Here is a 144,179-nt window from a genome sequence, read left to right on the forward strand (position 1 = left end):
AGCCAATATGAAACAAACTATTAAAATTACAAAAGGTTGCAGCATATGTTGTGTAAATGGTGAACTCATACAGCTGTCAACTCTTGTCATTTTAATCCGTTTCACATTTGCCAGCTACCTTTTAGATCGAAGCCCAAATAGAATGATTGAAGATGATAGAAGCCCATCTCCTACTGTAAATAACCTACACACTGTGTGTGTGTGTAGCCAGCCAGCCAGCCAGGTAGAAAAATGGCAGAAAAATAAAAGACGGACATCAGAGTATTTTTCAATACACCAAAACGCATAGTAAGAACCCTAGTAGCCTAATATCTCAAAGACTAGTTGATAAAATGTTCATAAGAAAGAAATGAAATTCTAATGGAAATGTTTCACAATGATGTCATTAGGCAGAGCAGGCAACAGATGGCACACAGACAGCAGAGTTGGGGACAGATATGCAGGGACAGACTGGCAGAGACAGGGAGTCTCAGGTAAGTTTGTTGAGTCTTTGTTTGGCAACATTATGAAAGGTTCTCAATTTTTTTGACTTGTAAAATAGGAACATAATTGGAAAATGCCATGGATACCCCCACTCTCAACTTAAACTGGTGACTGAACTAAGATTTGTTAAAGGCAATGGTATTGCTGTTGTGATTAGTTGTGTAGTTTTGGGTACCGGTAGTTAGGAGTACGGCAAACACCTTATTTCTTTGGTTCCTCAATATACATTTACCATGTTACAATGTAGGCTATGCGTTACAGCACTACTTTTGGTGTCCCCCTCAGGAATTGCTCTTGAGAAAATTTCATGTAATTGTCCCCTCCAAAGTGGATATCAGATTTTCGCCCCTGCAGCATTCTATCAAGGAGTGAATGCATCCAACTAGTATTTACGACATCACAATTGGGCATTTCCACAATCTCACTTGGTTATGAACGCAGCGTAACCTGTCGTGAATAGTCTACTCTCCACCCACAAGGCACTATAATACAAATTCTGCCCCTCACCCAAACTTCACAATTTGCCGTCATCGGTGGGTTATGGTCAACATCAGTAGGCTATTTTTAAAATTTTCGTTTTAATAATTTAATCTAAATGGAACGATACATATTTATCATTGTGTTATTGGCGTGTTGTCTGTGGCCGGTGCGGTGCTACAGCTCCGGAAAGGTGACTGGGGCGTGTGACAATATGACACCGCAACACAAAAAAGGCGCGCAGCAAAGCCCCGCTCCATTCTCTGTCACCACTGACCGGTTCAGCTTCAAGGAGGGCGATGAAATCATCGGTGAGACATCATGTAGTTTTCTCTATTACTGGAGGGTTCATGCAGAGATATTGAACCCTCACCACTAGGCCTATAGGTTTTAGTAATCTATATATGGTTTGGCTGTTATGGGTAGATATGCTGAAAAGTAGATATGGAATGAATAATGGTCTCCATCGTCTATGGTGGTGTTTAAATCAACTAAACACTGTTGTTTACAGTCAGGCTCCTGGCAGCTTCCACTCCATTCATTGGGTTTATGTTACAAGCCAGAGAGGTTGGAGGAAGCAGTCCTCTGGGATCCTTCACTGTAACAAGTGGAGAGGCCCAGCTACTCACCTGCAACGGACTACCTGTGAGTCTATTCCCACAGAGACTGTATAATTCCATTTCATTATGTTTATTCCCACCTATCTATTACCACCTGACCTATTGCCTACTTTTCTGTTATGTTATGAGAGCTACAGTATTACATATAACCAGGGCCGCAACTTTGGTTTTAGTAGTGGGGGGGCATAACTTTTTTTTGGTATTATTATTTTTATCCACTCGATAAACACTCCAAACAGCATACCTGACCGCTTGGAGGTATACGCATGGTCCTAAAGCACACCAATGCCTCGTTTTGTATCACATTTTTTTTTTGTATTTTTTATTTCACCTTTATTTAACCAGGTAAGCTAGTTGAGAACAAGTTCTCATTCCAATGATAGGGATCCCGAGTGGCGCAGCAGTCTAAGGCACTGCGTCTCAGTGCTTGAGGCGTCACTACAGACACCCTGGTTCGAATCCAGGCTGTATCACATCTGGCTGTGATGGAGTCCCATAAGGTGGCGCACAATTGGCCTAGCGTTGTCTGGGTTTGGCCGGGGTAGGCCATCATTGTAAATAAAAATTTGCTCTTAACTGACTTACCTGGTTAAATTGCAAAAATGCAATTTCAGAATGTGAAAGTTGCACCTCTGCATATAACATTGAAACAGTAATGGTTGTTTAGATCTTATAAATGTATTTATGAGACAGAAGAAAACAAGTCTTGATTTACAAAAACAGATCAGTTATTCCGTGTTCCTGCATGGGTCCTCCTGCTACCCTGTCGGGTAGAGTAGAGGCTGTAAGTCTACACTAAAAACCTTTAACAATGCAGTATAAAAAAAAAAATAGCAGTGTCAATATAGAAGTAAAAAATAAAAATAAATGTAAGTGTCAATGCCAGTAGAGAAAGAACACAAGAATGTACATGTACTGATACGATGGCAGGGATACTGGTGATACAGTTGAAGTCGGAAGTTTACATACACCTTAGCCAAATACATTTAAACTCAGTTTTTCACTTTATTTCTTTCATCACATTCCCAGTGGGTAAGAAGTTTACATAAACTCAATTAGTATTTCGTAGCATTGCCTTTAAATTGTTCAACTCGGGTCAAACGTATCGGGTAGACTTCCACAAGCTTCCCACAATAAGTTGTGTGAATTTTGGCCCAATCCTCCTGACAGAGCTGGTGTAACTGAGTCAGGTTTGTAGGCCTCCTTGCTCGCACATGCTTTTTCAGTTCTGCCCACACATTTTCTATGGGATTGAGGTCAGGGCTTTGTGATGGCCACTCCAATACCTTGACTTTGTTGTATACCTTGACTTTGTTGTCCTTAAGCCATTTTGCCACAACTTTGGAAGTATGCTTGGGGTCATTGTCCATTTGGAAGACCCATTTGCGACCAAGCTTTAACTTCCTGACTGATGTCTTGAGATGTTGCTTCAATATATCCATATAATTTTCCTACCTCATGATGCCATATACTTTGTGAAGTAGCACCAGTCCCTCCTGTAGCAAAGCACCCCCACAACATGATGCTGCCACCCCCGTGCTTCACGGTTGGGATGGTGTTCTTCGGCTTGCAAGCCTCCCCCTTTTTCCTCCAAACATAATGATGGTCATTAAAATGCAAATCATTTTATAACATTTTTGCCATGCGTTTTTTTCTGGATTTTTTTGTTGTTATTCGGTCTCTCACTGTTCAAATAAACCTACCATTAAAATTATAGACTGATCATTTCTTTGTAAGTGGGCAAACGTACAAAATCAGCAGGGGATCAAATACTTTTTTCCCCCACTGTACTGCCTGAATCTCAGGTGGGAACAGTTCCGGCGACCTTTATGATTGCACATTCGGCAAATCACCAGCAGACGGAGTTCCCTTTGAATCCATTTTCCCATTCACTGTGTTGGTGGTGCTCATAAAATGTATCATAACTCAAAGGTGGCACCACAGGTCCCAGAGTGGTGGGGTGATTTTTTTCTTCTTCCTGAATGTAACCAGGTAAAACTCAGAAACCTGATTGTAGCAGGCACCTTAAGGGTTCCCCTATTTTCTGGGGCAAGTAGACTGAGAAGTCGGGAGAGTTGAGCCTGCTCTGTGGTTGCCCCTTGGAAAGTGGGAGCGCGCTCTGCTTTCTTTGAAGACGTATGTCTTTTGAGATATTCATATTTTGAATGTTGAATAAATTAAAGTATATTTTTGAATATCAGAATCGAGACATACTCCATATTTTGAAGCACACTATCAGGAGTATAATGACACAGATGTTGTCTGTAACATGTACGGTTCACGGATCATAGGATCTTACAGGAGGCATGTATACAGTGCATTTGGAAAGTTTTCAGGCCCCTTGACATTTTGTTACGTGACAGCCTTATTCTAAAATGGATTAAATTGTCCTCCTCAATCTACACACAATAGCCCATAATGACAAAGCAAAAACAGGTTTTTAAAAATGCAAATTTATTACAAATAAAAACCGGAAATAATGATGCTGCCACCACCATGCTTCACCGTAGCGATGGTGCCAGGTTTCCTCCAGACATGACGCTTTGCATTCAGACCAAATAGTTCAATCTTGCTTTCATCAGACCAGAGAATCTTGTTTCTCATGGTCTGAGAGTCCTTTAGGTGCCTTTTGGCGAACTCCAAACAGACTGTCATGTGCATTTTACTGAGGAGTGGCTTCTGTCTGGCCATTCAGAGATGGTTGTCCTTCTGGAAGGTTATCCCATCTCCTTAAAGGAATTCTGGAGCTCTGTCAGACTGACCATCGGGTTCTTGGTCACCTCCCTGACCAAGGACCTTCTCCCCCGATTGCTCAGTTTGGCCAGGCGGCCAGCTCTAGGAAGAGTCTTGGTTGTTCCAAACTTCTTCCATTTAAGAATGATGGAGGCCACTGTGTTCTTGGGGACCTTCAATGCTGCAGAAATGTTTTGGTACCCTTCCCTCTACACAATCCTGTCTTGGAGCTCTACGGACAATTCCTTCGACCTAATGGCTTGGTTTTTGCTCTGACATGCAATGTCAATTGTTTGACCTTATATAGCCAGGTGTGTGCCTTTCCAAATCATGTCCAATTAATTGAATTTACCACAATCAAGTTGTAGAAACATCTCAAGGATTTTCAATGGAAACAGGATGCACCTTAGCTCAATTTAGAGGCTCCATGGCAAAAGCTCTGAATACTTATGTAAATAAGGTATTTCTAAAAACCTGTTTACACTTTGTCATTATGGGGTATTGTGTGTAGATTGACAAGGAAAACATTTAATGTAATACATTTTAGAATAAGGCTGTAAAATAACAAAATGTGGAAAAAGTCAAGGGGTCTGAATACATTCCCAATACACTGTTGGTCTAAAAGGGCCTAAAATGGCCACTTTCATCATGATGCCCCCCCCCCCCCCCCCCCCATGTATTTTATTTTTTAATACCAATGTAAAAAGCATAACAAACATCCCCCATCCCAATGAAATTTCTATGTGAGAATAGCCAGAACAATCTAAGAAACCCAAAATATCTTTGGGTCTCCCTGGCATGGAATCACCCTGTTGCATCTGAATAAAACGAAATCTTCATGGATCCTTTTTTTTTCCTTTTCTCAGAATTCTGCAATTTCTCACACATCAGATTCACCTAAATCCTCCATCCATGGAATATGGAGGGCCCCCACATCAGGCAACCTCAACTCCATCCAATTCAGGTGATTCACCCATCCAATATCTCCTAGCTCGTGAACCAGAATGTTCACGTCTTATACCCTGGGGCCCAGTTTCCGGTACACAGATTAAGCCTCGTTCTTGACTAAAACGCACTTTCAATGGAAAATCCGTCCCTTAATGTCATTACATTGCTTTACTATTTGTTCTGCCATGCCATTTTTACAGTGCATCCTTTGTAAAAGATTACTCCACCTTCTGGGTTGGAGTGAGAAGTTCTCCAGTTACATACAACGTTGCTGCTGCAGCCCCAACTAACAACAAATCCATATCCTTCACCTCTACCTCCTCCTTTGCCTCATCTTCAAAAGTGAGTAAGGTTACATGAATATTCAGATTAATATAATAATTTGATTAAAACATTTGCATGCTTTGCAAGAAGAATGATTTCCCTAATAATCCTGTTTATATGGACACGAAATGATGGGACTTTGATAAATGCAGAAAATTGCCAATCAAAATATACGTGGTAAAATGTTATTTTTGGGAAGCCTATTTGATTCTGACTTCTGACATTTTTAACTCCCTTCACTCATGCAAAGGAGGGAGGCTTGCACTGCTGGCTTTATCACATGTGCAGATCAAATACACCGCTGGAACTACGATTAAGGTGTTGACACTCTTCAAAGGTGCTATCTAGAACCCAAAAGGGTTATTCGGCTGTCCCCATAGGAGAACCCTTTGAAGAACACCTTTTGGTTTCATGTAGAACCCTTTTGGTTCCAAGTAGAATCATTTTGGGTTCCATGTAGAACCCTTTTCACAGAGAGTTCTACATAGAATGCAAAAGAGTTCTACCCTGGAACTAAAAAGGGTTCTACCTGGAACCTTAAAGGGTCCTTCTATGGGGACAGCTGCAGAACACTTTTGGAAACCTTTTTTCTAAGAGTGTACATGTCCTAATAATTCGAAAGGTTGCTCAGAAACCAGATGTTTTAATTGGCGTATGCTTACTTAGATTATGAACTTACGCCAATTAAGATAAGCAGAGTAAGGTGTTTACATGACTAATGCCATACTCGGCCTACTGTCATAATCAGTTTAAAATCGAATTATTAGTGTGCATGGAAATGTACTCAGTATTTCCATTGAAATCCTTAGTACTTATGGTAATAGATAATAGTACAAATAGGTTTTATCAAAAACATAAACTTGTCTTAACAATGTATCACAAGTGTAATTGATAGTCTATCAAAAGGGGATACTTATATTTGTCCTGTTTCATTGCATGTAGAAGTGGGTAACCTGTACGAGCGTGAGGTGAGAAATGGAAATGTGTTTTTTTGCATTTCCCAACTCCCCCTGAGAGTGGGGTCATTGACGGTGACCCTGGAGCAATTAGGGTTAAGTGCCTTGCTCAAAGGCAGATCAATAGATTTTTCACCTTGTCGGGTCAGGGATTCGAACTAGGAACCTGCCGCTCACTCTCAGATAATATTGTCATATTACATTTTCAAACAAACAATAACATTTATTTTTACATCAGTTGTCCCAAAGTGCATTACAATAACATTGAATATGTTTGTAATAGTTGTCCAACTCCAGCACTGGATGTGGCAGCACTAAGGTCTGTTTCAGCCAACCTCTGAACTGTGACCCTGGGGTCAGTCCAGACTGTTACTTCCTGTCTGCCATGACTTCTCCTGGTGATACAGCCGTCCAGCTGGAGATGACTGGCACTTCAGATGGCTACATCGCCATCGGCTTCTCAGATGACCAGAGGATGGTAATGTAGCCTTTTCAGAAGTAGTGCATGCACATCCTGCAATTCAATATGCTTATTCAAATTTCGAGGCACTCGTCCAGATACTTTCACTTCAACGAAAATGGTGAACAAGTTTATTTTTAAAACGAAGAGGGATTGTATGAAGGCAGTTGGAAGGCAGCCAATAAACTGCAGGAGCATTCAACAGTGTGCTATTTTTATTTTATGAATTTTTGTTTATTGTACCCTGCGCCTTCAAGTGGCCTGTGGCAGGGTTGATTGTGTTCCTCTCATAATCTGTTTTCCTCTGCATCACATAAGGGAAATGATGACATCTATATTTGTGGAAGGGACAGTGGCGGGCTCATCCAATTGCAACACGCCTTTTCAACAGGAAGGAAGATACCGGACATACTTCCTCTGGTACTTGCTTGCTATTATGACATATGAAAAGCAAAGAGGATGATAGCAATTGGAATATGGACTGGAATGAAAGTTCTGATTTGACTGATTTGAAATGGAATGGACCCCCAACCCTGATGCTATAATGACTCACAAAACAATCAGTGATGACTCAAATGTCTCTTGTGTGTCCTTTTCTAGGGAAATGTTTCTGATGTTAAATCCTCAGTGAATAATAGTATCATTAGCTGTTCCTTCACGACTAGGAACCCCATTTCAACTCAGCGATCCGGAGGGTCCAGTTCCCTCTATTATCTCATGATCGTTCACGGGCCCTCCAATAATGGTACAGTATGAGCCAAAAGCTTACAGCATTGTAGCACCAGTACTGGTACAGATGAAGTGGTTGTATCCCTCTGTCATTTTATTTACATAATGCTATGACATCTTTAGATAATAATGAGTGACATTACATGGACATGGAAGACGGGATCTTAAATCAGCACTCCTACTCTGAGATATTGTATGAATACGGGCCCTGTTATCTAATAAGGATTCTAATATTGTGGGCCTGGTACTGATGAAGAAAGCGGTCTGCTTCCGTCTAGCAGTCATATGTTTCATAATATCATTTTATTCTATTTCTCTTCCATTTCACTTTTCGGTTGACTTTGACAGGGACGATCGGCTTTCATACTGGCACCTTCATCAGTGACACTAAAGTGGATATTTCAAGTCCTCAAGTTGTTACAAGTGAAAAAGAGCCACCTATTATTAAAGCACATGGTAAGGTTGCCGTTTCCTTGGTGAGAAGAGTTTGCATGCATAACCTCGAACAAATTGTTATACGGTAATACACTGATTATAACTACATATACAAGCTTATAGATTTGTGTATTGATAATGGATTATTGATTTATTATCCTGTTGTACTTCAGGTTCCCTGATGTTGATAGCGTGGATGACCACAGGTAGTTTGGGAATGATCATAGCCAGGTATCTGAAAGGTGTGGCCAGGGGGAAACATTATTTTGGGAAAGATGTTTGGTTTCTGGTGAGTTTCTATAATACTGTCCCTAATGTGTTAGTGTAAGAAAATTAGATTGTACAGTAAGTTAGATTGTACTTGAAATGTTTTCACTGCTATCGAATTGGTGCCTTTTCTACATATAGCGTGACTGGGAGAGTATGTCAAGCAGGCGAGGAAGCTATACTGTTAATTAAGCAAGCAGACTGACGCCCGTCACGTTTCAAATTTCAAGTTTTATTAGTCGTATGTACGGGATACACACTGTCCAACAATATGCTGACTTGCAGGCTCCTTCTTGAAAAATACAACAACAATAAGAAAAAATATATATATAAGAAAATGAACATAAACATTAGTAATGTTTTTAGTTCCAAATAATAATGTCACATAATCTGTACTCTTGGCTTGCATGTTCCTCAGGCGCACGTGTCTCTTATGACACTCACTGTTGCCGCCACCATCATCGCCTTCATTTTGGCCTTCTCAGAAGTTGGGGGCTGGAGTGGGGTATGTATCATAAACCGTTACTGCGCGCCGATTGTTATTTAAAACAGACCTATCTGACAAATGCTGTGCCGTCTACAGTTTTATGAAACCTACTCTATTATGGAAGGCTCAGATAATTGAAATAGTTATGAGAGACAGTTTATGAGCCCATTGTGTTTATAGGGAGCCCATCTGTGTTTATAGGGGGCCCATCCTGTGTTGGGCTGCATCGTTATGATCCTGGCCTTCTTCCAGCCTATCGCTGCCATGTTCCGATGTGGACCTCATCATCACTGGTAAGGGATACAGACTCATACCTAGTGTATGTCAGTTTGCTCATGTGTATGTAAATCCAAAAGTGGCTTGTTTTCTCAAGTGAATGTATTATTTTTGTGTTATTGTTTTTTCACAGGCGATTCCTCTTCAATTGGTCGCATGCTTTGAATGCAGTGGCAATAAAAGTTTTAGCTGGTAAGGAACTGTGATCATGACATTGTTTTTGTTGGATTTTATTAGTATAGTACAAAGTACCGTATCTTCTCAGCCAATATCTGTCAAACATGTTTGCTGTTGCACTACTACCATGTTAGTAATTGTGCTGACATTATCTTCCAGTGGCAGCCATATTCACTGGGCTGTCGTATTTTAGCACCTCTGAGGATAGTTGGCTTCTGAAGGTGATGGGTGGGTTTGTTGGATGGGAGGCAACGCTGTACATCCTGCTAGAACTCCACATGCGCTGGAAGCTCAATGGTGAGATCAAATACATAATGATATCGATCTTAATTTTGTTAAATTCAGGTTGATGATATGTAGCCCCCCTGTAATATTGAATAACCTTATATTGTGGATCTGCCATATAACTTTTGTTGGCCTCTTGGCCTACGTCAAAAGCTCTGACGAAGGACAAGAGGCCGACACGTAAGCTTGAATAAACAAAGTGATACAAGCAAGAGAAGTGTGCAGGTTTCTATTTTCTTTTCAAATACTTCAATATAACTTTGGTTGTTCTTCTAGATCATGCAGAGAGTGCTTCTGAATCGGTACGCTGAATCCCACTATTTAATCCCACACATTTAAATGTACTTATTGTGTCAGTGAATTAGTAAGTGACTCATTCTTAACAACTATTTTGTCTGCCACGGCTGTACTTGACTTTTCATTTCTCCCCCAGACAAGAATGGAGTTGTTACTGCTGGTCCTGTTTTTCCTTGGAAATATAGCCTTTTTGGTGGCACTACTTGTTGGAATTGGCTCGTCATGAAGATCTGCTGAGCAATGGACTGAGATCGGAATGTTGTGATACAGTATATCTATAAAATAGCTCACTGTACAGTATATTTTAAGTTGTTTTATATTTGTTTGTTGTCAAATGTTTTAAAGTATCTGTCCATTGATTGAGGGTTGAATGCGATCAGATCATCAATTTATACAGTATCCCTCCATATACATATGACAGACCTTCCACGAGGACGGGCATATTGGAAATTTAACCAGGGTTTATTGACTGACACTACTTTCTTAACACAAAGTAAGGAATTCTTAACAGGCTTTTTCTTGCACAATACAGGTTCAGTGGACCCAATTATTGTACCTTTAGAGGCCATTGAATTCAATTTTCATCCCAAAAACGGTATCGGTCAACAGAGAAAAGAATTTAAACAGAAAGAGAACATCTAACATTACACATCAATGGTGTTGAATGTATTACAGAATCCCTGAATAATCTACACACAAAACAAAAGGAGATTGAGGAATTTATTCAGGAAAGACTGAGTTAAATTTGTTATTTTTTTCCCAGAGCAAATTCAATATAGTAACCCGACCAAAAAGAACCTACAGAAAAAAGTTACAAACGATGGAGAAATCCTTCTCACCAAAGGAGATTCTGAATGAGGAAGGTCCTCCAACCTGAGTTGATGATGAGTTTTGTGATATACAGTACCAGTCAAAAGTTTGGACACACCTACTCATTCAAAGGTTCTTCTTTATTTTTACTATTTTGTACCTTGTAAAATAATAGTGAAGACATCAAAACTATGAAACAACACATATTGAATTATGTAGTAACCAGCAGTGTTAAACAAATCAAAATATATTTTATATTTGAGATTCTTCAAAGTAGCCACCCTTTGCCTTGATGACAGCTTTGCATACTCTTGGCATTCTCTCAACCAGCTTCATGAGGTAGTCACCTGGAATGCATTTCAATTAACAGGTGTGCCTTGTTAATTTGTGGAATTTATTTCCTTCTTAATGTGTTTGAGCCAATCAGTTGTGTTGTGACAAGGTAGTGGTGGTATACAGAAGATAGCCCTCTTTGGTAAAAGACCAAGTCCATATTATGGCAAGAACAGCTCAAATAAGGAAAGAGAAAAGACAGTCCATCATTACTTTAAGACATGGTCAGCCAATTTGTAAAATTTCAAGAACTTTTAAAGTTTCTTGAAGTGCAGTCGCAAAAACCATCAAGCTCTATGATGAAATTGGCTCTCATGAGGACCGCCACAGGAAAGGAAGACCCAGAGTTACCTCTGCTGCAGAGGACAAGTTCATTAGATTTAACTGCACCTCAGATTTCAGCCCAAATAAATGCTTTACAGAGTTCAAGTAACAGACACATCTCAATATCAACTGTTCAGAGGACTAAGTGAACACGACTGGTGGAAATCTTCCCTTTGGTCTAATGAGTCCAAATTTGAGATTTTTGGTTCCAACCGCCATGTCGTTGTGAGACACAGAGTAGGTGAACGGATGATCTCTGCATGTGTGGTTCCCACCGTGAAGCATGGAGGAGGAGGTGTGATGGTGTGGGGTGCTTTGCTGGTGACACTGATCTATTTAGAATTCAAGACACAACTAACCAGCATGGCTACCACAGCATTCTGCAGCGATACGCCATCCCATCTGGTTAGCGCTTAGTCAGACTATCATTGGTTTTCAACAGGACAATGATCCAACACACCTCCAGGCTGTGTAAGGGCTATTTGACCAAGAAGGAGAGTGATAGAGTGCTGCATCAGATGGCCTGGCCTCCAAAATCACCCGACCTCCACCCAATTGAGATGGTTTGGGATGAGTTGGACCGCAGAGTAAAGGAAAAGCAGCCAACAAGTGCTCAGCATATGTGGGAATGCTTTCAAGACTGTTGGAAAAGCATTCCTCATGAATTTGGTTGAGAGAGTGCCAAGTGTGCAAAGCTATCATTAAAGCAAAGGATGGCTACTTTGAATCTTAAATATAAAACATATTTTGATTTGTTTAACACTTTTTTGGTTACTACATGATTCCAGAATGTGTTATTTTATAGTTTTGATGTCTTCACTATTATTCTACAATGTAGAAAAAAGTGAAAAGAAAGAAAAACTCTTGATTGAGTAGATGTGTCCAAACTCTTAACTGGTACTGTACATTTCCCCAAAAATCATGTTAGACTATCTGCTGCACAAAAATATATTGTGAAGGCCTAATTTCACAGGACTAACTATGGTTGGCAATTGATTACTTTCAGACGGGGAAAACGCCTGGCCTCGATGGCATTCCAATAGAGATAGGCTTTTTATGAACTACTGAAAGATCAATTAATGTCATGTTTTAATTACTCGTATATAAACTATCAGACACACAAAATGAGAGACTGATCTTTCTCCTACTGAAGCAGGAGCCAGGGAGCAGTACAAAGAGCCAGTCTCTTTAAAAAAATTGGAGTCACCCCACCATGCTAAAATATTGGCAAAATGTACTGCTCATAGAATTAAAAAGGTCCTACCGGTAAATTAAGAGTCAACAACATTATTTGGGTATTAGCAAACAGAATATGAGTTTAAAAATGAGATAAAAAATAAAACAAGATTTTCACTGGACAGTTACTTTAAAGAATTTGCTGTGAGAATCATGCCACACAAATACCTATTTTTTTCACTGGATGGCAAAGTTGTGTTTTTATTCTCTGTCACACCATTATCATTATATTACATGACATTTAATAGTGGAACTGATTTATAATAAAGTGATTGCTCAAAATCTGTACAACATTTTACAAATAATGAATTTCTTATTTACATTGCTATTATAATCATACAGTATATTGGCACTTTTCTTCAAATAAGTTGGACAAATATAAAATTGTAATATCTTTGGCTGTGAGTGAAAGCCAAAGATATAAAACATTTATTCGTCCAATGTCTGTCATGTTTTTGGATAACGTGATTAAATTGTCAATTCTCGTGTTCACTTAGTGCTAGTGCGCAGGCGTAGTAATCCCAGTAAAACTGGATCTAGAAAGATGGCAAGCCTCACGAAACGGCGTATACGAACGTCCATCTTGGATGCTGTCTCTACAGGCTCTTGTGACAAGGTAGGGTTGGTATACAGAAGATAGCCCTATTTTGTAAAAGACCAAGTCCATATTATGGCAAGAACATCTCAAATAAGCAAAGAGAAACGACAGTCCATCATTACTTTAAGACATGAAGGTCAATCAATTGGACGGCCAAGAAGATGCACGAAGCTGAAAAGTTATCACCGTTTCATTAGAACTACAACTCCCACCAGCTGTATAGCTCACGTTCTCCACTTTTTGGGGGGGCATTTTCTAAAAGTACTGGCAGTCAGTAAAAAAAAAGAAGAGGCCTGGAGCTAATGGGTTCTTACCATACTGTAAATCCTCAGTTCGAACAGGCACGCTCCTCCATGCTATCAAGGCTGAAGGAGAAGGCTAGTTCAATTTGAGTTTTTTCCAACTTTCGGCGATGTATCCCACTTATGTCAAATATTTTTTTATAAAAGGCATTTGGTATGAGTCAATGCGAGAAGTGAGAAATTATTCCTTATTTGTTAATTATCTCTAAATATAAAGGCACAACCTAGAGTCGAGCCAATGTCTTAAGTAGATGGACATGTTATGACTCCAACCTCGTGAAAGTGATAACTGAAATGTTTTATTTTAGGTCAAAAACGACTTTATATCGAAGGAGTGCCTTTGATTTGTCAGTCTGCACATGCACAGTTCCGTTCGCACAACACGACAGTTAGGCAGGTTGTTTACTTGTCTCATGATTATACTGTACGTTCCATGTATTGGGCCTAATTACTCTATTTAAACTGCGCTTTAGTATTTCATTTTCTTATGTTTGTTCATTTTTTCTTAATTTTCTTCTTTATTGTAGTTGTTGTTTTATCTTTTTGTTGTCAATGTGGAAGATAACTGAAATTCCAATAAGCACATTATTACAAAATTAGAAAAAAAATAAAGAAAAAAAATAAAAATAATAATATATGCATCACATTCCCAGTGGGTCAGAAGTTCACATACACTCAATTCGTATTTGGTAGCATTGCCTTTAAATTGTTATATATATATTTTTTTCCATATATATATTATCACAAAATTAGGCTGATGGCATCCCCTGGTGGATCCAGTGTGTTATGGCTGCTTGCAGAAAGTAAGTCATTGGCCATACAGTTATTATATCGACAAACATAGTAGGCTATGTTAGCCATGTTAGTGTCTCTGTCAAAACTACTACCTGTATTTTGTTTATAACAAACAAGAGTGTACATGTTTTAAGAAATAATGTCTACTCATTCCTATTCATGTGTACCAAGTAAAAGTTCAAGTTTATTTTAACACACATTGAATGGAAACACCCAACTCAGCTGGGGAGAGCCCAACAACCATGCTCCTCTAGGCCTACATCCACCACCTCAGGTCAGTTTGTTTCAACTGCAATAATAGGGATGAGATTTAGACCCATGTCAACCATGGATTAGTTTCCACTGGCCCATAGATTACTTGCAGGTTCGTGTTTTTCGTCATGAATCTTGTTCTGGAGGCAGCTCTGCAAAGTGGTCACTAGCTGGCACAGCCACAAAGTCATAAAATCAGATTTGAACCTTAACCCACTGCTAACCCTAATGGCTAACCTTAGATGAAGACCAAAAAGGTCATTTTTGTTTTCAATATAGCCAATTTTGACTTTGAAACTGGTCTGTCTAAGGGGAACTTGCTCAGTTCTGCCTCCAGGACAAGACCCATGACAAATGTCAAACTACTTCAGGGTGAGCAACTGTCTAACATCAAGTTAACTTGGCTGGTGCCTCCCCCCGGGGGTTGCAGTGTGTTATGGCCACTTGCAGAAAGCAAGTCATTACCTACCCCTCTACAATTCTGATATCTATGAACATAGAGGGCTATGGGTGGTTTTTGGGTGGTCTGGTTGACACAATTGAATGTTCCAATATTACAGTAACATCTGTGTTTTTATGCGTGCCATCATGTGCTTAATTGTATAGTTGATGGAAACTGGGGCGAGTGAGAGATGGACCAGTCCTAGGGAAGTAAGCCAGCAGAGGGGCTGAGCATTGCCCTGAGTCCCTTCTTAAAATAAGATGCTCTTCCTCAAGGTTGGGTTGCTGTTAAACACTTTGTGACAAATATTGCTTTTCTATTATGCTGTGGTTGAGGATGAGTACACAGGACCAAAGGTTTAAGGAGGTAAGATCACGTCGATAATACAGTGCTTTGTACTCATATGCATGGTACGGTATAGAGGCCACTGCAACTCATACCATGCTAGACTATGGACTATATGGAATCTCCAGTGGTGTAAAGTACTTAAGTAGAAATAGTGTAAAGTACTACTTAAGTAGTTTTTTGGGGTATCTGTACTTTACTATTTCTCTTTTTGATTACTTTTTCTTCACTACATTCCTAAAGAAAATAATGTACTTTTTACTCCCTACATTTTCCCTGATACCCTAATGTACACATTACATTTTGAATGCTTAGCAGGACAGGAAAATTGTCTAATTCACACACTTATCAAGAGAACATCCCTGGTCATCCCTACTAACTCTGATCTGGCAGACTCACTAAAACACACAAGATTCATTTGTAAATTATGTCTGAGTTACAGTTGAAGTTGGAAGTTTACATACACCTTAGCCGAATACATTTAAACTCAGTTTTTGACAATTCCTGACATTTAATCCAAGTAAAAATTCCCTGTCTTAGGTCAGTTAGGATCACCACTTTATTTTAAGAATGTGAAATGTCAGAATAATAGTAGAGAGAAGGATTTATTTCAGCTTTTATTTCTTGCATCACATTCCCAGTGGGTCAGAAGTTCACATACACTCAATTTGTATTTGGTAGCATTGCCTTTAAATTGTTTAACTTGGGTCAAACGTTTCAGGTAGCCTTCCACAAGCTTCCCACAATAAGTTGGGTGAATTTTGGCCCATTCCTCCTGACAGAGCTGGTGTAACTGAGTCAGGTTTGTAGGCCTCCTTGCTCGCACACACTTTTTCAGTTCTGCCCACAAATTTTCTAAAGGATTGAGGTCAGGGCTTTGTGATGGCCACTTCAATACCTTGACTTTGTTGTCCTTAAGCCATTTTGCCACAACTTTGGAAGTATGCTTGGGGTCATTGTCCATTTGGAAGACCCATTTGCGACCAAGCTTTAACTTCCTGACTGATGTCCTGAGATGTTGCGTTAATATATCCACATCATTTTACTTCCTCATGATGCAATCTATTTTGTGAAGTGCACCAGTCCTTCCTGCAGCAAAGCACCCCCACAACATGATGCTGCCACCCCCGTGCTTCACGGTTAGGATTGTTTTCTTTGGCTTGCAAACCTCCCCCTTTTTCCTCCAAACATAACGATGGTCATTATGGCCAAAAAGTTCTATTTTTGTTTCATCAGACCAGAGGATATTTCTCCAAAAAGTACGATCTTTGTCCCCATGTGCAGTTGCAAACCGTAGTCTGGCTTTTTTATGGCGGTTTTGGAGCAGTGGCTTCTTCCTTGCTGAGATGCCTTTCAGGTTATGTCGATATAGGACTCGTTTTACTGTGGATATAAATACTTTTGTACTTGTTTCCTCCAGCATCTTCACAATGTCCTTTGCTGTTGTTCTGGGATTGATTTATACTTCTCGCACCAAAGTACGTTCATCTCTAGGAGACAGAACTCGTCTCCTTCCAGAGCGGTATGATGGCTGCGTGGTCCCATGGTGTTTATACTTGCGTACTATTGTTTGTACAGATGAACGTGGTACATTCAGGCGTTTGGAAATTGCTCCCAAGGATGAACCAGACAATTTTTTTCTGAGGTCTTGGCTGATTTCTTTTGATTTTCCCATGATGTCAAGCAAGGAGGCACTGAGTTTGAAGGTAGGCCTTGAAATAGATCCACAGGTACACCTCCAATTGACTCAAATGATGTCAATTAGCCTATCAGAAGCTTCTAAAGCCATGACATCCTTTTTTGGAATTTTCCAAACTGTTTAAAGGCACAGTCAACTTAGTGTATGTAAACTTCTGACCCACTGGAATTGTGATACAGTGAATTTTAAGTGAAATAATCTGTCTGTAAACAATTGTTGGAAAAATTACTTGTGTCATGCACAAAGTAGATGTCCTAACCACCTGGCAAAAACTATAGTTTGTTAACAAGAAATTTGTGAAGTGTTTGAAAAACGAATTTTAATGACTCCAAGCTAAGTGTATGTAAACCTCCGACTTCAACTCTATGTCTGAGTGTTGGAGTGTGCCCCTGGCTATCTGTCATAAAAAAATGAAATGGTGCCTTCTGGTACGCTTAATACAAGAAAATTGAAATGATTTATACTTTTACTTGTAATACTGAAGTTTAAAACCAAATACTTTTAGACTTTTACTCAAGTAGTATTTTACTTGGTGACGTTCACTTTTACTTGAGTCATTTTCTATTAAGTTAGCTTTACTTTTACTCAAGTATGACGATTGGGTACTTTTACCACCACTGGGAATATCCCATCAAATGTGACATCTATTGTTTTAAACTTTCTTGTCTGCTCCTCTTCTTTTTCTCTCTCCCAAATCAAATCAGAGTTGATTTGTCACATGCACAGGATACAGCCAGAGTAAACAGTATAGTGAAATGCTTGCTGCTTGCAAGCTCCTTCTCAACAATGCAGTGATACTAAGTTATATAAAATAAATACACACAAGAATATACACTACAAGGTCAATATCAGTGGCAACCAATGTCATGGATACTGGTGACAGTTATTTAATCAGGGTTAAGTTGATCCAGTGATCAGATGGGGAACAAAGGATCTTACATCCACCTAAGAGGATCAGACCTCAAGCCAGAGTTTCAACAGTTCACTGCTTTGGTCAGTACATATCTCTAATAAAACTGATGGAGTTGTTTATTAATAAATAATATTTAATCATTTACATTGACTTCTCTTGGCAGAGAGAATGCCCTGCTCCAATGGTGCTCTTCAAAGAACCAACTCCAAGCTTAGATAATACTTTGGGGATAAGAGTCAGCATGCAAAATACTTGTATTTTTCCTTTTTCTTTTTGCACAAGCATAATGATAGTGGGACTGAGCCTGGTCTGTGTCTGGTGTCCATATGGACATTCCTCCATAGCTACCTCAAACACATTGTCTTCTTCAGGACCTTGCGCAAAGCTAATGGGAAAAATATCAGTTGGGTAGCTTCCCAGGTTTAGAAAATGACCAGAGATAATTATAGAAACAAATTGATTTAATTAGTGTAGTTTATTCATTGCTTTCCCAGCATCCCCAAGGGAGAGAGTACAATGGTACTGTAGACCAGAAATTGTCATAATGTCATATGCTTGCATTACAGACCAAGTGTTTGAGAAACATAGTCAGGACACTGCGTATGTGGATTTCTTATTAGTATCTGATGATACCATTATGATCAAACCAAACACATCTAGAGGACGGTTGTAGTGGTTTCTGTGTGTTTAATGACACACACACACACACACACACACACACACACACACACACGGGCTGGAATCGCTCTTCTCACTGCAAAGGATGAATGTGTTCTGTTTTGCCTAAACTCCACTGTGAACCTGTGGACCAGACAGAAAACATTTAGATGACAACCTATCTGTTTTCCTGAGATTTCAGTAGGTAAATAGAATGAAGCATAAACATTTCATCAGAGGCAGACTTCATCTGTTGTATTTGATAGGGTAGAATTTTCCCTCACTGAGGCTCAAAGCAAATCACTGGGGGCTTAGACCCAAAAGCTGCTCATGATTGGTAGCGAAGCCTGATTTTTTGATTCCTGACAACTGTTCTGCCATAAGATTATGTGCTTTTCTGGGTTTGAAATCATCCAGAGAGGGGAATTAGATCTCCACAGCAACTCCTGTCGTACACCGCATTCTGATCCCTTCCCTTCTCTCCTCATTTTTTCCACTGCTGTCTGTGCCTTATTCATCTCCCTTTCCTCTGTCCTGCACTTTGCTGAAGTTGCAGAGTGTGGTGTGAGCGAACTAACAGAGGCAGAGCAGAACAGCTGACGAGCACAAAGCTCTCTGCCGCCCGTATCAGACACGCTGGTTGAACAAAGCCCCTCTGCTCCACAGACAGACAATGGTACAAAAGCTGACCGGGCTGTTACAACATGTGCCATACTCGCATTACGGAAGCCCAGATCTGGTCGATTGGACTATTCAAACGAGTTGGATGCATGATTAATGAAAACGCAGTGTTAATTGGAGCAATTAGAAGAACATTGTGCTTTGGAAGTGTTCAAATTGCCTGTGTGTCTGTCTGTCTCTGTATCCGCTGTCATTCCCCACATACAGTACAGTACAGTTGGGCGGTTGGGAACGGGGTTACAAAACATTGGGAGTTGCCATTCCCACCCTCATACTCTCCGCTCCCTTTCACTGAGGTGTCAAACAGGGAGTCATAAACATAGCCTTACTGCAGCAGACAAACCACATATTATTCAGGCACTCAGGGTATAGGAATGGATTAGACGAAAGCAAGTTCAGACAAGACAACAGCACTTTTATGCAGCTAACCATATTAGCCTATTCTAGCCATGTTTATACATGGTTCTAACATGCAGCCTTTGTCTTGATCTTGTCCACACTCTGATTGTGCCCACATTTTTAGTGTAGATGATTAAAAGAAGCATTGTGATCTGACAAGTTTAAATAGACTAAATCAGGTCAAGATCAGGAGGACGAAGGATACATGCTAACGGAAGACAGAAATAGGGCTATCGATTCATGCACACTCTGCCTACGATGGTATGATACATCTACTGATGCAACATCTGTAGCTGACATCCTATTGGCTAAACCACAGTAGAAGCCAATCAGCAGAGGGATGTACTGACTCTGTGGTACAGAAAATGGAACAGGTTGGCTAACTGTCCCACTTAGTCACCCACCACATCACACTCACCAGATGGCACCCCGCAGATGGCATGAGCAGCCGTTGGAGGGCACAGGAGGGGTAACGGACCTACACATACTGGACAGAGAGAGAGAGACGAATGGATCCATGGAGTCAGAGTTCACATCACCAGAGGAGTACAGGCAACCCTAAACCTGACTGGGGCCTTTGGTTCAGTAGAGAATGATCTGGTTCTGATGTGGCTAGTCAACTTCTTTACATGTCATTTGGGGTAATCTCTCTCTTCCCTCACTCCCTCAGTGTGTGAGGAAGTCTCACCCAGGGCTCTGTTGTCCGTCTCCGCCTCACTTCCTTCCTGCCTCTGGCCAAGCTTCTTTCAGAGGGTCAGTCAGCAATGTTGTACATTCTGCTGAGAGGCATATGCCTTTTCCTCAGCTCTTCTGGTATGTCAAACACACTCACAAAACTTGTAAGGCGTATGGTGCAGTCTGTGTTGTGAGTCTGATTGTCCAGTCACTTACAGAAAGGAAATAATGACTCAGACTTAGACCATAAAATTAAGTATTATGACCCAAAATGGGTAAATAAGGGAATGTTATGTAGTGGTGAGGGATGATGCCGTTTGGTGAAAGTATCCCTTCGGAATGTGAATGTTTTCATAGAGTTAGTACAATATACACAGAGTGTACAAATCATTAAGAACACCTTCCTAATACTGAGTTGCACAACCCAATAAGGGATCATAGCTTTCACCGGGTTTAACCAGGTCAGTCTGTGTCATGTTTTGTCCACTCAGTCTAAGTTTATATCCACAAAAAGCTCCAGTTGAAACTGAACAAAGGGAAATCATTTTCCTTTTATAGACCACCTCATGGCTTTTAACTTAATGCATAACTGTGGGATGGATAAAAAACTGAACCAAAAATGTTGGATATTATGTTATGTTTTGAGATTACTGGCTATGAAGATTTTACTGTTCGGCTGCACTCTGTATTTTTCTATAACTCCACCGGAAATGTGCAGTCTGGGCTATGTGTAACATGGAGGAGAAAGTTATCTTGGCATTTACTGAAAATACTAGACTGCTTTTACAGAATGTCTTTAACCCACCAGAGATAAGACTTAACACTGTGAGACATTCAGAAAGGGAGTTCACACACTTATCTCTCCCAGTGGAAATGCATTATTGGAATGCTAAGTGGGGTTAGTTGAAAGAGGAGCACAGTTTGTGTTGGCATGGAGCGAGCCGCTGTGAGCGACAACAACTGCCCTCTCGTATTTCAGCTTCCCAAAAAGCAGACAGAAAAATGCTAAATATGCAGCAGTGTGACCTCAACCCTTAGATGAGCCACTATTTTAAGACAAAGGTGTCTAATTCCTTTCACCTAGGTACTTTTCTCCTTTATCTCCAATAAATCATTTCAGCACGTGTACAATACTGCCTAATATATGTAGTTTACAAACAGTAGATTATTATATAGACAATGTATAATGTAGTTCAATTGGTAATGGATGACCTCATTGTTGAGGAATGTGTTTTACTTCTTAAATTGCTAGTAGTATTATATGTTGTTATTACGTTGTATGTTTCAATGTTGCACATTTTATCAATTGTGTTCATGCAGGGCTCCCTTGGAAAAGAGGCCTTGGTCTCAATGGGACTCCCTGCTAAAGGTTAAAAAAAAAGTTTTTCTAGGGCCTGAAGCTTTTCCTGGTCAGGTCACATGGTCAGAAAAAAAAACCTGTCCTCTGACTGTGTGCCATGTCTTTATTGAACACATATCTGGACATTGACAATGTTGCCTAAACACCAGTGCAACCTTAGGAAACAGGCTATAGCTTCCTGCATATCGACCCTGAGCACACTCCTTCAGCAGTAACCAACCCAGTGCAGCAGCACAGCTAAGCTATGGAGCCATTATCACGGCATGAAATTAGGTTTCAAACAGCAAGAGCCTATAAGTTTAGGGCTTGTCCGGGGCAAGTAGCGATGGAGTAATGGGCCCTCAGAGGGAGGCAAGAGCTGCACAGAGAAGTGGAATGGTAATGAGAACACAGATTGAATAGCTAGGAATGTCAACCAGAGTTATTGCACTGGAGCAATGCATTCATCGCTACACCGCAACAGATGCAGCAGTATATTTCCATAAACAGAGATCCATAAACATAAGGACCAAATAAAATGTAAATAACTCCAGGAGGTATGTCAGCTTCCAAAGCATGTTGCAAGAGAGCTGAAAATAAGCACTAACCGTATTCACATAATCACAGCTTATGTGAATATAGTGGGTTCCTAGGTTCTGTTTGGTATGATTGTAAAATATCTTAAACCGAACAGAACCTAATCAACCCAAACAAGACAGTGACCTTGACTGAACAGCCAGTATGCAGCCAATAGCACCCCCTGCATTCACATAATTAATCTGGTGTGGTGAATGGTAAAGGTGCTATTGGCTGCATACTGGCTGTTCAGTCAAGGTCACTGTCTTGTTTGAACCCAGCTAGGATATCTGAGTGAGTCTTCTCCCATTCATCCATATGGCTGTATTACCATCACTATATAAGGGTGGCAGGTAGCCTAGTGGTTAGAGTGTTGGGCCACTACAATGACAAAATAAGATTATTTACAAAAAAAGAATTTGTTCTTAACCGAATAAAATGTAATTTAGTTCTTGACTAGTTAAATAAATTAAAATATATATTTTTTAAATCGCTGTGAATCAGTCTGGCACCCTCACTCATCCTAGGGTTATTTTAAACCAGCTCTTATGGGAAGTGTGGAAACAACTATGCACTTACATCATGACCCTCACACATAGCCACATAGTGGGTTGGTATGCCTGTTTTGTTATTGATTGATAAATAATGTTCACCTCTGAAGCGCTCTGGGGCTGGGTGACTCATCCAACGCCTTACCGCCACTGACCTCGTTCGTCTTACCCATGTGGGTATAACCAATGAAGAGATGGCACGTGAGTACCTGCTTCTATAAACCAATGAGATGGGAGACGCAGGACTTGCAGCGCGATCTGCGTCACAAATAGAACTGACTTCTATTTTACATGCTGACTACACCTCTCGTGTTGTGTGCAAAATACAGTTCGAAATCTATATTATTCAATTATTGAACCCACACTGCTCACGAGCATCTGCGTTGCCAAGGGCTAAAATAGAAGTCAGTTCTATTTGTGACGCAGATCGCTCTGCAAGTCCCGCCTCTCCCATCTCCTCGTTGGTTTATAGAAGCAGGTACCCACGTGCCATCTCCTCATTGGATATACCCACGTGGGTGACTGAAAGACGAACAAGGTCGGTGGCGGTAATGCACCTAATTTATGAAAGTTGCCAATTGCAATATAAAGTCCAGAGAAGAAAAAGCCTGGAAGGTGGAGAGATGACTAGAAACGATTTGGCTGACTGTTTTGTGTGTGGATTAATTGTCGGAGTAGAGGACCTTGTGCATTTCAGGTAAAATAACAACTCAACGTTTATATCCCAGGACAAATTAGCTAGCAACAGCAAGCTATCTAAATAGGACAAATTAGCTAGCAAGTGCAAGCTAACTAGCTAAATTCCCATAAATGTTTCATGCTTTTTGACCTGTCCCCAAATTAATGTAATTGGTTCAGAGTTTGTTTTGATATTTTAACCTGGTGTCATGATCGCGTTTGGTGTGGGGGGACAAAATAAACTTATGCACGATAGCCAGTTTGGGTTCCGTGTTAGCCCTTGGCAACGCAGATGCTCGTTGGCGCAATAATTCAATAATATAGATTTCTAAATGTATTTTGCAATGCTCGTGCACGCGACGCTAGCGGTGTAGTCAGACTTATAGCTCCTCCCACCAGCCTCCACCTATACAGCCTATAGGTTAAGAAGGATATACACTATATAGTCTGATTAGGCTGAGACATTTTTCTTCTTGTTTATTTCCACTTTGTAGCCTAGATGCTGTAAAAAAGAAACATTTAGTTGGAAAATATCAAAGAAAGGTGTTTAGACACAGCAAGTACAACGCAAACATTTTTAATAACGGAATAGGCTACATCCATTTAATTTCGTATGTATTCGTGAGTCTTCGTATGGGTTCGGAGAAGCCCAGGAGAGGGAGCTGAGTCCGAGCCGCACTGTTCCCTAGGTTGCATGTGACTAATCGAGTTTGCAGTGAAGTAGGCTACAATTCGTTTCTACGGAATTTTCACCTGAGAGAGCGAAAGCACTGCAAAATAACAGGTGAGTCTTATTAGAAATGCATGTCACTGTTATAATGGTCCACTAAGTGATTCATGTTATTTCCAATAAGTTACTTTAACATTTTGGGGGTGAAAATATAACTTCTAAGAATTATCGACTTGTGATTATCTACTGTAGCACCAACTTTGCTATGAGTTATATATAGTTCAAACCCTGTTTGTATATGGTAAGGCTAGTTTGTAAAAAATAATTGGATACACTTTACACACGGATAGTAATTTCGAAATGAGATCGTTTCATTGGAGTTTGGACCAAATTTACACTAACTGTGATTCTCCATTACCTGTAGACCGAGTCGTTTTGAGAAATGTGGTGCCATTAGAAGCGAAGGACGATTGCACGGTAACCTGATTAAAAACGGAAATTACAAATTCACTGCTGAAGGAGCGTAGGTTTACAAACTTAGTAAAGCCACTGGTGAAAAACCCACACATTCAAAAAGGAACATGGCAACGGGTGGATTTAAACCAAATGCACAGACAGACTTTCTGGAGGAATGGAAGGCTAAACGGGAGAAAATGAGGGCAAAAATGCTCGGGGACATCGCTGCGGCCACCGGCGCGTGCACTGGTGGTATTGTCCCTGCGTCCCTGGGGAGCCACAGCAACAAAAGTGAGATGCGCAATGCTACCTCGAGCACCGAACTTAACAACAACGGCAACCCGGACCGCGGGACATCATACCCCATGGCTCGCTCATCATCCTCCTCAGCCTTGAAGAGACCTGACGATGACCCACACCCGACACCAGCCGTCAGAGGAGCGGATACACTGGGGAGTAACCTGAAGAAGACACCGCAGCCGGAGAAAGTACCCAGCACCCCACAAGAGTCCAGCCCCACTGCATGCAATGACCATGGCAGTGACAAGGAGAGCCCCTCACCCAGTAAAGGCAAAGAGAAGAAAAACAGTGGTCCAAGCGCCAGGAAGGGGAAAGGACAGATAGAGAAAAGAAAGCTGAGGGAAAAGCGCAGATCAACAGGTGTTGTCAGCATGCCATCCACCGAGGTGAGTCCAAGCTGTCTGTAATTTTCATTTATTTACAAATCATCGCCTAGTTATTAAGCATGATGCATGGTGTAGGATGAGACTGTTTACACTGTGCTGGCAACCTGTAGGCCTATGCGAGAAATAAAAGTTGATGAAACCACTGGGGAAAAGACGGCATTAAAGATGGACTTATCTGTCCATTAGGTTGTCATTATCTTTATGAAACAAACATTTAATGTACCAAATGGGACGTTTGTGGGAAAATAATGGTTTGAGACTGAGTAGCTTTAATGACTAATGAGAAGTATTCAAATGGGGTTAAAAAATGTTCTTCTGACCTTCAAAAGGCCTACATAAACATGTCTGTTGCAGCTGAGTGTTTATGAAGACCTTCTGTCTAGCAGAGACATGAAAAAAGTCTCCATGAGAATGCTGAAAATGTGTAGAGAGAGCAGTATCATTGTTATTGCACTTAAATCATGTCACAGCCTGGCAGCAGGGACGCTGATGAAAGCTTGTCAACCACCAGTCCGCCACTCAATAATATGTCTGTCCTGTTATTCTAAGAACTTCCACCATCAGGGAAATTATATGTATACAGTGCCTTCAGAAAGTATTCACACACCTTGACTTTTTCAACATTTTGTTGTGTTACAGCCTGATTTTTAAAACGGATTAAATTGAGATTTTGTGTCACTGGCCTCCACACAATACACCATAATGTCAAAGTGGAATTATGTTTTTAGAAATGTTTACAAATTCATAAAAAATGAAGCTGAATTGTCTTGAGTGAAGTATTCAACCCCTTTGTTAAGGCAAGCCTAAATAAGGCAAAAAATGTGCTTAACAAGTCATATTAAGTTGCATGGGCTCACTCTGTGTGCAATAATAGTGGTTAACATGATTTTCAAATGACTACCTCATCTCTGTACCCCACACATGCAATTTATCTGTAAGGTCCCTCAGTTGAGCTGTCAATTTCATACACAGATTCAAGCCAAAGCCTCACAATGAAGGGCACTTATTGGTAGATAAATAAATAAAAAATCAGCCATTGAATATCCCTTCGAGCATGGTGAAGTTATTAATTACAGTTTGGATAGTGTATCAGTACACCTAGTCACTACAAAGATACAGGCGTCCTTCCTAACTCAGTTGCTGGAGAGGAAGGAAACAACTCGGATTTCACCATGAAGCCATGATAGGAGAAAACTGAGGATGGATCAACAATGTTGTAGTTACTCCACAATACTAACTTAAATGACAGAGTGAAAAGAAGGATGCCTGTACAGAATAACATTTTTACAAAACATGAATCCTGTTTGCAGTAAGGCACTAAAGTACAACTGCAAAAAAATGTGGCAAATAAATTAACTTTAATTCCTCAATACAAAGTGTTATGTTTGGTCCAAATCCAACTCAACATATCTCTGTGTACCACTCTTCATATTGTCAAGCATGGTGGGGGCTGCATCATATTATGGGTATGCTTGTCGTCGGCAAGGACTCCAGTGTTTTATAGAATAAAAAGAAACTGAATAAATCTAAGCACAGGCAGATCCTAGAGGAAAACCTGGTTCCGTCTGCTTTCCAACAGACACTGGGAGACAACATTGAAAGTTCCTGAGTGGCCTACTTGCAGTTTTGACTTAAATCTCCTTGAAAATCTATAACTAGACTTGAAAATGGCTGTCTAGCAATGATCAACAACCAACTTGACAGAGCTTGAAGAATAAAAAATAAATAATGTGCAAATATTGTACAGTCCAGGTCTGCAAATCTCTTAGACTTACCCGGAAAGACTCACAGCTGTAATTGATGGCAAAGGTGATTCTAACAGGTTGATTCAGGGGTGTGAATACTTACGTAAATTAGATGTTTCTGTATTTCATTGTCAATAAATTTGCACAAATTTTAAACATGTTTTCACTTTGTCGTTATGAGTTATTGTGTGTAGATGGGTGAGAATCTTTTCGATTTAATAAATTTTTAATGTAGGCTTTAACACAATAAAATTTGGAATATATCAAGGGGTATGAATACTTTCTGAAGGCACTGTATAACGGGCATGTTTTATGATGTTGACACTGGCTCAGTGCCTTGAAGCCACAGAGTGTAGTCTACATATTAGGGTTCTGGCTTTTCTGACAGCTGCCCAGACCCAGAGCATGCTGCCGACTGGAGTTTCACCTGGAGGTTGACCAGTGTCTCAGTTGGCTGGTGACAGCCTGTTATTAGGCGGTCGGCAGTGCCAATCAAGGAGTTTGAGAAGCTTGTCAGAAGCCAAGCCGTAATGCTAGGTTTCAACCCCACAGATCATGCCAAACTATGTGCGATCATGCCCCATGCAACAATATTGCCTGTGTTTATTGCGTTGCATCTGTCCATGGTAACTCTAAACCCCGACATCGCGATCACTGTATGATTTGGACCCTCTTCACACAAGGCCCCTTGTGTTATGAGTTTTATTGAAAAGGTATGCTGGGGCATAATCAGCCTGCATGTTCTGTGGGGCACAATAGCTGTTGAGGGGGTCTCAGAGCAATAGGGAACCCAATCGCGCCACTCTCCCTATGATGGGCTGATAATGGCTTCACGGTTAACCGAAGCAAACACTGGCTTTTCTGTGGACTGTCAATTAGGACCACCTCCTCCATTCCAGGAAGGTGTCTCGTTTCAGCCTCCCTGTCCGTCTCACCCTCTCTGATGGAGAATGGTATGTGTCTACTGGCTGTTGGGGACCTCTGACCTGCTTAACAAATGCTTACTGAACAATGAAATACTGCTTAAGTTCACGCTCAGACAGCGTTCAGACAGCGTTATCTTCAATCTCGCTCTCTCTCCTTTTCTCTCTCTCTTTAGAATGTGTGTGTTGAGTCAGTGGTCCGTTTCCTGTTGGCCTCACAGTGGCTTAGGCCTAGTTGATGAGCCTCATTGTCTGGGGCCATCCATGTTTTATGACTAGCAGTGTGTTATAAGGCTCTGCTTGGAGACTTGAGTTGCTTTCACTCGGGTGCGTGAACTTTGTTTCATGTGGAGGGCTGGATCTCTCTGATCAAGGCTGTTGTCTGGAACACCCAGGGCCGTTTGTCAGTAGCAACGTGAACAGGCGGTATGATAGGGCAGGCTACACATTGGTGCCAATTAGCACTGGGCAATTCCATGCTAACGGAATATGCTGAAACTCACATTTTTCACTTTTAAAATGTATACCAAACAAAAAGCATTGATTTCAAAGTTTAACAACATACAACTCTATGCACAAGGGCTACTTTTAACGTTTTCCATGGGAAATTTAGCAAAAACACAAAATTTGCATCTGCGCTGTTTTTCCAGTAAATGTTTATTTATTTATTTTCTGTGTAAATTGTACCAAATGTGCATAGAGTTGTACGGTTTGTTAAACTTTGAAATCAATGTTTTTTTTGTTTGTTTAGCATACATTTTAAAGTGAGTCTCAGCGTAATTCCGTTACTGTGGCGATAGGTAGCTTAGCGATTCTAGGAGCGCTGGTCCAGGAACCAAAATGTCACTGGTTAAAATCCCAGAGCCGACTTGTTAAAAAAATCTGTCATTGGGCCGTTGAACAAGGCACTCAACCCTAATTCTGCTAAATGACTGAAATGTCAAATGTAAAAAGGATAGGGCCGAGGGGATTTCTCAGAGCTTCTTCCTGGTTGCTGTTTAATCACTTTTGTGTATTTTATGCATATCTGTCATGAGCTAAGAGGAGTGTGTGTTCCCTGTACATAATCATGCTGATATCTTTCACTCCACGGACAAAGCAATGTGATTCTAACATTTTGTTTTCCTATGAGAATCTGCATCAACAAAGTGCTAATACATGGAAGGCCCATTGCTTACCAGTTGGCTTTGCCTCACAATGTGTATGGCCCATTGGGAGATAAAGCCACAGCTCCAGCCTGATTGGTTGGATTATCATTTTGAGCTCAAACTGCAACAGTTTTGTTTTGTGAGGCTACAACAAGGTAGCACAGTTTGAACCCACCGTTTCTAAAGATCCATCGGATCCTATCTAGCTCTGGATATATGCACAACAGGCTCTCTCCAGGTGAGTGAGTTGAGTTTTATCTGCAGACAGACCACAAATGTATTTCAAAGCCTTCATGCTACAATTACACCATCTAAACATCTGTAAACCCTCTTGAGTGACATACTGTCATGTTGAAACCCAGTGTTTCTTCAGCATCACTTGCTATAGTTGTGCTTAAAGTAGCAGTGCTGTCAATGAGGGGTAAAGCAGAAAATATGGTATGTGGTGAGACAGAGTTTTGCCCTGTAACTACATGAACTCCCCCCTTGACCTGTACTGAAGCCCTGGGGAATGTAACATTGATGTGATAAAGTGGCCTGGCTCTCTAGTTTTTATATTTTTATCACCCCTCTTGCTTTCAAAAGAATTCCTGGTCAAGCCAGTCTGACTCTCACATCCAGAAGGTGTGGGAATGTGCACACCTCACAGCACGACGCCTCTCCACCATGTGACCTACTTGTTGTGTGTATGTACTGACATGTACAGTACCAGTCAAAAGTTTGGACACACCTACTCATTCAAGGTTTTTTTTAAATGTATTTTTTACTATTTTCTACATTGTAGAATAATAGTGAAAACATCAACTATGAAATAACACATATGGAATCATGTAGTAACCAAAAAAGTGTTAAACAAATCAAAATATGTTTTATATTTTTGATTCTTCAAAGTAGCCACCCTTTGCTTTGATGACAGCTTGGCATTCTCTCAACCAGCTTCATGAGGTAGTCACCTGGAATGCTTTTCCAACAGTCTTGAAGGAGTTCCTACATGCTGAGCACTTGTTGTCTGCTTTTCCTTCACTCTGTGGTCCAACTCATCCCAAACCATCTCAATTGGGTGGAGGTCGGGTGATTGTGGAGGCCAGGCCATCTGATGCAGCACTCCATCACTCTCCTTTTTGGTCAAATAGCCCTTACACAACCTGGAGGTGGGTTTTGGGTCATTGTCCTGTTGAAAAACAAATGATAGTCCCACTAAGCGTAAACCAGATGGGATGGCATATCGCTGCAGAATGCTGTGGTAGCCATGTTGGTTAAGTGTGCCTTGAATTCTAAATAAATCACCAGCAGTGTCACCAGCAAAGCACCCCCAGACCATCACACATTCTCCCCCACACCATCCTCCATGCTTCACGGTGGGAACCATAGGGATCATCCGTTCACCTACTGTGCGTCTCACAAAGACACGGTTGGAACCAAAAATCTCAAATTTGGACTCCTCAGACCAAAGGACAGATTTCCACTGGTTTAATGTCCATTGCTTGTGTTTCTTGGCCCAAGCAAGTTTCTTCTTCTTATTGCTTTAGTAGTGTTTTCTTTGCAGCAATTCAACCATGTCTCCTCTGAACAGTTGATGTTGATGTGTCTGTTACTTGAACTCTGTGAAGCATTTATTTGGGCTGCAGTTTCTGAGGCTAATAACTCTAATGAACTTATCCTCTGCAGCAGAGGTAACTCTGGTCTTCCTTTCCTGTGGCGGTCCACATGAGACAGTTTCATCATAGCGCTTGATGGTTTTTGTGACTGCACTTGAAGAAACTTTCAAAGTTCTTGAAAATTTCCAGATTAACTGACCTTCATATCTGAAAGTAACGATGGACTGTCGTTTCTCTTTGCTTATTTGAGCTGTTCTTGCCATAATATGGACTTGGTCTTTTACCAAATAAGGATCTTCTGTATACAACCCCTACCTTGTCACAACACAACTGATTGGCTCAAACGCATTAAGAAGGGTACATTAAGAAGGCACACCTGTTAACAAGGCCACCTCTTCGCAGACAACACCATTCTGTATACATCTGGCCCTTCTTTGGACACTGTGTTAACAAACCTCCAAACGAGCTTCAATGTCAAACAACTCTCCTTCCGTGGCCTCCAACTGCACTTAAACGCTATTAAAACTAAATGCATGCTCTTCAACCGATCGCTGCCCGCACCCGCCCGCCTAGCATCACTACTCTGGACGGTTCTGACTTAGAATATGTGGACAACTATAAATACCTAGGTGTCTGGTTAGACTGTAAACTCTCCTTCCAGACTCATATTAAGCATCTCCAATCCAAAATTAAATCTAGAATCGGCTTCCTATTTCACTACAAAGCCTCCTTCACTCATGCTGCCAAACATACCCTCGTAAAATAGCCCATCCAACCAACCTCATCTCCATATTTTTTTTTCAGATTTTTTTTGCACATCAGTATTTCTACTTGCACATCCTCATCTGTACATCTATTACTCCAGTGTTAATTGCTGAATTGTAATTACTTCGCCACTATGGCCTATTTTATTGCCTTACCTCCTTACTTCATTTGCACACACTGTATACAGATTTTCTGTTGTGTTATTGACTGTACGTTTGTTTATCCCATGTGTAACTCTGTTGTTTTGTCGCACTGCTGTGCTTTATCTTGGCCAGGTCGCAGGTAGAAATGAGAACTTGTTCTCAACTGGCCTCCCTGGTTAAATAAAGGTGAAAAAAACATCTCTATATATTTGAAATGCATTCTGGGTGACTACCTAATGATGCTGGTTGAGGGAATGCCAAGAGTCTGCAAAGCTCTCATCAAGGCTACTTTGAAGAATCTCAAATATAAAATATATTTCGATTTATTTAACACTTTGTTGGTTACTACATGATTCCATATGTGTTATTTCATAGTTTTCACTATTATTCTACCATGTATATAATTGTAAAAATACAGAAAAACCCTTGAATGAGTAGGTGTCCAAACTTTTTTGGACTGGTACTGTATATGTAACTGATAGATGCATGCACACACACAATACATGTTGTTTTTAAATGTATGTAAATTGTTGGCGTGGGCTAATGGGGATCCTAATAAATCAAATCACACATCCTAGCGCGGCAGACCTCTCATGCTGCTACACTCTCTGCCCGTCCTCTGGGAGCTGTATATGTTTTAGCTCCTCTACTTCCTTACCTTATGCTGGGGCTGTGGTACTTTCGCTCATCCATCTGTGTTCAGTTTCCACCTCTGAAGATACCCCTCTTCCTGCTGTAGAACGATCATAAATTATTATGTTCTAAAGGCCTCCCACAGACTGCAGTTATGGAGTTGTCATTCACTTCTTCTAATAGGCATGAAAGCAATGGCCAGGGAAAGTTTTGAGTATCAGTGCAATAGGGTGTTATTTAATTGTAAGGTAATTAGATAAAATGTAAAGCTTTCTATACATCTGTTTTAAATGAATGTAAGTGTGCCATTGGGTGGAACCTGTTTTACTTGCTCCTAAAACCTTTCCCAAACAAGGTCACATCATCACTGGAAATACCATAGGGATTGGATCATGGACTTGGATAAGCAAGGAATTATTTGGGCATGGTTTTGGGTTGTTGGTGGAACAAAAGTTATTTGTGAAGTTATGTTAAACTCTAATCCAAAGAGTGTTTTTTTTCCCCCTTTTTTTTCTAATACCCAGGCTCCTTTGCCAGTTATGTGAGTTTACAAGAACATTTGACAGGTTGACTAATTAGCAGGAGTTGTAGATTGTTTACGAGAATCTTTCGCAAAATATGTTATGAGGGGTGGGACTAATAGAAAGAAGTTCCAATAGAGCTGTGTGGTGAAAATTAGGGGAATTCCACAGGAAGTTGTGGAGGAGGAAGAATGTGGAACTACTGTTCGCATTGTTCCATGACATGGTTACCAAGTAGGCCCCTAATACAGGGGGCACCCGAAGTTCTCTCAGCACCTCATAAAACACCCCGCTCCCGCTAATGGGATGTGGCACAGGGTTTTGTGCATGTTTTTGGAATGTTGCGTAAACGACAGCTCTCATTAATGTGCCCTCTGACTAGGTGAGGCCCAGTGAATAGCCGTCCATTACCCTGTCAGGTTTAATCATATCACTTAATCAGACCAAGGGTATGTGAAAACTGGAGCCTTCACTCAGAATACAGTAGTCCTGGCTGCTCCTCTAATAGCTCTCTGACTGACCTGGCCTCTGCTTCCTCCCCACATCCTCTTTGCTTGTCACAGGTTAATGAGCTCACTTTCTGGCAAGGAATCCAGTTTTAAACGTTTTGTAACAAAACACGATCACAGCACAGGGGTATTTTTGATAATGTATGCATTTCAGCAGGCCTGACAAGAAAATAGCCTGCCTAATTTGGAGTCCTGTTCTGAATGTGTAGGTTTGTAGAGTGTTCTGTTCTAACCCAGGCCATAGATTTCTCTGCTGTAATTGGGTCAGTGCTCTTTTAGTTATGAGGCTATAGGAGCTCCATGTGGTAGATTATTATTGCTCCCCTGCTCTGCCTCTCTCCAAGAATGCAAACCTGATTGCCCAGGGTCAATGGGCATTGACGTCTGGAGCACGTGTCTGCTGAATGAGTAACAACCCGTTCCCCTCCCTTTATCACAACAGAACCACACAGTCTTGGTCCCAATGGACAGTAGTATGCCGGACCCTATGAATCTACCTTTTACAGAGACGCCTGTTTGCACATTTTGTTTGCCTGAGAAATTACATGCTCCTCTGTCACTGCTTGGATGACGCAGTGGCTGTCTGACTGGCCAATCATTAACTCGCAATCAAAACCAGGACGTGCAGCAATATGGGAGTGTTGTTGGTTACTTAATATGGTCTTGTTGAGGTTGATGTCCTACTGTGTTGTGGAATGTGACTATGAATGATGAGTCAGATGTTCTAATAGTAAATCATAGCGTGACTGATCTTCCCTCTTGGTGTGTTGTTGACCCATACTTTAAACTATTCGTTGGACACAAACAATTTGGTACCAATTCCCCACGAGGCACTTCATGATTTACAGTAAGACCTAGAGTAAAATGCCAATGCTTTGGAAATGTGTCACGGAACATGGAAGCCTTCTCCTTTGAATTAAATGGGGATTTCTAAGTCGGCTCCCCTCATTGAGGTTAACACCTTCATAATCCAGTAGCAGATGTGGAGACAGTGATTTCCTTTCACCTGTCATACGTTTAGGCTTAAGTTTTCCTTTTTCCATATCTGTTCCCTCCAATACCAGCCATCACGCTAATAGTATTAACATAAACTGTTGCATGTTATTGTAACTGAAATGTCCTGCCCCTGATATCTACTAATAGCTTATGGTTTCACACGGACGCATGGGGTAGTGGTTTTCATGCCTCCCCTTTAGAAACTGCCGCTTAGCCCCCCCACTGTGTTCTTGTGGAAGCTTGGGCTGCCACATTCAGCTGCTGCATGCAGAGATCCCATAGAGAGATTAAGTGGATTGGGGTTTGTCTTCTGATCAGCTTGCTGATTGACAGTAGCTGTGGTGTGTGTGTGTTGTTTGTTGGACATTCCTGTGTGCTTGGCAGCAGTGGGGGATTTGTGAGTCAGCTGAAATCAGGCCACTGCATGATTAGGCATTCAGAAGAACTGTCCGTTTCGATTCATTACAGAACAGAATAGTATGCGCCTGCTACTTGTCTCTTTCTCTCCTCTTTCTATGAGCACGGAAAGAGTTGTTTTGGGGTGTTCTTCTTGGTAAAACCTTTCGCTTAATTTTTATGGATGAGCTCTTTATAGTGGATCTAAAAGAGTTCCAGAACGTTATGTTGGTACTGCACACACAGCTAGAGAGATCCAGCACCACCACAGGCCAATGGGTTCTCTCTCCTCCCATTATGGCACCATGGTTCCCTGTCAGACTTTGTCCCCTGATAAGCGTCAGCAGAAGTAGGCTACCGTATCAGACACGGCAGCATAACAATATAGCTAACCAAGGGGATGAATAATGAACATGCAAATCATACGTCATAAAAGTCTTTGCTCTTTTCATTCTGCTTCACTGGGTGGAGAGCGTGTCTTCTGGTGGAGGCTGTCAGGAGTCTTTGGCATTCCACTGTGTGCTGCTGGGAGGACGGTTGGGTGGGGGGGGGGGGGTCTTAAGCCTAGCTTTCCATCTTTAAAAACACATTCACTTTACATGCATACCTGAAGAGGCTTAAGTTGATTTGTTGGAAGCCGGAGAAATGGGAGGAATTCATAATGCTTAGAACATTAAATTTCTTCAGACTGTTGACGTGTATGTTGTTAGTGTGGCTCATCTTGTTGATTTATGGAAAATACAGCCAGGCAGGCTCACATCAAAAGAGGAACCAAATGGAAAAAGTGGTTCAGGAAAACAGCTTGAGAATGTAGCCGATAAACACTCTAAATCGAATGAAAATGTGGGTTCAAAGTGTCTGTGGATATAAAGCCTTGATCTTTAAGTTGTTGAACCAAACAAAGACGAATGAATGTGTTTCAGAGGATTAAAGTAACTACATGCCATCCTACCCCTGGCTATAAAGCTGGAACCTCATTCTCTGTGTGTGTGTGTGTGTGTGTGTGTGTGTGTGTGTGTGTGAGGTGTGTCCTTCCCCTACTGATGCTGTTGTGGGTAGACGGAGGGCCAACTTAGCTGTGTTGAACTATGATGCATTACTGGCTCGCACCCCACAATGTCCACAACAGACCAGCGATTGGCTGCAACTGGCAGCATACCTACCTTCCGCCCATCCCATGTGACCCACGTATGTGTTCCCAGGTGGCCTTCCAACCAAGACCCCAACCTCTCACATCTTTCCTCGCTTCCAGCAAGCCTCTGGGGCACTGGGATGCTGGCCAAATCCATGTTGTTTTTATTTTTGTGGTGGAAGCTGGAAGCCCCAAAGACTCCGTTATGTGGATCAAGCCGGCCATGTGCTACGGTCCGGAGGAAGGCTTGGTTTCCTCCCTGAGACTGCTAGGAGGCGTACAAGGCCCAGAGACATGGAGCAGAACACCCGGATTAGTAGTCACCCCATTGTTCCAGACCACTTGCTCCTGGTCTGGCCCGCTTACACCCCTCAGTGACATCCCGTCTTAGAGAACGGTTGTGCGTTCTGTAACGCCCACGGCGACGATTAACCCAGCCGACGGTTCCATTCTTCTGCTATCTGAAGAGATAGCTTTTTTTAATTTTTACTTTTATTTAACTAGGCAAGTCAGTTAAGAACAAATTCTTGTTTTCAATGACAACCCACTGTTCCTAGGCTAACTTCCTTGTTCAGGGGCAGAACGACAGATTCTTGCCTTGTCAGCTCGGGGATTCGATCTTGCAACCATTCAATTACTAGTCCAAAGCTCTAACCACTAGGCTACAATATTGTACCCGGTGGCCTTAGGTGACACGTGGCCTGGCATGAAAAGTAAACACGGTGATCTAGAATCACATGGGCAGATGCATAAACAAACCCTGTGTCAGTGTCCCCAACCCGGAGCTGAGGAATCTTGACAATATGGACACGCCCTGTCAATAGGCACACTTTCCTCATCACACGTCCTATCAAAACAGAGCATCCAGGTAGCTACAGTATCTAGGGTCATTCTGTTTACTCAAGGCTGGTTTATTACACCCCATTGCATGCGTCTTGGCATTTAACAAGCTGTCAAGTGCATGGGTGGTGAGCCTCCATTTATCACTGATAATCATAGCCATTATGAAGAGGTGTTGGCATGTATGGTATCTTTCTTCTAAGTGAAAGCTCAGAGAAGCCTTTGTCCAAGACCGCAGTGACCTGCCCACCATCGCAGTTTGAAACTAAACAGAGTAGCACTTCTTTGTCCTCATCAAATGTATTTGAAATGTATTTTCACCATGGGGGACTTCCATCAAAGGACCCATGAGCTCCAACATGTTCATAGTAGAATATCAAATTGGGTGCCAAATTAAATCTGTTTTATATTTTTGGAAAATGAAGGCAGTTATTTTTTTTTTCAGCTGTTTTCCATCTTAAAAATTAGACATGAGTAAAGGCTTTGATTTCTGGGTAAAAAGATGGAAAAGGGGTCTTAGAAACCCAGAAAAAGTCTTAAACTGTTTCAGAAATACATCAAAACACAATGTTGACGTAAGGACTCCTGCCAAATAATATCAACTTTATATTTAATATTTTTTATTGTTAAGCTTCTGTACATTTTAAGAAATATTGCCTTGTAATTCCATTACCAAAAAACATCTTTAAGATATTTTCTAATTTCTCTCCCTCATGAGAAAGGGAGGATAATGAAAGTTCACAGACGTATCAAGTAATGGTAGACCTACCAATTAGTTACAGTGATTTTACTTTTATCATTAAGTGTTTATTAAGTGATTTAAAACTCGTAATTCCGTTAGCAAATTGGTAATGCTAACAACTGAAAACTAAAGACTGGCAAATCCAGCTTATAAAGTTATACAAGCGTAGCTAGTAGCTACCGAATGTCATTTTTGGTGAGTGTAGACATTTACAAGCAAATGTGAACAAGATAAATTATTGCAAATGTACAATGTTGTGATCCATGTTTTTCTGAAGGAAGAGCAGCATGTGTACATGGAGCAGAGGGGAGAAGAACGGAGCAGAAAAAAACCCACTAGTGGGAAGCACAAAAAAACTCATCCGGAGCTTTGACTTCTGGCAGAAAGCCATTCTAAGATATCTGATGGCAAATATTTTGTAGTGAATTGCATACAAGTGTAACTTCTTCACCTCATGTGCACCGCATAACAGAGACTTGCCGATAGATATAAAACGCTATGGACTCACCAGATCATTGCCTTCTCCCGTTGTGCTATTTACAAACATACACGTGACTGGCTCAACTGTTCTGGGGAACGACGGTAAGCTTCATAATGTAAACTAATGTGACGGGTGAAATGAAGAAAGCAATCTGCTTTATCTCCTAATGTATTGCAGTTGACTGCAAGTATTAACTTAAAGTAGCTACAAATAGTCACATTTATTGAAAAACGTAAAATAAATTGTATTGACGGTATAGCGAGAACATCCTGTGTCTTTTTCCAAATACCCCAGTATACGGTATACTACCCAAGTGTAGTACAGATCATGGACCAATTATAGAATTCCGTTACCGGAATTCCTTTACCGTGTGTCAATCTACTTCCCTTACTGTAGTTCAATAACCGAAACAATTGTTTTCAAACTCAAGGTGCGATGTCATAGCTGACGCCGCAATGTTTCTGCAGACGTCTTTGAATCTTAATTCACAGCAGATGTTTTTGGAAAACGTGTTTGCATAAAAACCTGAGGGAGTTTTTACCCTAATTCCATTACAAAAATGTGCATCTGCACAGTTCTTCCACTAAATTAGTTTTTGTACAATTTTCAGAGGAAATTGTTAAAAGTAGTCCTTGTGTATAGTTTTAATGTTTGTTAAACTTTGAAATCAATGTTTTTTGGCATACATTTTAAAGTAAAAAAACGGAGTCAAAGGGCAGTTCCGTTACTGTTGAATTGCCCAGTAGCAAGCAATTCCACAGTGACAAAGGGTTATATTAAACAGCGACACTCAGAACGGCAATGTAATTCCAAACAGACAGAGCATGTCCATGTCATTTCCTCTCTGTTTGTCTCTGGGAGTCTGTTCACACCTCCAATGTAGATCATCTGCTCGCTTACATTGTAAAACTGTCCAGTGGTCAGATCAGTGCAATGAAGTCTGTTACCCCCCCCCCCCCCCCCCCCCTCCCCTGTCTTTCAAAAGTACTCTGTTGCATAATTAATGCAGGCTTAATTGGTTTTGCCAGTTTGCATCACCCCTCATCTAAAACCCTGCACAAAAGTTGAAGAGCAAGAGTCTCTGAGAGATGGAGAATGCCTCCCTTTAATCTCCTGGATGATGACTGCATTTTCATAGAGAAGAAACCAAATGATAATTTCCAGCAGGCTTGCCCTGCGCCATGTTGCCTCCGCTCCTCTGTGGGTATGAACCTTTTTGTCTGTGGAGCCCTGAGGCCCCTTAAAAGATGCACGGCCAATGAAACGCTCCACTCTGGTGTGACCGATGGGATTCTCATCCCCAAAACGCCCTCATTGATTGTGGATGCCTGGTCTGGGATTCCACCCGTCCCCTTTTCTGCTCCCTTTTTCCATTTCTTATTCTTCCTCTCTTTTATGCTCGGCTAGCTGCTCGAGTCTTGCATGGTATTTAGCCTGTGGATACACATGATTTATTTATGTTAGGTCGGTTCCACATTTTTGCATTCCTTTAATTCTCTGGACTGGGGACTAGAGGTCACTCCTCTCTGGGTTGTCTTGTGAAACTGCTCATTTGCATGGCAGTCCTCTAGTCTAGTCTGCCCAGACCGTGTTTGTTTGTTTGTCCACTGTCCAGAGAATCGGAGATGCACTGCTCTTCCTTTTGTGTGGCCCGGGCTCATGAGTTGTGTGGCCCGGGCTCATGAGTTGTGTGGCCCGGGCTCATGAGTTGTGTGGCCCGGGCTCATGAGTTGTGTGGCCCGGGCTCATGAGTTGTGTGGCCCGGGCTCATGAGTTGTGTGGCCTGGGCTCATGAGTTGTGGTTCTCTCTCTCTGGCTCTTTCTTTCGCTCTGTCTGTGTCTCTTGCTCAGTCTCTCTCCCCCTTCTTTCCCTTTCCCATGTGGGCCAGTGGTGAAAGCTAGATAGCTGGATCCTCCCCCAGCAGGATGAAGGGGCTGGTGCCGTCTGCTCCCTCTGTCCATAGCTCTGGATTTATTTTCCTCAGCCTCAAAGGTCACACAATCAAGTCCAATAGTCCACGGACCAGCATTATCTAGAGAGGGAGAAATGGACATGGAGGATAGAGTGCCTCCAGTCAACTCTCCTTTTGAGGTGAATAATGCAAATGAAAACCGCATGCTTCTGGGTATATGGAATTTAACTTTCAAAGGAATGCACAGGAAGAAAGTCAACCAAATTCATACAGTGCAATGCGCTAAGGCATTAGCCAATGTAATGTATTAATATCAGACAGATGTTTCATGACAACACTCCCCTGTTGGTTATAATAATGATATTTATATTGAACACTTGTGTCTTTTCGTTATTTATCTACCTAACTTGGTTATATGCTTGTCGTTTTAATGTAACGACAGGGCATTGTGCCAAAGCAGTATAACGTAGTAGTAAATCATGGCTTCCTGTTTCTGATTCTCTTAAAATGTGTTAACAACTTGACATAGGGTTATAGTGGTCAGGAGGATATTCTCTCACAGAATAACTCACTTAGCCTTCATTCTGGGAACGTTCTCCCAGTATTCCCAGTGAGTATAACTCCGATACCAACAGGAGAACGATGATCTTCACAAGGGGAGCTCCCGAAAGAGCTGATCCCCAAATTTTACGAGGACATTTCCAGCAATTGAGTTTGACTGCAGCAGCAGCTTTTTGATGAAAATTAAATTTCCTGTTTCCTGAGCTTCGCCGTTAGCCCCCCACGCTAACACAACAGCCTTGGTAGGAAACGCTATTTGCTCTGTGAACAACAGTCATTTAAAATCACTCTTTTTACAGTTCAGCTCTTGTACTGATGCCTTGTCTTGTGTTGTGTGTCATGTCTTCACATCTATAGTTCTCAGGTGAAAAGGGGCATAGGGAAATGCTGTTTTTTCCCCCTGATCAAACATGGACTTAACCTTTCCCACAATTCCCAGTGATCCCAATGGCTCCTGCTTGGAACCCAGACAGTGCTCTCTATGACTCATGGTCTACTCTAGTCTGCCAATGCCCTAACACAATGGCCACTGTACACAAAGCCCCCTTTCTCATAGGAATGCAAAACATGCCTTAACCGTTTCCCGACACAGAATATTGGGAGATTGTGTTACTCGTTAGGCATGCCATGCAAGGTGCGCTTTAGTTTCCCTGAATGTTACTCCCAAAACCACATTGTCCCAAGCACAATGGTTAAACCACAGTAGGAGTGGTTTCTTAATCATTAAAACATATGACACTTTGAGGTGTCTTCTATCAGAGTAACTTAGCACTTTCCCCCAAATCCTCAAAATGAGGTTGTCACCACCATCAACCCACAGTAGGTGTTCTCTAACATAATACCTAATTATTAGTATTATTCGTTGGGAAAGTTTTAGTTTCCTGGAACAGGCAGTGTTGGCAGAAGGTGAGTGAGGGTTTTCTGATGTTTCTCTTTGCTGCTAAAAGTCAGGGGGAGGAACGTAAAGTATATGTCACGTTAGACACTTCAGACAGATTGTGGAGGAGATAGGAGGCACAAAGCCTTGCAGCAGTCACATGCAGACTGTCAGGTTTTTCCTCATGTTCCCAACAGTCCCTCGCTCTCCTTTCTTCTTTGCTTCTCTCAATTTAAGGGGTTTTATTGGCATGGGAAACATATGTTAACACACTCTCTCTCGCTCTCTTTCAATTCAAATAACATTCTAGTTTGCTATGTTTTTTTTGTTAATTCTTTCCAATGTGTCAAGTAATTATCTTTTTGTTTTCTCATTATTTGGTTGGGTCAAATTGTGTTGCTGTCCTGGGGTTTTGTGGGGTCTGTTTGTGTTTGTGAATAGAGCCCCAGGACCAGCTTGCTTAAGGGGCTCTTCTCCAGGTTAATTTCTCTATAGGTGATGGCTTAGGTGGTTGTAGAATTTAACGTCTCTTGTCTGGATTTTGATTATTAGCTGGTATCGTCCTAATTCTGCTCTGCATGCATTATTTGGTGTTTTACATTGTACTTAGAGGATATTTTTGCAGAATTCTGGATGCAGAGTCTCAATTTGGTGTCTGTACCATTTTTTTGTTGTTGTGAATTCTTGGTTGGTGAGCGGACCTGAGACCTCACAACCATAAAGGGCAATGGGTACGATAACCGATTCAAGTATTTTTAGCCATATCCTAATTGGTATGTCGAATTTTATGTTCCTTTTGATGGCATAGATGGCCCTTCTTGCCTTGTCTCTCAGCTTGTTCACAGCTTTGTGGAAGTCTTTTGTGTGCTCTAGGGCTACGGTGTCTAGATGGAATTTATATTTGTGGTCCTGGCTTAAGCTGCATCCCTGTCTCACCCTACGGCCCTGTGGAAAGAAATGTCTTTTGCCAATTTTAACCTCACATTTGTTGTTTGTGTACATGGATTTGATCCCCCCACTTGAGGCAGTAGTTTTGCAGCAGATGACTGTTGCGTAATAAGGACAGTTTTAAAATGCCTGGAGGTGATGTTGCTTCTTTGTTGTCACATGCCTGTAGTGTGGAGGCAGTTGGCTTCCCGTCACTCCCTCTTCTCTCTCTCTTCTCTACCTCTCTCTTTCTCCCTCTCTGAGGAGGGTTAATATCTCCGGAACAATTACTCAGAAAGTACAGACCTCAGTGTTCTGAATCTTTCTCTCGCTTTGCTTCCTCTCTCCTTTTGATGAATTATTGTTGTGAGATCCAGCGTGCTGTCACATGCAGAGAGATGGAGGGAGAGGTTCTGCAATGGTGCGTGAGGATAGAACTGCCTCTATGTCTGCCGCCAGCCTACTTAAACGAAAGCTGAGAAAGTTCCAGTAAAACATCGGGGCTTTATGTTAAAATGATTATTAGTAGTGGATCAATTGGTCGTGGAGGCTTGTTATGTAATGATATTGTGAACAGTGTATTGTATAACCCTATCAGTGTAGATATCAGATATGGTATAGCCATTACAATAATAGAACTATAGGGAGGCCTGTCATCCAAGTACGTTGTGCTGCTACGCCGATCGTTAACATTGTTTTATATCAGGGTGAATTCACACCGTCACCATCATCATGATCATCGGCATGGATATAAAAGGATATCATAGGATAAGCAGGGGTAGTAGCCTAAATTGGTGCTTGCATGACCATCATTAACACAACAGCACCCGCTTTAAACCTGTTGGCTTCTGCTGTCCTTATCAGGTAATTAAATCTATATTGTGGAGTCACACGGTTGCCAGAGTCCCATTAATCAGATGAACATGTTTTCAGTTGGCTTCCCTGATAACATGTGAAACACTGCCTCCTCCCTCTCCGGTCCTTTTCCCTCCCTCTCACCCCCGAGTGGCGCTTTGAAGCAGGCAAATGGATCGCTTTGGTTCTAAAATATTCAAGGAGCTGCTATCAGCTAGCTGTGATAAATGATGTGGTGCCGTGACTTGATATCTCCCCGTAATCTCGCTCTGGAGGCCTTCTCTTTCGTGTTTTGCCTATTTTTTTAGATGTAGTCAAAATCGTCCATGCCTTAGATGTATGCCTCCAAGTGGTGTTTGAGATTTAGTTCAACTTGAGATTTTTCCTCATTGTCCGGTTTATGCAGGCATGCGTACACTTTCTGCCCTATGATTGTTTTGTCAACTCCTCATTGGTTGAACTTGGCTGCTTGCATATCTGCAAGGCTCTGAAATCCTCACTCTATATCACTTCCCCTGCCTCTGTCCTTCTCCACAATTTTCCCTGATGAATTCTTGGAGACTATTACTGAGTGAATGCTTGACCTGTTGGTCTACTTCCAGGGAAATCCATCATCTGCACCCTGAACTCTCACTCTTTCTCTCTCTCACTTTCTCTCTCTGTCTCCACCTCACACGCTGAACTCCCCTCTGCCGCCCTTCCCTCTGTGCCAGATAAGAAGTGATGGGGTGAGAGGTCGTAAACACTGTAATGGCGGTGGCCATCTTGGTCTGGCTTCAGATCCAGAGAGCAAGGGAGAGAGGAGGTTACTTTGTCCAGGCAGTAACATTCCCAGATCCTCGTGGGGGAGCAGGTAGCGATTATTATTTTTTATCATGAATGACAAACGTCATGCTGGGCTGCACTCTTGGCCGTTTTCATTGATTGTTTGTTTCTCTGTTTCCACGTTGGACCCTCCGGCTCCCTTGAAAGCCACACCGGGTCCATTGCACATTTCTGTAGTGATCCTCTCTGCAGGCGAGACTTAAGCAAAGGGAGGAGATGTATACTATGAATGCGACAGTAGACAGACTAATACACAACAGAGATGGTGCTTTACCCTCTAGGTGTTGTTTAGATAAACGAGGGAGGAAGTTGCCATGCGGCTGTCCTCTGCTGATGGGAACCAATGGAATGTGAAGACCTCTAGACGCCTCTTATCCCGCAGCTACCTGTCCCGGAACCACACCTGGTGTGTCAACTGTCAACCACCCACACGGCCCACTAATTATGGAAACTGTTGGTGTAGCAAATGGCGCCTGTTGAAATGGCAGCAGTTTTACAGGCGTCTAACCAATTGTGGTTTTTTTTCTCGTGCTATTTGTAACTTATTTTGTACATAATGTTTCTGCTACTGTATCTTACGGCAATAAAATAGCTTATGGATATCAGGACAACGATCCCTCACCTCGGATTAGACAAAGATTTTTTCTTCAACAAACAGGATGCACAGGACATTCTCCAAACACCCGACAGGGCCAACATCCCCGATATTGGCAAGAGAAAGAGAGGCGGGTACAGAGCGGGGTGCCTCGTAAGCATCCGGAGAAGGCGAGTGGGAAAGCTGCCGTTACCGTCAATATTACTCGCCAACGTACAATCATTGGACAATAAATTAGACGAAGTACGATCACGAATATCCTACCAACGGGACATCAAAAACTGTAACGTCTTAGGTTTCACAGAATCGTGGCTGAATGATGACATGGATATTCAGCTAGTGGGATATACGCTGCACCGGCTAGATAGAACAGCACACTCCGGTAAGACGAGCAGGGGTGGTCTGTGCATATTTGTAAACAACAGCTGGTGCACGAAATCTAAGGAAATCTCTAGATTTTGCTCGCCTGAAGAGTATCTTATGATAAACTCTTGGCAAATAGTGTGTTCTACAGTTTTTCTATACTTTTCGTGGCTGTTTATTTACCACCACAGACTGACACTGGCACTAAGACCACACTCAGTCAGCTGTATAAGGAAATAAACAAACAGGAAACTGCTCACCCAGAGGCAGCGCTCCTAGTGGCCGGGGACTTTAAGGCAGGGAAACTTAAATCAGTTTTACCTAATTTCTATTAACATGTTAAATGCACAACCAGAGGGAAAAAAAATTTCTAGATCACCTGTACTCTACACAGAGACGTGTACAAAGCTCTCCCTCACCCTCCATTTGGCAAATCTGACCGAATATTCTATCCTCCTGATTCCTGCTTACAAGCTAAAATTAAAGCAGGAAGCACCAGTGACTCGGTCTATAAATAAGTGGTCAGATGAAGCAGATGCTAAACTACAGGACTGTTTTGCTATCACAGACTGGAACATGTTCCGGGATTCTTCCGATTGCATTGAGGAGTACACCACATCAGGCTTTGGCTTTATCAATAAGTGCATCGAGGACGTCGTCCCCACAGTGACATTTTACATTTACATTTTAGTCATTTAGCAGACGCTCTTATCCAGAGCGACTAACAGTAGTGAACGCGTACATTTAATTTCATGCATTTTCTTTTTGTACTCTATGATAATGTATTCATATTATTACTACTACTCATTCTGCATATTACTAGGTGTTCAGAAACATTACAAAATAAAATAATCCCAATCAATTTCCACTCTATGATTTAGGTTGATGTATGTATAAAATATGGCAAATAAACTCAAAACATGAAACACCTAATCCATAATAATGAAAACACACTCTCCCTCTCTATAACGTATTGATAATGTAAATACACTGACCCTCTATGATAATGCATTGATCATGTAAACACACTCACCCTCTATGATAATGTAATGATCATGTAAACACACTCACCCTCTATGATAATGTATTGCTCATGTAAACACACTCACCCTCTGATAATGTATTGCTCATGTAAACACACTCACCCTCTATGATAATGTATTGATCATGTAAACACACTCACCCTCTATGATAATGTATTGATCATGTAAACACACTCACTGTGACTGTACGTACATACCCCAACCAGAAGCCATGGATTACAGGGAACATTTGTACAGAGCTAAAGGGTGGAGCTGCCGCTTTCAAGGTGCGGGACTCTAACCCGGAAGCTTATAAGAAATCCTGCTATGCCTTCTGACGAACCATCAAACAGGCAAAGCGCCAATACAGGGCTAAGATTGAATCGTACTACACCGGCTCTGATGCTCGTCTTATGTGGCAGGGCTTGCAAACTGTTACAAACTATTACAGACTACAAAGGGAAGCACAGCCGCGAGCTGCCCAGTGACATGAGCCTACCAGACGAGCTAAATCACTTCTATGCTCGCTTCGAGGCAAGCAACACTAAGGCATGCATGAGAGCATCAGCTGTTCCGGACGACTGTGTTATCACGCTCTCCGTAGCCGACGTGAGTAAGACCTTTAAACAGGTCAACATACACAAGGCCGAGGGGCCAGATGGATTACCAGGACATGTGCTCCGGGCATGTGCTGACCAGCTGGCAGGTGTCTTCTCTGACATTTTGAACCTCTCCCTGACTGTCTGTAATACCAACATGTTTCAAGCAGACCACCATAGTCCCAAGCAGACCACCCTCCCCAAAGAACACTAAGGTAACCTACCTAAATGACTACAGACCCGTAGCACTCACGTCTGTAGTCATGAAATGCTTTGAAAGGCTGGTCATGGCTCACATCAACACCATTATCCCAGAAATCCTAGACCCACTCCAACTTGCATACCGCACCAAAAGATCCACAGATGATGCAATCTCTATTGCACTCCACACTGCCCTTTCCCATTTGAACAAAAGGAGCACCTACGGGAAAATGCTATTCATTGACTACAGCTCAGCGTTCAACACCATAGTACCCTCAAAGCTCATCACTAAGCTAAGGATCCTGGGACTAAACACCTCCCTCTGCAACTGGATCCTGGACTTCCTGATGGGCCACCCCCAGGTGGTGAGGTTAGGTAGTAACACATCTGCCACGCTGATCCTCAACACTGGAGCCACTCAGGGGTGCGTGCTCAGTCCCTCCTGTACTCCCTGTTCACCCACGACTGCGTGGCCAGGTACGACTTCAACACCATCATTAAGTTCGCAGATGACGCAACATTGGTAGGCCTGATCACAGACAACGACGAGACAGCCTATAGGAAGGAGGTCAGAGATCTGGCCAGGTGGTGCCAGAATCACAACCTATCCCTCCACGTAACCAAGAGTAAGGAGATGATTGTGGACTACAGGAAAAGGAGGACCGAGCACACACCCATTCTCATCGACAGGGCTGTAGTGGAGCAGGTTGAGAGCTTCAAATTCCTTGGCGTCCACGTGTGGCTCAGTTGGTAGAGCATGGTGTTTGCAACGCCAGGGTTGTGGGTTCGATTCCCACGGGGGACCAGTACGGGGGAAAAAAATGTATGAAATGTATGCATTCACTACTGTAAGTCGCTCTGGATAAGAGCGTCTGCTAAATGACTAAAATGTAATGTAAATGTCCACATCACCAACAAACCTAGAATGGCCCAAACACACCAAGACAATCGTAAATAGGGCACAACAAAGCCTATTCCCCCTCAGGAAATTTGGCATGGGTCCTCAGATCCTCAAAAGTTTTTACAGCTGAAACATCGAGAGCATCGTGACTAGTTGCATCACTGCCTGGTACGGCAACTGCTCGGCCTCCGAATGCAAGGCACTACAGATTATAGTGCGTACGGCCCAGTACATCACTGGGGCTAAGCTGCCTCCCATCCAGGACCTCTACACCAGGCGGTGTCAGAGGAAGGCCCTAAAAATTGTCAAAGACCCCACCCACCCCAGTCATAGACTGTTCTCTCTACTACCACATGGCAAGCGGTAGAGGAGTGCCAAGTCTAGGACCAAAAGACTTCTCAACAGCTTTTACCCCCAAGCCATAAGACACCTGAACAGGTTATCAAATGGCTACCCAGACTATTTGCATTGTGTCCCCCCCCAAACCCTCTTTACACTGCTGCTACTCTCGCTTTACCATATATGCATAGTCACTTTCTATACATTCATGTACATACTACCTCAATTAGCCCGACTAACCGGTGCCCCTGCAAATTGGCTACCCGGACTATCTGCATTGTGTCCCACCACCCGCGAACCCCTCTTTTACGCTACTGCTACTTCCTGATTATCATACAGTTGAAGTCGGATGTTTACATACACTTAGGTTGGAGTCATTAAAACTCATTTTTCAACCTCTCCACAAATGTCTTGTTAACAAACTATAGTTTTGGCAAGTCTGGTAGGACATCTACTTTGTGCATAATACAAGTAATTTTTTTGCAGACAGATTATTTCACTCACTATATAACAATTCCAGTGGGTCCCAAGTTTACATACACTAAGTTGACTGTGCCTTTAAACAGCTTAGAAAATTCCAGAAAATGTCATGGCTTTAGAAGCTTCTGAAAAGCTAATTGACATAATTTGAGTCAATTGGAGGTATACCTGTGGATGTATTTCAAGGCCTACCTTCAAACTCAGTGCCTCTTTGCTTTTTGTAGACCTCCACAAATTTCCAAACACCTGAAGGTACCAAGTTCATCTGTACAAACAATAGTACGCAAGTAAATAACACATTGGGACAATGCAGTCGTCATACAGCTCAGAAAGGAGACGCGTTCTGTCTCCTAGAGATACTTTAGTGTGAAAAGTGCAAATCAATCCCAGAACAACAGCAAAGGACCTTGTGAAGATGCTGGAGGAAACGGGTACAAAAGTATCTATATGCACAGTAAAACGAGTCCTATATCGACATAACCTGAAAGGCCACTCAGCAAAGAAGAAGCCACTGCTCCAAAACCGGCATAAAAAAGCCAGACTACGGTTTCAACTGCACATGGGGACAAAGATCGTACTTTTTTGGAGAAATGTCCTCTGGTCTGATGAAACAAAAATAGAACTGTTTGGCCGTAATGACCATCGTTATGTTTGGAGGAAAAAGGGGGATGCTTGCAAGCCGAAGAACACCATCCCAACCGGGAAGCACGATGGTGGCAGCATCATGTTGTGGGGGTGCTTTGCTGCATGAGCGACTGGTGCGACTGGTGCACACAAAATGGATGGCATCATGAGGGGAAAAAAATTATGTGGATATATTGAAGCAACATCTCAAGACGTCAGTCAGGAAGTTAAAGCTTGGTTGCAAATGTGTCTTCCAAATGGACAATGACCCCAAGCATACTTCCAAAGTTGTGGCAAAATGCCTTAAGGACAACAAAGTCAAGGTATTGGAGTGGTCATCCAAAAACCCTAGCCTCAATCCCATAGAAAATTTGTGGGCAGAACTGATAAAGCGTGTGCGAGCAAGGAGGCCCACAAACCTGACTCAGTTACACCAGCTCTGTCAGGAGGAATGGGCCAAAATTCACCCAACTTATTGTGGGAAGCGTGTGGAAGGCTACCTGAAATGTTTGACCCAAGTTAAACAATTTAAAGGCAATGCTACCAAATACTAATTGAGTGTATGTAAACTTCTGACCCACTGGGAATTTGACAAAATAAATAAAAGCTGAAATAAATCATTCTCTCCACTATTATTCTGACATTTCACATTGTTAAAATAAATTGGGGATCCTAACTGACCTAATACAGGGATGTTTTACGAGCATTAAATGTCAGGAAGTGTGAAAATGAGTTTAAATATATTTGGATAAGGTGTATGTAAACTTCCGACTTCAACTGTATATGCATAGTCCCTTTAACCATACCTACATGTACATACTACCTCAATTAGCCCCACTACCCGTTGCCCGTATATAGCCTCTCTACTGTATATAGCCTCGCTACTGTTATTATTCACTGTCTTTTTACTGTTGTTTTTTATTTCCTTATATATTGTTCACCTAAAAATTGCACTGTTGGTTAGGGCCTGTAAGTAAGCATTTCACTGTAAGGTCTACACCTGTTTGTATTCGGCGCACGTGACAAACTTTGATTTGTGTGTATGTTCCTGGCGTGAGGTGATTCCTCTCGTCACTATCTCTGGGGCGACTTCCAACTTTGTTGTTTCTAATCTCTTTGTGTTCCCTCATCCTGCGCCGCCAGGTTAAGGGAAGCGATAGGAGGATTTCAGTAACGGTTCTCAGGTAACACAGTGGCCATTTTTAAATCTACTGTCTCGGAGTGATGGAAGGGGCCGTTGGGTTTATGAGTAAATTACCACCAGTGATCCATTCTAACAGAGAGTGTGTGTTAGGCCTGTCATTGTTGCTCTAAGCCCACCCGCTGTCTCTCTGTCCTAACTGTTTTGCCAATGGAGCGGCAGTGCAGGAATGCACTATTCACGCAACTCTGCTGCCTTGCCTAGGCCAGTCTGCCAGACTGCTTTCCTTTGTCAGCACTTCAAAACAAAAGTCCTCAGACCAGACCTGGGCAATTTGGCTACATTCTCTCTCTCTGGCCCAAACATTGCTGATGCAGAGGAAGTTTTACTGTTGTTGGGAATGTGCGTTGTTTTTTTTGTGTCTTGTTCTGCCAAGAAGAGCACCCCCTCCCCTTTTCTTGTTTTGCAATGAGGGGAATGTTGTGCCACAATCAGTAATCTAGTCGGAATCAGTGTTTCCTCTGAAAAGAGTTGCAGTGGGGGGAAACGTTTGCCGGGGGGGGGGGGGGGGGGGGGGGTTAATATAGGGTAAATGCACATGGGCAACCCTGTAGTTTTGGGGTCATCGTCCCCCGGATAACTTTTATGTAGAAGGACTGGTAATCTCAGTTCAAGTGACTTTTTAAAAGGACATTCTATTCCAAAAGGAATTTAAATCAAATTAGGCTAACACTGTCAAAAATATAATTTCCACCTCCAGAAATGAGCCCAATAACATATTGGACCATGCATATAGCCTATTCATGGTCAATATTATCAGGTATGCTATTAGCAATAAGCATTATCATCTGTATCCCAACTGATGCAGCATAGTGGCTATAGATAAATGGGCAACCCAATGCTTCAGCCTATCTGCATTTACCCTATTGAGCTAATCATTAGCTAAATCCCAAATGTGATCTTTTAAGTTATCATCAAATTGATTAATTTTATATCCCAAAAAACTTGCATAAATACAGGGAATATAATGTTAGGGTAACATAGGGTAAAACGGCACCTGGGGTAATACGCCCCTACCTCTACATCTCACAGAAACCACCCCACCCATCACAATTTGTCACTACAAAAAAAGATTTTGAGGTGGGTCTCGTTTTACCCCAAGCTGCCCTACAATTGACCTGTTCCATTCAGCCCCACTCTCCCCTATGTACTCATGGTGGATTGCTGCTGCTAAAAACTCTGGGTTTATAATTCGCAAAATATTTAGTAGTTGAGAAATAAATAAAGTAGGAATGGAAAGCTGGGATTCTCCTCTTTATAAGAAAAGCTATTAAAACTGATGTTTTCCCCACGATTGCATTATGAATTGTTGTGCGTTGACACTGCTTGTCAGAATTCATGTTTCTCTCCATATACATGCAACTTGAGAGTGATTTTTCTCTTGCATTGAACTATTCTAACTTAGGGTTGTCTGAATTTTCTATTCATTACTCATTTTGTTGCAGAGGAAAATAAATGTGGACTGTTCTAGCATCTTGAAAGTGTGCCTCTGCAGAAATATTTTGTTGCCGTGGCGGCAATCATTTTGCCATGGCGCAGCGCCACAGTGAATTAACTGCCGCGGAAACACTGGGCTGAACGCTCTGTACCACAGTGAAACAATGGACCTCATTCACAATGAATGGTGTCTCACCAGGATGGGAGTTTCTCTCCACTTTTTACAGCAGCCATGGCAGCACCACACCTGTCTTGCGGTGTTTGACCAACATTTCCAGGCTTGTCTTTCAAATGCACACAGACAAAGGAAGGAATGCCAATTTGATGGCATTGTGGCATTCTCGCTTGATATGGTAATGAAGTAGCTTGAAGCTGGCTTGTGTGTGCCAAAGTGAAAGTTCAGCTTTCTCTAGCCTCAAATAAACAACTTTCACTCATGAAGCTTCACTTAATCTGTTTTATGTGACTGTAAACTGAGTTATGTGCTTCCCAAAAATATTTCATCAAAGGGAGCCGCACATTCCATATGGTAGTGGGTTGTTTTCAGCCTCAGAAGTAGAGCTGTTTCTATTTTAGTCATTTAGTAGATGCTCTTATCCAGAGCAACTTAAATGGATACAGTTTTCCTACTTTTTTGTACTGGTCCCCAGTGGGAATTGAATCCCAACCTGGCGTTGCAAGCTCTATGCTTTACCAACTGAGCCACACGCGCAGCAGAACTCTCTTTTATACCAGACAAGACATGCCCAACACCATCCTCATTATGACAGTGCCAAAGAGGTGTTTTACTGCCTCTCTATGCCAAGCATATTTCAAGCTGAGAGTTTAAAAGTTTAACATTTTCTCCCCATCTGATCTTGAGCAAAACAGCTGTTTTGATGTTTTAGCCTCAGAATTCATGAATTTCCGTTTGAATAATAACTTTCTTGTGTTTTCTCTACTCTCCCTTGGAATATTATTGTATTAGAAATGTTTTCCATTTTAAAATCAATGACCATGATAATCAAGATGGCGCCGATTAGAGGTCGACCGATTATGATTTTTCAACGCCGATACCGATTATTGGAGGACCAAAAAAGCTGATGCCGATTTTCTTTTTATTTCTTTGTAATAATGACAATTACAACAATACTGAATGAACACTTATTTTAACTTAATATAATACATCAATAAAATCAATTTAGCCTCAAATAAATAATGAAACATGTTTGATTTGGTTTAAATAATGCAAAAACAAAGTGTTGGAGAAGAAAGTAAAAGTGCAATATGTGCCATGTAAAAAAGCTAACGTTTAAGTTCCTTGCTCAGAACATGAGAACATATGAAAGCTGGTGGTTCCTTTTAACATGAGTCTTCAATATTCCCAGCTAAGAAGTTTTAGGTTGTAGTTATAGGAATTATAGGACTATTTCTCTCTATACCATTTGTATTTCATATACCTTTGACTATTGGATGTTCTTATAGGCACTTTAGTATTGCCAGTGTAACAGTATAGCTTCCGTCCCTCTCCTCTCTCCTACCTGGGCTCGAACCAGGAACACATCGACAACAGCCACCCTCGAAGCAGCGTTACCCATGTAGAGCAAGGGGAAAAACTACTCCAAGTCTCAGAGCGAGTGACGTTTGAAACGCTATTAGTGCGCACCCGGCTAACTAGCTAGCCATTTCACATCAGTTACACCAGCCTAATCTTGGGAGTTGACAGGCTTGAAGTCATAAACAGCGCAATGCATTGCGAAGGGCTGCTGGCAAACGCACGAAAGTGCTGTTTGAATGAATGCTTACGAGCCTGCTGCTGCCTAACATCGCTGTCAGACTGCTCTATCAAATCATAGACTTAATTATAACATAATAACACACAGAAATACGAGCCTTAGGTCATTAATATGGTCGAATCCGGAAACTATCATCTCGAAAACAAAACGTTTTTCCTGTCAGTAAAATACGGAACCGTTCCGTATTTTATCTAACAGGTGGCATCCCTAAGTAAAAATATACCTGTTACATTGCACAACCTTCAATGTTATGTCATAATTACGTAACATTCTGGCAAATTAGTTCGCACCGAGCCAGGCGGACCAAACTGTTGCATATACCCTGACTCTGTGTGCAATGAACGCAAAATGACACAATTTCACCTGGTTAATATTGCCTGCTAACCTGGATTTCTTTTAGCTAAATATGCAGGTTTAAAAATATATACTTCTGTGTATTGATTTTAAGAAGGGCATTGATGTTTATGGTTAGGTACAGTTGTGCAACGATTGTGCTTTTATCGCAAATGCGCTTTTGTTAAATCATCCCCCGTTTGGCGAAGTCGGCTGTCTTTGTTAGGAAGAAATAGTCTTCACAGTTCAACGAGCCAGGCGGCCCAAATTGCTGCATATACCCTGACTCTGTTTGCAAGAGAAGTGACACATTTTCCCTAGTTAAAAGAAATTCATGTTAGCAGGCAATATTAACTAAATATGCAGGTTTAAAAATATATATTTGTGTATTGATTTTAAGAAAGGCATTGATGTTTATGGTTGGAGCAACGTGTACCTAAGCGATTATATGCAACACAGGACAGGCTAGATAAACTAGTAATATCATCAACCATGTGTAGTTAACTAGTGATTATGATTGATTGTTTTTTATAAGTTTAATGCTAGCTAGAAACTTACCTTGGCTTCTTACTGCATTCGCGTAACAGGCAGGCTCCTCGTGGAGTGCAATGTAAAGCAGGTGGTTAGAGCGTTGGACTAATTAACCCTAAGGTTGCAAGATTGAATCCCCGAGCTGACAAGGTAAGAATCTGTCGTTCTGCCCCTGAACAAGGCAGTTAACCCACCGTTCCTAGGCCGTCATTGAAACTAAGAATGTGTTAACTGACTTGCCTAATTAAATAAAGGTGTACAATTTTATTTTTTTAAATCAGCGTCCAAAAATACCGATTTCCGATTGTTATGAAAACTTGAAATCGGCCTTAATTAATCGGCCATTCCCATTAATCGGTCGACCTCTAGCGCCAATAGACATGGCCGCCCTGTTTCTGGCTCCTAAGCAAATTTGCACAAGCATTTCGCTACACCTGCAATAACATCTGCGAAATGTGTGTGTGTGTGTGTGTGTGTGTGTGTGTGTGTGTGTGTGTGTGTGACCAATAACATTGGATTGACATTCAGAATTCTACAAACACCACTTGGTTCAGAACCCAGTCTTTGTGCCTGCCTCACTGGTGAATAACTCTTCCTCCAAAGTCAAATCAAATGTTATTGGTAACATACACATGGTTAGCAGATGTTAATGTGAGTGTAGCGAAATGCTTGTGCTTGCTTCTAGTTCCGACAATGCATCTAACAAGTAATCTAACAAATTCACAACAACTACCTTATACACACAGATATAAAGGGATGAATAAGAATATGACATATAAATATATGGATGGCCATGTGGCACAGGCAAGATGCAGTAGATTGTATAGAATACAGTATATACATATCAGATGAGTAATGTAGGATATGTAAACATTATTAAAGTGGTGTTATTTGGCCAGTGATTTGAGTCTGTATGTTAGCAGCAGCCTCTCCATGTTAGTGATGGCTGTTTAACAGTCTGATGGCCTTGAGAATAGAAGCTGTTTTTCAGTCTCTCGGTCCCAGCTTTGATGCACCTGTACTGACCTCGCCTTCTGGATGATGGCGGGGTGAACAGGCAGTGGCTCGGGTGGTTGTCCTTGATGATCTTTTTGGCCTTCCTGTGACATCGGGTGCTGTAGGTGTCCTGGAGGGCAGGTAGTTTGCCCCCGGTGATGCGTTGTGCAGACCGCACTACCCTGTGGAGAGCCTTGTGGTTGAGGGCGGTGCAGTTGACGTAACAGGCGGTGATTCAGCCCAACAGGATGCTCTCCATTGTGCATCTGCAAAAGTTTGAATGTTTTCGGTGACAAGCCAAATTTCTTCAGCCTCCGGAGGTTGAAGAGGCGCTGTTGCGCCTTCTTCACCACGCTGTCTGTGTGGGCGGACCATTTCAGTTTGTCCGTGATATGTATGCCGAGGAACTCAACTTTCCACCTTTTCCACTACTGTCCGGGGGGGGGGGGGGCTCTGCTGTTACCTGAAGTCCATGATCATCTGCTTTGTTTTGTTGACGTTGAGTGAGAGGTTATTTTCCTGACACCACACTCCGAGGGCCCTCACCTCCTCCCTGTAGGCTATCTCGTCGTTGTTGGTAATCAAGCCTACCACTAGTGTTGTCTGCAAACTTGATGATTGAGTTGAAAGCGTGCATTGCCATGCAGTCATGGGTGAACAGGGAGTACAGGAGAGGGCTGAGCGCACCCTTGTGGAGCCCCAGTGTTGAGGATCAACACTGGGGTGGAGATGTTGTTTCCTACCCTCACCACCTGGAGGCAGCCCGTCAGAAAGTCCAGGACCCAGTTGTACAGGTTGGGGGTCGAGACTCAGGGTCTCGAGCTTAATGACGAGTTTGGAGGGTACTATGGTGTTAAATGCTGAGCTGTAGTCAATGAACAGCATTCTTACATCGGTATTCCTCTTGTCCAGATGGGATAGGGCAGTGTGCAGTGTGATGGCGATTGCATCGTCAGTGAACCTATTGGGGGGGGTAAGCAAATTTGAGTGGTTCTAGGGTATCAGGTAGGGTGGAGGTGATATGATCCTTGACTAGTCTCTCAAAGCACTTCACGATGACAGAAGTGAGTGCAACGGGGCGATTAGTCATTTAGTTCAGTTACCTTAGCTTTCTTGGGAACAGGAACAATGGTGGCCATCTTGACGCATGTGGGGACAGCAGACTGGGATAGGGATTGATTGAATATGTCCGTAAACACACCAGCCAGCTGGTCTGCGCATGCTCTTAGGACGCGGCTCGGGATGCCGTCTGGGCCGGCAGGCTTACGAGGGTTAACAGGTTTAAATGTTTTACTCAAGTTGGCCACGGAGGAGGAGAGCCCACAGGCTTAGGTAGCGGGCCGTGTCAATGGCACTGTATTGTCCTCAAAGCGAGCAAAGAAGTTGTTTAATTTGTCTGGGAGCAAGACTTCGCGACGGGGCTGGTTTTCTTTTTGTAATCCGTGATCGACTGTAGACCCTGCCACATGCGTCTTGTGTTGAGCCGTTGAGTTACGACTACTTTGTCTCAATACTGACGCTTTGCTTGTTTGATTGCCTTGCGGAGGGAATAGCTGCACTGTTTGTATTTGGTCATGTTTCCAGTTACCTGATTACAAGCGGTGGTTCGTGCTTTCAGTTTTGCATGAATGCTGCCATCAATCCTAGGTTTCTGCTTAGGAAAGGGTTTAATAGTCACAGTGGGTGCGATATCTCCGATGCACTTGGTAATAAACTCACTCACCGACTCAGCGTATACATCAATATTATTGTCTCAGGCTATCCGGAACATATCCCAGTCCACGTGATCGAAGCGATCTTGAAGAGTGGAATCCGATTGGTCAGACCAGCATTGGATAGAGCTGAGCACGGGCGTTTCTTGTTTTAGTTTCTGTCTATAGGCTGGGAGCAACAAAATGGAATCATGGTCAGATTTGCCGAAGGCAGGGCGGGGGAGGGCTTTGTATGCATCGTGGAAGTTAGAGTAGCAATGATCCAGAATGCTACCAACTTGTGTCGCTCATTCGATATGCTGATAGAATTTAGAAAGTCTTGTTCTCAGGTTAGCTTTGTTAAAATCCCCAGCTACAATAAGTCCTTAACCCCTGTGCGGCCTGGGACGGACATCCAGCGAAAAATCATATCGCCATTAGCATAACAACATTTAATTTTTTTCTTTCATTTTTTTTTCTAATTATATCGTTTTATAGATACACCTCTCCTGAATCGAACCACGTTGTCCGATTTCAAAAAGGCTTTACAGCAAAAGCAAAACATTAGATTGTTAGAGGAGTATATCGTAAAAGTAGCCACATAGCCATTTTCCGACCAACCACATGCATCACAAATAACCAAAAAACAGCTAAATGCAGCACTAACCTTTGACAATCTTCATCAGATGACACACCTAGGACATCATGTTACACAATACATGCATTCTTTTGTTCGATAAAGTTCATATTTATATATAAAAACAGCATTTTACATCGGTGTGTAACGTTGACTAACTATTTTCCCTCAAACGCATCCGTTGAAACAGAGCTACAATTTACTAAATTACTATTCGAAAACATTTTTAAAATGTAATATTGTCATTCTAAGATTTATAGATGAATATCTCTTGAAAGCACCTGTAATGCCAGATTTAAAATTAACTTTACTGGGTAATCATACTTTGCGATGAAAGGGGATGCGATACTCTGAAAAATAGGCTAACGTTACAGGTCAGCGCCATCTTGGAACAATCGCATATCACATCTAGTCTTCTATACTATTGTCAATAATCCCTTACCTTTGGTTGTCTTCATCAGAAAGCACTTCCAGGAATCCCAGGTCCACAACAAATGTATTTTCGTTCGAAAAAATTACTCCTTTATGTTCCAAGAGCTTGTTCTTGTTAGCACGTCTGAAGGCTGATCCAAATGCTCCGTCGGCCGCGGGACAGCCATTTCGAGAAAATGCATTTTTTTCCCATTTAGGTTCGTTCAAACATGTCAAACGTTGTATAACATAAATCTTCAGGGCGTTTTTCAACAAGAGAGCCAATAAGATTCAAGGAGGATGATTGCATTGTCTTTCAAAACGTTTCGAAAGGGGAGGGAAGCCAGGGCCGCCGGCATCATAATGGTGATGGCCCTCCTCATGTGACCAATTTCAACAGCGTCTCATTCATTCAGTTTTCACAGTAGGAGACTCAAACCACTTTGTAAAGACTGGGGACATCTAGTGGAAGCAATAGGAAGTGCTCAATGAACCATAGCTCACGGTGTGATTAATAGGCAACGTGATGAAGTTGAGTTCGCAATTCAGAATTCTACTTCCTGTTTCGATCTGTCTCGGGGTTTTGACTGCCATATGAGTTCTGTTATACTCACAGACACCATTCAAACAGTTTTAGAAACTTTAGGGTGTTTTCTATCCACAAGTATTAATTATATACATATCCTAGCTTCTGAGTTTGAGTAGTAGGCCGTTTAAAATGGGCATGAATTTTTGTTCAAAATGCGCTGTGGCGCCCCCTATCCTAGGCGAACGTCAAGAGGTTAAAGACAATACTCTCCTTTATCTAACCACACTGTCCGATTTCAAAAAGGCTTTACAGCGAAAGCAAAACATTAGATTATGTCAGCAGAGTACCCAGCCAGAAATAATCAGACACCCATTTTTCAAGCTAGCATATAATGTCACAAAAAACAAAACCACAGCTAAATGCAGCACTAACCTTTTGATCTTCATCAGATGACACTCCTAGGACATTATGTTATACAATACATGCATGTTTTGTTCAATCAAGTTCATATTTATATCAAAAACCAGCTTTTTACATTAGCATGTGACGTTCAGAACCAGCATTCCCGCCGAACACTTCCGGTGAATTTACTAAATTACTCACGATAAACGTTCACAAAAAACACAACAATTATTTTAAGAATTATAGATACAGAACTCCTTTATGCAATCGCGGTGTCCGATTTTAAAATAGCTTTTCGGGGAAAGCACATTTTGCAATATTCTGAGTAGATAGCTCACCATCACGGGCTAGCTATTTTGACACCCACCAAGTTTGGTACTCACCAAACTCAGATTTACTATAAGAAAAATTGGATTACCTTTGCTGTTCTTCGTCAGAATGCACTCCCAGGACTTCTACTTCAATAACAAATGTTGGTTTGGTTCCAAATAATCCATAGTTATATCCAAATAGCGGCGTTTTGTTGTGCGTTCAAGACACTATCCGAAGGGTGACGCGCCTGGCGCATTTCGTGACAAAAAATTTCAAAATATTCCATTACCGTACTTCGAAGCATGTCAAACGCTGTTTAAAATCAATTTGTATGCTATTTTTCTCGTAAAAAAGCGATAATATTCCGACCGGGAGTTGTTTTCGTTCAAAGACTGAAAATGAAAACATGGAGACGTCTCGTGCACGCGTGCGCCAGTCTCAATGTTCTCTAATCGACCACTTACCAAATGCGCTACTGTTTTTCAGCCATGGCCTGCAAAGTCATCATTCAACGTTCTGGCGCCTTCTGAGAGCCTATGGGAGCGTTAGAAAATGTCACGTTACAGCAGAGATCCCCTGTTTTGGATAGAGATGATCAAGAAGGCCAAGAAATGGTCAGAGAGGGTGCTTCCTGTTTGGAATCTTCTCAGGTTTTGGCCTGCCAAATGAGTTCTGTTATACTCAGACACCATTCAAACAGTTTTAGAAACTTTGGAGTGTTTTCTATCCAAAGCTAATAATTATATGCATATTCTAGTTTCTGGGCAGGAGTAATAATCAGATTAAATCGGGTACGTTTTTTTATCCGGCCGTGAAAATACTGCCCCCTATCCATAACAAGTTAACCTGTTGAGGACAGACGTTCCGCTAGCGGAACTCCGTTCCACCTGCGGAACCCCTAGCCAACAGCCAATGGCATCGCACGGCGCGAAATACAAAACCAACTAAAATACCACAATTCAATTTTCTCAAACAATCAACTATTTTACACCATTTTAAAGATAAGACTCTCGTTAATCTAACCACATTGTCTGATTTCAAAAAGGCTTTACAGTGAAAGGAAAACATTAGATTATGTTAGGAGAGTACATAGACACAAATAATCACACAGCCATTTTCCAAGCAAGCATATATGTCACATAAACCCAAACCACAGCTAAATGCAGCACTAACCTTTGATGATCTTCATCAGATGACACTCCTAGGACATTGTTATACAATACATGCATGTTTTGTTCAATCAAGTTCATATTTATATCAAAAACCAGCTTTTTACATTAGCATGTGATGTTCAGAACTAGTATACCCACCGAAAACTTCCGATGAATTTACTAAATTACTCATGATAAACGTTGACAAAATACATAACAATTATTTAAAGAATTATAGATACAGAACTCCTTTATGCAATCGCTATGTCCGATTTTAAAATAGCTTATCGGTGAAAGCACATTTTGCAATATTCTGAGTACATAGCTCGGCCATCACGGCTAGCTATTTTGACATCCGCCAACTTCGGGGTCACCTAAACTCAGAATTACTATTAGAAAAATGTGATTACCTTTGCTGTTCTTCATCAGAATGCACTCCAAGGACTTCTACTTCAACAACAAATGTTGTTTTGGTTCCAAATAATCCATAGTTATATCCAAATACCTCCGTTTTGTTCGTGCGTTCAGGTCACTATCCGAAGGGTAACGCGCGAGCTCATTTCGTGACAAAAAATGTCTAAATATTCCATTACCGTACTTAGAAGCATGTCAAACGCTGTTTAAAATACTTTTTTATGCTATTTTTCTCGTAAAATAGCAATAATATTCCAACTGGGCAACGTTTTATTCATTCAAAGACTGAAAGAAAAACATGGCGAGTTCTCGTTACCGCACGTCTCCAGTCTCACTGTCCCCAAGCTGACCACTTACAAACTCTGCTCCTATACTTTGCCTAGAGACAGCAGACACCCCATTCCACTTTCTGGCAGCTTTAGAGAGCCAATGGAAGCCTTAGAAAGTGTCACGTTACCACACAGATGCTGTAATGTCGATAGAGGTGCAACAGAAGGACAACAAATGGATTCCTGTATGGAATCTTCTCAGGTTTTGGCCTGCCATATGAGTTCTGTTATACTCAGACACCATTCAAACAGTTTTAGAAACTTTAGTGTTTTCTATCCAGATCTACTAATTATATGCATATTCTAGTTTCTGGGCAGGAGTAGTAACCAGATTAAATCGGGTACGTTTTTTATCCGGACGTGAAAATACTGCCCCCTATCCCAAAGAAGTTAAGGCCCTAGGATTCATATTTGCTCTTCATGCAGATAGATGTAACTGACATTTGATATGTGTCAAGCTTAAAGGCTTTATGCAAATACACCTCATTCATTCACTTCCTCCTTCCATATTGAAGCAAAATAAGTAGCATTACTCATGTATGTTATCATTGTCATGTTTGATAGGAAACTGTGATGCCCCAGAGTGTTTTTTTTTTAAGATGGCAAGTTTTGAAACTGTTCAGTTACTGTGTGTGAGAGTGTGTATTGACTATTTTAGAGAGAGTGTTTCATAAGACTGGTCCAGACTCTTACCTTAAAAAAAACATGACAGAATGAGAATCTGATAAACGATTGCTGAAAACCAGCCTGTTTTTGTTTTCCACACTCTATCAGCTCTGCTCTACACTGTCTGTCTGGTTGTTAGTTTACTTTGGGAGGAAAACAACTTAGTCATTCGACAAGTATTTCTGGTTTATGGAGTTATTTGTTGTACTCCATTTTAGATAATGTTTGCTAGATGCTAAATATGGCTAAGTTAGATCTATGTTGGTGTTCTGTGTCTTCCATCGAAGCGGAGCAACACAGGCACATCTCTGAAACAGATGAAAAGGGGTTTGGAGACAACGGGGCCTGCAGAATTACGTTGGGGAAAATGATGGGCTTAAAAATGTATGTTCAAACTATTGCAATACATTCTCCTTGAAGCCCTGGAGAAACATGAGGAAGGTTGTGTTTTCTTCTTTTTCAAATAAAGATAATGTTTTAACATTTCTGTGTATCTGTAGCATTTGCTTTAGGAAAAATACTCTTCTCTTCCTGACCTGTAGTGGGTATCGCCACACTGACCAAACAAGCAATGCTAACACGATCATTGAAGGTCTTTTAACTTACACTGAAGAAACCGTTGTTTACCGTCTTTCATTTATTGTAATGTGTTAGTAATGAACAGATTAGCATTTTATGGATCTTCACTTGAGCCATAAACTCAGGAACTCTGCAACAACAGGTGTAGTTCACATGAGCTGGCGATTTCCACTGCCTTGGCGTGACACCCTCTCACTTCATCAGACATCCAGATCTCTCTGAAGTGTCTCCAGAAGAACAATGCCCTTGAAGCCATCAACACATCCTGGATAAGAGCCTTGCCAAACTTTAAATAGTCTTATGTAACACTGTCGTAAGAATCAGCCATTGATCCAGTTTCTCCCCACATTCTCCCTCTCCCACTTAGTCTCTCTCTCTCAAACTCCACCCCTCTCTCTTTCTCGCTCGCTCTCTCTTTCCCTCTCAACCCCCCCCCCCCACACTCGCTCTTACCCTCTCTACCTCTGTCATCGTCTCCTCAGTTCTCTCTCTCTCTCTCTCTCTCTCTCTTTCCCCTCTCCCTGTCTTCATCTCCTCAGTTCACCCTCTCATTATGTTTCTATAACCCCTTTCTCCCCCTCTAGGCATTGAAACATTGTCAGTGTGTTCTGCCTGTATAATAAGTAGATGTCACAAGTCGGGATATGCCAGTCAAAACAGAGTGTCTTGGGATTTCCTTGACTTGCTCCGTTCACACATTGATCAAAGCACAATATGACAAACATTGTGCCCAGTCACCATCCTGGGCTCCTTCCATCTGGCTTCTTAGGTACTTTATCATTGCTACTACAGTTGAAGTCGGAAGTTTACATACACTTAGGTTGGAGTCATTAACTCGGTTTTTCAACCACTTCACTAATTTCTTGTTAACAAACTATAGTTTTGGCAAGTCGGTTAGGACATCTACTTGGTGCATGACACATGTAATTTTTCCAACAATTGTTTACAGACAGATTATTTCACTTATAACGCACTGTATCACAATTCCAGTGAGTCAGAAGTTTACATACACTAAGTTGACTGCTTTTAAACAGCTTGGAAAATTCCAGAAAATTATGTCATGGCTTTAGAAGCTTCTGATAGGCTAATTGACATCATTTGAGTCAATTGGTGGTGTACCTTTGGATGTATTTCAAGGCCTACCTTCAAACGCAGTGCTTCCTTGCTTGACATCATGGGAAAATCAAAAGAAATCAGACCTCAGAAAAAAATGTGTAGACCTCCACAAGTCTGGTTCATCCTTGGGAGCAATTTCCAAATGCCTGAAGGTACCACGTTCATCTGTACAAACAATAGTACGCAAGTATAAACACCATGGGACCACGCAGCCGTCATACCGCTCAGGAAGGAGACGCGTTCTGTCTCCAAGAGATGAACGTACTTTGGTGCAAAAAATGCAAATCAATCCCAGAACAACAGCAAAGGACCTTGTGAAGATGCTGGAGGAAACAGGTACAAAACTATCTATGTCCACAGTAAAACGAGACCTATATTGACATAACCTGAAAGGCCGCTCAGCAAGGAAGAAGCCACTGCTCCTAAACCGCCTTAAAGAAGCCAGACAACGGTTTGCAACTGCACATGGGGACAAAGATTTGTACTTTTTGGAGAAATATCCTCTGGTCTGATGAAACAAAAATAGAACTGTTTGGCCATAATGACCTTCGTTATGTTTGGAGGAAAAAGGGGGAGGCTTGCAAGCCGAAGAACGCAAATGTGTCTTCCAAATGGACAATGACCCCAAGCATACAGTGGGGGGAAAAAGTATTTGATCCCCTGCTGATTTTGTACATTTGCCCACTGATAAAGAAAGGATCAGTCTATAATTTTAATGGTACGTTTATTTGAACAGTGAGAGACAGAATAACAACAGAAATATCCAGAAAAATGCATGTCAAAAATGTTATAAATTGATTTGCATTTTAATGAGGGAAATAAGTATTTGACCCCCTCTCAATCAGAAAGATTTCTGGCTCCCAGGTGTCCTTTATACAGGTAACGAGCTGAGATTAGGAGCACACTCTTAAAGGGAGTGCTCCTAACCACAGCTTGTTACCTGTAAAAAAGACACCTGTCCACAGAAGCAATCAATCAATCAGATTCCAAACTCTCCACCATGGCCAAGACCAAAGACCTCTCCAAGTATGTCAGGGACAAGATTGTAGACCTACACAAGGCTAGAATGGGCTACAAGACTATCGCCAAGCAGCTTGGTGAGAAGGTGACAACATTTGGTGCGATTATTTGCAATTGGAAGAAACACAAAAGAACTGTCAATATCCCTCGGCCTGGGGCTCCATGCAAGATCTCACCTCGTGGAGTTGCAATGATCATGAGAATGGTGAGGAATCAGCCCAGAACTACACGGGAGGATCTTGTCAATGATCTCAAGGCAGCTGGGACCATAGTCACCAAGAAAACAATTGGTAACACACTACGCCGTGAAGGTCAAGAATACATATACATGCCCGTCTGAAGTTTGCCAATGAACATCTGAATGATTCAGAGGACAACTGGGTGAAAGTGTTGTGGTCAGATAAGACCAAAATGGAGCTCTTTGGCATCAACTCAACTCGCCGTGTTTGGAGGAGGATGAATGCTGCCTATGACCCCAACAACACCATCTCCTCCGTCAAACATGGAGGTGGAAACATTATGCTTTGGGGGTGTTTTTCTGCTAAGGGGACAGGGCAACTTCACTGCATCATTTGACGGGGCCATGTACTGTCAAATCTTGGGTGAGAACCTCCTTCCCTCAGCCAGGACATTGAAAATGGGTCGTGGATGGTTATTCCAGCATGACAATGACCCAAAACACACGGCCAAGGCAACAAAGGAGTGGCTTAAAAAGAAGCACATTAAGGTCCTGGAGTGGCCTAGCCCGTCTCCAGACCTTAATCCCATAGAAAATCTGTGGAGGGAGCTGAAGATTCGTGTTGCCAAACGTCAGCCTCGAAACCTTAATGACTTGGAGAAGATCTGCAAAGAGGAGTGGGACAAAATCCCTCCTGAGATGTGTGCAAACCTGGTGGCCAACTACAAGAAACATCTGACCTCTGTGATTGCCAACAAGGGTTTTGCCACCAAGTACAAACTCATGTTTTGCAGAGGGGTCAAATACGTATTTCCCTCATTAAAATGCAAATAATTTTATAACATTTTTTACATGCGTTTTTCTGGATTTTTTTGTTGTTATTCTGTCTCTCACTGTTCAAATAAACCTACCATTAAAATTATAGACTGATCATTTCTTTGTAAGTGGGCAAACGTACAAAATCAGCAGGGGATCAAATACTTTTCCCCCCCACTGTACTTCCAAAGTTGTGGCAAAATGGCTTAAAGACAACAAAGTCAAGGTATTGGAGTGGTCATCACAAACCCTGTCCTCAATCCCATAGAAAATTTGTGGGCAGAACTGATAAATCGTGTTGCAAGCTAGGAGGCCTACAATCCTGACTCAGTTACACCAGCTCTGTCAGGAGGAATGGGCCAAATTCAAGCTTGTGGAAGGCTACCCGAAACGTTTGACCCAAGTTAATCAATTTAAAGGCAATACTACCAAATACTAATTGAGTGTATGTAAACTTCTGACCCACTGGGAATGTGATGCAAGAAATAAAAGCTGAAATAAATCGTTCTCTCTACTATTATTCTGACATTTCACATTCTTAAAATAGTGTTGATCCTAACTGACCTAAGACAGGGAATTTTTACAAGGCTTAAATGTCAGGAAGTGTGAAACTGAGTTTAAATGTATTTGGCTAGGGTGTATGTAGTATCATAGGCCCACCATGTTGGCCTTATACTTATTAGCTAATGCTATTCTCCTTTTGTGTTGAGTAGTTTAGTGCATTGCCTTGTGAAGCAGCAGGTGTGAAAGGGCGTTGGCTTAACATGTTCTGACTGGATTGTGTATTGGAAGGGTAGGACTGGGAGAGACTCCTCTGGGGGACATGCGAGAGAGAGACAGAGAGAACGAGTGTGGGTGTGTGGAAGATGAGTGTTATTGAAGCCGTGTGCTGTTAAAACCTTGTGCTTGTGGGGATCTTCTACAAAGGGCAAATAGTTTAATTGGATCAAATAACTTCTGCTATCAGAGAGGTGATGGAATTTAATTATGCTCTCTTCTGCGCTTCACGGAGGATTTGAGGTTCTTAGACTTTGGTTTCAATTTCAAATTACTTATCGGCCCTGAACCAACAGCCACATTTTTTGCTCAACATCAAAGCACACATTTTAATACCAGGTTAATTTAAGCTAAGCAGTGGCGGCCGAAGTTGCTACATGGTTAAATAGCCTTTGTTTGATAATGTGATTTATCAGCTTATCTTCTCAGAGTGGGTGGTCTTGCCCTCTCAGGGCCTGGAGTTGATGACTAAAACAAGTTGATTTGAACCTGTAGTCTGTAATTCACGCTGATGATTCTCATTACCTCACTCAGTGTGGCCACCACTCTGTTCTCACTCAGTCTTAGGGGTGGCAGTGTGTCCCTTAGCCAGACTTGTTTTAACACAGTGGGCTGCCAGAGCTGGTAGCGGGGGTGGTGGTGTTAGGCCAGCCAGCTTGTCCCGGAAAGGAGGGTAAACTGGCATTAGAGCCCTGGTTCATACTTTATAGCTCAGTAGTGCTGTGAAGTGCTTTATCAGCCTCTGGCATTGGTTGGGGATTTGGCACGGCGGGCATGTTTTTTAATGCCCAGTGTACCAAATCCCTGTCTGTTTGTCTCCATGTGCAGTGGACGTCATCGTGTCTATGAACAGATGCCAATGAATCTCTACCCTTTTGCATGACTCTCTTCTCTTCCATAGTGCTTGTGGGTTTGCAGTGCATGCTGGGACTTGTGCAAAGCTTCATTGGACAACTGGGGTATTTTGGTATTACTCCATTCAAAGTGTACCTATGGTTTGTGGATTGTATTTAAACACTGTTTTTATGGGCTGAACTGAAGATGAGGTTTAGTAGCTCTAGAGATGTACATTAGGACTGAGGAAATCAGATGGCTGTTTCTCTCCAGTGTACTATACCCTTTAGGGGTCTGGCAGGAATGGGCTGGGTTGTCGTCCTGCAGGGAAAATAGTTCCTCTACAAAAGATAAGGACCATTAAACACTAATGCAGAACATAATCAAAACTTAATCAGTATGGAGCACAAACTGGTATGGAACACGATGGTGAGCCTACTTGTTGTGATTATTACAGCATTCTGTTAGACCCAATTGAGATTACATGAGAGAATCACACAGCCAAACCACAGGCAGAGGCTTCTCCCTCCAGCTCCCATCCACCTACATGTGATTCCACCCACAGCAGGCTACGTGGAAGAGAGAGCCTCTAGTGCTGCTATAGCACACTGTTCAGTCCGAAGTACTCAATCTAGAAACAAATAGTATGTTTATTAGAGAAAGAGTTCACAGACCGAAGAAGCCTCTCATCTGCTCTGATCCAGCCTCAGGAGAGTTGCATTACCCCAGCTTGTCCTGATTCAGGAAGCATGAAATACACAAAGAGAGAGGGCGATATCAATATTTCCCCTTCATATCTGGCCCTGAAATAAGTGGGATGTCTGTGGGTGTTTTGTGTGGGGTCTCGATCTCTCATAGCACTCTGGGCAATTTCCTTGCTTATAGAACACTGTTCAGGTCAGGTTTTGTCTGTCATTTTCATCAATCCCATACTTCCTAGTCTTCAACACCATTTTATTACATAGTTGGTTTGGATCTCCTGTCCTGAGGTTCTAACCAATAACAGGCCTAGAACCTCAATGCTTCTTAACCTGTCTGGGAACCTTGCGTCCCACCCTAGTCAACAGCCAGTGGAATCGCGTCGCGCGAAATACAAATACCTCATAAATGCTATAACTTCAATTTCTCAAACATATGACTATTTTACACCATTTTATAGATGCACCTCTCCTGTCCGATTTCAAAAAGGCTTTACAGCAAAAGCAAAACATTAGATTATGTTAGAGTACCCAGCCAAAAATAATCACACTGCCATTTTCAAAGCAACTAGCATGCATCACAAATACCCAAAACACAGCTAAATGCAGCACTAACCTTTGACAATCTTTATCAGATGACACTCCTAGGACATCATGTTACACAATACATGCATTTTTTGTTCGATAAAGTTCATATTTATATATGAACGGTGAATAAGCGCTACAATTTACAAAATTACTATTCGAAAACATTGTTAAAATGTTATATTTATAAGAATTATAGATTAACTTCTCTGGGCTAGGCGGGACGAATTCGTCCCACCTACGTAACAGCCACTTTAAGCCTGTGGCGCGATTTTCAAAACCTTAAAAATCCTATTACTTCAATTTCTCAAACATATGACTATTTTACAGCTATTTAAAGACAAGACTCTCGTTAATCTAACCACACTGTCCGATTTCAAAAAGGCTTTACAACGAAAGCAAAACATTAGATTATGTCAGCAGAGTACCAAGCCAGAAATAATCAGACACCCATTTTTCAAGCCAGCATATAATGTCACCAAAACCCAGAAGACAGCTAAATGCAGCACTCACCTTTGATGATCTTCATCAGATGACAACCCTAGGACATTATGTTATACAATACATGCATGTTTTGTTCAATCAAGTTCATATTTATATCAAAAACCAGCTTTTTACATTAGCATGTGACGTTCAGAACTAGCATACCCCCCGCAAACTTCCGGGGAATTCGCTAACATTTTACTAAATTACTCACGATAAACATTCACAAAAAGCATAACAATTATTTTAAGAATTATAGATACAGACCTCCTCTATGCACTCGATATGTCCGATTTTAAAATAGCTTTTTGGTGAAAGCACATTTTGCAATATTCTAAGTACATAGCCCAGGCATCACGGGCTTGCTATTTAGACACCCGGCAAGTTTAGCACTCACCATAATCATATTTACTATTATAAAAGTTTGATTACCTTTTGTTGTCTTCGTCAGAATGCACTCCCAGGACTGCTACTTCAATAACAAATGTTGGTTTGGTCCAAAATAATCCATCGTTATATCCGAATAGCGGCGTTTTGTTCGTGCGTTCCAGACACTATCCGAAATGGTAAAGAAGTGTCGCGCGCATGGCGCAATTCGTGACAATAAAATTCTAAATATTCCATTACCGTACTTCGAAGCATGTCAACCGCTGTTTAAAATCAATTTTTACGCCATTTTTCTCGTAGAAAAGCGATAATATTCCGACAGGGAATCTCCTTTTCGGCAAACAGAGGAAAAAATCACAAAGGCGGGGGCGGTCGGGTCACGCGCATAAGCCCAGAGTCCCTTGATCGGCCACTTGAGAAAGGCGATAATGTGTTTCAGCCTGGGGCTGGAATGACGACATTCTGTTTTTTCCCGGGCTCTGAGCGCCTATGGAAGACGTGGGAAGTGTCACGTTAGAGCAGAGATCCTTAGTAAAAGATAGAGATGGAAAAGAAGTTCAAGAAATGGTCAGACAGGCCACTTCCTGTAAAGGAATCTCTCAGGTTTTGACCTGCCATTTGAGTTCTGTTATACTCACAGACACCATTCAAACAGTTTTAGAAACTTTAGGGTGTTTTCTATCCATATGTAATAAGTATATGCATATTCTAGTTACTGGGTAGGAGTGGTAACCAGATTAAATCGGGTATGTTTTTTATCCAGCCGTGTCAATACTGCCCCCTAGCCCTAACAGGTTAACATCTCGTGAATGCAACAGGGTTGCCAGATTTAAAAATAACTTTACTGGGAAATCACACTTTGCAATAAACGAGGGGCTATGCTCAGAAAAATAGGCTAGGCGATACAGGTTAGCGCCATCTTGGAACCATCTAAAATCAAATATACTATTGTAAATATTCCCTTACCTTTGATTATCTTCACCAGAAGGCACTTCCAGGAATCCCAGGTCCACAACAAATGTAGTTTTGTTCGAAAAAGTTAATTTATGTCCCAATAGCTCCTTCTTGTTAGCGCGTTCCAAAGACTACTCATAATGTACGAGGCGCGCCGGACTTGTCGTCACAAATGTGCGAAAAATATATATTTACGTTCGTTCAAACATGTCAAACGTTGTATAACATAAATCTTTAGGGCCTTTTTCAATCAGAGCTTCAATAATATTCAAGGCGGACGATTGCATTGTCTTACTAAACGTTTCGGAACAAAAGGGTACCCATGTGCGCCCGCGACATAGTAGTAATGGCCCTCCCCCTATGACCAACTTTCCAGGCCTCTCGTTCAGTCAGTTTCTACCGGGGAAGACTCAAACCACTTTGTAAAGACTGTTGACATCTAGTGGAAGCCTTAGGAAGTGCTAAATGAATCCTAACTCACGGTGTGTTTCATAGGCAAAGTGTTGAAGGTGATTCCACAAATCAGATTTACACTTCCTGCATGGAATCTTCTCAGGTTTTGGCCTGCCAAATGAGTTCTGTTTATACTCACAGACACCGTTCAAACAGTTTTAGAAACTTTAGAGTGTTTTCTATCCAAATCTACTAATTATATGCATATTCTAGTTACTGGGCAGGAGTAGTAACCAGATTAAATCGGGTACATTTTTTATCCGGCCGTGCAAATACTGCCCCCTAGCCCCAACAGGTTTTAAGCCCCTGTCATCCCGTTGTCACCACAGCGTCAACCATAGCCCAGCGTTCTTGCACGGCGTCGACGCCGAAAATATTTGGCCGGTGGCCCCAAAAATTGAATCACTCAACCAGACTATTTTCATGTTTGGGAGCTGTTAGAAATCTGGTTTATTTGTTTAAAAGTCTGCTACTCATCCCTTGCTATGGCTGGGAGTGCAGAGAGCTCAAAGCAAAACCTTCAGAAACTTGATGAGCTTCCCACTGGCCACCACTGCTCAGACGATCCGCACTCGGTTCATTTACATTCCTCTGATCTTAGAACTCACTCTGGGGCCTCAGAGACTCATTACATTTTCCCCAGAACACAAGTTATCTGCAGACACACACACACACACTGGGCCCCAGTTTGGGATTCATTAAAGTCCATATTTTACCTTCTGTGTGTTTATACAATGGGCTTGAAAAGTTAACACCGTTATTACAGTATGTAAGTCACAAAGGAGTCTTTATGAGATTAAGCATTATACATATATGATATACCCCAAAGCCATACTACTTTATGAGTATCCCATTAACAATTGTTATACCTTTAGAGTTTTAATGCAGAGAGAGTATTTTAGACTTGTACATGGGCCCCGAGAGACTAGTCTCCGGGCCTTCTGCCCTCATTGGACCAACCCCAGCCTGAACCAATCAGAATGGGAGTGTGGTAGCTGTCCTCAGCACTTGTCCACTCGTCACTCTTCACCCACTGCCCTGCCTTGTGAATATGACCTGGCTTGGACACTGTGATTCTTGGATTTTGATCTATGTGTGGGTTAGTTGAACCACAATAAACATATGTGCAAGTGTACATAGTGCATGCTCTCGGTTTTGCGTCGTTAAATGGTAACAAATGGGTGCGGAATGTGTTGACGTTGTTAGGTTGTGCTGCCGCAAGGCCTGTGAGGAACCCGGGAGCCTGTGTTGCGCTGTGTGATTTATCCAGCCTTTACATGGGAGCTCTGCTCGGCTCGTTAGTTCCTCATTAGTTAATGCCCAGGAATTCAGGGAGCTTCTCTGTCTTGCTGAATAATAAACTCTTCAGCTGAGCTCTTTTTTTTTTTTTTGTAGAGAACATCTGTGTTTTTCCGAGCCTCCTGTTTCCAGCTTCCCTTTCGGTCCCCCTTTCAAGAACCCTTGGAGGAAATGAAAGTAGGAATGAGCTTTGAAGGGACTTGGCTGGGGGGGAATAAGAGGTGGGAGGGACGTCTTCAGTGTTCTCCTGTTTTTTATTTTTCTCCCAGAGGGCTGTCAATCAGATATAGTAGTCCCCCGGAGTTCCCACAGCCGTGCGGTAGGTAGTTAGGTTAATGTAGGTGTTCAGTCAGCCCTGTGTGTGTTTGGAGAGGCTGTTCTTGTGAGCTTAACACTGGACTTAACCTCAATCGGGGGGCTACCCATGCAAGGACCAGGGTCATACACATTTCTTTCTTTGGGCCATTTGGCTTTTATACACATTCCTTTTCAAATGCTTTGTTTGGGAGAAGTGCATTAACATAGTTCTCGAAATAGAAATGTCTAATAAACACTATAATGTAAATTGTGTCAACCGCAAAAGTGTTAGTCAAAGCCCAAGAGGAGGATGTCCATCAATTTGATGCCAAACCTCAACTTTGCACCATGCTCCTCAGTTTATGAATTGCCATGTAAACATGCAGCGTTAAACCCCTCCAAACGTCTCCCCCAAGGAAATGCCATATTTAGTGAGGTATCGCCTTTATGTAAACTGTGTACCGTACATCTGCACAAATGAGGATTTCTGTAAATAAATGGTGGTTGATGGAACATGGATTGGTTTTGATGGATTGATATTTTTCAAGAGTAGCAACCATTCATGGATCTGAGGGTGGCTGGCATTTTTCCCTCCATGTACTGAGCGGCTTAAAAACGCTGCCTCCTCATGTGTTTGACGAACAGATGATCCGGTGTACAACTGGGAGACGACGCGGTATACTCTGTGTGGCATTTCATTTTAGAACCTAGCCTAATTAAACATTTGCTCCATCTTTTGATTCCTTACAATTAAAGGGGGACGATACAAAAGCTAAGAAGGAAATGAGCATGAATGACAAAGCTAATAAGAAAAGAGGACAGTTTGTTTCCCAAGGCTCGGTAATCCCATTACTACATTTGATTCTTGGAGTCAGTCTTGGTGTGTTCTGTTTTTCTCTCATTGTGAGAAAAAGGAGCTCCATCTGAAATAATTGAATTGTGACCTACTCTGGATCAGTGCCCTGTGCTGGTTGCCAGAGCTATTTGTTTTGTTGCTATAAGACATTATCTCCTTAATTAGCTTGTTGTAATGCTGAAATTGCTTTTAAACAGGCCAATGCCCTTAATCAGATGGAGGAAAAATATCCTATGGTGGAAATCAAGTCTGCAGTGCCATACTTTTCTAGTGGCCCAAACTAAAAGAAGAGTCCAGCCTTGGAGCTGTTTGAACCAGGCTACACAGCAATACCCCACCACTCTAGCATTCCTGAGAGTGAAACCACATTGAAGGCAGTATGTGTGTGGTATTTGATTGAATGATGAATACTCCTTCAAACTCAACCTCCAATGTGAAGTGAAGGATGACGCGGGCAGTAGAAAGGGACAACATGTTCTCCCACTACTCAATGTCCTCAGTTCCCCCTCAATAACAGTGTGGTTTGTGCTATCACACTACTTTGAAATTGCCCTGTGTGCCAGACCAGACTATTTTGGTGTTCAACAACGCCACATCATTACAAGACCAAAAAATGTTAGCTAAAGCAGAAAATGAAACGGACGGGCCTAACAGAGTATGAGAGAGGTAGAAACTATGCATTTAACATCAGATTGTTCTGATTGATACATATACTTCTGCACTCTGTCCAGCTCCATGCTCCCTACATGTACTTGAGGTCACTGTGTTTCTAGGAGACCCGTTGGATGTGTGTGTTGTGTTGTTGGAGGTGTGTGTTGTGCTGTGGCTGTATCTGTGGATGACCTGTAAAGGTGTATAGTAGAGGAAGGCAGCTGCCTGGCAGGGGAGGATGGTTCAGTACTGCCATCAGGTGCCTTCAGGCTACTACTGCTCTGCTCTCTCCTATTGGCCCATCAGTAACCATAGAGACACAACACACTGGTCTGACTCACCGCTACTTTTCTTTTTATCTCATCTCCTTCTGTCACTTGATGAGCAGGCACCCTGATGCGTTACAGAAGAGCTGCACAGCCATCTTATTCGCATCTCCCTCTTGTATTTGTTTAACCTGAATCTAAAGAACCTTGTTTCCAAGCAAAGGTTGTGACAGTTATTGAGACCTCTCTTGGAAATTGACTCCACAACCTTGCGGTCAGAGAGGACTTGTTCCATTCTCATGCATTGTGTTTGTCCTGGCTCTGTGTTTTACAGGGTCGTAGTTGTGATTGTATTTGGTTTTACACATCCTTTCTCATGTTCTAGACAGAATATATTATTCTACCCCATGAAAGGACAAAGGAAGCTGGTATTGTACACAGCCCTTTAGGTTGTTTGGATTCATCCTGGCCATGAGAAGTGATGATATCTTCCAGTCTGACAACGTGATAGACATTTGTTGCTGCTACTGCTCTAGCTGGCTGCGGTGGACCGGCTTTACTGCAGCCCAGCGTCTCTCTGGCTCTTTTGATAGCTCTATGAAACCCCAATAGTCCCAGAGTTGAGAGACTGTATGAGAGTGAAGAAGCTGCTGCCAAGAAACCGAGCCAAAAAACCGCGAGGGCTCACACAAAAGGAGCGAGGGACTGAATGGCGCTTGGCTCTGACTGTCGTTGGGACGAAGAACCAATGGTTTTCTCTTCTTTAAGCGTCCCGAGGGGTCTTATTGGCTCGTACTGGCCCAGCCAAGACATCTCTTCATCTCTCTATTACCTCCTTTTGTTGGGGCAAACCACTACTGACACAATAACCCAGTGTTAAGTGCTGCTGTTGCTGATTCCCCTGCTGCTTGGATGAGCCCCCCTCTCTGTGCCAGGTTGCTAGGTAGCCTTAGATCCAAGCATTCAAAAGGCTGACACAGAATATTATGGGGTGTCAGCTATTGTGTAATGCCCCATTTCTGTACTGGTATTCTTAAAAACAGGTCAGACAGAGGTTGATGGGTTGTTCATGTGTACAGATACTAGGCATTCCAGAAATGAAGGCTGTGTGGAGAATGTAGGTCTGTCTGCCTCCTACAGGGTGTATGAGGCTAGAGGTCAGGTTGTAATGGGCTGCAGACACAGTAGGACTGGCTCAGGAGATAAGCAGACCATTAAAACTTGGGTTAGCCTCATACAGTGCATTCGGAAAGTAATCAGACCCCTTGACTTTTTCCAGACCCCTTATTCTAAACAATTTTCCTCATCAATCTACACACACAACCCCATAATGACGGAGTGAAAACAGGTTTTTAGAAATGTTTGCCCATTTATTACAAATGCAAAACAGAAATACCTTAATGGGAGAAACTCCCAAATACAGGTGTGCCAAGCTTGTAGCGTCATACCCAAGAAGACTCGAGGCTGTAAACGCTGCCAAAGGTGCTTCAACAAAGTACTGAGTAAAGGGTCTTAATTCTTTTACATTGAAGTTTTATATATATTTTTTTTAGAGATGTGGAATTCTTTTTTTATTTTTTTACCTGTTTTTGCTTTGTCATTATGGGGTATTGTGTGTAGATTGATGAGGGGGAAAAAACAAACAAAAAGTCAAGGGGTCGGAATACTTTCCAAATACACTGTATATCTGTCCCATCGTTCCCTCCCTTCACCGTGGTGACTGCCGAACAGCACTGCCCACCTCCCCTGACGCCCATACATCCCCCTAAGCGTGAGTCGGCAGCCAACGGAACGGCCACGCATGGTTGTCCATTGAGGATGGATGGAAGGAAGGGAGGGGACTCATTTGAGGCTGCCCTGCTTTCCCTTTTGTCTCCCGGCTACCTGCACTGCTTCCCCCTGCATGCTTCTGTAGGACTGTGTGCGTGTGGATGGTGTGGTGAATGACAGAACAATGGAGGGAGCTCGGCGGCCTGGCGCTGGATGAGAAACGGCCTCACACCACGGGGTTGTTCTACGTGTACCGGAGTGCCAGTCTAGGTCCAAAAGGCTCCTTGACAGCTTCTACCCCCAAGCCGTAAGACTGCTGAACAATTCATCAAATCGCCACCCGGACTATTTACATTGACACCCCCCCCCCCCCCCCCCCCCCGTTTTTACACTGCTGCTACTCGCTGTTTATTATCTGTGCATAGGCACTTTACCCCTACCTACATGTTTTTTTATTGATTTATTTTTATTTCACCTTTATTTAACCAGGTAGGCAAGTTGAGAACAAGTTCTCATTTACAATTGCGACCTGGCCAAGATAAAGCAAAGCAGTTCGACAACATACAAAAACACAGAGTTACACATGGAGTAAAACAACATACAATCAATGATACAGTAGAAAAAAAAACTAAGACTATATACAATGTGAGCAAATGAGGTGAGATAAGGGAGGTAAAGGCAAAAAAGGCCATGGTGGCAAAGTAAATAAAGTATAGCAAGTAAAACACTGGAATGGTAGATTTGTAATTTGAAGAAAGTTCAAAGTTAAAATATAAATAATATGGTGCAAAGGAGCAAAATAAATTAAATAAATAAATAAATACAGTAGGGGAAGGGGTAGTAGTTTGGGCTAAATTATAGATGGGCTATGTACAGGTGCAGTGATCTGGGAGCTGCTCTGATAGCTGGTGCTTAAAGCTAGTGAGGGAGATAAGTGTTTCCAGTTTCAGAGATTTTTGTAGTTCGTTCCAGTCATTGGCAGCAGAGAACTGGAAGGAGAGACGACCAAAGGAGGAGTTGGCTTTAGGGGTGACTAACCTGTATCCCCGCATATTGACTCGGTACCGGTAACCCCTGTATATAGCTTCCATTATTTTTATTTAATAGTTTTTTACTTTAGTTTATTTAGTAAATATTTTCTTAACTCTATTTCTTGAACTGTACTGTTGGTTAAGGGCTTGTTTAGTAAGCATCTCATGGTAAGGTCTACACCACGTGTATTCGGCGCATGTGACAAATAAAATGTGATTTGATTGTTTGAAGACTGTGACCCTCGTGGGGGGGGTGGGTCCAGGGGTTAGAACCGCCCCATGCTAAAAGCGGGGTGTGTGTGTGTGTGTGTGTGTGTGTGTGTGTGTGTGTGTGTGTGTGTGTGTGTGTGTGTGTGTGTGTAAGTATTCGTGCCAGTGCTGAGGCCGGAAACAACATTAGGAAGTTACGCCTCGATCAGACAGACCGCGTCATTGCATCAATGCGGCGTAATAAATTCTGCAGTCAATTTTTTTCAATGTTATCCAACATTTTGTTCTGGATGTGTGTGCAACAACATTTCAACATTCACCTTTTGCTGCTATTTCTGTCAAGTCTACGGATACAATTTGATTAGTATGTTGGATTTATCCATTGGATATGAATCTACTTCTGGTGTATCCAAACGCAATGCTGCTGTCAGTCTGATTGAGGCGTTAGACAAAACACAGGACCAGCTTCCCCATATACCACCACCGTACACCCTGTTATTTCTTCTGGTTTACAGGGATTCCTTATGATGGTCCTGGTCCTGGATCCAGAGCTGTGGGTCTAAGTACTCTGGCAGGTCCCAGCCACCATCAGCCTGGTCTCACTGTTTCACACTGGTTTGAGTTACTGTACATTACAGGCCCCTTAGCTTGTGGATAGAAGAGCCAGATGTTAAATGTATCCCATCTACATTTGCTTTCAGACAGTTTCAAGGCCCTCACGCCAACTCTGGAAACGTGATGGTATTGTTGTTGTTGTCATGCCAACAGGAAGACTATCAACCGTGTCATACTAGAAGAGTTGGACGTAACTGTTTACATAACTGTTGGTATCATTTGAAAACCACACTGCCTTTGAATAGCGGCAGCAGGTAGCCTAGCGGTTAAGAGCGTTGGGCCAGTAACCGAAGGGCTTGGTTCAAATCCCAGAGCCGGCAAGTTGGAAAAATCTGCCCTTCTGCCCTTGAGCAAGGCAGTTAACCCCCAACAACTGCTCCACAGGCACCAATGATTGGAACATGGATTTAAGGCAGCCCCCCCGTACCTCTCTGATTCAGAGGGGTTGGGTTAAATGCAGAAGACACATTTCGGTTGAATGCATTCAGTTGGTGTGAGGGCCTTGAAACAGTCTGCAGGCAACTGAAGATGCATTTAACATCTGGCAAATGACTAGTTACCCCCTTTCTCTTTCCCTATACCTGTGGACAGGCATGTCTGAACCTCGAGTCATGCAGAGGTTTCCTGTCATCATGGTAGCACAATGAGTCTACCTGCACCAACCAGCTGCTCTAGGGTAGCCAGAGCAGTGGACCGGACCGAGTGTGTTTGCAGTCGAGTGTGTTTGCAGTCGAGTGTGTTTGCAGTCGAGTGTGTTTGCAGTCGAGTGTGTTTGCAGTCGAGTGTGTTTGCAGTCGAGTGTGTTTGCAGTCGAGTGTGTTTGCAGTCGAATGTGTTTGCAGTCGAATGTGTTTGCAGTCGAATGTGCGTGTGGCACTCCTCCCTGGTCAAACACTAGAGAAAACAAACAGTAGACTTGCCAATGGGGGTTTAACTACAAGTTGCATACTCTTCTGTCAGACCCAGGTAAGCAGAGTTTATGCAGGAAGCTAGAGTCAACAGAGATAAAGACCACCTGGCCAACAGGTTAGTTTGGTCTGCACAGTATACAGTCCTGCTGGGATGCTTCTATAAGAGGATTTGATGTATTAAACACTGCTCTCATTGGATGCTGATGAGCCCAAATGTGCTGAATGGACTCCAACATAGAACTATTGCGCTGAAATCGTTTGTCTTGAATATTCATGTTTTATTTCATGAATGGATGTCCTGGTATGAAAGATGTACGTTATGGTCCAAAATCATAACAGCTTGAACGGGCTATACATGTGTCTTCACGTCAAGCTGCCTTTTTACACAGTTGTCATCCCTCCACTGTTCTGGAGGGATGACAACGGTGGGGAGAGTGGATCTGTTGGCCATCACAGTTACAAGGTGAGTCTGTAATCTTTTTTAAAATGCTTGGCCGTCTAAAGACAAGATCATACTGGCTCTGTTTTCTCCAAGACAGTCTCATGTGTTCAGTAGCCTATTTCCTCTGTTGCATAAATTCAACCAAACATCCAGCTGCTAATTATTCATTAGGAATGAAGAGGCAACCATATAATTAAGCAATTCTCCATACGACTGGAAAATTGCTACATCGTAACATAAGATCAGCGAATGACATGCATTCATAATATTTTACATGATTTTTCAGAGCTTGTTATGTGGCATCATCTTCTTACCAAGGTTGTTTTCTCCGTTTGAGTCATTTTAAATAATGCTCACCTGAACCCATCATATTTTCTGTCTGTCACTGTCTCTGACTGAATGGCTGTCACTGTCTCTGACTGAATGGCTGTCACTGTCTCTGACTGAATGGCTGTCACTGTCTCTGACTGAATGGCTGTCACTGTCTCTGACTGAATGGCTGTCACTGTCTCTGACTGAATGGCTGTCACTGTCTCTGACTGAATGGCTGTCACTGTCTCTGACTGAATGGCTGTCACTATCTCTGACTGAAAGACTGAATGGCTGTCACTGTCTCTGACTGAATGTCTGTCTGTCTGACTGCACGCCACATTTAAGGCTGGGAATAAAACACGAGGCAGAGAACTCTCCTAGTAGCAGGATGCCTATGAAAATCAATGATCATTTTGCACCAGGAATGCGTAATGCAATACATGTAATTAAGTATGTTGTCACCTATTTGTATCCATTAAAAAGCCTTTGATATTTTCATGGCGGTTGAGCAACTCACTAAACTTTCATTCATTGTTCTTATGACCGGTCTGTCAGCTCGCAGATGAAACCGGGGAGAGGTCATGACCACACATCCTCTGAGGTCAGGGGCACTGCTTTAGGAAGGATGAGCCCTGTCAGGAGACTGATTGGTGGTCCTTTGTAGCTCAGTTGGTAGAGCATGGCACTTGTAACGCCAGGGTCGTGGGTTCGATTCCCATATGTAAAATGTTATGCACGCATGACTGTAAGTCGCTTTGGATAAAAGCGTCTGCCAAATGGCATATATATTCAAGGTTTACTAAGGTCTGCCTCAGGCCTCTCCTGGGGGCCACGTAGACTGATGGACAACCAAACAGCATAGTACATTGTTATCCATTAGCTACACGTGGCAGTTACTGCTCCATTTCATTGATTCTCTTTCTCACAGTCGATACAAAATCGTAATGCTCTCCGAAACAAGACAACCCCATTCTGTGATACAACATTAGGAATGGGGTTAGTATAGAGTGCTGGGTGGTATTGCAGTGTAAGCTACCATTTTAGGAGTTTAGGCCCTGAGTCTGTTTTAATCCTTCTCTGCCCTCTCTCAAACTCTTCCCCAAAGCCTCATAGCATGCCCAGCAGTTCAATTCCTGGCTCTTCGTCCAAACCACAGAGGTTATAGAGCATAGAATGAGGCTGGCAAAACAAGAGCACAGTGAGAGGCACAGTGCATTGTTGTTGCATGGTCTATTCCCACAGATGGATTAAAGCTGGGGCCAGAGGTCAGACAGTAGACCTCTGCTTGGCCTCCTGGCTGCCCAGGTCTAACTACAACAGAGAGGGAAACTGATGCTGCCACTGTCTCATGATTGACGACCACGGAGGAAATATAGTGTGTTTCCTTGTAGTTGTGGCCTATGTTTTGTAATGGCATATTTTTACTGTCACCCCACAGGGAGATTCTGTCCCTGTGAGGTCTGGTGAAGTATTAACCATGCTTGTTAAAACATTATTGCTGAAAAGTTTTATAAAAAGGGGGAAATGTGGACTTCTGCTTTAGACCCAGTTTAATGGTCCTTTCCCAGTCCAGGCTTGTGCTTGATAAACATTGATTTAAAAAAGATATATACATAAAGAAGTTGTACTCACAGCCAAGACAAGCTGCATTTTATGAGAATGTCTTATACACAGTTTGACTTCAAGGCCCAAACCAACCCCTGCAAGGGAAAAACAAGTTTATTTGGAATTTCAACCCAGAAGTTAAATGGAAAAACAACATATTTTGGGAACAAAACCAGTCTGGGATTAACATGGGTGATTAAATCCCGCTTTCTGGGTTTGGGGAGAGAGTTGGCACTGACTTAAACCATCCCTGAGCCTCTGAGGTTGGCCCCATAGCTGACCAGCATCTCCATCTGTCTGACAGCCCACTGAGCAGTTTGCAGCCTCTTCATCGCTCTCATGTGTGTGTGTGTGTGTGTGTGTGTGTGTGTACGCGTGTGTGCGCCATCACAGCTTGCCTAAATCCTGGCACTGAACACCACTCCTTTGGACTCTTTCTGCCGCCAAAAGGCATTGTGGGTATTGCACTTTGTTCTCTTTACTCAGTGAATCAACCATAGTTTAATTCAGCGTTCACCTAATCTGCCTCCATGATATTATTATTCCACGTAGGACCATGTCATGTTGTTACGATAACCAGACAGTCATATTTTATCCCCCCGACTCTCACCGTGGATGTTTTTTTCTCCCTAAGATCTCTGACAGACCTGAGTTCCTCCAGTCCCTCCAGAGAGCTCTGTGTTGTATTTGTGAGCCAGGTCCTACCTGAGGCTGAACGAACAACGCTGATGATTAATGGACAGTGGGCAGTGTGTGAATCACCTCAGTGCCGTTGTTCCTCTCCTTTCCTCACTGCTCCTCTCCGCTCCATCTCTAACACATCATCCAAATGAACTCGGTCAGTTCCAGGGCATGCGGCAGGTAATTAATGCACACAAGTCATTAAACACGGTCGCACAATACCGGCGTAGCAGCAGCCTCCAGTGGGAAGACAAGACCAGCGGACGGAGGTGCCCTTTGCTTGTTTATTAATACATTTGAGGAGTAAACGGACAGAGCGCTGGCACGTTAACAAGTCAGTGCTGGCGGTCAGCTTCGATTTTTCAAATGGGTCTTCTGGGGAGGGAGGGAGGGAGGGAGGGAGAGATGATATTATGAGTGTTAGTGTTAAGGAAGGGGATATTAGGTATGACCACACTGAGGAGAGAGAGAGAGAAGATATGTGTTTAGGAAGGGGATATTAGGTATGACCACACTGAGGAGAGAGAGAAGATGTGAGTGTTTAGGAAGGGGATATTAAGTATGACCACACTGAGGAGAGAGAGAAGATGTTAGTGTTTAGGAAGGGGATATTAAGTATGACCACACTGAGGAGAGAGAGAAGATGTTAGTGTTTAGGAAGGGGATATTAAGTATGACCACACTGAGGAGAGAGAGAAGATGTTAGTGTTTAGGAAGGGGATGTTAAGTATGACCACACTGAGGAGAGAGAGAAGATATGAGTGTTTAGGAAGGGGATGTTAGGTATGACCACACTGAGGAGAGAGAGAAGATGTTAGTGTTTAGGAAGGGGATATTAAGTATGACCACACTGAGGAGAGAGAGAGAAGATATGAGTGTTTAGGAAGGGGATGTTAAGTATGACCACACTGAGGAGAGAGAGAAGATGTTAGTGTTTAGGAAGGGGATATTAAGTATGACCACACTGAGGAGAGAGAGAAGATATTGTTAGTGTCTAGGAAGGGGATATTAAGTATGACCACACTGAGGAGAGAGAGAAGATGTTAGTGTTTAGGAAGGGGATATTAAGTATGACCACACTGAGGAGAGAGAGAAGATATTGTTAGTGTTTAGGAAGGGGATATTAAGTATGACCACACTGAGGAGAGAGAGAGAAGATATGAGTGTTTAGGAAAGGGGATGTTAAGTATGACCACACTGAGGAGAGAGAGAAGATGTTAGTGTTTAGGAAGGGGATATTAAGTATGACCACACTGAGGAGAGAGAGAAGATATTGTTAGTGTCTAGGAAGGGGATATTAAGTATGACCACACTGAGGAGAGAGAGAAGATGTTAGTGTTTAGGAAGGGGATATTAAGTATGACCACACTGAGGAGAGAGAGAAGATATTGTTAGTGTTTAGGAAGGGGATATTAAGTATGACCACACTGAGGAGAGAGAGAGAAGATATGAGTGTTTAGGAAAGGGGATATTAAGTATGACCACACTGAGGAGAGAGAGAGAAGATATGAGTGTTTAGGAAGGGGATATTAAGTATGACCACACTGAGGAGAGAGAGAAGATGTTAGTGTTTAGGAAGGGGATATTAAGTATGAGTGAGAGTGAGTGAGAGAATGTTATGAGTGCTCTGCCTATATGAGCTGTCTGCAGCTATATTTCTGTCAAGGAGTAGCTGTTGGAAATTGTTCTTGAGGATAAAAATAAAAAAATCTTATAACAAGGTGAGGATGCTGTAAACTGTTCAGATTCTTCACCTCCATTTACATAAGCAGTGTTATTTGAGACACAGAAATGTCCATTCAGGGAGGTATAGACACCAAAAGTCAGACATTTAGCAAATTCCTCCTGCCATGGCTACAGCATTAGAATGATAGATTGCAGATCACTTTACCCCAAAAAGACCACAGTTCCACCCAGCACACACATTCCTAATAGACCGCCACAGTCGGGTCCAGATGTAGCTTCTTAACTGGACTTGTCTTCCCATGAACACCGGTGTTATGGCGTTTGGAGACCTCAATAACATGTTGAGTAAACGCTCTTCAGAGGCCTCGCGCTTTACGCCTGCCGAGATTCCACACATTATAAACAGGAAGAGGAAGGAATGTTGGGACTCGGCTGCTTCTTTTCAGAACTCACTCCTCCACTTCCCCTCTCCCCTCTGGTGTGTGTCATCATCACCACTTTATCTGAGCCCCTCCACGGGAGGAAATGTACTCACTGTTTCCCAGGGCAACCACTAGTGCCCACTTCCTGCTTTCAGTAGGTGATACTTGTCCCTAGTTGTGGTGTGTATATGTTCTAAGTGTGTTTATCTGTATTTTAAATATAGCTGTCTGTTGGATAATTTGTTACACCATGATACTGTATACCCATTGTTAATAGTTAGTTACTGTACATTAGTCATATACAGTATACTATTATTTGTATGTCTCTGCCTCCAGTATGAAGTTTTGCGAGCCATTGCTAGCTAGCATTAGCACAATGCCTGGAAGTCTATGGTATCTACTAGCATGCTAAGGACAGTATCCTATAATACTTCACTATAGGACTTGGTAATGTGAAAGGGAATGCTGGACCAAGGTTATATATCCATGGTTCTGTTGACATAAACCTATTTGACCCTGTGGACTCGAGTACAGAGACAAAATATGGCTTAACATAGTCTCCTCACTGGCTGAAATCAGAAACAAAAACATCCCTTTAAATGGATGAGCCTAGATCTCCCATGGTTTTATCTGGAATAAGACAAATGCATGGAAATGATTTGAAGTAATAGTGGGTAAAACAGCCAGCACCGTGATCCAAAATAAATGTTCGTAACCCAGTTTCAGATATAAAGTCCCTCTGTTTGGGAAACTGTTGCATAGCAACGTTTTTAGTCCTGAATCACTGTGTCGATGTAGACGGACTTCTGTTAGACTGTGTAATGTCCCTCGTTATTCCATATGTGGCTGTTATTAGTATCTATGTTTCTGAACCCTGGGGTCTACAGCTGTGTATTGCTGTAGGCAGTTGAGGGAGCAGGGAAACGTTTTGGCGAATCAAACAGCACAGAGCATCCCTGTGCCCTTTGCAGGGGTCAGACTGCTAAAGGCAGGCAGTGTGTGTTTACTGAGGAAGTTTACACGGACACAGGCAGCATGCTCCTGAAAGTCTGTGTCGTGTGTGTGTGTGTGTGTGTGTGTGTGTGTGTGTGTGTGTGTGTGTGTGTGTGTGTGTGTCAATATGTCATAGGCCAGACGAGAACAACTAGCGTCCACCTCTGGCTGAGTTAGAGGAGAAAGGAGTTGGCATTTCCCCAGGTGTGCTGATAAATGTTTTGGCAGGAAGGTCTTTGCAAATGACTACGTTCCTTTTTAGACTTTTTTAAGGCTATTTTTACCATTCAAGGGCCTGTTCGTTCGGTAAGCACTTTTTTCTTCGTTGCACAGCGTGGCAATAGGAAAGACTGTTTTTTGTTCTGTACGAGTGGGAGGTTGGCTCCTGTTTCTGTCAATACAGATGATACAACTGTCAAGTTCAAACTGCATTTTCTCAATGTATCTTCATTTATTTTGATGCACTACTTAACTTAATCGCATATTTCATGACTAAGTCGCCTAAATAGGAAGTCAAGATGATATATTATAAACCATTTAAGATGAAGCTGAGAGCAGAGATGCCTCAGTAAAGTTGGAAGCCTTCTCAGAAAGATGTGAACAATTTATTGCTGTGCCCTGGCTGACCCCTACATCACATGGTGTTGTTGACTCCCAGTGTTTTCGGGGACATTCCACTTGTCAGAAAGCCCTCTCTGACTACACATCCACAACAGCAGTGTAAGGACCCCTTGCCGGCCGTCTTCCTGTTGCCTGCGTGTCCCAGTGAATGTGGCCTAGGCTGTGTCAGAGCTGTCCAGGGGCTGTGAAAGAAATCATGTCTTAAGAGGATTAAGGGGACCTGGGCCACATCTCTCCGGAGGTTACCACGGTTACAGTGAGAATGACCCCGGCTGTCACCGCACGTCAACAGTGGTGTCTCACTCCCCGTGCCTCTCTATTTCTCTGTATCTCTATCGCTGTATCTCTATCGCTGTATCTCTATCGCTGTATCTCTATCGCTGTATCTCTATCGCTGTATCTCTATCGCTGTATCTCTCTCTCTCTCTTACGATAGATGTCGTTACTTAGTGTATAGCATAGTTTATTTTTATTTGCACCTAAAAACCATTCAATAAGTTGACCCCTCTATTCACACCTTAATTATTCAATAAAGGTGTGTTCATCTCTCTGTCTCTCTGTCTCTCAGAGCCTGGATGAGCTGGATGATGACGACGGAGGGGATAAGGCGAAGGAGGAGGAGCAGCAGCTGACACAGCTCAACACGGAACAGAACGAAGCCATGACCTCTGACCCTGGGGCTGCCACCCACTTACTACAGGTGAGGACAAGGTCACATGTCACCCAACCTCACTGACCTTTACCCCTTAGTGTAATACCTAGGGCCTGGAGTTTAGCCTGACCATGTAACTGGACCAGGAAACACTCTGGACTGAAGTCATATCAACCAATAAGGCTTTTGGCTCCCCAAGTTATTGTACACACTTATATGGTTATTTAATCACTGAATCAAAATGGATCCATATACTGGAGAACACTGAATGGTGCCATTTATGAATTATGGCTACTACTATTAAATAATCGTATTTTGAGCTAAGACCATACTTTAATAAACAATTAAATAATGGGCAAAAGAATACCAGTATAGTTTTTAGAATGATTTGCCATTCAATGCGAACATAGTTTGGAAATGTGAAGTACAATACTTTGTCCATTAGTTAGTGATCAATAAAAAGGTGTGTTCTGCTCCGTTCTCAACCACCACCAAACAGCAGACATCACACATACAGTTGAGACGACCACAGGTTCAAGCTGCATGTATCGCCCCTTGATGGAGAGCATGTTGTGGGGTTAAGGGCCTAACATAAGGGAATGTTTTGAGGATATGAACCCAGCAGCCCTCCAGTTGTCAGATCAATTCTGCCATTTTTTCTTTTCTCAACACCCGACCCAGGATTAGAACCAGCCACCTTTCGGTCACAGGCCCAACTCCTTAGCCACTGGACTACCTGCTTGACTGGTTCCAGATAAGAAGAAAAAATGAACATGAGTTAATCTCCAGAAATAAGCATGAGTTAACCTGACAAAATGCTATGCAGACATAGAATTATTATGATGTAGAAGAACAACTTGCATGTCGTTGTCCGCAGCAGCCGAAAGAGAGAGCCTCTGATAGATCTGGGTTACTGCCAGACAGAGCAAAACATAGATTGTGTGTTAAAAGTCATGCAAGGATTAACTAGGCTATTGAATCACCAATACTTATTATTCATCATTTATTATAAATAATTTATACATACCTCTTCTCATTCAGAAACAGTCTTCTAATGGTTTTAATGAACATAGTCCCCTCAATTGACTCTGAAATGAAAGAGAGAATTAGCTAATTACCAATGTCAGACTGAGTCTGTAGCTCTATTTGGCATATCCCATAATAAAAAATGGTTTATTGGAAAGAGAAAGCTAGCTTGTGAAGTGGCGAATTAAAGTAACCTAGCTTTTTCTGTTTCGCTAGCTAGCTTACAAACATGCTCATTCTATTAATGTTTCGACTTTATTTATCTAGTATATAGCTTATAATAAGACTTTTGGCTTCATATATTTTCATTAAATAATCAACTTTGCTTACCTTAATACATTGAAAAATAACGTGCTAGTTGCAAGTTGGTCCAACCACCGTCCTCTTGCTTTGTCATGCTGGAATGGATTGGCAGTTGGTATTTGAATAGGAATGGTAGTTACATTTTGAGTTAACCATATATTTTTATATACGATTGTGTGCTTTTATTAAACACATGATTTCCTCTTGCTTCTAGCTAGAATTTAGTTTGCAACAGCACACTTTGTGCCTGGCTGTTTGCCACTAAGACCTTGGCAACAATGTTGCAAAATATGACTGGCAAGGGAAAGATTTAACGTGTCAGACGTCAGCTCGGCATTTTTCTGAACAGGTGAAGTCATGCAGCATCATTAATATGGATATTAATGTCAATGGAAAACAGCTCAAACATATTAAGGGGGAATGTTAGCTGTCATTTCAGAGTTTGATGTGACTGGGTTAGCTTTTGTTTGCTGTTTAATTTCTAAAATCCCCATTACACTCTGGGGTGGGATAGAACCCTCAAGGTTCTTTGTCTTCACTGGATATATATATAGTGTTCTTTAATATAATCCGAAGAATCAAAAGGTTCTATATAGAACTCCAAAGTACCCTTTTTTCTAAGTGTATAGTACAAAACAAGATAGATCTCTTGATTCCCATGGTGATCTACAGCTGAGTCCAGCCCCAACTTACACACTCCCATCCCTTGAGCAGAATGCGATGATGAGATAGATAGATACCACAGTGCCACCAAACAGAGGCACTGTTGGTCAGAGAGAAAGAACTCCATAGGCTGCTTGAGAAGGAGAGCGCCACAACCAATGCATTGCTCTATATAAACCAGCTCGTATGGCAAAATTATGCACTACAATACGCTACGAAATACACATGCATTCTCGTTCCATATAACCATTCTCTGGGTGTGATGACATTAGCAGTAAGCTGTGTTTTTGAGACGGACACAGCTCAGCTCAGCTCAGCTCATCTCCAAGGTCTACAGGGCTAAGTGCTAACAGGTTCATTTGGAGCCTGTGTTGCAGCAAGTCTCTCTAAAAACACACTTCAGAGCCGTATCAGGAATTCATCTGCATGTATGACATGCTATTGATATGGAGCATGCGGTTTGGGAACAGAGGAGTCCTCCCTATTCAGGCCCCTGTGTTAATAGATATCATAGGAAGGCCAAACTGACTGACTGATACACACATGAAGCTACAGTATATGGTTTTGCAAACAATTATGTTTTGATTGTGCAATTGATTTTAAAGCAAACCATTCCAGAGCATAACATACGTGAATAAGACCGAGTCCCTACTATCAGGTTGGTTATTATTGATATGATTTTCTATAAGCAGTGACGTTGGAAATATAGTTTTCTGTTACTTTCCCCTTGAGTAGATCATTACTGTGCACTCAACAAGTGTGCAATTGAAGTGCTGTCAAACGCTCTATGCAGAGACATGAAAGGACTTGAGAATATGTCGGTAACGAAGGCAACCGCGGAAGCACTCGCCTATGAGCTGGAATATAATACGATTTGGATTTCCTCCCTGTTATATTTACAGACATTGGTTTCTGTATGTACAATACAGTATCAGATGATATATTCATATAAAGCGTTTCCAAATGTAGTCAATAATTGAATGTATCAGTAGGTCCACAAACAGTTAATTCACTAGAAATAAGAGTCACCCAGCCACTCGTTTAACCTATGTGTCGTGTGTAGACATGCCGTATAGTGAACCCAGAAGATTAAGCTCGCGTAACACATCCTTCCCGCTGAGACATAAGCAGATTATACTTCAGCCATTGGAAATGAGACATGGAGGTGCCTGCTGAGCCCACCTTACCACTACAACATATTCCCCTTAAATCAGAGCAGATGTGGGCACTGCCACGGCTAACCACTGGGGATCTCCTGCACTGCATCTCACCCATTGCTCTGTCCACTCCCTGCCTTTGGTGTAGGGATTTTTGACGGTCATATTTGGGTGTGTGTCGTGCCGTTGTGACCTTAGTGACGAGCTAACAGAGGAATATAGACAGGAGGGAAGGAGAGACAGAGAGAGAGAGTAGGGGGGGGGGTTTGGGGGGGAAGAGAGAGCAGTTTGTAGAGTGGATTTACAGGGAGCTGTCAAGCCGACATCTGTAAAGACGGAGCATTCCAAAAATGTGCCATTTCATTCTGACCCCATTTATCACACAGACAAGGGGTTGCCATGTTGTCTGTGTAATATACAGCTACCTCGAGATCAAACTGTCAGGCTTTTTAGCTTCTGCACTGGTATCAAGATGTCTGGACTGAGACGGGACTGGCAACTTCAAATACTAAGAAACGTTGCCGTTTGTGCAGAACAAAATAATCCCCTATCGTTTTGAGTCCACACAGTGTTGCATCAATAATAAGCGAACTTGATTCATGAGCTTTCTGACTTTCATTTGATGGTTGATCAGTATTTCTCTCTTTTCATCCTTTCTTGGGTCTGTCTATCTGAACAAGTAAAACACTGTCCTCCCCTTCTTCCTCTGTGGAGCGCTGTGTGTTCCTGCCCTATAACAACCCGTTAATGGAGATGATACTAGGTAATAGCAGTGTAGCACTGTCCAGTAGGGCTGTGACAATGCCAGTATTGCAATATGTTTTCCATGGCAAAAATGAAAACACGAAGCAGACCAAACTCTTTGGTCCTTTAAAAACCTGCTGTATGTAAAATATTGTGTGCTACAGCTTGGAAAATGAATGAACGTGACTCTGGATGACAGCATAATGATTTTTGTTTCCAACATCGGGGCTGTTTTCCTAAAGACGTTAAATCCACTTTGTGTTTTGTTTCCTTGCCACGATACTAAGGAGTATCACGATACTGGTATCCTCCCGGCCCGTCTCAGTGAGACCCCCCCCAGAGTCCTGTAATGGCTGCAGCACTATCTCCTCCACTGTCATCCTCTCTCTGTTCCTACTCATCTATTTCATATCCCCATCTCCTGCTGCCAACCCATCCTCCCCCACGCACTATCACCTTGTGATACACATGGAGTCACACACACACCCGTACACACGCACATACACAAATACACACACACACACACACACACATTGGTGTCTTTCTCTCCTTGCCTGTGTTTGCGTTCCTCTGTGAGGTAGTGTAATCAAGTGTAGTTTCAGTGATGTCCGTGTCACAGAGGCCCTCTCTCTGGGGACCCCATGTGGTCCTGGTTATCAGGCCTTACCCCTCTGTGGTATGTGAGCCGTACAAGGAAAACACTTCCCTAAACCTGGAGCCTTGTCAGATAAACAAAACCATTTTTTGAACATTTTATTTCACCTTTATTTAAACCGGTAGGCCAGTTGAGAACAAGTTCTCATTTACAACTGCGACCTGGCCAAGATAAAGCAAAGCAGTGCGACACAACACAGAGTTACACATGGAATAAACAAACGTACAGTCAATAATACAGTAGAAAAGTCTATATACAGTGTGTGCAAATGAAGTAAGATTAGGGAGGTAAAGAAATAAGTAGGCCGTAGTGGCGAAATAATTAAAATTTAGCAAATAAACACTGGAGTGATAATGTGCAGAAGATGAATGTGCAAGTAGAGATGCTAGGGTGCAAAGGACCAAAAATAAATAAATAACAATATGGGGATGAGGTAGTTGGATAGGCTATTTACAGATGGGCTATGTACAGGTGCAATGATCTGTCAGCTGCTCTGATAGCTGATGCTTAAAGTTAGTGAGGGAGATATGAGTCTCCAGCTTAAGTGATTTTTGCAATTCATTCCAGCCATTGGCAGCAGAGAACTGGGAGGATAGGCGGCCAAAGAAGGAGTTGGCTTTTGGGGTGACCAGTGAAATATACCTGTTGGAGCGCATGCTACGGGTGGGTGCTGCTATGGTGACCAGCGAGCTGAGATAAGGCGGGGCTTTATCTAGCTAGACTTATAGATCACCTGGAGCTAGTGGGTTTGGCAACAAATATGAAGCAAGGGCCAGCCAACGAGAGCATACAGGTCACAGTGGTGGGTAGTATATGGGGCTTTGTTGACGAAACGGATGATACTGTGATGGACTGCATCCAATTTGCTGAGTAGAGTGTTGGAGGCTATTTTGTAAATGACATCACCGAAGTCAAGGATCGGTAGGATAGTCAGTTTTACGATGGTATGTTTGGCAGCATGAGTGAAGGATGCTTTGTTGCGAAATAGGAAGCCAATTCTAGATTCAATTTTGAATTGGAGATGCTTCATGTGAGTCTGGAAGGAGAGTTTACAGTCTAACCAGACACCTATGTCTTTGTAGTTGTCCACATATTCTAAGTCAGAACTGTCCAGAGTAGTGATGCTAGTCGGGCAGGCGGGCAGGTGCGGGCAGCGATCGGTTGAAGTGCATGCATTTAGTTTTAATTGCATTTAAGTGCAGTTGGAGGCCACGGAAGGAGAGTTGTATGGAATTGAAGCTCGTCTGGAGGTTAGTTAACACAGTGTCCAAAGAAGGGCCAGAAGTATACAGAATGGTGTCGTCTGCGTAGAGGTGGATCAGAGAATCACCAGCAGCAAGAGCGACATCATTGATGTATACAAAGAAAAGAGTCGGCCCGAGAATTGAACCCTGTGGCACCCCCATAGAGACTGCCAGAGTTCCGGACAACAGACCCTCCGATTTGACACACTGACCTCTGGCTGAGAAGTAGTTGGTGAACCAGGCGAGGCAGTCATTTGAGAAACCAAGGCTGTTGAGTCTGCCGATAAGAATGCGGTGATTGACAGTGTCAAAAGCCTTGGCCAGGTTGATGAATACGGCTGCACAGTATTGTCTTTTGTCGATGGCGGTTATGATATTGTTTAGGACCTTGAGCGTGGCTGAGGTGCACCCATGACCAGTTCGGAAACCAGATTGCATAGCGGAGAAGGTACGGTGGGATTCGAAATGGTCGGTGATCTGTTTGTTAACTTGGCTTTCGAAGACCTTAGAAAGGCAGGGTAGGATAGATATAGGTCTGTAGCAGTTTGGGTCTAGATTGTCACCCCCTTTGAAGAGGGGATGACCGCGGCAGGTTTCCAATCTTTGGGGATCTCAGACGATACGAAAGAGGTTGAACAGGTTAGTAATAGGGGTTGCAACAATTGCTGTGGATAATTTTAGAAAGAGAGGGTCCATATTGTCTAGCCCAGCTGATTTGTAGGGGTCCAGATTTTGCAACTCTTTCAAAAGATCATCTATCTGGATTTGGGTGAAGGAGATATTTGGAGGCTTGGGCAAGTTGCTGTGGGGGGTGCAGAGCTGTTGACCGGGGTAGGGGTAGCCAGGTGGAAAGCATGGCCAGCCGTAGAAAAATGCTTATTGAAGTTCTCAATTTAGCGGTGGTGACAGTGTTTCCTAGCCTCAGTGCAGTGGGCAGCAGGGAGGAGGCGCTCTTATTGTCCATGGACTTTACAGTGTCCCAGAACTTCTTGGAGTTTGTGCTACAGGATGCAAATTTCTGTTTGAAAAAGCTAGCCTTCGTGGGACGAAAAAGCTATCTAAGACATTTTGAGCGGGACTGAGGGCTCTACAGTGAAATAAAGCAATAAAAACTAGCCAAGACAGCAGTAGACAAGGCATTTTGACATTTGAGAGAGGCATAAAGCAATCACAGGTGTTGATCAGGAGAGCTAAGACAACAATGGGTAAATGGCGAAGAAAGGGCAGAGCGGGTCAGTTAGACACATACAGTGCCTGAGTTCGAGGCTGGGGCCGACAGGTTAACAAAATGAGGTACCGTATTATTGAAACAGTCCAGGGGGCATCAGCTGAGTGATCATAGGGTCAAAAGAGTAGCAATAGGTGAGTCAGGGTGCTGTACGGTATTTACTACAACGCTGGGCGAGCAGGGGACACAGCATTCAGAAAAAGCTAACTGGCCGGGGCTAGTAGATGGTTCTGTAGATGCGGCGATATCGTAACAGAATAGCCTGTTGAGTCCACATCGGGCGATCACGTCTGCAGCCCAGTCATGATGGATCGGCGGGGCTCCGTGTCGACAATAAAGGGTCCAGGCCAATTGGCAAAGGAGGTAATTGTAGCCCTAGAATTAGTTGGTATATGGGCCTAACTCGAGGCTAGCTAGTGCTTTCTTCGGGACAGAGGCGTTAGCTAACAGTAGCCACTCGTTTGCAGCTAGCTAGCAGCTAGCTAGGAGTAATGATCCAGTGTAATGATCCAGAGCGGCAGGAATCCGGTGATATGGTAGAGGGAAGCAGTCCGATATGCACTGGGATTGATATCACGCTGTGCAAGACTGGCAGGTGTTGTCCGAGCTAGGCCTGGCTGATGCCGGGTGAATAAAAAGTTGAGGACCGCTAGCCATGGCTAACAGACTACTAGCTAGTTAGCTGGCTAGTTCCTGATGGAAGTTCCAGTTATAAGGAATAAAAATAGCAGATCTGTACCACATTGGGTGAGGCGGGTTGCAGGAAAGTATATTTAGTTTGTAGATAGAAGTGAGATTAAGATATATACGAAAAAGACTGGCTATTTACAAGGGATATGACACGGGATAAGACAAATATACACGTCCTACTGCGCCGCCATCTTGGATTGAGAATATACTCTACAAGGTGTCGAAAGCATTCCACAGGGATGCTGGCCCAAGTTGACTCCAATGCTTCCCACAGTTGTCAAGTTGGCTGGATGTCCTTGTTGTGGTGGATCATTCCTGATACACATGGGATACTGTTGAGTGTGAAAAACCCTGCAGCGTTGCAGTTCTTGACACAAACCGGTGCACCTTGCACCTACTACAGTACCATACTCCGTTCAAAGGCACTTAAATCTTTTGTCTTGCCCATTCACCCTCTGAATGGCACACATACAATCCATGTCTCGATTGTCTCAAGGCTTAAAAATATTTTTGGGGGGCCTCCCGAGTGGCGCAGTTGTATAAGGCACTGCAGTGCTTGAGGTGTCACAACAGGTCCGGGTTCAATCCCGGGCTGTGTCGCAGCCGGCCGTGACTGGGAAGCGACACGCAATTGGCCCAGCGTCATCCGGGTTAGGGGAGGGTTTGGCCGGCCGGGATGTCCTTGTCCCATTGCGCTCTAGCGACTCCTGTGGCTGACCGGGCGCATGCACGCTGACACAGTCGCCAGTCTTCTGGGTTAAGTGGGCATTGTGTCAAGAAGCAGTGCGGTTGTGTTTCGGAGGACACATGGCTCGACCTTTGCCTCGACTGTAACTTCCAATTGGATATCACGAAATTGGGGAGAAAAATGGGTAAAAAAAAATCCTTCTTTAACCTGTCTCATCCCCTTCATCTACACTGATTGAAGTGGATTTAACAGGTGACATCAATAAGGGATCATAGCTTTCACCTGGATTCAACTGGTCAGTCTATGTCATGGAAAGAGCAGGTGTTGTATACTAAGTTTAAATATATACACATGTAGCTACAGTATATGGTTTTGCAAAACAATGATGTTTTGATTGTGGTACTGTATGTGCAAATGATTTTAAAGCAAACCCTTCTAGAGCATAACTACATGAATAAGACACATATACACACACACACACCCCATTGTGGTATCCAACACCTTAACAATCCTCATTTGCATTTTTAATTTGCACCTGTCAGTCCAGCAAAGCTTGAGCATCTTTTCTTTAAGGCAGGCACTTTCTCCTCCCTGCCTAGACAGTTTTCAAATGCATTACATTAAGGTTCCCTGCTTAGATGTAATGTTCTTTAAGCTGTTCAGAAATTTGGTTGTATAGCCTGAGACAATATTTTCAGAGGGTATCACCTTTGTTGATCAAGATGACAAGTCTGTAAATCAGGTTACCCAGATTAATATTTATCCGTTAGAAGACTGCTGCCAGCTAAAATAGGTCATTGGCTGTACTCTTCTCATTTTTCCAGTTGAATTCTTAGGCCTCACCTTTTGAAATGTCAATCGTGGACTCCTAATATGAACGAGAGCCTCCAGAGTAACAGATAGGGATATTTATCAGCTTTGCAAGGAGACATAGATGGAGAATGCTGGAATGCAAAAGTAGGCCTATTGTGGAACTTTTATTAGGCATGCCTTCTGGGATTTCAGACGTTTTAATGGCTGTCTAGCGCACAAAGGCTGTCAGATTGCAAACACATAAATTCCTTCTTCTTTTTTTAAATGTGCATGTAATTTATGAGTGGGAGAACATTGTCATGAATTATATATTTGGCCATGGATAGATGGGCAGACTGACACAGACTGACTGACTCGAAAAGCTGCCAACTTTACCATGAAAGGTATTGTCTGTAACAAAGCCTGTACATTGATTTCCTTCGGCGAGATAGTCTTTAATGCAGTAATATGTTTAAAAGTCCCGCCAATGCCTCAGTATGAAATGTTGCCTTTTGTCATACCGGCTTTGGCACACAAAATAAATCATGAACATTCTATTCTTGTCCGACGTCAAACCTGTCAATACAAAGCTTCACTGAATGCTTCACTGAATTCCTTTTAATGCATTTATTCTCTCCATTTACATTAAGTAGTTCTGTCCTTGAGCTGGACTTGTCTATTGTCACAGAAATGCATTTAGCCTGAGGGAATGAACACAGGAATCTGCCATTTCATATTTTTGTATTGACATTTAACAGGTACATTTTTAAAGGTCCTTATATTTACCTAAGAACTTATGGGTAAATATACATACGTGTCAAACTTAAACTACAAGTCGGCTTTTAATGTGAACTTTTATTAAGCATGCCTTCTGGGATTTCTGAAATTTTAATGGGCTGTGAAGCGCACGAAGGCTTTCAGATCGCAAACACCCATAAATTCCTTTTTAAACAATGTGCATGTGATTTATGAGAGAGAGAGCATTGCCACTGCACTATTCCTCTTTTCCAAGAGTCATACAAAGCTATAGGCTACAATATCTTGTTGACATTTATGTTGAGCATGTTTTCATACTGTAGTGGGAAGTAATATTTGACAGTGTAGATATTTGTACAGTGTAGATGATATTATAAATACCTGAATATGCAAGAACACTATAATTGAGTTACAGTAATAGGCAATCAAGAAATGTTTGAGAATGAAATTCGAAATACAAGTGTATTTAACTACTTTGGAGAAATGAATGGATTCACATACAAGGCTGAAGCGGAAGTTACAAGGCTGAAGCGGAAGTTACAAGGCAATACTGACATTAACAAATCATTATTCTATGCATGATCCGAGAGAGGAGAGAAATCATAGCCTGAAAAGCCATGCCCCAGAAATCTATGGGGTAGAGAATGAAGGAAAGAGAGGGAGTATCTCACTACAGCAGGTCAGGAAGAAAAAAGAGAAAGAACAATGAATCTTAGACTTTTATAAGCATCTGAGTTGGTTGGATTCAAAATCTGAGTTGTTGGCCAATAGTATTACTGTAAAGTTAACCTCCAATCAGATATCAGATCTATATGATGTGACCTCTGCTTCTCAGAGGTGAGACAATGGGGGTTGGAGAAATAAAACTGAGAATGTTGAATTCTTAAGAAAACACAGAGGAGTTTATTGCATACGGTTGTTAAGTGTACTTCAGGGGCTGGGCTGTCCTACCCTACAATTAGTCCTATTTACTGTAGATAACTATCTGCTGCCTACTATTAAAAAGGCAGTTGGCGAGGACGTTTGTTAGCAAGATATCAATGTGCATGATATCTAACAAAGCAGAGTGAGGGTAGGAAAAAAGATGAAACGTGGATAAAACTGTGACTTTTTCAAATCATCCCATTGGATGTTCATCCAGGTCAGCTTTTACATTTCTTTTCATTATTGGAAAGAGCAGATTCTAAGGTTTCTAACATACAATCACTTACAAACTCTGAAAAATGAGGGCATGGGCTCTGTTTCAAAATATAACTTTTTTTTTACATGGTAGCGTTTCCATGCGTTACCGTGACACTCAAGTTGTGGGAAAATATTATTATTTTATTATGTTACAGTATATTCATTATTATTACTATAAAATGTGTGTTGACTGTGATCAGAGCAGGAGAATGTAAGTACGTCTTGTCTGTTTAATTAACAAAATTTAACAGACAACTAATAAAAGACTAGTAACATAATTAAACCATAAAATATGCTATTTCATTCCTTTGAAAATGCATTTTATTAGTCTTATGGTTCTTAGCACCTGCCTAAACCAAATGAATCATGGATTTCTTTGTGATGGTGTATATACATACATCTGCATACCCCTACTCCCACTATCACCGGTGCCGGCATGTGCACAGTATATATAAATGGTTTATGCCGGCAAGAATGTGGTAAAAATGGGACTGTTTGAAAGGGGGTCACCCCCCCCCAAAAAAAAGTTTTTACAGGTAACGTACACAAATCACACAGGATTTACAGTATCACACAGACAGACTCCTGTCTGTGCAATATAGAGGTATTTTTCAGGTTGATTGTTTTCTATTGTTAAGATCCCATTGTACATCTCTTTCTTCCGTCATATGTATACCTATGAAAACAAAAGAACGCCAACTGTCCCTACCCCGGCTTCATAAAAGACACAACTCTGCACTGACTTCGCTTTCAGCCTCCTAAAATCTAAATTCAGAGACTGGCTTCCCCCTGACCAGAGGCAGGAACACCCTCAGCCTAAACAAACTGACTATACCAAAGTCTAGAACAGGAAGGTACATCACCAAACCAATCCCATATATCTGCTCATTGATTTAATGAGTCACTTTAAGACTACAAGACATTATTTATATATATTTTTTGTTACTCGTTTGTTTATTTTGTTGCTGTTTTCCATTAATATGTTGTATGCTCATAGATTTCTGTTTGTATTGACTTCTATATGAGTGTTATCAAAGAACTTGAAACATAAGAGCTGGAAATGTAACATGAATACAGCTCATTCATAGTGTTGTTTCCGATGCTCTCTGCTTTTCTGAGGCCTGTCTGTTCTCTGTAATAGTGGCTCTTAGGGCCGCAGCAGAGGCTGTTAAGCAAGATAAATAGAGCCCACAGCCCCATAATGCAATGCTGTGAAGTATCCTCACTTAAATTTCATTAACCTTGTCTCAGCAACTCCCAGCCCGGGATGCAAGACAGCACACAGGGAAGCAACCGCCGCACGGTGGACTGTTAATGTGATGAATGCAAACTGGGAGAATATCTGAGAACAAGCCATTTTTTTTTCAACGTGGCACGCAGCAGCAGCGTCGTGTTTCTCTCTCACACACAACTCTCGACAGAACATCCAGGCAGGCCTCGGAGTCCTTGACTCCCTTGGTATTCATGAAGCCGTGCAGAGCAGCACACAGCTCCGTAAAAGGGCTGACAGACACTCACATTTAAGCCAGTACGGTTGTGTAACCATTGTGTGTGTTTTATACACACCAGATTAAGACACTTTCAGGTATACATGCATGTTGGGTTGTGAGCATGAAGACATTCATTCCGTTCTCTGCAAGCTAATGGACAAAAAAGGACATCTTGTTTTATCTAATCAAATATCTATTTGATCAAGGCGTTGTGCACCACAACATGCGATAGCTGCTGTAATCTACTACTCTCTTGATCGTGTGTTTTATAAATCCCAGGGTTTATAGGGAAACATTTGCTATGTTCACTAACCTTTTGGATCTGATTTTGATCTTATCACTGTGGAAATATACAGACAACTGCCAAAATAAACGAAACCCTCGAGTAAATGAGGGATAAAAGTACTATATATTGAAAGCAGGCGCTTCCACACAGGTGTGGTTCCTGAGTTAATTAAGCAATTAACATCCCATCATGCTTAGGGTTATGTCTAAAAATGCCCAGTTGCTCATTATTTTGGCTACTATGGCTAAAAGAAGAGCTCTCAGTGACTTTGAAAGAGGGGTCTCAAAGGAGCATAGAGAATTTAAAGTGTGTGTGTGTGTCTGTCACCAGATCTCAACCCAATTGAACACTTATGGGAGATGCTGGAGCAGCGCCTGAGACAATGTTTTCCACCACCATCAACAACACCAAATGATGGAATTTCCCATGGAAGAATGGTGTTGCATCCCTCCAATAGAGTTCCAGACACTTGTAGAATCTATGCCAAGGCGAATTGACGCTGTTCTCGCGGTGACCCAACGCCCTATTAAGACAATTTATGTTGACATTTCCATTATTTTCGCAGTTACCTGTATGTGGCTGGTGTACACGCAATGCATTATTAGTATTTCTCATACTAACACAAGTAGAAAAACAACAGTTGACAGTAAAGCCCTGTCTCAGTGCCTCTTTCATAAAACTGTCAGCAGTGTTTCCACCATAGAGGAGGATATAAGCATAATCATCCCGAAGCCCAAGGACATGAATAGATAGATAGATATAGAAAGCCAGAGCTTCTAGGAACAACTGTATCAATTCATAAACCATAGTATTTTACACACTACACTTACAGATTTGCATTTAGACAACCATTTGAAGTGCAATATGGAAGTTCTGTACCATACAAAATTATTCTGATTTCTCTATAGCGAGAAAGCTATGTCTTATGTACACTGCTCAAAAAAATAAAGGGAACACTTAAACAACACAATGTAACTCCAAGTCAATCACACTTCTGTGAAATCAAACTGTCCATTTAGGAAGCAACATTGATTGACAATAGATTTCACATGCTGTTGTGCAAATGGAATAGACAACAGGTGGAAATTATAGGCAATTAGCAAGACACCCCCAATAAAGGAGTGATTCTGCAGGTGGTGACCACTTCTCAGTTCCTATGCTTCCTGGCTGATGTTTTGGTCACTTTTGAATGCTGGCGGTGCTTTCACTCTAGTGGTAGCATGAGACGGAGTCTACAACCCACACAAGTGGCTCAGGTAGTGCAGCTCATCCAGGATGGCACATCAATGCGAGCTGTGGCAAGAAGGTTTTCTGTGTCTGTCAGCGTAGTGTCCAGAGCATGGAGGCACTACCAGGAGACAGGCCAGTACATCAGGAGATGTGGAGGAGGCCGTAGGAGGGCAACAACCCAGCAGCAGGACCGCTACCTCCGCCTTTGTGCAAGGAGGAGCACTGCCAGAGCCCTACAAAATGACCTCCAGCAGGCCACAAATGTGCATGTGTCTGCTCAAACGGTCAGAAACAGACTCCATGAGGGTGGTATGAGGGCCCGACGTCCACAGGTGGGGGTTGTGCTTACAGCCCAACACCGTGCAAAGATGTTTGGCATTTGCCAGAGAACACCAAGATTGGCAAATTCGCCACTGGCGCCCTGTGCTCTTCACAGATGAAAGCAGGTTCACACTGAGCACATGTGACAGACGTGACAGAGTCTGGAGATGCCGTGGAGAACGTTCTGCTGCCTGCAACATCCTCCAGCATGACCGGTTTGGCGGTGGGTCAGTCATGGTGTGGGGTGGCATTTCTTTGGGGGGCCGCACAGCCCTCCATGGCTCGCCAGAGGTAGTCTGACTGCCATTAGGTACTGAGATGAGATCCTCAGACCCCTTGTGAGACCATATGCTGGTGCGGTTGGCCCTGGGTTCCTCCTAATGCAAGACAATGCTAGACCTCATGTGGCTGGAGTGTGTCAGCAGTTTCTGCAAGAGGAAGGCATTGATGCTATGGACTGGCCCGCCCGTTCCCCAGACCTGAATCCAATTGAGCACATCTGGGACATCATGTCTCGCTCCATCCACCAACGCCAAGTTGCACCACAGACTGTCCAGGAGTTGGCGGATGCTTTAGTCCAGGTCTGGGAGGAGATCCGACAGGAGACCATCCGCCACCTCATCAGGAGCATGCCCAGGCATTGTAGGGAGGTCATACAGGCACGTGGAGGCCACACACACTACTGAGCCTCATTTTGACTTGTTTGAAGGACATTACATCAAAGTTGGATCAGCCTGTAGTGTGGTTTTACACTTTAATTTTGAGTGTGACTCCAAATCCAGACCTCCATGGGTTGATAAATTGGATTTCCATTGATTATTTTTGTGTGATTTTGTTGTCAGCACATTCAACTATGTAAAGAAAAAAGTATTTAATAAGATTATTTCATTCATTCAGATCTAGGATGTGTTATTTTAGTGTTCCCTTTATTTTTTTGAGCAGTGTATTTGAAGCCCTAAAGCCTCTAAGTAAGTGTGATTCCTTTTGAAGTTCTTCCAGAGTTTATTAAGGGGCCTTTCTGGTTCTGCTGTCAGGGAGACCGCAACAATGGGGACTAAGGTCCTCCACCGGCACTAACTAAACCACACTCTCTGATCGAGTGGAGGAGCACACCAGAGGAGTCTCACTGTTCAGGGCCTGAGGGGATGAATAGATATCCATCCGTAGTGTGTATGCATCTCTGGTCCTGACTTTTTTTTTTAAATGCGATTTTTGTACCATCGGGGATCAGTGGGGGCATTGCCAATGTATGGACCTTTAACTCTAAGATTCTGCTAGAATGGGGAAAATGATTAACGTGTGCACCTCGCGTTACACAACTGATTGTATGCATGGTACAACTGGAGGCTGTGTGGTGATAGGTAAAATATTAGATTCAGAGGAGCTATCTATATCAATTCAGCAGTAGAGGTTCAGGAAGGTTTATACACAACATACAGGCTTTCTGTTATATCTACTCCTGATGACTCTCTGCTGATGTTGACGCAATGCTATTTTGTTGTCGTGTCTCTGTGTTGCACACAACCACATGCCCCTGCACTGTATGTGTGTGAGCCTAGGTGTGCGTCTGTACGTGTACGTCTGTCTGTCTGTCTGTGCATGTGCGTTTGTCTGTACCCAAGGCAGATTAATGAGGAAAGGTGGGCTTTGTGTCAGGCAGCGATGAGCTTTTCAAGCTGATTATTTTAAGAGAGTCTCCTCGGTGCATTTCACAATCTGGACACAAGTGTTGAATACGAAAATGCTGACTAAACAGTTTCATAACTCAAGCTACAGATCATCGTTTTCCTCGGGCATAGTATTCATCCAAACAAACATATCCGCCTCTGTGTTTGATAGACTTCCCTTGCCTTTGTTCATGTATTTCTTAGCAATTAGAAATGGCCCTCCCCCTGACATAGCCAACCAGTATGTAATATGTTGTACAAAAGAACCCTGGTCCTTTTGTTGTCTGAGTATCCACTTCCTCTAACATGGTTCTCCTTTGTTTTCCTAGGATACTCCAAGATCCGGGAGTGGCCACCACCAGAGGTGAGAAACCTTCCCTATTACTTCTGTTGAGAATGAGGGCGTATATTATTGTTTCTGGTATGGTGGGAGTGAATGTGGTGATAAGTGAAGAAACAGAGAACCTGGAAGACCAGGAAGAGAAGGCAGCAGTTTAGGTCCTTAATTACCATAGCAGATGACCTTGCATGTACTTAAATAGATTTAAAAGTTTCACAATTGGAAACTGTCCTCTGTGTTTACGGTGCCTGTCAGAACATCTAGTTCCAGATTTTGATTTAAACGCAGCTTAACTCGCCGGGTGTCCTCTACCTCGGACCCTGCTCTAGGTACGCCAACAACAGGCATGTACATTTTGTTCAGACTATCGTTTGCAGGCAATGCAACGTTGACGTGACATGAGGGCATATCTAGCCGATCCGATGTCTCAATAAGGAGTTGAAGTTCAATCATGGTCGGAAAGAGTTGTTGCTGATTACAGCTTACATCCACTTTATACCACACACTTACTATGATTGACATATTGGAGCATACATGAGTCAATTAATCCACACCAAGTCAGTATATTTCTTGCCTATGGTGTGGCCATTGACACCTCAGTTTATCTTCCTGCTACACTGCTAAATGTCCAAAGCCATAGCCATTGACACCTCAGTTTTGCTGGACACCACACTGCTAAATTCCTAACCACCATTTGGACATTCTTTTCCACTATTTGCATAAGGACAATCACCATCAAATTGTTAAGTTCTGTGTGATCCCGGCCAAGTTCACACCGGCTGACGCTCCCAATCTGGCCCAGTAATGATGTCCTCCTGTGATTGGCTGGCCTCCACTGTCGGATGGTCCAGTGTTGTGGAGCAGAGTGGGCGCCACAAGATGGCTGAGAGATTGGACAACCCTGTCTCTGTGAACGCCAACGAAACTATACAACAGGCTGCTAATGCATTCACACCATCCTCTCTCGCTACACTATCATTGTGGTCGAAATGGGCTATTATAGCGATCAGCCTGTTGCTGGTTGTCAGTCTTTGGAGATGGTTTATGACTTTAAGATGGATGGGCCTTTTCTGTTCCCCTGGGCTCTGCTAGCAGACCACACCAGGCATCTCAGTGCTTGTTGTGTGTGGCCATTGGGTTACTACTCTGTTATTGGCTCTGCTTCTCCTCTCCAACCCCCACCTGCTGAGACCTCCAGGAGTGGATCATTGCCTCTGCCTGTCTCCCATGTGCTCTCTATGGGGAGCTAATGGACCAGATGGGATGATTAGCACTGAGGACATGGCTGTTTAGACTGGGTACCTGGCAGATGCCGCAAGCCCTAGAGACAGAGGGAGGGGGGGGGGGGTGGAGAGGGATGGGGGGAGGAGGGGATGGAGAGGGATGGGGGGAGGAGGGGATGGAGAGGGATGGGGGGAGGGAGGGATGGGGGGAGGGAGGGATGGAGAGGGAGGAGAGAGGAGAGAGAGAGAGATTGCATCTACAAGGGAAGAGTGACCACGAAGACCCTCAGCAAAAAAATAAATAATGACTTGCCGAGGATAGCATTTCAAGGACTTTATATCAAAAGCAATGGGCACAACACTCTTTAGTTCTGATGAGTGAAAATAATCTCTGTGGGCTCAGCCTCTGAGTTACTGAGGAAGTAAATGTCAAATAGCCCCAAAAAACTGCATTATTATCTGAGTGTCTTTTATTATGAGTGGTGGAGCCTCCTGGCTAAAGAAAGAGATGGAAGGGGAGATAGATCTGATTTCTGCCTCTAGGGAGCTTGTGATTGTTTAGTCTCAGAAATGGTATATTTTTTTACTGCTCAGCATAAGTAGGTATTCAACCTCGTTTAAGAAGTATTGAAGTTTGCTTTCCTGTAATGCAGACATGCTGTACTCCTCCAAGAGACTGGGATCAATCTTAGCTTAACTGGTCTATTGAATGCCCGGGAGGGAGGGAGAGATCCTCACTAGCTGCAGACCAAGGAACTCATAGCACCTCTCTTCACTAGCCGATGAATAGGGAAGCTTTGTTTGCTAATGACATGAGTGGATTTATGCAGGGCGCTCTTTACACATCTCAGCCTTCAAGATGGTCATATTGAAATTGCCTCATATTCAGAATCCATTCTTCGCCCTTCGAGATACATCTCTGACTGCTTTTATGTTCTAATGGAATAGAAGGTAAAAAAGCTTCAGAAAGGTATAAATACTTGTTCTCCTCAGACTTAAGTTTGACCGTTGGAGCTGTGTATTGTGTGTTCAGCAGGCTCTGAGTCATACGCTGCAACAGCTTTTCACTTTTTATGTGATGCTTTTCAATGTCAGGGAACTTTCAAAAGGTTTACACGTTCCTTATTGGATTTACTTCACAAACTACGTGTGGGTGCGCGCGTTGTGCACGTGTACCGTACCCAGTTCTATTATTGACCTGAGTCAGTGTTGAAAGCATGGACATTGGTGTTGGTCAGAAGTATTGATGTGTGTGTTGTGGCAGCAGCAGCTCTGGGGGTCCTGGTTCTGAGGAGGCGGCGGGGGGGAACAGTCGACACCGCCGCAACCGCCACGGCAACGCCGCCGCACCCGGAGGATTGGAGAGGAGGATGGAGGAACTGGAAAAGGTACTCAAAATTAGGCTTCCTCTACCATTCCCCCAGAAGTGTGCACTCGGTCACTCCCCCTCATGCATTGAACGCATTGGATTAGTGCAAGCATAGCTGGAGGAAGGTTCTGCATTAGGCCTATAATTCACTAGTTGACAACTGAATTTCAACGCAGGTCTATCCAGCATCACTATCCAATGTTTTTATTTATTTCACCTTTATTTAACCAGGTAGGCTAGTTGAGAACAAGTTCTCATTTACAACTGCGACCTGGCCAAGATAAAGCAAAGCAGTTCGACACATACAACAACACAGAGTTACACATGGAGTAAAAAAACCATACAGTCAATAATACAGTAGAAAAAGTCTATATACAATGTGAGCAAATGCGGTAAGATAAGGGAGGTAAGGCAATAAATAGGCCATGGTGGCGAAGTAATTACAATATACCAATTAAACACTGGAGTGATTGATGTGCAGAAGATGAATGTGCAAGTAGAGATACTGGGGTGCAAAGGAGCAAGATAGATAGATAGATAGATAGATAGATAGATAGATAGATAGATAGATAGATAGATATAGTATGTGGACGAGGTAGTTGGATGGGCTATTTACAGATGGGCTATGTACAGGTGCAGTGATCTGTGAGCTGCTCTGACAGCTGGTGCTTAAAGCTAGTGAGGGAGATATGAGTCTCCAGCTTCAGTGATTTTTGCAGTTTGTTCTAGTCATTGGCAGCAGAGAACTGGAAGGAAAGGCGGCCAAAGGAGGAATTGGCTTTGGGGGTGACTAGTGAGATATACCTGCTGGAGTGCGTGCTACAGGTGGGTGCTGCTATGGTGACCAGTGAGCTGAGATAAGGCGGGGCTTTACCTAGCAGAGACTTGTAGATGACCATGCGCCAGTGGGTTTGGCGACGAGTATGAAGCGAGGGCCAGCCAACGAGAGCGTACAGGTTGCAGTGGTGGGTAGTATATGGGGCTTTGGTGACGAAACGGATGGCACTGTGATAGACTGCATCCAATTTGCTGAATAGAGTGTTGGAGGCTATTTTGTAAATGACATCGCCGAAGTCAAGGATCGGTAGGATGGTCAGTTTTACAAGGGTATGTTTGGCAGCATGAGTGAAGAATGCTTTGTTGCGAAATAGGATGCTCATTCTAGATTTAATTTTGGATTGGAGATGCTTAATGTTTATAATGTGACTGATGTTTGAAATATTAAAATACGACATGTCTTAGTTGATTATTTCAGAATGACTATTATGCTTCTTGGTACATTTGATATTTTATTGTTGGTCTTTGATATCCTTCCTGTCTACTGCTATTTCTCTTTCTATATTCATCTCACATTTCCTGAAAGCCCTGTGTTGTCTGTCTGTTCGTCACAGGGGCAGAGATACTTTGATAGCAGCAGGGCCTGGGGAGAGGTGACCTATAATTGTTTTTAAAGCGTCTATCAGCATCCTGATAAATCTTGAGGATTTATTTTTAAAAGATGAATTCCTCTGAGTCGTTTGAGCGGCTGCCCAGTCTGGCCTCGCTGTTCATCTTCAATCAGATGTAGCCCTTCCTATATTCCTGTCTGCAATAACTCCTCTGTGTTCAGTCAGAGAATGTACTTTACTGGAGTTAGGAAGAGGGGGAGTTCTCTCTTCCCCAACGCTCTGTACTCCCTCTCAATCACTTTTTAGATTCTCAAATGTCACCCCGGTCCAGTCCATTTGTAAAAGAAAAACTACTGCTTTCACTTGCCACGACGCCTGTAAATTAAGAGTTTGCACATCACTGGCGAGTTCGAGAGAGCAGTCAGTGCACTTTAGTTTTGTATTGATTTCAGCAAGTTCTGTCGCTGGTCTCAGGCTTGTTGTTTAAATGCAGTATATTTCATTGACAAATGTGCAGTGTCCTTGATTGCTTTGAGTATCCTATTGTAGTGTCATTCATCATGATAATGAAAGTATTACTTTGAACCTTCCGTTACCCATGTAACTCGGGTAACCCTCCATAAAATAACATTTATCTTCCACGTCCTGAAGGTTTATGGTTGCCACGGTATGGACATCATGCTATGTGGGTTTCCATGGAAACCAGTTCAGGCTTAACTTTGTTTTTACTACAGATAAGTTGGAGAGGCAGATTCCTGGCGAGCCTTCATTTAGCAGCGTAAAGATCAACGTGACTAATGTCCACATGGCTGAGGCTTCTATATTTGTTCTCTCTCGCTGTCTCTCTGACTCTGTCTCTCTCTGTCTGTGTGTGTGTGGACCGTACCAAAGTGCTGCAGTAGGTGTTCTAACGTTAAACAGCTCTTTGTCCGTTCTTCCTCAGGAGCTGGCCAGACAGAGGCAGGAGAATGGGCAGCTGCTGAAAGCCCAACAGGATAAAGACGACCTAATTGGAAAGCTGAAGGAGGAGATTGACTTGCTGAATAGAGTGAGTGTTGGAGAGGGTTTGCCCAGGGTTGAGAAGGTAGAGTTGGGCTAGGCTGGGGGGTGTTGGAGACAGTCATTCAGGGTTGAGAGGGTGGAGGTGGGCTAGAGTGTTGGGGAGGGTCACCTAGGGTTGGGAGGGTAGAGGTGGGCTAGGCTGGGGTGTGTTGGAGACGGTCACCCAGGGTTGAGAGGGTAGAGGTGGGCTAGGCTGGGGAGTGTTGGAGCCGGTCACCCAAGGTTGAGAGGGTAGAGGTGGGCTAGGGTGGGCAACCACTAAGGCACTGAGAGTTAAGTCATTTATAGGTATTTTGAAGAGGTTACTATACAGATGTTAGAGCAACAAGGCTAGATCTACTTTCACAATTATTAGTAATTAATAGTATGCTCCTTAAATTATAACATGTGATTATGTATGGTGCCCTTCTAGTCTAGAACACAGGTATAGTAATGTATATCTATGTGTTTTTTTTACCAGTAATCCTTTGATGGACAACTCTGTCTTGCCACGTCTAACTGCCACAGTTAAAGATGCACTATGCAGAAATCGCTCTGCCATTTCCTGGTTGCAAAAATTCTAATAGTTCGCTTAATTTCAGTTTATGTGACAACTGGCAAGTATAGTGTAGAGAATCATTGTACCGTTTAAGCTGTTGGGAAATATATTTTCCATAACCCAAAATATTGCATTTTCAGTTGTTTAAAGCTGGTGTACAAAACTAAAAGTAAAAAATGTAACGTAAGGGAAGCATATAAATAGCACACATTGAACAGATCTACCACTTCTTAGACTTGCTTTCAATGAGAATGACTGATCTATAACACCTATTTCTATGTGAATGTTATTATAGTTTCTCTTATTTGTCAGTTGCAAGCTTGTCATTTTTAGTAACTGTGCACTGCAGAGGAGACTTGGAGATATTCAGTCTCACACAGCTGTGTTGAGTGAAGCCGAGGACTAAATAGAACCGATAGCGACGTGGTAATTTGGCAATCTGCAGGCAATCAGCTTGATATTGTAAAGCTGCTTCTCGGATAAGCAGAAGATTACAATTATCCAGCGCTTGCAAGGATTAACACTCGCACAGGCACCCCCCAAAAAAGGGATTTTCTCATGTTCTCTCTCGCTCTATTTATCTCCCGTACCCCAACCTCTGAACTGGATCTGATTTGGTATTTTATCAACATTTTAAACTCATTGTCAACCGCACGGGTCGTAACCCCATCCGGTTTTGGTCTGCAGAGCCTGAAGTAAACGATATGCAGACCCGTTCAAGGTGCAGAGCTCTTCAGTTCCACTCCCCTGCACCCCTTGGCAGTTTGGAGAAACAACTTTTGAGTTTCGCTGTGTGCCTCCTAACTTAAAACAGCTGCTCTTTTCAAAACATGACATTTTCCCTTCCCTGACAGTCTATTGGATCTAGTCTTAAGAAAACACTAGGCCCTTGCTATAAGTCAAGAGTCCTTATGCCAATCAACATCCTACACACTGTGGTTAAGAGAAACCCTTCTACTGTGGAGTGCAAGTCTGATTTCAATCATCCCTTGAGATGTAATGTGACTTATAACCACTAGGGTTATCAGCCTGTAATTAATTCATCATTAGTCAAGAGTTACTACATCTCCACTCCTATCCGCTCCTGAATGTTATGTAACCATTTAGTAGTCCATGCATTAGGCTATATCCACAGACTCTGAATGTAAAGAGACAGCTGTGTCATGTGCCTCTTTCTCTAGAGACCAATTATATTACTTCTCCTTGGCACCAGGGAGTCAGATCTGTGACAGCCTACAGGCCCCACCCCCTGTCTCCATACCTACTGTAGACCCACACTGTATACAGAGAGGCAAATACCCCACACCCTGTCTCCATACCTTCTGTAGACCCACACTGTATACAGAGAGGCAAATACCCCACACCCTGTCTCCATACCTACTGTAGACCCACACTGTATACAGAGAGGCAAATACCCCACACCCTGTCTCCATACCTACTGTAGACCCACACTGTATACAGAGAGGCAAATACCCCACCACCTGTCTCCATACCTACTGTAGACCCACACTGTATACAGAGAGGCAAATACCCCACCACCTGTCTCCATACCTACTGTAGACCCACACTGTATACAGAGAGGCAAATACCCCACCCCCTGTCTCCATACCTACTGTAGACCCACACTGTATACAGAGAGGCAAATACCCCACACCCTGTCTCCATACCTACTGTAGACCCACACTGTATACAGAGAGGCAAATACCCCACCCCCTGTCTCCATACCTACTGTAGACCCACACTGTATACAGAGAGGCAAATACCCCACACCCTGTCTCCATACCTTCTGTAGACCCACACTGTATACAGAGAGGCAAATACTCCACACCCTGTCTCCATACCTACTGTAGACCCACACTGTATACAGAGAGGCAAATACTCCACACCCTGTCTCCATACCTACTGTAGACCCACACTGTATACAGAGAGGCAAATACCCCACCTCCTGTCTCCATACCTACTGTAGACCCACACTGTATACAGAGGCAAATACCCCACACCCTGTCTCCATACCTACTGTAGACCCACACTGTATTCAGAGAGGCAAATACCCCACACCCTGTCTCCATACCTACTGTAGACCCACACTGTATACAGAGAGGCAAATACTCCACACCCTGTCTCCATACCTACTGTAGACCCACACTGTATACAGAGAGGCAAATACTCCACACCCTGTCTCCATACCTACTGTAGACCCACACTGTATTCAGAGAGGCAAATACCCCACACCCTGTCTCCATACCTACTGTAGACCCACACTGTATACAGAGAGGCAAATACTCCACACCCTGTCTCCATACCTACTGTAGACCCACACTGTATACAGAGAGGCAAATACCCCACCCCCTGTCTCCATACCTACTGTAGACCCACACTGTATTCAGAGAGGCAAATACCTCACCCCCTGTATCCATACCTACTGTAGACCCACACTGTATACAGAGAGGCAAATACCCCACCACCTGTCTCCATACCTACTGTAGACCCACACTGTATACAGAGGCAAATACTCCACACCCTGTCTCCATACCTACTGTAGACCCACACTGTATTCAGAGAGGCAAATACCCCACACCCTGTCTCCATACCTACTGTAGACCCACACTGTATACAGAGAGGCAAATACTCCACACTCCTGTCTCCATACCTACTGTAGACCCACACTGTATACAGAGAGGCAAATACCCCACCCCCTGTCTCCATACCTACTGTAGACCCACACTTTATACAGAGAGGCAAATACTCCACACCCTGTCTCCATACCTACTGTAGAACCACACTGTATTCAGAGAGGCAAATACCTCACCCCCTGTATCCATACCTACTGTAGACCCACACTGTATACAGAGAGGCAAATACCCCACCACCTGTCTCCATACCTACTGTAGACCCACACTGTATTCAGAGAGGCAAATACCCCACACCCTGTCTCCATACCTACTGTAGACCCACACTGTATACAGAGGGCAAATACCCCACCTCCTGTCTCCATACCTACTGTAGACCCACACTGTATACAGAGAGGCAAATACCCCACCTCCTGTCTCCATACCTACTGTAGACCCACACTGTATACAGAGAGGCAAATACTGGGGTCCTCAGAAACACAAATTCCTCAGCATGTCTCCCGATGTTGTTATTTTGTATTTTTCCAAGGTTGATGGCATTCATTCACTCACTCACAAGGTTTCATAGATCATTGTCTAGCTCCTGGCATTGAATATTGAGAAGAAACATCAACAGCGGGTCTCTTTCCTGTTGGTTTCATCAGAGGTCAGAGTTTCTGTTTCCTGAGTCTACAGTCATAGGCCAGTATTCCAGTGTTCCCAGCGCTCTGAGACCATCAACAGAATCTCCCCATCGCATGACCCCTCCTCCTGTTATCTGGGTAACAGGTTTTGGCAATGTTTTTGGCATTAGGAAACCTAGCAGGAGGCCTCCAAAAGCCTTTCATCTCTGAAATATTCCAAAAGAGAGTATGCAGGCCTCCTCGATGAGGCATTCCAATGCAAACAAGCCCTGAGTCTCCCCTGCCAACAAATACAGTTGCTGGTCAGTGTTGATTTTGCACATTTCAGGAACTTGCAAGGGTCCTCTATGCCTGGCTGTCTTTATTATCGTCACATTTGTTCGTTAAGATAGGCTGTAGAGACTGCAGTGGCTATAAGCCATCTGGTCATGTGGAGGAGGCCATATAACTGTTGGATCTGAGAGCCCTGATAGCATCACATGAACAGGACCTCATAAGACGAAGTCTCCCGTTGGGAACACTCGCCGGTGCGATAGTGATCAGAAATGTCCCTCTGAGCGGTTACTGCAAGGCCTGATGGGAAGGCAGGAGATAAGGAACAGATCCAGTGTGGCGTCTCTTTCTCGCAGCGCTTGAAGATTGAACTGTGACTCACTAGCAAAGTTTGTTTGTAGCGAAGGCTTGGATAAGGCTGAGGTGCTGGCAGACAATATGACCCCGGAGGACATCTGACTCTGGCTACATAGAATAAAGGCTCAAGCAGGTTGCATGCAAGTTGAAGTACATGTAGATATAATCTATGTTGGGAGATTCAATGAAATGTGAATAAAGTTATTAGTCGGTTGTAACTTTAAAACATTCAAGTGGTATGCCGGAGGCCAGAAAAACAATGTCATGGCTATCGAGTGAATCTAGCAGCCGTCTGATGCGAAATGAGACGGCTTTTCTCCCCTTGTGTCAGAGCTCAGACAGTGAGCTGTTCTGTAGCCACACCATGTCTGTGGCTCTGTGACCTCCAGTGTTTGACTTGCAGACTACCTCGCTTTTTAAGTTTCCGACAAGTGCGGCTTAGCTAATCCTGACGGTCGCCTGTCGCTGCTGCCAGTGATGGAGGAAGCTGAAAATGAGAAGTGTCACTTTTAGATCAGCGCTTTGATGAGAGGGCGTCATGGCAACAGGGCTCCTCATTTGTGCCTAATTGGAGCTGTTCAAGTTTAATTCGTTATTTTCAAGGCAATTCTGCTGAAGGGAGACCCGGGAGGTGAAACTCTTCGTTCCACCTCTCGCTCTCTCATCTTTCTCTAAACTGACAAGCTAACTCCTCTGAGGTAAAAATAAGGCAGATCTTGCATAATGATGGTATATGACTTCCTTTAGATCAAGCTGAAGTGGAGCTGTCTCCTTTGTTTTTGTTTTGCAGGACCTCGATGACATTGAGGATGAGAACGAGCAGCTGAAGCAGGAGAACAAAACTCTCCTGAAGGTGGTGGGCCAGCTGACGAGGTAGAACCCAACCAGCCACGGATCCCCACTTCCAAAAAGAAAACAAACCACCCCCCACCCCTCCAACGGAGTGCCCCTCAAGGCCTTACACCCCCTGCTCTCACCCACCCTTCCCTTTCCACCCTCGTTCCAAGTCCAGCAGCAGCATGTCCTTTCTCTGTGTCGGTGGTGTCCCTGTTGTTGTCGATGGGTGGAAGAGGACATTTAAGAGTAGCTTCTAGAGCCTTTGTGTCTTAAACGCACCTTGAGCGTCCTCCCTAAGGATGCTTTTATTCAGTTCTGAGGGGAAACTGAAGCCACCGAAAGCTCTAGTCCTATTTAGATCCCATGGGGTGTCTAAATGAGGTTCTGTGATGGTATATTTAATGTAAATCTCTTGTACATAGGCCATTTAGATTTGTTGTTCTTTTTGATGAATCTTAAAAAGGAAATTGAATGTACGTGGTGCATCACCGAGCACATGAGGGATGTTTTGTTTGTTTTAGGAACTTAAAGAGTTCTTGGACATTTTGACTCTAATGATCTGTCGACCAGGGTATATAATGCTTGCCTAGGTTATGTGCAACCGGCTCTCTGTGCTTCTGTTTATCTGCATCATTACAGTGTAAATGCATTGTCAGGTCAGAGGCTGTGTTGTCCTTCAAAGCACTAAAACCTGGTCTCCATCTGCACGTGAAACAACTGGCTCTGTGATGGAGCCTGTGTCATTTAGACCAAATTCAAGACAAAATCCCTGCTACCATCAGCCAAAGTGGGCATAATGCCTTGCATGTTACGGAAGTCTTTTTTGAAAATCCATTAGTTCCATTTCCCCAAGGGAATAAAAAAAAAGCCTGGTGCTTTTTCTGTTCATGTCGATGCCGCTTTTACTCTCTTGTTCCGATTTCTACTTGGTACATTTTAATCAGTGGGGTCGTTTCAGCTAAACCTAGGGTATGCCAGTGACATGGGTGGGGGGGATAAAGTTGACGCTTTATTTACTGCGTTTTATACACAATTTAAAACTCTAAAATGCTATTCAGAGAACAGCAAAAACAAGCAAAATTTACTCCAGTCATAATACGCTAAACTGCTATTGCCTTTTAATGGGGATTGGAATGATTTTAGTAGCCTATTTTATATTGTTGGTGTTGAGCTAGGATATGATGACTGCCATACTCTGCCAAACCCAATTGACGCCCTGATTTTAATCCATGTGGTATATTTTAAACCTGAAGTCATTCAAATATATATATCCCCATTATAAATCATAAAAAGCAAGCAATTTGTTTTCATTAATTCTATGCTTTATAGCCATTTCAATGTGGAAAATGAAATATTATAGTATTGTATTTCTACTGGGGTTACACCCCAGTAGAAATACATGTGGAATCTTTTGAAATGCGTTTTGCATCTGTAACTCAAGCGTTTACAACTTGTTTTGTTTGCAATATTGATAGATGTAGCTGCTCTTGGTATATAGTGAGTAAGAGTTATAGAGTAAGCTACTGCAGTGCATTTTGTTGTATGATAACCAAATCAACTGAAGGAACATACTTTTTGAAATGCATCTCTTTTTGATTTCTCAAGACAGTGATGTGGCTGTGAGAAGTTCTATTACTTTTACCCCGTCCGTATTTAGATCTTTGCATTACATACAGGGGCCCATTTTTGTGCTGAAACAAATGTGTGGCTCTTGCATCATGTATTCTGTAAAGCCCACTGGGTGGTAAAGATTTTAGGTTTTTAGACTTTACTGGGGTACGTCTTGATATAGAAACCCCTCTTACCGGTAGACACACACATATATATATATATATATCACACACACACACACACACACACACACACACACACACACACACACACACACACACACACACACAGCCCTTACAGGAAAAAACACGTGAAACAATGTGTTTTTGGAGCACTTCACGTGATGATGTTTCACATAACCTTTCACATTTTGATTCAAATGTGAATCTTTTGGGGATATTTTTCACTTGAGATTTCACAGGTGATGCCCTGCAAATAAAACAGAGTTGTTAGAACACACAAACAGTGCTTTTAACATCATGTTTTCAACTTACATATTTGGCACACTTTGACATACATGATTACATTGTTTATGTTTGTTTATACAGTAATTATTATTCCACATGTCCTCACCTAGGATTTCAACTCACAACCTTTTTGTTCATGGCATTCTGACATATTCTTACACTTTGGACTTCAAAGTAAATCTCAGCTTTGTTAAAAGTACATATTTATCGGAGTGATTCAGGAGTAACATTAAAATAGAATAATATGCACCTACAAACATTAGACAACTATACAGAAAATCCCCAATTTGCTGAAATAAGTAAATGTATTAAATGATGAGCGAATAGTCAGATTAACTGTGAGCTAAAATAGCAGTGTAGTCGGCACTATTTTGGTAAGTGTAGAGGTGTAGTGGAAAGCTGCAGAGTTTGTGGTGCAGCAGAAAGATCAGTTTACCTCAAATCCAGAGGTGGTTAGTTCAAATCCCAGGTGGGGTCATATTGAAAAGTCAGTACTTAACTACTAAGTGATCATGTCTAATGTAATTATATTGACATTGATTAAATATGTTTTAACTATTTTAGCAGAACAGCTTACCACTTACTTTAAAACTCGCATACCATGTAATTACTTTACTTATCATTATGTTACGTCCGGATGAATGGTAAAGCAAAGGTCTTGAGGACATCTTACAAACATCCTAACATGTTCCTCAATGACTGTCTTCGGATGTTGTGTCGTGGTCCCCTGGAGGTTTTCCAAGGATGTCCCCAAGGATCTCGTTAGGACGTTCTTGGAATGTTGTGTCATGGTCCCCTGGAGGTTTTATCTAGTTCCAGTTTTGTTCCAAGGATGTCCCCAAGGACCTCGTTAGGACGTTCTTGGAATGTTGTGTCATGGTCCCCTGGAGGTTTTATCTAGTTCCCGGTTTGTTTCAAGGATTTTCCCCAGGACGTTTTTAGGAAAATTCTTGGTATGTTGTGTCATGGTCCCCTGAAGGTTTTTGTCTAGCTCAAATGTTGTCACATGTAGTTTCATGCTTTCACATGTTAAGTTTTGCATCACCATCCCCACATTTACTCAAATGGTGTCAAGTGTAGTTTAATGGTGTCACATTGACATTTTGCTTCCCATGTTGTCACATTTATTTTACATAATATCATGTTATCACATGTTGTTTTACATGTTATCACATGAACTTTACGTGATCATGTGACATGTTGTTTCTGTAAGGGACACACCTCTTTCTCTCTCTACATTATGCATGTACAAAAGATGAAGTCATTTAATAAAAGTTTGATTATCTCTCTGTCGACTCGTTAGTGTTCATTAAGGCTAATTTGATGTGATGATGCGATGCCACTGAGCCGGTAATGTAACGTGACAGCGGTGGTTCAGTTGTCACAATAGACACACTGTGTGCTCCCCGACCATGGTTATTCATCATCGCCAATCACCTCGCAGTCTGACTGGGAAGGGACCACCCATCCCTGGCAAGCATCGTCTCCAAGACACTGCGACGCTGGACTAATATAGCAATGCCATCCAAGTCATTAGTCTCCCTCACCTTGAGAGAAGAGGGACAGGAGGGCTTCCTATCAGGACTAATGTAAAGGTAATTGTCTCATCTTCCTAGAACTGCCCCAGGGCGGCCCAGCACCATTCCTATTAGCATTTTTATAGGAAGTTGTAAGGTGTGTGTGATTTAGTAATATATTATAGGAGACCTGAAACGATTCTGTTCATTCCTCATCCTTCCTCTAGTTTGTGAAATAATCTCCTTTTTAAACTCCCTGCTTTGGCTTTTATTCCCGTCTTGTTATTCACAAACTTGATAGTCTTGACTGCTTCTCCTCTGCTTAGCAAAACTAGCATTAACTGAGTTTCAACCCACTATCTGTAACTTCATTTAAACCCCCTCATCTGTTCCTTAACCAGCCCTCTGAAAGGCCCTCACCACCACCACATAGCCTCAGGGGGACATGTTTAGAAAATGGAGGTATGTAGGTTTTGTTCATGCTAAATTAATGTAATTATTATTCTTACTTGTACACGACACAGTTGGGCTCTCATCAAAGCTCTAACGACACTAATGAAATTACAGGACTGCAGCGTTATCAGATATCATTTTACCTTTGTACTTTTAAGGAATAACTCCGTTTTTTTGGTAGATCTGAAATGTAACAGAGGTAGCATTTTTTTATTTCAGTGAAGACCTTAAAGATCTTCACTGAGATGAGGCCTGGAGGCTAGTTGATATGGATGGAATGGCCACATCTGTGTACACCGAAATGCATTTGATCTTGTGGAACTGATAGTCATTGGAGAAAAAATAAAACAAACCCTTATCTTGTTTCTTGAAGGAGGCCATTTTTCATTATCAGCAGTTTCTTGCTCTTGGTCCTCAGAGCCAATCTCTTCCATCTCTGGGATCTCTGGTGCAAGGAACCACTCACCCAGCTGAGGATGGCAGGGGTCGGGGAGAGAGATAGCGGGAGAGAATATATGTGGGTTATTTCGTCTCTCCTGAATTGGCTGGCTGGCTTGGAACCATCTGCTCAGAAAAATGCCTCCTAAAAAAAAATATTGCCCATATAGAATTTTGTTTAGAATAAGATAACATTTTTCTAAAACCTTTTGTAACCAGTAGATCATGTTCTACTGATATGGAACCTACGAGATCTCCCACACGTTGCACTTTTGTAACACAGATTAATAGCGTTGGCATTTGTGGAAGCCTGATGGACCTCTGTGGCTTGCTGCTGGACTAGTGAGGGATTTGTTCAACTTGTGCTCTCCCACCAACGCTCTGAAACGCAAACACCATGTCAGAGAGAGGGGGAGGTGGAAAAACACAAGACCCATGCATTTCCCTCAACACACCAGGGCCACGGCCACAAGCTGGGCTGCCCTTTCGGAAATGCCCTGTAAACGTCAATAAGGAGGAAAGGTGCCATTTTCACACCAATAAGCAACATAAACCATTGACAGACCAAAGGCATTTCATTCACCACAGAACTCCTACAACTGTATGATTCGTAGGGCGATAGATTCTCATACTTTCATTTTCCCACAACTGTTACCATAGCAATGACTGAGATATGGTTTGGTGTAAATCACACGTTATTGGTGTTTGTGTACTTTGGTTAGGCTTATAGTAAGTTATATGTTATTGCTGTAGTATTACATTTCTGATACAGTATGTCTTATGTGATTTGTAAAACTCTGCAAGCATTTCAATATGATAGAATATACTGCATATTACTGCCATTTCACCTATAGGTATAGTGGGATAGTTACAGTATATACCTCATGTGACCCATGATAAGACTATGCAATTAGCCTGTTTTATCTGATTCCATAAAGATAAAATATGCAATAGACTATTGTTGAGTTAGTAATAAGCAATCAAGAAAGGAATAGGAATGAAATTCGAAATACAAGTGTATTCCATTAATTTGTAAGATGAATGCTACATTATACAAGGCACAAACTTAAGCTACGAAGCATTAACAAGCATTACAAGGCACTTTTCGAAGGATGCTCATGGAGAGTGAGAGGTCATAGCCTAAAAGACCATGCACTAAGAGTCCCTGGGGTGAAGGAAGGAAGAAAGTGTATCTCACCGACGCAGGTCTAGAACAAAAGAGAGAAACAATGAATTTTAAGACCCCTTTATAACATCTTGAGTAGTTTCGATTCAAAATCGGAATTGTTGACCAATATTATTACTGTAAAGTTTACATCCTATAGGTCTGATATCTGATTGGAGGTTAAGACAACAGAAGCTCTGCTTCTCAGAGGTGTGATGAGGGGTTGGCAAGACAACACAGAGAACGTTGAATTCCTGGGAAGACAATAAAACCCCTTTGTTGATAAGAGTCCCTTCAGGGGCTACATAGGTATAATAAGGAATCGGTAAGACTTGATGAAGTTGATCCTCTTTCTTGTTGACTTAATATTTATATTCTACTTTTTTTGGGGGTGGGGGGCTGACATCTAAGTAAAAACGGAAGCACAGCATGTCCTCTTGGCTTTGCTGAGTGCCCATCTGCATTCTGAAATGACAGTTTCAGTTTCTCTTCCTCTTAGTTGAGTGCCTCTCCTCAAACCCACATAGACATTGGTCTGTGATGGCCAGTGGGACAAGAGATATTGTTCGAACTGAATTTCTGTATGTGGTCTTTTGTCAAACTTGAGGTCAAGTTCACTTTAAGGCAGGACAGTTGGATAGCCAGGCACTGTAGTAATGGTAGTTATAACATGTAATTTTATTTTCTTAATCCACTGGTGCCTCATTGTCCTGATCACTGTTGCGTTGGAGGCACCAATGTCACCTTGAAGCTGCATCCTCAAAATGAACTACATCAGCCTCAACATGGATTGTGTAAGTCAGAATGTGTTCAATAGTATTTGTGTACAGTTGTCGATACTCTACTCATGAAATCCTCATACAAGATATGGAATTGTCAAGTCCCATGATTAGAACCAGAGCACAACAGGCTTCAGTACCTCTTTTCTCAGCTGGGAATAAAGTTGGCTGTTCCAAAAGATCATTTTGGTCACCATAGCAACGAGCTATGATGCGAATCCCGATCAATCTTTCTAAACTATGGTCTGCGCACACCCATGAAGAGACACACACAACCTGCCTGGCTGCTAATTCCACCAACATCTTTTGCATTGTTGGGTGAGAACACTAATGACAGAATACCTCATATATAGACTGGGAATTTTGTTGCCACTTTTTTTATTTGCTGGACAAAACTACCTTGAGCGCTACGTATTTTAATAATGTGGAAGAAACGAGTTGAAATAACATACATATCCAATGTCTTCAACTTTCGAAGGAATTTAAATTCAAAGAATGACTCACACAACCTACACTGTGTAGATAGCAATCATGTTCAGTACCAGATATGTTTTTCTACCCTGCTTCAGTTGCTCTGCTCTACCAGTGGATGGCAGTGTTCTCACCACATCCATGCAACCTATTCAATCCACTACACTGGGGGTGTCAAACTCATTCCACTGGGGCCGAGTGTCTGGTTTTTCCTTTCAGTTAAGACCTAGACAACCAGATGAGGGGAGTTCCTTACTGATTAGTGACCTTAATTTGTCAATCAAGTGCAAGGGTGGAGCGAAAACCCGTAAGGCACTCGGCCCTCCGTGGAATGAGTTTGACACGTGCACTACACTGATTCATATCTCTCTTTGCTACACACACAGGGGTGGAAATCCCGGGGGGGACGGGGGACACACGACCCCCCCATCCTGGGAAAAATATGATTTGTCCCCCCCAATATATCACTGAAACATAACTATGTAATTTAAATAATATTAATAATACGCAATGAAAGCAATTGTGCTGATTATAGACACTTAATAGCGCGTTTTTAAGTTTCAAAAGATTGCGACCCCCCCCCCCCCCGCCCTTTGCCTCACAATGGTTTGATCCACTGCCAGTTCCTTAGCTTGCTACGTAACTGCCGTGAGGTTCATCCAGTCAATCGCGCACACACACACTAGCTGAATATGCAGAGCTAGCGCTCAAATATTAACTATTAAGCTAGCTAGTACCTATTCCATTTATGCGGCGTCGTCAAAGATGGAATCAGCATGCAGATGATTCAAAGTCCCTGTGATAAGGTTAGCGATAAACTGAAGTCCAAACTGAACAGAACTACACTCTCATCTACCATTGTCTTAAATATATTTAATGGTCTCGTTGCAAAAGCTAAATTGTCGCAAGGGAACTTTTATTTATTTAATTTCACCTTTATTTAACCCGGGTAGCAAAGATTATAGCAAACACCACTGAAACTGAATTGGTGCTCGCTAGCTTTGCAAATTCAGCTATTGTTGGAAGCCAGCCAATATGAAACAAACTATTAAAATTACAAAAGGTTGCAGCATATGTTGTGTAAATGGTGAACTCATACAGCTGTCAACTCTTGTCATTTTAATCCGTTTCACATTTGCTAGCTACCTTTTAGATCGAAGCCCATATAGAATGATTGAAGATGATAGAAGCCCATCTCCTACTGTAAATAACCTACACACTGTGTGTGTAGCCAGCCAGGTAGAAAAATGGCAGAAAAATAAAAGACGGACATCAGAGTATTTTTCAATACACCAAAATGCATAGTAAGAACCCTAGTAGCCTAATATCTCAAAGACTAGTTGATAAAATGTTCATGAGAAAGAAATGAAATTCTAATGGAAATGTTTTACAATGATGTCATTAGGCAGAGCAGGCAACAGATGGCACACAGACAGCAGAGTTGGGGACAGATATGCAGGGACAGACTGGCAGAGACTGGGAGTCTCAGGTAAGTTTGTTGAGTCTTTGTTTGGCAACATTATGAAAGGTTCTCAATTTTTTGGACTTGTAAAATAGGAACATAATTGGAAAATGCCATGGATACCCCCACTCTCAACTTAAACTGGTGACTGAACTAAGATTTGTTAAAGGCAATGGTATTGCTGTTGTGATTAGTTGTGTAGTTTTGGGTACCGGTAGTTAGGAGTACAGCAAACACCTTATTTCTTTGGTTCCTCAATATACATTTACCATATTACAATGTAGGCTATGTGTTACAGCACTACTTTTGGTGTCCCCCTCAGGAATTGCTCTTGAGAAAATTTCATGTAATTGTCCCCTCCAAAGTGGATATCAGATTTTCGCCCCTGTACACACACTGTACACATAACCTTGTTCTGTTTGGATACAACAGTCCTGCCTGCCATATCTCAGTTGTATGTTCATGAGAGGACTTTTATTTTTATTTTTAACTTATTTTTATTTCACCTTTATTTAACCAGGTAGGCTAGTTGAGAACAAGTTCTCATTTACAGCTGCGGCCTGGCCAAGATAAAGCAAAGCAGTCCGACACAAACAACAACAGAGTTACACATGGAATAAACAAACATACAGCCAATAACATAATAGAGAAAAAAAAGTCTATATACAGTGTGTGCAAATGAGGTAAGCTAAGGCAATAAATAGGCCATAGTGGTGAAATAATTACAATTTAGCAATTAAACACTGGAGTGATAGATGTACAGAAGATGAATGTGCAAGTAGAGATACTGAGGTGCAAAGGACCAAAAATAAATAAATAACAATATGTGGATGAGGTAGTTGGATAGGCTATTTACAGATGGGCTATGTACAGGTGCAGTGATCTGTGAGCTGCTCTGACAGCTGGTGCTTAAAGCTAGTGAGGGAGATATGAGTCTCTAGCTTCAGTGATTTTTGCAGTTCGTTCCAGTCATTGGCAGCAGAGAAATGGAAGGAAAGGCGGCCAAAGAGGAATTGGCTTGGGGGTGATCAGTGAAATATACCTGCTGGAGCGCGTGCAACAGGTGGGTGCTGCTATGGTGACCAGTGAGCTGAGATAAGGCGGGGCTTTACCTAGCAAACACTTATAGATGACCTGGAGCCAGTGGGTTTGGCGACGAATATGAAGCGAAGGCCAGCCAACGAGAGCATACAGGTCGCAGTGGTGGGTAGTATATGGGGCTTTGGTGACAAAACGTATGGCACTGTGATAGACTGCATCCAATTTGCTGAGTAGAGTGTTGGAGTCTATTTTGTAAATGACATCGCCGAAGTCAAGGATTGGCAGGATAGTCAGTTTTACGAGGGTATGTTTGGCAGCATGAGTGAAGAATGCTTTGTTGCGAAATAGGAAGTCGATTCTAGATTTAATTTTGGATTGGAGATGCTTCATGTGAGTCTGGAAGGAGAGTTTACAGTCTAACCAGACACCTAGGTATTTGTAGTTGTCCACATATTCTAAGTCAGAACCATCCAGAGTAGTGATGCTGGACGGGCAAGCAGGTGCGGGCAGTGATCGGTTGAAGAGCATGCATTTCGTTTTACTTGCATTTAAGAGCAGTTGGAGGCCACGGAAGGAGAGTTGTATGGCATTGAAGCTCGTCTGGAGGTTAGTTAACCCAATGTCCAAAGAAAGGCCAGAAGCGTACAGAATGGTGTCGTCTGCGTAGAGGTGGATCAGAGAATCACCAGCAGCAAGAGCAACATCATTGATGTATACAGAGAAAAGAGTTAGCCCGAGAATTGAACCCTGTGGCACCCCCATAGAGACTGCCAGAGGTCCGGACAACAGGCACTCCGATTTGACACACTGAACTCTGTCTGAGAAGTAGTTGGTGAACCAGGCGAGGCAGTCATTTGAGAAACCAAGGCTGTTTAGTCTGCCGATTAGAATGTGGTGATTGACAGAGTCGAAAGCCTTGGCCAGGTCGATGAATACAGCTGCACAGTATTGTCTCTTATCGATGGCAGTTATGATATCGTTTAGGACCTTGAGCGTGGCTGAGGTGCCCCCATGACCAGCTCGGAAACCAGATTGCATAGCGGAGAAGGGACAGTGGGATTCGAAATGGTCGGTGATCTGTTTGTTAACTTGGCTTTCGAAGACCTTAGAAAGGCAGGGTAGGATAGATATAGGTCTGTAGCAGTTTGGGTCTAGTGTGTCTCCCCCTTTGAAGAGGTGGATGACCGCGGCAGCTTTCCAATCTTTGGGGATCTCAGATGATACGAAAGAGAGATTGAAAAGGCTAGTAATAGGGGTTGCAAGAATTTTGGCAGCTAATTTTAGAAAGAGAGGGTCCAGATTGTCTAACCCTGCTGATTTGTAGGGGTCCAGATTGTGCAGCTCTTTCAGAACATAGGCTATCTGGATTTTGGTGAAGGAAAAATGGGGGAGGCTTGGGCAATTTGCTGTGGGGGGTACAGAGCTGTTGACCAGGGTATTGGTGGCCAGGTGGAAAGCATGGCCAGCCGTAGAAAAATGCTTTTTGAAATTCTCAATTATTGTTGATTTATCGGTGGTGACAGTGTTTCCTAGCCTCAGTGCAGTGGGCAGCTGGGAGAAGGTGCTCTTAATCTCCATGGACTTTACAGTGTCCCATAACGTTTTGGAGTTCGTGCTGCAGGATGCAAATTTCTGTTAGGAAGCAAAGGCTAGCTTTTTCAAACTGCCTGTCTATATTGGTTCCTAACTTCCCTGAAAAGTTGCATATCGCGGGGCTATTTGATGCTAATGCTGTACGCCACAGGATGTTTTTGTGCTGGTTAAATTAAGTCAAATGCTGTTGTTTGTATTACATAGAAATACCCTTTGCACTGTACAGTCACAAATGAACAGCATGTTCTAAAAACTGGTGTTGTTATTATGCTAACGTGGCATGCTAGCCTGTGGAAACTCATAAAGCCCCTGTGGGAGTTCTGTGTTATACAATAGCCTCCCTCTCACAGCTCCACCACTAGCTATGGACTAAACACAAAGGCAGAAGACTATTACTGTCAATACTATGGAGGCAGAGAAAAGAAAGGATCTCTTGAGTCTGCCAATATTCTGGACTGTAAAAGCTGATAATATTTGGGACCGTTGGACACTTTCATTTGTTTCATGGTAGTGATGCATTCCAATGTAATTCTTGACACAATAATAGTAGTTGTCACGTTATGAATACGAAAAGCCCTCAAATAGGTTCCGGGTTGCTTTTTCCAGTGAAAGTGCATGGATCTCAAGGTTGTGATGGTTACACATAAAGCCACACAACACACAGAATATGAAACATCTCTGGGGAGCATCAATGGTCCCTGAAGGTCACTTTACTCTGTTTCCATGACAGCCTGTCTGGCTCCCCTTCTGGGAAAGCTTGTTGCTGTTGTGGTTTTGTTGTTATGTAATATGATTTAAGGGTCCACTCACATACATACACACACACGCTGCCTCTCTCTCTCTGTAGAGACGCAAACACGCACAACACGACTCATTCGCTGGGCTGGTGCAGAGACAGCGGAACACCTCCAGGGGATAATGTTTGTTGACAGCTGTGATAGGACTGTATCAGACAAGTCAGACAAGTCATGTATAAAAACTTCCAATTCAGTTTCTGTGGTAGAATAACATCCAGCTATCATTGAATCAATCAATTATAGAATCCACCCATCCATTTCCATTGACATGATCAACACTTTATTTTCCAGTTATGAACTCACAGGTGATTGCCAGCAGTGTGGGAGTACGGTTCATCAGTGCATGCCCGTTTCCATGAGCGCTCACTTTTTATTTATTTATTTATTTTAGCTTTATTTTAGCAGGTGTCTCATTGAGATAAAACATACATTTTAAAAGAGAGACCTGGCCAAAATAGCAGCACACAAAGCTTCAGACACATTTACAACATAAACACGAAGCACCACAGTTTAAAAAAACATACATTTACACATTGAGCAGCAAGATGGTGTGGTGTGTTGCAACCAAGGGTCAAAACATTGACGACCCTCCACTTAATTTCCCATCATAGTGTTTACCCTAGATTTAAACCTGCAATTTCAGGACCTTTTGAAGCTTGTTCCAAACATAAGTGGCAGAGAACTGTAACGCTTTCCCCCCTAGCTATGTACAGGCCTTATACTATGTTCGTAACCAAATGGTAGGTGGAGGATTACCACTTATGTAGTCAAAAATACCAGTTGGATGCATTCACGTGCTTTGAACTTGTTGAGCAAAGCCGATTCGCTAATGGCCAACAAGCGCCGTAAACCATAAACTAAAAGTACAGCTATCACGCTTGTAAACAAATTATATTATGTTCCAAAACTGTATGTATAGATTGCTTTAAGGAAAATAATGTTTTGTTGTTGCATTTAACTGCCAAAAATGCTGTTTTAGAGGTCAGTTAATTAGTCATCATGTAGAAAAAGTGGGAGCTCAGGATGATAAATGAGTTCCCTACTACAAAAAGTGAAATATAAGCAAGCCTAAATATCTTACATTAGGTGATAATTCACTTAACGTTTGTATTTTTTTTCTTTTATTTCTTTCTTACCAAGCTAAATTATCTAATGATGAGTTTGCTTATTTTAACCTGAAAAGCCCTAACCTAAAGTAATTGATCTTATTTGAATATATTTTTTAACATATTTTACCTTAATGAGATGATTAAGGTCAAATATCTTATAAAATATATTGAAATAAGATAAATGTGTAGTAATCGCCAGAGGGCCATTAAAGTGGATTTCCCCAGTCGTAAGTGGTAAATTCCAACTTCCCACTTGGTTACGAACGCAGCTTCAGTCACAGTCAACAAAACACCGTCATGTGAGCTCAGGCGATAGTTGTCATTTGTCTGCTGGACAATGCAGATACACAGGTAAAATGGGAGCTGTCTCAGTATGGCCTTATAAACAAAAACGTAACAATGACTTAGTCTCTGAATTAAGGCCAGCCCACTCTCTTATAGAGGGTACAGTGATGAGTGAGGGCTTTGGAGTTTGTAACAAACCTCACCGCCCAACAGTACACAGTGTCCAGCCAACATAATGAGGCCACAGGGGCATATACGTACAAGATATCACCATAACCAATTACAGGCACGAAGGTAGCGGAAACAAAGCCTCCTTCTCGCTTCAAAATAAAAACGTAACTTATTTTGAAAATAAAAACCCAACTTGGGGGTTAGTATCACAGGAGGATCTAACGAGCCAATGATCCCACTGGGGATGCCCCTCTGACACAGGTTAAATTACGCTCTGAAGGATGGTGGACACAGACCCTGCAAGAGGCAGCAGCATCTTCTGAGAAGCCTCCACATAGGAGGAACACAGAGGCAAGAACAACAACAATACAAAGAAAACATCCATATTGGATGTGGAATGAATTATACAAATGCCTCCCTGGAAATACAATCTGACACCACCGCAGTAGTCCTTAATGAATAAAAGTGATTTCACACCATCAGGGTATGTTTGGCTGATGCTTGGCTCCAGTGCTTTGATGCTCCAGTGGAGCAGCACAACAGTGACACACCCGAGCTTAGAGGGTCGACGCGGTTCCCTGAGCGCAAGAAGCAGGTGACACATGACTGGAAAGGTCGCTCTCTGCGTGGTCCTGCCTACGGCTCCACCCTGCCAAGGCATGTCACCAACCTCACGGAACGACAGCGGTGCCATAGCCAGGGTCATGTTGGCTTGTTACTGGGGAGAGATGGAGGACACTACTCTAGTTGTGTAATCAATGTATTTTTCCCAACAGATGAGAGCTCTGTTTGTATAGTATATCATGGAATCCTTAGTGACTGTGAATAGACTTTTTCATTCCAAAGAACAAACCGTGTAGCTACAGAATTCAGAGGATATTTTGCATTCAAGACCTGGCATTGAAGTTATTAAAATTCCACACTCATTTTGCAATGAATAGCCTACTTAGATTCCTCATAAATAATTTCTATTTTTCTATCTATTTCACAAGCCTAAACGTTCCTGACTAAATGAAATAGGGACATTCAGATGGCGCAACATTGCAGATATTTTAAATTATAAACCGGGTAGTTTGGGTTCTGGATGCTGATTGTCTGAAAGCCGTGGTATATCATACATTATACAATGGGTGGGTCTAATCTTGAATGCCGATTGGTTAAAAGTGTATTCCAGCCAGTGTCTATTCCACAAGTTATCACCGGCTAAATCTATGACTTTAAAATGCCTATTTACTCTGTTCCATCTGACTGCACAATCCACTGTCTCATCAGCCCAGCCAGACAATTTATGAACTTGATCTCCACTATAAAAAACATCTAGACATTATCTCACATTTCTTTTAGACTAACATTTAGTTTTCAACAGCAGAGATTTGTATACTAAAGAGAGAGCACATTTTCAATGCCAGGCGAAATCGTGCCTCATTAGCTCATTGTTATGGATGTGTCCAAATAAATGTCACAGCTTAAACAAATGCAGCTACTGTTCTGTCTGCACTGTTTGACGTGAAGGTAAGTCAGCCGTAGTTGGCTAGCTAGCAAGCAAGGGAGAAGAACGTTGCCAGCCAGTATGGCAATGGAACATGTAGAATGAACGACTGGGTCGCGTCCATAGAAACAGAACAAAAAGACTGAACGACTGGGTCGCGTCTCTGGCAACCGAACCAATAGAACGAATGACCAGCCGGCTTGGGTAGCAACCCTATAGTAGATTTGTTTTTCGGGACTATATCCTGTGGAAGGATGAAATAGTATGAATAAATACGTTTTTAATGAAAATATGTCAATCATTATTTGAATATGTTGGTAACCCTTTGTATAAAAGTGATAATTCCCTTGATGCCGGTGTTTGGAGGATATATTGGCACGGTTTGCCTAGACTTCGTCTCGGGCCTAACAACACCCGTGCCAACATATACTCCAAACACTGGCCTCTCAAGCATTATCAATTAATTATAAACTTGGTGGTTTGATCCCTGAATGCTGATTAGCTGAAAGCTGTGGTATATCAGACTGTATACCACGGGTATGACAAAACATTTAGTTTTAACCACACCCCCTCAGGCCTTATTGCTTAAATATACCACGAGTATGATGCAAAATGACTTGTTGTTTACTATTCTAATTGCGTTGGTAGCCAGTTTCTAATAGCAATAAGGCACCTCGGAAGTTTGTGGTATATGGCCAATATACCATCGCTAAGGGCTGTATTCAGGCACTTCATGTTGCGTCGTGCGTAAGACCAGCCCTTAGCAGTGGTATATTGGCCATATGCCACACTTCTTTGGGCCTAATTACTCAAATATATTCTATTGGCCAGATCATATAGGCAATGATGACTTCATGACATGTAGTCATTCATTTCCATAAAACAACATATCTATCTGCTTGTTTGAACGTCGAACGCACATGCCAGGTGAATTTGATTGCACTAAATCGGTTTGGGCCTACTAGCAGGCTACTTCCCTACGCTTAAGATAAACAAGCTGGGAAATGGCTTATTAAAAACAAACCTTTCAAAAATGTCACCAAAATGATGAAAATCACAAGTGTTGAGACAGCACCGAAGTGTAGATGGAAAACTTTGTGTGACCTTCATCCCACGGGAGGAAGGTGAGTCACTGGCCAATCACAGTTGCAAAACAAAAGACGCCATTGCAGCATCTCTCAATTTATCATAACAAGGACAGGTCACAAGAACTAGTCATGAAACAAAACATATTCACTGGAAGCAAATCATTCATTAGAATAGCCTAGTAGGCCTACTCGCATTTATGAAAACACTGCCATTGTCAGACCGCCACTAACGTATTGCTTACAACTGAATAAGATTTCACTGTTGTATGCAAGGGTCACCGTGACAGGTAGCCTCTTAGAATCAGAGAGTGAAATACTTACACACTTGTAGGCTCAGCATTCCCCAAAAGTCCCATTACAAGTCAGAATGTTGCACAAACTTCATTTTCAACTTACTTTTCCTGTTGTCCGCCGGTTTTCTCCCTATGTCGGAGGTAATTTGATACAACATATCCACAGGGAAGTGTTATCAACCCGACCTTCAGTACACTGGTCTGTATATCGGTTTGTACTTCCGGTGTTTATTTTCAATACTGATGCAATTCGCAAGTGAGAAACACTTGCACAATATGGCTGAGCCTAACTGAACCACAGACCAAACTGCAAACAATTTCAGCTGATTGTGAGGAAATGTGCTTCAGTTGACAACGTTCGGTTACATTTGGTTAGTGTTTACATATTGTGCATCATCTGCTATGCCTTAAGAGATTGAAAATACAAGTGACAGAATTGAACACTTTCCTGTGGATACCAAATCTCTACCTCCTACTGCCAAAAGCACCAACAGCATGTACTGTACAACCGGTAAAGTAACTGTAAATACACTATATATACAAAAGTATGTGGACATCCCTTCAAATTAGTGGATTTGGCTATTTCAGTCACACCTGTCAGGTGTATTAAATCGAGCACACAGCCATGCAAAGACAAACATTGGCAGTAGAATGGCCTTACTGAAGAGCTCAGTGACTTTCAACGTGGCACCGTCATAGGAATCCACCTTTCCAACATGTCGGTTCATCAAATTTCTGCCCTGCTAAACTGCCAGCACCATACCATCCTGCATCCCACTGCTGGCTTGCTTCTGAAACTAAGCAGGGTTGGTCCTGGTCAATCCCTGGATTCTGCTGGAAGTGGTGTTGGAGGGCCAGTATGAGGCACCCTTTCCTCTGGTCTAAAAAAAAGAAATATCCCAATCCCCCAGGGCAATGATTGGGGACATTACTCTGTGTAGGGTTCCATCTTTTGGATGGGATGTTAAACGGATGTCCTGATTCTCTGTGGTCACTAAAGATCGCATGGCACTTAACATAAGAGTAGGGGTGTTAACCCCAGTGTCCTGGCTAAATTCCCAATCTGTCCTTCATACCATTAGGCTCACCTAATCATCCCCCCCTTCTTCCCTGTAACTATTCCCCAGGTTGTTGCTGTAAATGAGAATGTGTTCTCAGCCAGCTTACCGGGTAAAATAAATAAAGAAATAAAGCTGCCCTGGTCAACTGTAAGTGCTGTTATTGTGAAGTGGAAACGTCTAGGAGCAACAATGGTTCAGCTGTGAAGTGGTAGGCTACACAAGCTCACAGAATTGAAATGCTGAAGTGCGTAGTGTGTAAAAATTGTCTTTGCTCAGTTGCAACACTCCCTACTGAGTTCCAAACTGCCTCTGGAAGCAATGTCAGCACAAGAACTGTTCATCCAGCTTCATGAAATCGGTTTCCATGGCCGAGCAACCGCACACAAGCCTAAGATCACCATGCGCAATGCCAAGTGTTGGCTGGAGTGGTGTACAGCTCGCCACATTTGGACTCTAGAGCAGTAAAAATGCGTTCTCTGGGGGGATGAATCACGCTTCACCGTCTGACAGACAAATCTGGGTTTGGCGGATGCCAGGAGAATGCTACCTGCCCAAATGCATAGTGTCAACTGTAAAGTTTGGAGGAGGAATAATGGGGCTGTTTTTCATGGTTCGGGCTAGGCATCTTAACGCTACAGCATACAATGACATTCTAGATGATTCTGTGCTTCCAACTTTGTGGCAACAGTTTGGGGAAGGCCCTTTCCTGTTTCAGCATGGCAATGCCCCCATGCACAAAGTGAGGTCCATACAGAAATGGTTTGTTGAGGTCGTTGTGGAAGAACTTGAATGCCCAGCACAGAGCCCTGACCGGCAAGTCCCCGCCGCAATGTTCCAACATTTAGTGGAAAGCCTTCCCAGAAGAGTGGAGACTGTTATAGCAGCAAAGGGGAGACCAACTCCATATTAATGCCCATGATTTTGGAATGAGATGTTCGAGGAGAAGGTGTCCACATACTTTTGGTCATGTAGTGTATAATTTTATTCAACATTCTGGCTTGTAGATCGCATTGAGTCTTTTTTAGGGTAACTTCGGTCAGACTGAACATTTCTGGAGTAACCATGGTAACAGTCTGATGTTTAGGCAATGTGACAGGCTGTTGACATGTTTTGCACAATCAGTTCAAATTTCACTCCAAAATCAGTCTTTGAGTCTTTTTTAGGGTGACTTTAGTCAGACTGAACATTTCTGGAGTAACCATGGTAACAGTCTGATGTTTAGGCAATGTGACAGGCTGTTGACATGTTCTGCACAATCAGTTCAAATTTCACTCCAAAATCACTGCCAATATGAGAGACTGGTGTGATTCCAGCAGCCATCACCAGATCAGTCATCTTGAATTCTGTTAAATTGTATTACTGTATTTAAATGTAGTTTGGAAACATCCCACAGCATCTCAAATGGCACATTTAGCTACCTAGATCAGGGGAAGACAAGCCTGGTCCTGGAGTGCTACAGGTACTGCAGGATGTTGTTCCAACTAAGCACCACACCTGACCAACCGAGGTAATTGGCCTAGATGATCATGGCTTTTAGATCGACATTTCTAGTGCATTGATACTAGAAAGGGAGAGTAACAGGTAGTTTTAATACTTTTCCAGAGCCATTAGTGAGTGAACCAAGGAGATGGCATTGTGGTGTGTGTGTGTCTGTGTGTGTGTGTGTGTGTGTGTCTGTGTGTGTGTGTGTGTGTGTGTGTGTGTGTGTGTGTGTGTGTGTGTGTGTGTGTGTGTGTGTGTGTGTGTGTGTGTGTGTGTGTGTGTGTGTGTGTGTGTGTGTGTACCATCAAATAGATGAAAGCGGGTTAGAGTTCAATGGGCCTTTGTTGTGGTGGGAATTATTCAAAATATTCCTACTACAGGCAATGTGTTAGGGTAATCTGCCTTGACAATTTCATCTTTCTGCTTTGATCATTGGTTGTTAGTAAGCAAGCATCATAATATATAGGCAAGCTTTACCTTGACTGGATGATGGGCATCAGCTCTTACAAAGATGTTTATGAGTGTATTTGAAGTGCTTTGATAAATCAAAGGCTCCCCTCCATACAAAAATAACATTGAAAACACCACTTAGGTGAGTAATCTCACGCAATCAGGATCAAAAATGTTTTGTACATAATGTTGCTGCTACCGTCTCTTATGACCGAAAAGAGCTTCTGGATATCAGAACTGGGATTACTCACCTCATATTGGATGAGGAATTCTTCTTCAATGAGTCGGACGTGAGAGATATACTACGGACACCCGACCAGGCCCAGATCCCCGTGATTTGTGGGAAAAGGAAACGTAGGTTTCGCGGAAAGAGATGAGGATGCCTTGTGAGGATCAGGCAACGGGTGGCTAATCTTCCCTTGCCTCCCATTCCGCTAGCTGACGTTCAATCACTGGAAAATAAATGGGACGAACTGAAAGCACGTATATCCTACCAATGGGACATTAAAAACTGTAATATCTTATGTTTCACCGAGTTGTAGCTGAACGACGACATTAAGAACATACAGCTGGAAGTTATACACTCTATCGGCAAGACAGAAGAGCAGTCTCTGGTAAGACACGGAGCGGGGGCCTATGCATATTTGTAAACAATAGCTAGTGCATGACATCTAAGGAAGTCTCAGGGTTTTGCTCGCCTGAGGTAGAGTATCTCATGATAAGGTGTAGACCACACTATCTACCGAGAGAGATTTCATCTTTAGTTTTTGTAGCTGTCTACATACCATCACAGACAGAGGCTGGCACTAAAACCACACTCAATGAACTGTATTCCACCATAAGCAAACAAGAAAATGCTCATCCAGAGGTGGCACTCCTAGTGACTGGGGACTTTAATGCAGGGAAACTTAAATCAGTTTTACCTAATTTCTATCAGCATGTTAAATGTGCAACCAGAGGGAAAAAATGTAAGACCACATTTACTCCACACACAAAGCTCTCCCTCGCCCTCCATTTGGCAAATCTGACCATAACCCTATTCTCCTGATTCCTGCTTACAAGCAAAAATTTAAGTAGGAAGCACCAGAGACTCGGTCTATAAAAAAAGTGGTCAGATGAAGCAGATGCTAAACTACAGGACTGTTTTGCTAGCACAGACTGGAATATGTTCCGGGATTCTTCCGATGGCATTGAGGAGTACACCACATCAGTCACTGGCTTTATCAATAAGTGCATCGAGGATGTCGTCCCCACAGTGACTGTACGTACATACCCCAACCAGAAGCCATGGATTACAGGCAACATTCGCACTGAGCCAAAGGGTAGAGCTGCCGCTTTCTAGGAGCGGGACTCTAACCCAGAAACTTATAAGAAATCCTGCTATGCCCTCTGATGATACATCAAACAGGCAATACAGGACAAAAATCGAATCGTACTACACTGGCTCCAACGCTCGTCAGATGTGGCAGGGCTTGCAAACTATTACAGACTACAACGGGAAGCACAGCCGAGAGCTGCCCAGTGACACGAGCCTACCAGATGAGCTAAATAACTTCTATGCTTGCTTCGAGGCAGGTAAAAGTGAAACATGCATGAGAGCATCAGTTGTTCCAGACGACTGTGTGATCACGCTCTCCACAGCTGATGTGAGTAAGACCTTTAAACGGGTCAACATTCACAAGGCCGCTGGGCCAGACGGATTACCAGGATGTGTACTCCGAGCACGAGCTGACCAACTGGCAAGTGACTTCACTGACATTTTCAACCCCTCCCTGTCTGTAATACCAACATGTCTCAAGCAGACCACCACAGTCCCTGTGCCCAAGAACACTAAGGTAACCTGCCTAAATGACTACCGACCCGTAGTACTCAAGTCTGTAGCCATGAAATGCTTTGAAAGGCTGGTCAAGCCTCACATCAACACCATTATCCCAGAAACCCTAGACCCACTCCAATTTGCATACCGCACCAACAGATCCACAGATGATGCAATCTCTATTGCACTCCACACTGCCCTTTCCCACCTGGACAAAAGGAACACCTACATGAGAATGCTATTCATTGACTACAGCTCAACGTTTAACACCATAGTGCTCTCAAAGCTCATCACTAAGCTAAGGACCCTGGGACTAAACACCTCCCTTTGCAACTGGATCCTGGACTTCCTGACGGTTCGCCCCCAGGTGGTAAGGGTAGGTAACAACACATCCGCCATGGTGATCCTCAACACAGGGGCCCCACGGGTGCGTGCTAAGTCCCCTCCTGTACTCCCTGTTCACTCATGACTGCAAGGCCAGGCACGACTCCAACACCATCATTAAGTTTGCTTATGACACAACAGTGGTAGGCCTGATCACCGAACAACGATGAGACAGCCTATAGGGAGGAGGTCAGAGACCTGACTGTGTGGTGCAAGGACAACAACCTCTCCCTCAACATGATCAAGACAAAGGAGATGATTGTGGACTATAGGAAAAGGAGGACCTAGCACGACCCCATTCTCATCGACGTGGTTATAGTGGAGCAGGTTGAGAGCTTCAAGTTCCTTGGTGTCCACATCACCAACAAACTAACATGGTCCAAGCACACCAAGACAGTCGTGAAGTTGGCACAACAAAACCTATTCCCCCTCAGGAGACTGAAAAGATTTGGCATGGGTCCTCAGATCCTCAAAAGGTTTTACAGCTGCACCATTGAGAGCATCCTGACAGGTTGTATCACTGCCTGGTATGGCAATTGCTCAGCCTCCGACCGCAAGGCACTACAGAGGGTAGTGCGTATGGCCCAGTACATCATCGGGGCCAAGCTTCCTGCCATCCAGGACCTCTATACAAGGCATTGTCAGAGGAAGGCCTTAAAAATTGTCAAAGACTGCAGCCACCCGAGTCATAGACTGTTCTCCCTGCTACCGCACGGCAAGCGGTACCGGAGCCAAGAGGCTCCGGTACTAGGTCCAAGAGGCTTCTAAACAGCTTCTACCCCCAAGCCATAAGACTCCTGAACAGCTAATCAAATGGCTAACCAGACTATTTGCATTGCCCCCTACATATTGACACATTGACTCTGCACCGGTACCCCCTGTATTTAGCCCCGCTATTTTTATTTACTGCTGTTCTTTAATTATTTGTTATTATTATCTCTTACTTTTTTAGGGATTTTCTTAAAACTGCATTGTTGGTTAAGGAGTTGTAAGTAAGCATTTCACTGTAAGGTCTACACCTGTTGTATTCGGCGCATGTGACAAATACAATTTGATTTAATTTGACGTACGCTTTCAGTGGCTTATTGACATCATCTCCCTTTAGGGTATATACGATATACGGGTACATCTTTTTTCGTCCTCATTCAAACTTTTTATATTAAATCACAGTGTTCAGAACTAGCATCACCTGTTATAATCTAGCTATCACTCTCTCCTTTCCTGAAATAAACAAACATCTCATTCACAAAACCACTCTGCACTCCAAAGTGAAACGGATAACCAATCAGCAATAGACAGTAACTGTTGTTTTGCTGGTCCTTTTTATTTACAAGGAGTTAGCTTGCGTGAAATAAACATACTTTTTCTGTTGGTGTGCATCAGAGCATTCTAAAAAACACTCTGAATGTTCCCTAATTTAAACGGAATAATTGAGAGCGGAAAATAGATAATATCATAGTTGCACTCAACACGGTCCTTCTTTCCCAACTGGAGTAACTGATGTGTGAAAAAGACAATATTCTTGCTCTAATTAACATGTCTTGGGAACAGAAAACAAAAGGCTTTATTTTACAGCCATTGTCCCTGCAGAATAATGATTCCAATATAGAACAGCAACTTCTTGAGAAAAACATCACGACTACTGATGGAGTTATAGACCGTATAATATTCGGGCCAAACTGTACTGTAGGTCGTCATGATTCAGTGTCCATGAAAGACACCATGATACGTTTTCACTAACTCCTTATAGTACGTACTAAGTGCGCAGTTGACTAGGGTGCGACTCCACAGTCAAACAATTGCAGGTCATCACCGCCTCTTTGAACACACTCCTTCGATGACTGCAGCTGAGATATCATATCCTCTCAGGCCTGCGAGCTGTTCACTTCATAGCCTGTATAGAATGGCCATTATGCTCTGTCATAAAAGGACTTGAAAGGGATATATCCACTTGCCACTCCACAGACAATCATGTACCAGGAGAAGATGGACTTGGCAGTAGCAGGATATGAGGCAATGGGATCTAAGGACTTGACGTTCGCTCAGCTTAGGGGATCAGGTAGGTTCTCAGCCCAGGGAGTGTTCTCCCACAATGCCATTGTGCAGCAGTGCACAGCTGGGAGGCGAGGATAGCGAGTGTGTCCGTCTGATCTTGTGACTTGGCCCAGTGTGCCCTCAAGACACATTAGTCTCTGGGTTTTTAGCTATAGGTTTCAGTGTGGAGCTTGACTGTGGGGTTTACAGTACCCACAACCCCCGGTGGCTCTGCAGCAGAAAGGAACAGACCCCTACAGGAGGGTTTTGACTAGGTGATATACAGCAATGAATGGAAGTGATTTTTTATAGCAGGTTAGGAGAATTAACATAGCAGGTTTGAGAACCAGGTTAAAGTTAGGAAAAAGGTTAGCGTTAGATTTAATGCTTTCCTAACCTGCTACGAAAAGTCACTTCTGATTGTAGCTGTACTCCATCTAGTCACAACCCTGTAGGAGAGCATTCTGGTGACTAGACAGTGGTGGTTGAGCGGCTCCAGCTGACTGGCTGCAAAGCTGCAATCAGCCGGCCCTCACACTCTGATTTGCCTGCTGTGTGAGAGTTAGAAGGGGAAATGGGATCATGACTCAATGTTTGTTGTGGTTGACGAGGTTCATGAAAACTGTGCCATTATATGCTATTCTACCCCTTGTGAGTATTTGTGTGATGTGAATTCATTCATGAAAAGGACTGTTTGGGTGCTATGACATTTTCAAAAAGAATGACTGAAAGCATGCCTTAGAGCAAACAGCAATATGTCTTTCACAGCTAAAAGATGATGCATGTTGTACATCTTATCAACACCCCTTTTTAAGACCTGGATATTGAGGCATTGTGCCACCCCTAGACCTTGTCTGGTCCTACGTTGCACTCTGAGAAGGAGAGCGACTATGTGATCTATCTGATTAGAATCATAACCAGGCAGGTTTAAACCCTGCCTCTCTGACTCAGGCAGCTAAAGAACAGCGGATCAAGAAAGGGCACCTTGTGCCCAAGGTACAATATACCCAGGATCACATCTACCTTAGTCGTTGTACTTGCTCGAAGCTACGAGTTAGGTTTAGAGTATACCAAACCAATCTATAGTAACCCACATCTAACATTTAAAATATATTGAGTACAATACTCATTCAGTTCCATTTGTACCAGATAGTTAAAGCTCCCTGAGCGACTTGGACGTGTCTGCATGCCGCCTAAGCATGTTTTTATGTCGACACACAGTGGGTTGCTATTTATCCTGTCATAGCTGAATAGTGTATATGAAGCTCACTTAGTGTATATGAAGCCCACTTTAAAATGGCATTATAAAGTGGTCTGGGACTTCCACTGACACTCATGTTTTATGAAAGACGACGTTCCACTTTGTATTTGAATAATTTGTGTAAAAATAAGCTTTAAAGCCTTTCCATTAGTAAAAGGTCTGAAAATGGAGCAAATCTGTTTTGTCAATATAAAATGTGGTTTTTCGATGCACTAAAAGTCTGAGTAGTTGTAATGCAAATGGCGAAAGCAGAAATACATCTGCTAATGTCAGTCAGCAATACAGTGAGAGAAAAGGTGAGAAAGAGGAAAGGCTATATGGTAATTTATTCGGCTGGAAATGAATGAGGTTTAATATCCCCCACAGTGAGGCAATACGCCGCAACTCCCATCACAGTGTTCTGCTGCATCTGTGTGAGATTAAGAAAACCTGCTCAAACTTCTTAATTCAACAGATAAACAAAAGGGATGGCATGTGTGCGTCAGCACGCTTTCAGTAAACGTACAGATTTACCTTATTCATGAAACACCTGAACTTTCATTTTCATCACAAACTGCTGCTCCTGTTGCTGAACTTTGCAAAACACTTGGTGATTATAGCTTCAGACGAGAGAGATAATGAGAGGTCCACCCTTTAAGTGCAGTGACTGACGGTGAACACATCTCTCCCATTGTTCTCCAGGAAATCACCACCCCTGGATTAGATCATTTTTCTCTCAGGTGTGGGAGTTGTGACTGTTTTTAACAGAAGCACTTGACCATGCCTGCTGCCCACTATAACCCCCACCGATGATTTGAAATGTAAATTACAGAGTTGTCTCGCAAGCATGCCATGTGTGACAAAGCCTCCATTCTTATAAAACAAAAGTATTTAATAGAGCACTTTTGAGTAATGACCCCTTTGTGTCATGTAATGAGGTAAATTATGGATAGAGTCGCATCAGGAAATTACAGTGTGTCAGTCATCTCTGTCATTTCTACTTAAACACCTGTTTGATTTGTACTGGCCTCAGATCAGCTTCCATCCCTACAGGAGTGTGTGAGGGTGTTAGTCTGGCACAAACTTCTGCATTAAGAGCAGTTTGTTGTTCGTTAGTGCATTCTTTTTTTTTCTTTTTTTTACAGCACTGTCACGATATCTACACATTGTCGTAGAAGTGTGATGTATGGATAAGTAATGACCTCTGTTGTCCATGCTAAACCTGTGTTGAGGTGAGTGAGTACGATACCACATACAGCAGTGGGGGTAGGCTAAACTACAGAGAGTTAACATGACAGTGATTGACTGGGGTAATATCTGTTCACTGGGGCATGTAAGGTGAAGATAACGTGTGTTTGTCTTACAGTAAAGGAGGTGTATTGTCCAGGGGCTCCCCAAGCATCACGGTTCCCATCAGACTTCGCTGGAGGGAGTGCCAGCGCCATTACATTAACTACTAGCCTGTTGGTTGACAGAGCCTCAGAGAATAGGAAATGACTCAAATGTCTGTAGATAGCCATGCATTATTGAGTATTACTGAATATACTGAAAGCTACAGGATAGTAGTTATTTGTCTCAGGCTCTGGGCTGTGTGGGTCTAGCATGTTGGAGCTGTGTGACTCCACATCCCGTGTATTCTCGTTACGAGAGCCATAATTAAATCTCGAGCTAGCTGGTGTGATCACGTGTCTACCCGCCTAAAAATAACCTCACTCCCAACATACAATGGGGATAATTCCCATAGCTATAAATAGACTCACTGGAGGGAAGTAGGGGATTAAATCACCAGTTAGCGATGGCTGCTATAAGGAGGAGTTTCAACATTGAGCAATAGATTGATTCCAGTGCCGTCAGTGACATAGTAATCTGCATTGTGCAGTAATTAGTATCTGTCAGGTAAATGAGGCTCATCCCATTACTGTACTGTGCTATGGCCCATCAATGGGAATCCTCCTCTGCTAGTTGCCACAGGAATGGCTTGATTAAGATTAAAATAAAGAAAATAAGAAATTAAGGCAGGTAGCCTAGCGGTTAAGAGCGTTGGGCTGGTGACTGAAAGGTCGCTGGTTCGAATCTCTGAGCTGACTAGATGAAAAATCTGTCGAAGTGTCTTTTAGCAAAACATTTAACCATAATTGCTTCTGTACGTCGCTCTGGATAAGAGCGTCTGCTAAAATAGTTTGAATGGGTTGTTTCACTTTAGCCTATAGGACTAGGGCCAATAGATGTTCATATTGCGCAGGCGCCACTCTCAGGTCTCAGACAATAATGCTTTCATGACCAAAGACAGTGTCATTACGCAGATACATGTATATGACATGCACCTCCCCACGGCAGCCATTTCGCTGTCCTTATTGTACCCCATATCCACCTCCCTATGCATTAATTCAAATGGCGCATTGAGCGTCTGCTGGAGTGTTGATAAGACTCCTGAGAGCCCCGCTAAGGCACTCGACCGTTAATCAAATTAATAGAAATGCTGTACACCGCTCCTACCTGCCACAGTCCTCATTATTAATGCATGAGGGCAATTCCCCACTAACAGAGTGATGCTGAGGCTGACCTTTTCACCAAAAAATGTATGCCAAGCAAAAAAACATTGATTGTGATGTTTTACAAACCACACACATACAGAATATGCAGAAGTCTACTTTTAACAATTGCCACTGAACATTTTACTAAAACACATTTACTTGAGGAACACAGCAGATGCAAAGTTTGGTAACAGAATGACAGTAAAATCTCAATTTCTTTTATGCAACCACATTTTCCAAAACACTGTTAAATATCTACTCCAAATTAAGATTCAAAGATGTCTGCAGAAAGAATGGGGTGTCTGTATTAATATGACACCTTGATTTTGAAAAAAATCTAAACTCAGCAAAAAAGAAACGTCCTCTCACTGTCAACTGTGTTTATTTTCAGCAAACTTAACATGTGTAAATATTTGTATGAACATAACAAGATTCAACAACTGAGACATAAACTGAACAAGTTCCATAGACATCTGACTAACAGAAATGGAATAATGTGTCCCTGAACAAAGGGGGGGTCAAAATCAAAAGTAACAGTCAGTATCTGGTGTGGCCACCAGCTGCATTAAGTACTGTAGTGCATCTCCTCCTCATGGACTGCACCAGATTTGCCACTTCTTGCTGTGAGATGTTACCCCACTCTTCCACCAAGGCACCTGCATGTTCATGGACATTTCTGGGGGGAATGGCCCTAGCCCTCACCCTCCGATCCAACAGGTACCAGACGTGCTCAATGGGATTGAGATCCGGGCTCTTCGATGGTCGTGGCAGAACACTGACATTCCTGTCTTGCAGGAAATCATACACAGAACGAGCAGTATGGCTGGTGGCATTGTCATGCTGGAGGGTCATGTCAGGATGAGCCTGCAGGAAGGGTACCACATGAGGGAGGAGGATGTCTCCCCTGTAACACACTGCGTTGAGCTTGCCTGCAATGACAACAAGCTCAGTCCGATGATGCTGTGACACACTGCCCCAGACCATGACGGACCCTCCACCTCCAAGTTGAACCCGCTCCAGAGTACAGTAACGCTCATTCCTTCGACGATAAACGCGAATCCGACCATCACCCCTGGTGAGACAAAATCGCGACTCGTCAGTGAGGAGCACTTTTTTCCAGTCCTGTCTGGTCCAACGATGGTGGGTTTGTGCCCATAGGCGACGTTGTTGCCGGTGATGTCTGGTGAGGACCTGCCTTACAACAGGCCTACAAGCCCTCAGTCCAGCCTCTCTCAGCCTATTGCGGACAGTCTGAGCACTGATGGAGGAATTGTGCGTTCCTGGTGTAACTCGGGCAGTTGTTGTTGCCATCCTGTACCTGTCCCGCAGGTGTGATGTTTAGATGTACCGATTCTGTGCAAGTGTTGTTACACGTGGTCTGCCACTGCAAGGACAATCAGCTGTCCGTCCTGTCTCCCTGTAGTGCTGTCTTAGGTGTCTCACATTACGGACATTGCAATTCATTGCCCTGGCCACATCTGCAGTCCTCATGCCTCCTTGCAGCATGCCTAAGGCACGTTCACGCAGATGAGCAGGGACCCTGGGCATCTTTCTTTTGGTGTTTTTCAGTCAGTAGAAAGGCCTCTTTAGTGTCCTAAGTTTTCATAACTGTGACCTTAATTGCTTACTGTCTGTAAGCTGTTAGTGTCTTAACGACCGTTCCACAGGTGCATGTTCATTAATTGTTTATGGTTCATTGAACAAGCATGGAAAACAGTGTTTAAACCCTTTACAATGAAGATCTATGAAGTTATTTGGATTTTTACGAATTATCTTTGAAAGACAGGGTCCTGAAAAAGGGAAGTTTCTTTTTTTGCTGAGTTCATGTTGGTTATTGAACTACAGTAAGTGAAGTGGATCAACAACTGGTAACAGAATGACGGTAACAGAATGACATCATGGGTCTTTGATCTGTACTATACAGAAATACATAATTATGAATGTCATTATCTTCACTGTGATGTATCTTAAATAGGTACACAAAGGTAGAAAAATGTAATATCCTCTTTTTCATGTTTGGGTATTATTCTACACATTGGCTATTATTGTAAAGAAATCTGCCCCCAAACAAGACCAAATTTGCAGTGGTGGAAAAAGTACTAAATTGTCATACTTGAGTAATAGTAAAGATAGAAAATGACTCAAGTAAAAGTGAAAGTCACCCAGTAAAATACTACTTCAGTAAATGTATAGAAGTATTTGGATTTAAATATACTTAAGTATCAAAAGTAAATGGAATTGCTGAAATGTAAAAGTATAGGTAGGTAGCCTAGTGGTTAGAGCGTTGGACTACTAACTGAAAGGTTGCAAGATTGAATCCCCGAGCTGACAAGGTAAAAATCTGTTGTTCTGCTCCTGAACAAGGAAGTTAACCCACTGTTCCTAGTCCGTCATTGAAAATAAGAATTTGTTCTTAACTGACGTGCCTAGTTAAATAAAGGTAAAATAAAGACAGTAAAGAAAAGTAGAGTATTATACACTTCATGGGTGCTCTACTGTACTTTACTGTACTGGGCTCTACTGTACTTTACTGAACTGGGCTCTACTGTACTGGGCTCTACTGTACTGTGATCTACTGTGATCTACTGTACTGGGCTCTACTGTACTCTACTGTACTGGGCTCTACTGTGCTCTACTGCAACAGATTTTTCAGTCACTCCGTTACCGATTTAGTAACAGAGGGACTCCTTTTAATCACTTAATAATTGTTATATTTGCCTTTACTTGTTACTTCTGTAAACTTTCAGAATCCTCGCTCCTCACGAAGGAGAGAAAGTAGACTATCTTAAAGATATGTGGGGTTTTGGTAACAGAATGACAAGACACTAGACAATATTTCTTAAACTTACGGAAGGCAAATAATTTCTGCAAAACTAAATATATATGTTGATATTAGTTGGCAGGGGTCTTTTCTTCAGCATTATTCTGTTTGTATGTATTTCTAATACCTTTTAAGACTTTTTATAGTAGATGTTTTTTCAGACCCATTTTCCCATCTGTGTGACCAGAAATCAAAACCCTTGTTTATTCCGCATTGTTGGAATAGGAAATATATCTATGTCTTTGTTTCCCAAAAATATGGACTTTTAGTTTTCATAGGACACCAACGTTGGTATGCTCCTATAAACTTCACATGTTGGTTCTCATGGGTCCTTTTACATGGAAATGACCATGAGCATCAGACAGCATACTAAAGAGTCCAGAACGTTCAGGGTAAGGCTGAGCCTGAGGAGGCCGGAAACGGCTCATAAAAGGATCTTCATTTAGTCAACATTTTACTTCTGATGAAAATGCTAACTTGTAGTTTATTCAAGGTTTAAAAACGCTTCTAAAGTTTGTAATTTCCACTTTAAAATGTCAGACTTGATTTGCCCTTATGTAAAATGTATTAACCTCTTCAAAAAAATGTCCATAAATTATTATCCACATAATAATTCACATTTCCTTTTGCTGCAGAATTAATTTCCTGCTGTAGCAAACTGTCTCTAATTAAGATCCTACATCTCTACCTTTTTGTTTGTTTTATGAGCCATCAAACATCTCAAGACCACATAATGTGATTACACATCTCATTACACCATCCACTTTCAATAAAGAGCCTCCGGAGGCAAGTTTTGGAAGCAGGGAATGTGTAATTAAGACACTCTCAGAGAAGGCCTGATCAAATCCATGGATCTGAATATTTTAGTGTTCTGCTGGGGATAACCTTAGGCCTGCCTGTTAGCTCTCTCTGTGTTTATGTAAGATTGTAACCAATTTGGGCAGCTCAGCCTCTGTTTTGTAAAGGCTTGACATTGCCCATGGCTATATTCAATTGTTACTTTGATAACATTTCTCCAGTTATACAACAATATATATTTTGTAATTTATTTCAATATATGCCATCATACATTACCTGTGGTTCTATGAAGGAGGAGAAGGAACTCAAAATATAGATTTTATTCCCCCATCAACTGTTTCCCAAGGATTTCCTATGTTTCAATGTAGATCTAAACTCCTCTTATTTGGTATGAACAGAAACACAACATCCTATCAATACTGTCAGCAAGGCACACCACAGGCACTTTGGACTTGGATTTGGGCTGGAGGGCAAAAGTGTGAGGCATCTTCATATGGCTCTTGAAGAATGTTTCTGCTCTCAGGCAGA

At 42.5% G+C, this 144,179-nt stretch overlaps 2 protein-coding genes and 1 long non-coding RNA gene across 4 annotated transcripts; 2 read left to right on the top strand and 1 right to left on the bottom strand.

The window, feature by feature from the left end:
* Positions 1–974: 974 nt before the first annotated feature.
* On the top strand, positions 975–10,933 carry LOC106609418 (ferric reductase 1). Its single transcript, XM_014208219.3, has 15 exons — positions 975–1,271; positions 1,472–1,605; positions 5,180–5,277; positions 5,462–5,603; positions 6,825–7,019; positions 7,320–7,421; positions 7,602–7,746; positions 8,079–8,186; positions 8,339–8,454; positions 8,851–8,937; positions 9,121–9,212; positions 9,329–9,387; positions 9,532–9,669; positions 9,934–9,959; positions 10,091–10,933. The coding sequence occupies exons 1-15, from the start codon at positions 1,079–1,081 to the stop codon at positions 10,178–10,180; spliced, it is 1,725 nt and encodes a 574-aa protein (XP_014063694.2). The 5' UTR covers positions 975–1,078; the 3' UTR covers positions 10,181–10,933.
* A 7,526-nt stretch (positions 10,934–18,459) lies between these two features.
* Positions 18,460–25,192, bottom strand: LOC106609417 (uncharacterized). Its single transcript, XR_001329697.3, has 3 exons — positions 25,048–25,192; positions 20,159–20,227; positions 18,460–18,804 (listed from the first exon to the last, which is right to left on the bottom strand). It is a non-coding gene; the product is annotated as an uncharacterized LOC106609417 (long non-coding RNA).
* LOC106609416 (PRKC apoptosis WT1 regulator protein) lies at positions 23,991–116,169 on the top strand. 2 transcript variants are annotated; one of them, XM_014208216.3, is made up of 7 exons: positions 23,991–24,343; positions 24,654–25,371; positions 85,957–86,088; positions 102,492–102,526; positions 104,990–105,113; positions 107,426–107,530; positions 112,756–116,169. In XM_014208216.3, the coding sequence occupies exons 2-7, from the start codon at positions 24,811–24,813 to the stop codon at positions 112,840–112,842; spliced, it is 1,044 nt and encodes a 347-aa protein (XP_014063691.1). In that variant the 5' UTR covers positions 23,991–24,343; positions 24,654–24,810; the 3' UTR covers positions 112,843–116,169. The 2 variants fall into 2 exon arrangements, with proteins under 2 accessions (XP_014063691.1, XP_014063693.1); XM_014208218.3 differs by having other exon boundaries at positions 104,993–105,113.
* Positions 116,170–144,179: the final 28,010 nt, after the last annotated feature.

This window comes from Salmo salar, chromosome 07, assembly GCF_965601325.2.
Source record: "Salmo salar chromosome 07, fSalSal1, whole genome shotgun sequence".
In the NCBI taxonomy this organism is placed as follows: Eukaryota; Metazoa; Chordata; class Actinopteri; order Salmoniformes; family Salmonidae; genus Salmo; species Salmo salar.

Bases quoted from the DNA above. Each gene is read 5' to 3' on its own strand.
- LOC106609418 (XM_014208219.3), top strand. From the start codon at position 1,079: ATGGAACGATACATATTTATCATTGTGTTATTGGCGTGTTGTCTGTGG. The intron at 7,422-7,601 runs GTACTTGCTTGC...GTCCTTTTCTAG, and splicing joins TACCGGACATACTTCCTCTG to GGAAATGTTTCTGATGTTAA. The intron at 9,213-9,328 runs GTAAGGGATACA...GTTTTTTCACAG, and splicing joins TGTGGACCTCATCATCACTG to GCGATTCCTCTTCAATTGGT.
- LOC106609416 (XM_014208216.3), top strand. From the start codon at position 24,811: ATGGCAACGGGTGGATTTAAACCAAATGCACAGACAGACTTTCTGGAG. The intron at 86,089-102,491 runs GTGAGGACAAGG...TTGTTTTCCTAG, and splicing joins CTGCCACCCACTTACTACAG to GATACTCCAAGATCCGGGAG. The intron at 102,527-104,989 runs GTGAGAAACCTT...GTGTTGTGGCAG, and splicing joins GGGAGTGGCCACCACCAGAG to CAGCAGCTCTGGGGGTCCTG.